Source organism: Eptesicus fuscus, chromosome 21 (genome assembly GCF_027574615.1).
Source record: "Eptesicus fuscus isolate TK198812 chromosome 21, DD_ASM_mEF_20220401, whole genome shotgun sequence".
In the NCBI taxonomy this organism is placed as follows: domain Eukaryota; kingdom Metazoa; phylum Chordata; class Mammalia; order Chiroptera; family Vespertilionidae; genus Eptesicus; species Eptesicus fuscus.
Window position 1 is genome coordinate 47,612,531 of NC_072493.1, and position 107,652 is coordinate 47,720,182.

The 107,652-nt window shown below is 54.6% G+C and overlaps 4 protein-coding genes across 14 annotated transcripts; all 4 read right to left on the reverse strand.

Moving 5' to 3' along the window:
* Nucleotides 1–3,759: 3,759 nt before the first annotated feature.
* LOC103303415 (leukocyte immunoglobulin-like receptor subfamily B member 3) lies at nt 3,760–10,371 on the reverse strand. Its single transcript, XM_054710379.1, has 11 exons — nt 10,332–10,371; nt 10,175–10,210; nt 9,705–9,989; nt 9,257–9,559; nt 8,744–9,040; nt 8,195–8,497; nt 6,324–6,440; nt 5,928–5,970; nt 5,810–5,847; nt 5,525–5,574; nt 3,760–4,520 (listed from the first exon to the last, which is right to left on the reverse strand). Exons 1-11 carry the CDS (start codon nt 10,363–10,365, stop codon nt 4,374–4,376), a joined length of 1,653 nt encoding a protein of 550 aa, XP_054566354.1. The 5' UTR covers nt 10,366–10,371; the 3' UTR covers nt 3,760–4,373.
* A 2,524-nt stretch (nt 10,372–12,895) lies between these two features.
* LOC103303414 (leukocyte immunoglobulin-like receptor subfamily A member 6) lies at nt 12,896–47,874 on the reverse strand. 6 transcript variants are annotated; one of them, XM_054710356.1, is made up of 10 exons: nt 47,786–47,874; nt 47,631–47,666; nt 47,159–47,446; nt 46,711–47,013; nt 46,327–46,377; nt 32,571–32,687; nt 30,404–30,446; nt 30,281–30,324; nt 30,016–30,068; nt 29,342–29,769 (listed from the first exon to the last, which is right to left on the reverse strand). In XM_054710356.1, the coding sequence occupies exons 1-10, from the start codon at nt 47,817–47,819 to the stop codon at nt 29,623–29,625; spliced, it is 1,116 nt and encodes a 371-aa protein (XP_054566331.1). In that variant the 5' UTR covers nt 47,820–47,874; the 3' UTR covers nt 29,342–29,622. The 6 variants fall into 6 exon arrangements, with proteins under 6 accessions (XP_054566328.1, XP_054566329.1, XP_054566327.1 ...); XM_054710353.1 differs by lacking the exons at nt 29,342–29,769; nt 30,016–30,068; nt 30,281–30,324; ... (5 more) ...; nt 47,631–47,666; nt 47,786–47,874 and adding exons at nt 12,896–14,969; nt 15,107–15,157; nt 16,166–16,468; ... (4 more) ...; nt 20,868–20,903; nt 21,023–21,179; XM_054710354.1 differs by lacking the exons at nt 29,342–29,769; nt 30,016–30,068; nt 30,281–30,324; ... (5 more) ...; nt 47,631–47,666; nt 47,786–47,874 and adding exons at nt 12,896–14,969; nt 15,107–15,157; nt 16,166–16,468; ... (4 more) ...; nt 20,854–20,903; nt 21,023–21,179.
* On the reverse strand, nt 43,320–73,252 carry LOC129147613 (leukocyte immunoglobulin-like receptor subfamily A member 6). Of its 6 annotated transcripts, none has more exons than XM_054710343.1 (10): nt 73,127–73,252; nt 72,694–72,729; nt 70,774–71,094; nt 69,896–70,216; nt 62,889–63,200; nt 61,005–61,325; nt 58,950–59,270; nt 57,071–57,391; nt 55,223–55,543; nt 43,320–43,907 (listed from the first exon to the last, which is right to left on the reverse strand). In XM_054710343.1, exons 1-10 carry the CDS (start codon nt 73,158–73,160, stop codon nt 43,771–43,773), a joined length of 2,445 nt encoding a protein of 814 aa, XP_054566318.1. In that variant the 5' UTR covers nt 73,161–73,252; the 3' UTR covers nt 43,320–43,770. The 6 variants fall into 6 exon arrangements, with proteins under 6 accessions (XP_054566318.1, XP_054566319.1, XP_054566317.1 ...); XM_054710344.1 differs by lacking the exon at nt 43,320–43,907 and adding an exon at nt 53,284–53,996 and having other exon boundaries at nt 61,179–61,325; XM_054710342.1 differs by lacking the exon at nt 43,320–43,907 and adding an exon at nt 53,284–53,996.
* Nucleotides 73,253–81,758: 8,506 nt separating this feature from the next.
* On the reverse strand, nt 81,759–90,022 carry LAIR1 (leukocyte associated immunoglobulin like receptor 1). Its single transcript, XM_054710374.1, has 8 exons — nt 89,889–90,022; nt 89,457–89,492; nt 87,013–87,333; nt 83,261–83,371; nt 83,123–83,165; nt 82,978–83,015; nt 82,726–82,778; nt 81,759–81,943 (listed from the first exon to the last, which is right to left on the reverse strand). Exons 1-8 carry the CDS (start codon nt 89,920–89,922, stop codon nt 81,797–81,799), a joined length of 783 nt encoding a protein of 260 aa, XP_054566349.1. The 5' UTR covers nt 89,923–90,022; the 3' UTR covers nt 81,759–81,796.
* Nucleotides 90,023–107,652: the final 17,630 nt, after the last annotated feature.

Consider the following 107,652-nt stretch of genomic DNA (forward strand, 5'->3'; position numbering starts at 1 on the left):
ACCATCTGTATATTGTATTGTGTGCTCACCATCTGAAGTCAAATGTCCTCTCATCACCATATGGTTGACCACCTTTACCTTCACTACTCCCCAGACCCTTTCCTAATGATAACCACAACACTGTTTGCTGGGTCTATGAGTCCAAAGTATTCTTTTAAAAATATGTGTGTTTTTTTAATTGATTTTAGAGAGAGAGGCAGAGAGAGGGAGAGAGAGAAAAACATCAATGTGAGAGAAACACCAATCATGGATCAGCCACCTGCTGCACGACCTCTCCTGGGGATCATGCCCACAACCTGGGCACTTCTCAACTCACCGAGCCATGCTGGCCACGGCCAAACGATTCTTGACATGCGTCCGTTTATTCACTTGCTTAAAACAGATTTGGTCTTCTGAGCTGAAGAGATGCACAATCGGCAAATGTTGTAAATAAACGTGGGCGGGGGGGGGGATCTTACATGAAAGTGGACCTGGGATTGAAGGTGAGCACAGGGGAAGGGCGTGTCTAAGCCAGCGCCTCCACAGATGCCTAAAACCCCCGACTCCCTGTCCCCATGGAGGCACCCACCACCTCCCCACAGAGACCCTCACTTATCCCCTCAACTGCCCTGACTCCGTGTGGGTAGAGGCCAATCCTCAGAGCCTCCTGGGGATCAGGATGGGGGGTGAGGGATGGGGCCTGCCTTCTCCCCACTTGAACCTGGCTTTTCCTCCCTTAGCCTGGGCCCCAATATCTCCCTCTGCCATCACCACCCACCTGTCACCTGCCTCACTTACCGCTCTGCAGGCCTGACATCATGGTGGGGGAGGGGTGAATCCTTACGGCGCATGGTGCCCCGTGGTTAACCCTGGGACACAAGCCTGCCCTTAAGAATCTGGGGGACATTATATCCTCTAAGAGACTCAGAACCACCCTGGAGTAGTCTGTCTCCCTCTGAGCAGAGAGGACCCAGAGGTTCATCAGCTCTGGACATGGCTCTTTGGCGGGGGGGGGCTGGGAAGGAGGACAGAAGGGGGTGAGGATATGGGGCTCACCCAGAGTCCCCACCTCACTCAGACTCCTCCTATATCTGCACTGTGGCCCCTAAGACCCTCTCACCTCTCACCTTTTGACCCAGGTGAAGGGCAGGTGTGTATAAAGGTAGGAGGGTGTCTGTGGGGCATATGTCCTCCGGGTGACCAGCACTAGAGCCCCTCACTCCGCTTTCAGCCCATTATTCTTCTGGGGACAGGACCATGGACTGACAGCTCAGCAGACAGGATAGAGGACCCCCTCACCTGAGACCAGGAGCTCCGGGGAATAGTACTCGGCCATAAAAAGAATGAAATCTTACCATTTGTGACAACATGGATGGACCTAGAGGATATGATGCTACATGAGATAAGTCATAGAAAGACAAATACCTTATGTGAAATGCAAAGAACAAAATAAATGAACAAACTAAATTGAAACAGACCCATAGTTATGAAGAGCAGACTGATGGCTGCCAGAGAGCAGGGTGCTTGGGGGCCTGGGTAAGAAGGATGAAGGGATTGAGAAGTGAGAATGCAGACTGGTGCAGCGCTTGTGGAAAACACTATGCAGTTTCCTCAAAAAATCAAAAATGGAACTGCCCTTTGACCCAGCGATCCCACTTCTGGGAATATATCCTAAGGATCCCAAAACACTAATCACAAAGCATATATGCACCCTTATGTTCATTGCAGCGTGATTTACAAAAGCCAAGGTCTGGATACGACCCAAGTGTCCAAGTGTCCATCAGTAGATGAGTGGATGAAAAAGCGGTGGCACATTTAAACAATAGAATACTACATGGAATACTACACGTCTCTAAAAAAAAAAAGAAAGAAAGAAAGAAAGAAAGAAAAGAAAAGAAAAGAAAGAAAAAGAAGAAGGCACTCTTACTCTTTACAACAGCATGGATGGACCTGGGGAGTGTTATGCGAAGCCAAAGCAGCCCAGTCAGAGAAAGACAAATACCATATGCTCTCACTGGTATGTGGAATCTACTGAACAAAAGAAACTGACGAACAAAATGGAATCAGGAGCATGGACACACGGAACAGACTGGCGGGTGTCAGCAGGAAGGGGATGGGGGTGCCTGTATAAAGAAGGTGAAGGGATTAATAAAGGACGTTTATACACAACCCATGGACACAGGAAATAGTGTGGTGAAGGCAACTGGAGGGATGGGGTGGGCCCCACTGGGACTGTGGACTGAATAGCCAGTGCTGAATAGAAATAGTGATGGTGAATATTCTTGTCACAGTATCCATTGCAGGCAAAACGATTTCTAGTTTTATCTTCCTTTATCTATGTGTATGTGTATATATATATATATTTATATATATATATAATAGAGAAGCTGGTGTAAGTTTGTTGTGTGTGTGCATGTCTATGTGTATATCCGCGCGCGTGTGTGTGTGTGTATTTCATACATGCATAAGTGTTCAGAAGCATTTACCAGTGAGGCTTTCCCGACTCCATTATATATATATATATATATATAAATATTTAATTACAAATATTATTTATCTTCATAATATTATTTAGCTGGTGTAAGTTTGTTGTGTGTGTGCATGTCTATGTGTATGTGTGTATATATATATTTATATATATATAATAGAGAAGGAAGATATGCCTTCCTTCTCTATTATATATATATAAACTGTGTTGGGCTGATATGCCTTCCTTCTCTTTATATATATATATAAAGCTAATATGCAAAGTGTCCCCTTGGGAATTTGTATGACGTGCACTGACCATCAGGGGGCGGCTCAGAATGAAGGAAGGCCCCAGCAGGCAGCTGGAAGGCCCCAATTGGCCATGATTGCCAGCCAGGCCTAGGGACCCTACCTGTGCACGATTTTTGTGCACTGGGTCTCTAGTTTATTTTATAGAGTTTTAAAGATGCTTTGATGAATGATATGGAAAATTCTCTTTTATTTTATTTTCTGAGGAGTTTTTCATTATAAGTTGGTGCTGTATTTTATCAAAACTTTGCCTCTGTTGATATGACCCCCCCCATTTCTTCTTTTAATATTTTACTTGTATTGATTAACTTTTTGAAATATGAAACCCACCATGCCTTCCTGAAAACACACACATGCATGGTCATGCTAGATTATCCACTTTATGTATTGACGGATCTTGTTTAAATATATAGGTTTTCATTTTTAGATCATTTTATTTAGTTGGTTATTCAAATTTATCTTTATTGTTGAAAGTATTACAGATGTGTCCATTTTTTCCCCATTGACCCCCTCCTCCCTGCCTCTGTCCCCTCTCCAGGCCTTCACCCCACTACTGTCTTGTGTCCATGGGTTATGCATATATGCATATAAGTGCTTTGATTGATCTCTTCCCTCCCCCACCCCTTCCCTTTGAGGATCATCAGTCGGTTGCATGGTTCTGTCTGAGTATTTTGTTGAGGACTCTTTATCTAAGTTCATGTGAGAGGGCTTCAGTGACCGTCCCAGTTTGCAGCTTTCTTGTTTGAATTTCTTATCAATTTATTTCTAGCCTGATAAACTGTGTTGGGCTGATATGCCTTCCTTCTCTATTTCAGGAGAAGCTGGTGTAAGTTTGTTGTGTGTGTGCATGTCCATGTGTATGTCTGTGTGCGTGTGTGTCTGTGCATGTCTATGTGTATGTCCGCGCGCGCGTGTGTGTGTGTATTTCATACATGCATAAGTGTTAGAAGCATTTACCAGTGAGGCTTTCCCGACTCCAAGTTCACGTCGCAGGGAAACTTTAAATTACAGAGTCAATGTATTTAATATACGTAACAGGTCAGAGTTTCAGGTTTCGCACACATATGAGTGAAATCATAGGATTATTGTCCTTTTCTGTCTGAGTCATTTCACTTAGCGTGCAACCCTCCGGATCCATCCCATGTTGTGGCAAATGGCAGTACTGCATCTTCTTTTTATGGCTGAGTAGTATTCTATTGTATATTTGACCACATCTTCATTCAGTCAGCCGCTGAAACACACGTTGGCTGCTTCTTTGTGTTTGCATTATGCGTTTCTAATATATTCTTCCATGCTTCTTAATTGTCCATTTCAAAGGTTTGATATGTAATATGTACATTATCATTCAGTTAAAGCATTCTCTCGCTTCCGTTTTGGTTCTAAATTCACACATGGATTATCAAGAAGTCTGCGTGTTTTTTTAATTACAAAACATAGAAATATTATTTATCTTCAATTGTAGAATCTGGTGACTCCCAGCGGGTCCCAGAAGCTGCTGGGGTCCACACGTGGTCTCCAGGCTGGCTGTGGTCATGAGCTAAGTGTCTATGAGAGCAGTTCCCATGCCTTCTGGGGTCCCTGCAGGCCCCCTCCCTGGAGTGTGGGGTCTCCCTCTTAGGCTAGTGGATGGCTAGAGCAGCGTACACACTGGGCTCATCTGTGGGCTCCTCTGACGGGGAGGATGGGGGTGCACATGTCTTCCTTCTGAGGGTCGAGGGGTTCAGATGGGCGTAGGTCACATCCTGGGGGGTGTTAGATGCAGCAGCCTGGAGCAGGGAGGGGGGAGAGAGAGGGATGACACTTGGTTGGGGTTGGGGGAGCCTTGGAGGAAGGCAGAGAATGGGATTCACTGGACTGTCCTCTTCTGCTTGTCCGCCCTTTGTGTCCAGCAGTTCCCCTGACAGGGAGGAAGGAGAGGCGGCCTTTCCCTGCCCGGGTCCTGGTCTTGAGTGGCTTACATGGGGGCCGTCATCCTGCCCGTTCTGCTGGAGACAGTGAGACAGACAGCGTCTCCTCGATTCCACAGTGGAAATCCTCCTGTCAATCATCCTCATGTTGCCAGAGAGATGGCTTACACTTTACGTAGACCAGGTCCCTCTCCTGATGGAACCTGCAGGGACTTCCCGAGCCTCGGGACCTCTGGATGCTTCTGTGGTTCTGACTCTCACCCTAACACACTCTCTCTCGCTCACTGGGCTCCAGCCTCAGGGCCCCTCCTCCTGAAGAAGCAGGCCCTGCCCCAGGACCTCTGCACCCGCTCTTTCCCTGTCCCCCACCATGCACTCCATCCCCTCCTCTTGCTTCATGTTCCTTCACAGCACTTTGCTCTCCGGGACACTGGCTGCTTGTTTGCACATTGTCTCCCTCGCCCACAGGGGAGCTCGAGGCGTGTGGAGACAGTGTGGCTCAGGGCGGCACCGCGGCCCCTAAATGGAGCCGGTCAGTGATCCCCTCACATCTGCTGGGTGAATGAATGAAGGGGTCCTGGGGACCTGTGGGTGAGTCACTCATTCCTGCCTCCTCCTGAGACCTGGGGCTGCACAAGCTCAGACAGGGACGAGGGGCCAGCAAAGGCGGCCCCGTAGGAGGGGCCATGAGGTCACAAGGAAACCAGGAGGAGTGAGTCACAGCAGGACGATCTGGGGGCCAAGAGGGGAGGTCAGTGTGGACGCTGCTGAGAAGCAGGTGAGGTGGGACAGGGAAGGGTCCATTGGATTAAACTGGGCAACAGAAGGTCCTTGGGGGCCTGGACAGGAGCAGGGGGTCTCACCTGAGGGTCCAGCTCCACGCTCTCCCCAGGCAGGTCCTTCATGGCAGCATCTGCTGGGGCAGAACAGGGGGGTGTCTCCTAGCAGGTCCCCAAGATCTCAGGGCTGCAGACCCTGCCTGCTCCCCAATGGGCCACTAACCCAGGGTGAGGTGAGGCACCAGGTCAGGCAGTGTGGGTCTCAGTCCTTCTCACCCCTGATCCCACACCCTCCCATCTGATCCCTCCCCCATCATCTCCCAAAAACCCTGTGACACCCCCGCCTAGGGCAGCTTCTCTTCCTCTCACAGAGGTGCTCTTCCTGGGCGTCCACAGCTGGGCTGGAGCTGGGGGTGGAGACAGGAGAGTTAGGGGCAGAGCTGGGCCACAGGATGTGGATGTTTGGGGACTTTGGGGCAGGAATTACCTGATCTGCTGGCCTCTGTCCTTGGGCTCTGGGTGTGTGGTCCCTGCAGGAGGTTGGACATGAGCCCCTCTCTGGGCTGGTCAAGAGGGACCGTCTCAGCCCTGGGAGGTTAGAAACAAAACCCCCCTGCCCCGCCCTGTGATTCCACTGAAAACGAGGAAACCTTAAAATACCTTGTGTGTAAGTTTCTTATTTCATGGCATTGACAATAATGAAAGATTACCTTAGATACATTCACGTGTGCTGACATTGAGTGTTTTCTCTCTATATCTCCTGATTTGAGCTTCTGGAGAAATCCTTTTCCCAGCTCACCTTCTCCATCCATTTGGTTTCCTGTGGCAGGTGCTCTGAGCCCCTCTCCCTCCTGTGACCCAGGTCACCCTGTTCCCTACTCACCCGACATCCTGCCTTTGCTCTGACGTCGGTGTCGGAGGAGGAGGAAGAGGAGGAGGGAGAGCAGCAGGACCAGGGCCACCGAGACCCCGATCAGGATGTTCATGTTCCATTTGGGACCTTGGACATGAGTGACGACATGAATGAGGCAGTGAAGCCATTGAATGATCACCTACTGTGTGAGGCACGTGCTGGGTTCTGTCACTCATCTCCTCTCACCTCACAGCAGTCATGCACCAGGGATTGCTCACCCTACCACCCACTTCACTGAGGCTCAGAGACGTTAACCACATGCCCCAGGCCACCCAGCATGAACAGGGTGGGGCTGGTACTGGAAGCCGGGACTGTGGGTTCCCTGTGCTGTCCTCACGCTGCCCCCAAAGGGTGACACCAGCTTCATACTCTGGCTCCTCCTCTGCAGGGGCCGGTACACGTCTCATCTGGAGCTGAGGGTCCTTCCTCGTTACCTGCCCCCAGCACAGCAGGGACAGGAGGGACTGGGTGAGGGGTGGACTCTGAGTCTCTCCCTCATCCATCCCACCCTGCAGGCCCTGATGCCCCCTTGGGAAGGTCGGGCTGGGCTGGGGCTCTGCCTTCCTGAGCTCTGTGAGGCCTTATGTCACCTCATCTCCCAGCAGCCTGTGAGCAGGATGGGACCAGGGATGAGCAGACAGGAACCCCACACTCAGAGGAGAGGGGACCGCCCAGCCCCACAGCAGGAGCAGCAGAGCCCGGAGCTGAACCAGGGCTGATCCACCCTGTTCCCTCCTCTGAGCTGAGCCTGAGCTGAGGGGGAGGACCTGGGTGCCCGGACCCTTGTCCTGCCTGTCCCTCCCTGTACAGTGTCACCGTCACTGAGACAGAGGGGACAGGCCCCATAACATCACATCCTGGGGGCTTCCCTGTGAGGCCCTCTCCCAGGAGGTCAGGGCCAGAACCGACAGGAAATGTAAGCTCTGGACAAGGATTCTCTCCTTTTACACCTGGAGACACTGAGGCCCAGACAGGGGAAGGGCGGGTCCAAGTCAGTGTCTCTCAAGGGTGTAAACCCCTTCATGTCTCAGCCCCTGTTCCCCATGGAGGCACCCACCACCTCCCCACAGAGACCCTCATTTAAGCCTCTGTGGGCCCGACTCTGTGGGGCAGGGGGGACCGATCCTCAGAGCCTCCTAAGGATCAGGATGGGTGAGGGTTTGGTGCTGCCTTCTCCCCAGTTGAGTCCAGCTCTCCCTCCTGAGACTGGGCCCCCACATCTCCCTCTGCCATGACCACTCCACCTGTTACTTGCCTCACTTCCCCCTCTTAGGCCTGACTCTATGGTGGGGGAGGGGTGACTCCTCAGAGTCCTTGGAGGCCTGTGGTCCCCCTGAAATATCTCCTGGAATCCCTGCCACCCCACGCCTCCCCCCACCCGCCCCCTGGGACACAAGCCTATCTTAGGTGTCAGGAGGACATTAGGTCCTCTGAGAGACTCAGAGCTGCCCTGGGGTGCTCTAGCTCCCTCTGAGCGGAGGGGACCCAGGGGTTTATCAGCTGTGGACATGGGCCTGTGGGTGGGGTGCTGGGGTCCCAGAGGTTCCTGGGAAGGAGGACAGAAGGGGGTAAGAATCTGGGACAGATCCTGGAGACACCACCTCACTCAAACTCCTCTTGCATCTGCCCTGTGGCCACTCAAAGCCTCCCACTGCCCACCTGGCACCTTCCAGATTCAGGTGAGGGGGAGGGGTGCATGTGGGATTGGGGCGGGTCTCAGAAGTGCAAATGTCTTCTGGGTGATCATCCCTAGTGGGCCCCCACTCCATTCCAGCCCATGATTGTTCTGGGTATGGGACCCTGAGCTGACAGCTCAGCAGACAGGGTCAGGGGCCCCTCACCTGAGACCAGGAGCTCCAGAGGCTCACTGGGGTGTGATAGCAGGAAGGGGGAGGAGCTCTTTGAGCTGTAGCACCTGTAGGTACCCCTGTGGGCTGAGGTCACAGGACTCATGGAGAACTCTGCCTGGAACTGCTGAGCTCGGTACTTTGATCTCAGACGCAGAGGGGGATCGGCTGCCCCCTCCTTGGACAGAAGGAACGTGTCCCTCTGGCTCTGTGACTGACACCGCAGGGTCACGTTCTCTCCTGAGGCCACCCTGGGGCCTGGCTGCACCGAGAGGGAGGGTGTGTCAGACAGCTGTCCTAGAGAGAGAGAGGGAGGGTGAGGGCTGCCTGCCCACCTTGTTCTGCCCTGAGAGTCACCAGGCCTCTCTCTGAGGATCCTCCTCTCTGTCTGTCTCTGTTTCTCTGAGTCTCCCCTACCCCTCCACCTCTCTCTGTCTCTCTCCCTCCCTGGGGCCTGCACCTTCCTTCTGGCCTCACCACCTGAGACCCCCAGCAGGGCCTGTGCAGAGTCTGGGTCCCTGACTGAACCCACTGGCTCCTCACCTGCCACTAGGATGTCCAGGGGGTCACTGGGGGCCGACCACTCAGAGGACAGGTTGTATCCACCGTAGCATCGATACCGGCCCCCGTGGGAGCTGCTCACAGAGCCCAGGGGGAAGTGGGCCTGAGAGAGCCCAGCCTGGGGCTGCAGGACAAGGCTCTGGGGGAGGTCCCGTCCCCCCTCCTTGTGCAGAGCGAATCTGTCATAGCCGACATCAGAGCGACACTGCAGGGTCAGGCTCTGTCCAGAGGCCACGATGGGGCCCTGCTGGCTCAGGAGGGAGGGCTTCCCAGACTCACCTGGGGAGACCAGACGTGAATTACAGGGGCTGCTCCTCCCATAACCCCCGTCTCCTGTGCTGGCTCCCAGGTCTCACTGTCTCTCTCTGTGTCTCTGGGCCAGGAGCCCCTGTGCTCCCCTCACCCCACCTTCTCACATGGGACTCCCCTCACAGCAAAGATGCCCATAATGTGGCTGGTGCCTCAGTCCACGGATGGGACAATAATGGAACTTACCTGATACCAGGAGCTTCAGGGTGTCACTGGGGTATGAGCACACCTGGGGGCTGTACCTGGAGCAGCCATAGCATCTGAACGTCCCCCTGTGGCTGGGGGTCATGGGGCCCACAGGGAACAGGGCCAGGAACTGCCCACTGAGCTGTGGCTGTGAGTCCAGGGCCCAGGAGAGCCTGTGATCTCCTTCCTTAGTCAGAATGAACCTGCCAAATCCCTGCCCTGAGCCACACTGGAGGGTCACGTTCCCTCCTGAGGTCACGACAGGGCTGGGCAGGGCTGAGAGGCTGGGTTTGCTGTAGGATCCTAGGAGAGGAGGAGGCAGAGTGTTAAATGGGCTCACACCTCCCTCATGTCCCCCAGGGCTGGGCTGTGAGAGGGAGACACCCTGAGAGCAGACCCCCTTCCTGAGGGCAGAGCCTGAGGCTGGGACCCCTGAGTGTCCTCTCACCTGTCACCACCAAGTGCAGGAGGTCACTGCGCTCTGACCAGCCAGCAGGGCTGCGATAGTAACAGCGATATCTCCTTACATCCTGCTCTGTCATGCGGGTGATGGAGAACTTGGCCCTGTCCTTCGGCTCCAGTAGCTCTTGTATTTTCCATGGTGCTGGGCTTCCCTCTTTATCCAGGCAGTACTCCTCAGCCTGTGGGGTTCCCTGACACCAGATTGTCACGGGGCTCCCAGAAGGAATCACAGGGCCTGCCTCAGCCCAGATGGTGGGTTTGGGGAGGGGCCCTGGAAGGAAGCCAGTAGCTGGGTTCTAATACATTCCCACCCTCAGTCTCAGCTCTCAGCCCAGGACCTTCCCAGATGTTCCCTGTCTGTCAACCCAGAACCCCACTTCTCCATCCCCTGCTGCCTGTGGGGTGGCCCCTTTTCCCCAGGGAGGAGTGGGACCTGGGACACCTGGGGAGACTCACCTGTCTGCACTGGGGTCCTGAGGCCCACACTCAGCCCTGGAAGAGAGTCCCTGTGAGAGATTTGCCCTGAACCCTGAGCAGCTCCCTCCTCCCCATGAGCCTCCTGAGTCCTGGGGTCCTGACAGACCAGGGCTCCCCTCCTCCCCTCCCATCTCACCGAGGCAGAGCAGGGCCCTGAGGGTGGGGGTCATGGCGTCTTCTCCCTGTGGCCTCAGGTGCAGATGGAGGAGGCCACAGTGTCCTCTGAACAGACAGACATACAGGCTGTGGCCCTGGGAGGTTGGTCCTGTCTGTCACGGGGCTCTCATGTCAGCAGCCCCACAGAAAGGGCACAGCCTCTCTCTAGCAGCCTGGCTCTCATTTTCATGGTGAAGCAGGAAATAGACCTGCAGCCTCCTAAGACACCCCTTCCAGATGAGGTGACCCAGGAGGCACGTCCTTCCCTGTCAGAGCCTCCCCCACGGGGTCTCCTTCCTCCTCAGCCCATCCATCAGCACCTCCCTGGGGTCCTCACCATGGACACTGCCACCCGGGCCTGGAGACGCTTCAGGAAGATGTGGGTGCCTGTGGCCTGTAGAGCTCAGATCAGCAGGGACACGCTCACCCTCTCCCTGTGCAGCTCAGGGCGATGTCACTGTGACAGTGAGCACAGAGGGAAATGCAGGGAATTAAGGGAAGGAAACACGTCACTTCTGGCCCTGAGTGTGGCTTTCTTTCTATCACAGCTGCCCTCGCGGACTTCTCTCTTTTTTTCGTAGCCACAGCATCTACCCAAGCTTCTTGGGGACAAGCTTCTGAGTCATATTTCCTCCTCAGTGGCCCTGTTTACTGTGTTAAAGTCTCCTCTTCAACCTGTGGTCCAGCCTCAAGCGTTAGGGCACATTGATTTGGGTTATAGTTCTGATTTTGACTTAAATAAAAAAATATTTATTAATTATGTAATATATTTACTTATTTAGTTATTAGTATAATTATTTTTTGCTGCTTACAAGAGACCCTAGAAACTCTCATTAAGATCCTTGAGCAACCTTATAACCATTGTTTTGAACTCTGTATCCAGTAGTGTGTTTGCTTCCATTGCATTAAGTTCTTTTTCTGGAGATTTCTTCCTTTTTAAAAAAATTGGGGACATGTTTCTTTGTCTCTGCATTTTGGCTGCTTCCCTGTGATTGTTTCTATGTATTAGGTAGAGCTGCTATGTCCCCTGGAATTGGAAGGGTGGCCTTGCATAGTAGCTGTCCTGTAGGGCCCAGTGGCTCAGCCTCCCCAGGTAGCTGAGCTGGCACTCTAGGTGTGCCCATGTGTGGGCTGTGTGCACTGTTGTTTGATTGCTATTGGCATCATTAGGAGGAATTGACCTCCAGTCCAATTGGCTGTGAGAACCAGATGTGACTATAATGGAGGAGCTGCTGTGCAGGACGCATCCTATGGAGCAGGACTTGCTTCAGTGGGGCTTTGGTGCTCACTTAGTCTGCCCCTTGAGTGTGTCTCTGGTGGATGTGTAGAGGTGTAATCTGGTATTGTCTAAAGCTGTTCACTGGGTGCAGTGGTTCTGGGGCCTCCAGAGAGGTATAAAGTCAGGCACTACCTGGGCCACCTGACAGGAGCTACAGAGTGACTTTAGATGGCTGCTACTTGTGTTGGGCTTGGAAGTGCCCAGGAGAGGCCAAGCCATGAAGTGAGGCAGGCTGCTGCTATTGACAAGCCTTGGGTCTCTTATTGAGTGTTATGGGGTGCAGGGATCCCAGCTGCTGCTTGTTTGAGAGATTTTAGAAAACTGAATCCTGAGCCAGGACAGGCCATTCTTATGGAAAAGCCTTTTCAAACAGCTTGGGTGAAACTGCAAAAGCGGTGGGGTGGGGTTACCACCAAACAGTACTGTAGAAAATCTTAAAGGGTATTCTAGAAGAAGAAGAAGAAGAAGAAGAAGAAGAAGAAGAAGAAGAAGAAGAAGAAGAAGAAGAAGAACAACAACAACAACCACCACCACCACCACCACACCACAACAACAACAACAACAAGGGAAAAAAAGGTAATAAATATTAGTGAAAAATGGCAATTAATACATATCTATCAATAATTGAATCTAAACATCAAAATAAATTAAAAAGCTGAGTGTATGCAAACTCATAGATTCAGAAAACAAATTGATTCTCACCAGATAAGAGGGGAGTGCATGATTGGTGAAAAAAGTGAGGGGATTAAAAAGTACTAATTGGTTGTTACAGAATAGTCATGGGGATGTATGTACATCATAGGATAATTATAGTCAATAATATTCCAATATCTATGTATGGTGTCAAGATGGGTATAAGATTTATCAGGAAGATCACTTAGGAAATGATATAATGTCTAATCACCAGGGTGTACACACCTGAAACTAATATTGAATTGTATGTCAACTGTACTTGAATAATAAAAAGTGATTAGAAAACTTTAATTAAACGTTAAAAGCTACTTGACAGAAAACTCCTACTCAAATAAGAGGTGGTAACTATTAAAATGTTTTAACTTATTATGAAACATTAAAAGATTAATGGACTGGCTCAAGGGTTAGATTAGAGAACACCTGCCAGCAAAATCAGATGTATACAACCATACAATCTGATCTCAAACAATCATTAAAGGGTACATTGAATAAATAACGAATGTGTTGTCATTATTCAATAAAATTAGCTGATTGCTATATAAATATTCAACAATATGACACAAAAATGTGTTGTAAAATTTATTTTCGCTTTTAAAATACTGTGTGAAACAGACACTGATCTTATGACATGTCCTTGAAATACAGAAAGTCTGCACATAATTGGAGACTGAACTGAACTGTGATGAGGCAGGTGAGGTCATGTGTGTGGAAAACACAATGATCACATGTGGAGGGTTTGCTGCATGTGATCAGCAACCACTTATTGGTAGATGTGGTCACTCATGTAGGGTGTGGCTTTCCCCCCTAGTTCGTCTCCACCTCACTAACTTGTGTGGGAAATAATGAGGGTCATAGAACAGAAATGCTCTATCTGTGAGTCGTGACAAGTAGACTTATGAGTCATCAAATGAACGTTGAGAAGAAGGCGGCCATGATTCCAGAAGACTCTGTGGTTTCCATCCTGAACAAAACCTTCCAACATTTTCTAACTTGTAACCGTCACCATGGATTTCCTGGAATTCCTTTATTTGTGGGGTTTATCTTAAGTATCTGTTACTAAATAATGCACAATGTCTCCTTTTCTTTAATGTCTCCTTTTTAATGTTGGGTAAATGGAATAGTTCCAAACACATAGTTTTATTTTCTTCTACCTGTATTAGCTATTATGTGTGAACATGTATATACATGACCTTTGCAATTTCAATTTGTACATGTTGGTTGACATATATTATTTGATTTTTTTTTACATAGAACACCAAAGTTTCTCTTTTCCTTCCTGATGCATGTAATTTTACACTATTGTGTTTTTTTGGGAGGGGGGTCGGATAAAAAGAATAACTCTTTTCAGTGCTCCTGTGAGAGATATATAGGTACATTTTTTCTCTAAGGCATGTACTTAAAGACGTAGCTGTGTGTCTTAACTAGATGAGTCTTATGTAGTTTCTGAATTGATTAATATAATTGGCACCCCTGCAAGTAATGCAGTAGGATTCTATGGACTCACGATTCCCTCCCACAAGTGATATTAAAACATTCCTTTGTGCATCTCATCTGGATAGGTGGGGATTGTGCTCTTGTGTTTTCACAGAAACTGTGCCTCAACCTTCAAGTAGAAACCATCGTTACACATCAACTAGAAGGGACATAGATGCACTGTGGAGCTATCAGTTTGGTATTAACAGTGTCTCACATCGGCTTGTACTGTTTTGTGAAAGTCAGTGTATGCATCACCTCCCAAGTCTGCGTGAGGACCTCACATGGGCACTTGAACTTGGCTATGAAGGGGGCATATAAACCAGAGAAAGTGGCAAATGACAGGAATCAGTGACTTTTTATATTAAATGTATTGGGGTGCCATCGGTGAATGACATGACATAGGTTTCAAGGGTGAATGTCTGTAACGCGTCATCTGTGTGTTGCACTGTGTTTTGGACTTTGGGGTTTTCAGAAGCAGCGCAGACAAGGCAACCCGTTCACACACCCAGATCTCAAACCCAAGGGGTGAGGTTTCTGCAGAAAGCACACAGGTGGCCTCGGAGGCCAGGTAAGGGGCGTGTGGAGTCCAGAGAGGGCATTAGGATCTCCTGTGGGTTTACCTCTTGCAGGATGGATTGAACACCTTGTAGATTGATGACAATAGACAGAATGCTCTGGATTTAGGAGATGGGGACTCCATACAGACACCAAGGTCCATGTGGTTAGAAATAAAGGAAAATGTATTCCATGAAAGTGTAGGGAGGTGTGGATCTGAACCTGCCATGTAGGAGAAATGCTAATTTCACCAAAATGGGAAAGTCAGCAAGCAGTCACAGGCCTCACAGTGGTCGGAGGGAAAGTGCCCAGTTCAATGGCAGGAGGTCCAGACCTTGTCCCTGCACATGAGCGATGACGCCTCCACCTGCAAGGAGCCGCAGACAGGTCCCTCAGCATATGTCCCACGTTATCTTCCAGAACCTTCCCGAGATCCCCCTCTCTGAACCATGCATTGTTCCCTCCGTGTTCACATCCTGGCTGCATCCTGAATCTGTTTCTGGCTGCTTCGAGCTTCATAGAGTAGCACCCCAAGCGCCACCAGGACCAATCCAGCCACGCCCATCCGGATGGAATTCTCCACAGTGTAGTCTTGGGGCTGGGCAGCTGGGAATTCTGGGAAAGGAGGTCACAGAGGTCAGGGCAGGACAAACTCTCCCCTGGACCCTGGATGTCCACCCAGGCACCCTCCTCCTGTGATAGGACATGACCCTCTGTGCTGAGCCCCATAACTGAGAGTGTCTCCTAATCACCACTCTTGGGGTCTGAGTTGTTCTGTGAGGGGCTGATGGTGTCGGCTGCTCCTGAGAACCAGAAAGGAGTGGGGCTGTGTGAGGAGTTTATGCCACTCAAGCCCAGAGTCCCCATCACTCTCCCCTTCTCATGACCTAACTGCATGAACCTAACTCCAGTCCCTCCATGAACCCTTTCTCTGCTGGAGAAGGGTCCTGCCTGCTTTCATGTATTTTTTCAGGCTCCCTTCTCTCCCACACTTCTCACTACAGCAGGGTGTCCAGTGGGGATGGCACCATCACCCACAGCAGGTCCCACCTTGGACAGAGCAGCCACCTGTCCTGCTCTGAGAAGGCTCAGGGCCCCCACCTGTGTGGTGAGGGCTTCCATCCAAGGGGCTCTGGAAATGAGCAGCTGAGAGAGTGTCCCCCTGTCCTCTCTCCACCTCTCCCGGCCTCTGCTCCCCCATCAGCCTGGGCCCCCCCATCTCCCTCTGCCATGACCACCCTCCCTGTCACCTGCCTCACTTCTCCCACTTAGGCCTGACTCCATGGGGCGGGGGGAGAATCCTCAGAGACCTTGGAGCCCTGTAGTTCCCTGAAATTTCTCCCAGACTCCTAGTCCCCCTGGGACACAAGTCTGTCTTAGGTGTTGGGGGCTGGGGGACGTTAGATCCTCTAAGAGGCTCAGAACTGCACTGGAGTGAGCAGTGCACCCTCTGAGCATGGGGACCCAGGATTCATCAGTTGTGGACATGGTCCCTGTGGGTGGAGATGTGGGGTCCCAGAGGGTCCTGGGAAGGAGGACACAAAGTGTGAGAGTCTGGGGTCAACCCTGGACTCCCCACCTCACTCAGATCCTCCTGCATCTGCCCTGTGGCCCTCAGACCCTCCCCCTGCCCACCTGGCACCTTCTGGACCCAGGTGAGGAGGAGGGCTGAGCAGGGGGAAGATGGTCTCTGAGTGTCAGAACTCCTCTGGGTGACCATCCCTACAGCCCCTCACTCACTTTCAGCCCATGATTGTTCTGAGACAGGACCCTGAGCTGAGAGCTCAGCAGACAGGGTAAGGGGACCTCACCTGAGACCAGGAGCGCCAGGGGCTCACTGGAGTGTGACAGCAGGAAGGGGGAGGTGCTGTTTGAGCTGTAGCACCTGTAGGTCCCCCCTTGGGTTGAGGTCACAGGACTCATGGAGAACTCTGCCTGGAACTGCTGAGCTCGGTGCTCTGATCTCAGATGCAGGGGGGGATCGGCTGCCCCCTCCTTGGACAGAAGGAAAGTGGCCATCGGTCTCCGTGACTGACACCGCAGGGTCACGTTCTCTCCTGAGGCCACCCTGGGGCCTGGCTGCACCGAGAGGGAGGGTGTGTCAGGAAGGTGTCCTAGACAGAGAGAGGGAGGGTGAGGGCTGCCTGCTCACCTTGTTCTTGCCTGAGAGTCACCAGGCCTCTCTCTGAGGACCCTCCTCTCTGTCTGTCTCTGTTTCTCTGAGTCTCCCCTCTCCCCTCCCCCTCCACCTCTCTCTATCTCTCTCCGTCCCTGGGGCCTGCACTTTCTTTCTGGCCTTACTACCTGAGACCCCCAGCAGGGCCTGTGCAGAGTCTGGGTCCCTGACTGAACCCACTGGCTCCTCACCTGCCACTAGGATGTCCAGGGGGTCACTGGGGGCCGACCACTCAGAGGACAGGTTGTATCCACCGTAGCATCTGTACCGGCCCCCGTGGGAGCTGCTCACAGTGCCCAGGGGGAAGAGGGCCTGAGAGAGCCCAGCCTGGGGCTGCAGAACAAGGCTCTGGGGGAGGTCCCGTCCCCCCTCCTTGTGCAGAGCGAATCTGTCATAGGCGACATCAGAGCGACACTGGAGGGTCAGGCTCTGTCCAGAGGCCACGATGGGGCCCTGCTGGCTCAGGAGGGAGGGCTTCCCAGACTCACCTGGGGAGACCAGACGTGAATTACAGGGGCTGCTCCTCCCATAAACCCCTTCTCCTGGCCTGGCCCCCAGGTCTCACTCTCTGCTGTGTGTCTAGCCCAGGAGCCCCGTAATCACCTCACCCCTATCCTCTCACATGAGGCTCTCCTTCCAGCAAATGTAACAACGATGTATCTGGTGGCTCAATCCATGCATGGGACCAGGAAGGTACTCACCTGGGATCAGGAGCTCCAGGGCATCACTGGGGAGGGACCACACCTGGGGGCTGTCCCTGGAACAGCCATAGCATCTGAACCTCCACATGTGACTGGAGGTCACTGGGCCCACAGAGAACAGGGCCTGGGACTGACTACTGGGCTGTGGCTGGGAGTCCACCCAGGGCACCACCTCCCCTTGACAGGACATGACCCTCTGTGCTGAGCCCATAACTGAGAGTGTCTCCTACTCACCACTCGTGGGGTCTGAGTTGTTCTGTGAGGGGCTGGTGGTGTCGGCTGCTCCTGAGAACCAGAAAGGAGTGGGGCTGTGTGAGGAGTTGATGCCACTCACGCCCAGGGTCCCCATCACTCTCCCCTTCTCATGATCTAACTGCTAGCAGGCCCTCCATGAACCCTTCCTCTGCTGGAGAAGGGTCCTGCCTGCTTTCATGGATTCTTTCAGGCTCCCTGGAAATTGTGAGTTTAGACTTTGCTTCTGAGTCACTGTGGAGCACTTTGGCTTTGCCCAGAGAATTCAGGATGGGAGAGAAATATGCTTCTCATTAGAAACAATATCTACTGTTTGTTTGTTTATTTATTTTAAATCCTCAATGGAGGATATTTTTTCCATTGATGTTCAGAGAGATTGGAGTGGAGGAAGGCAGGGGCAAGGGGAGAGAGAGAGAGACAGAGAGACAGAGAGAGAGAGAAATGTGAGAGAGACACATCGATTGGTTGCCTCCTGCACAGGACTTGACAGGGGCTGAGGATCAAGCCTGTGACCCTTGACTGGGATTCAAACCCACGGCCCTATGATGCTTGGGCCAATGCTCTAACCACTAGACAACCACAGCCAGGGCCATAATTAGTTATTCTGACCTCTCTGCTCATTGTGAAATTCTGTACCATGGAAGCTAACTCATCTGGGTATAAGAGCTTATATTATGCAACAGTTGAGGACCCAGGATCCATGGGTTGGTTTCAAATATACATGCATGTATGTATGTAGACCTCGAGCAATTCGTGAGCTACGAGTGAGGACAATTTTATAAATAAAACTGAAAAGTGCATCTGAAGTCAAAAATTAACATTTTGAGCCCAGATGGTATAGCTCAGTGTTTGAGTGTCCACCTATGAACTTGGAGGTCATGGTTAGATTCCTGGTCAGGGCACATGCCTAGGTTGTGGGCTCAATCCCTTGTGTGGGGCATGCAGGAGGCAGCAGATCAATGATTCTCTCTCACCACTGATGTTTTTATATCTCTCTCCCATTCCCTTCCTCTCTGAAATCGATAAAAAGATATTTTTTAAAATTAACTTTTTGAACCATCTATTATAAGAAACTTCCTGTTGACAAAAGTTATTCTTCATCATAAATACATAGATTTTTTAAATACATAGAAATATAATCCCAATTAAAATAAGAATAAATCCATGTTTTTGAAGTCATAAATGTTTGCAGGTTAAACTGATATATGCAACTGTTGCCTACAAGTTCCCAGGAAATGAGCAATAACAGAGAGGTGCGCACAGAAAATGCAGAGAGCAAACATGAATTTCTCACAGTGTCTAAGCAGGAGCCCCGATTTCCTCATGAGCCCTCCATGGTCACCCCGAGTCTCAGGTGAGCACTGAGGGCCTGGAGGCCTCCAGGAGGAACAGGGCCTTGCAGAGTGGTTCCCACATGTGGGGACACTTCTCACTACAGCAGGGTGTCCAGTGGGGACGGCACCGTCGCCCACAGCAGGTGCCACCTTGGCCAGAGCAGCCACCTGTCCTGCCCTCAGAAGCTCAGGGCCCCCACCTGTGTGGTGAGGGATTCCACCCAAGGGGCTCTGGAAATGAGCAGCTGAGGGAATGTCCCCCGTCCTCTCTCCACCTCTCCTGGCCTCTGCTCCCCCATCAGCCCAACCATCGTCCCTGTGTTACAAACCAGGCCTGGGCGCCAAAAGCTGCCCCTCTCCATCTTCTACTCCACACACTCTCCACCCTGCTTAGGGACCGGGCGCCAGGTGAACTATGGCTTTTAGTGGGAAACCCCACAGATTCTGTGTGGAACCAGGAGGAGCTGAGATGCTAAGTGGGAGTTTGCACATCTTTGGTGTCTCCATAACATTGTGGCTCCTCTTGCTGAGCTGAGCCCCAGGCCTGGTGGCTGCTCAGTGTACCTGCCCCCTGTCTCCCTGAGCTTTTCAATCCCTACGAGGTCACAGTGACTGGGAGCAGCAGGACAGGCCCAGAGAGGCTGCACCTGGAGCAGGTCTGGGACAAGCCAGGTGTCAGGTGCCCCAGGAAGTCAGGCATGAAAGCGCCCCTGCAGGTCATGGCAGGCAGCCCCTGGTTCAGAGGGAAAAGATTCTCAGACTTCACCTCCCAGGACAGCTGAGCCCACACACTCAGCCCCATTTCCCGGGGTCCCGCCTGTGGGATGTCCCCCTGGGAAGAGTGATGCTCAGGTCTGAGGTGGAGCCACCAGAAGTCAGGGGGCAGGGCCTCTGTCTGGTCACTTCAATCAAATCTCACTTTCTCTTAGCTTAACTGGAGTAGTGCCACCTCCTCCCTTCCTCAGGCCTGGCTGAGACTGAAGGGCCCAGCTACCCCAGGAGAGGGAGGTCCCGCCTGTGTCCACACTTTCATAGATGACCTTCCTCCGTGGAACCACCCAGTGCTCCCACTACTTCCATCACATCTCAGATGTTGCTGGGAACAGAGACAGAGATGACCTTGGAGCCCAGAGAGGACAGGACAGGGCTGCTCACCTGAGACCAGGAGCTCCAGGGAATCACTGGGGTGTGACCACACCTGGGGGCTGTACCTGGAACAGCCATAGCATCTGAAGGTCCACTTGTGGTTGGGGGTCACAGGGCCCACAGGGAACAGGGCCTGGTACTGACCACTGTGCTGTCGCTGTGAGTCCAGGGTCCAGGAGAGCCTGTGATCTCCTTCCTTAGTCAGAATGAACCTGTGAAATCCCTGCCCTGAGCCACACTGGAGGGTGACATTCCCTCCTGAGGTCACCACAGGGCTGGGCAGGGCTGAGAGGCTGGGTTTGCTGTAGAATCCTAGGAGAGGAGGAGGCAGCGTGTTAAATGGGCTCACACCTCCCTCATGTCACCCAGGGCTGGGTTGTGAGAGGGAGACACCCTGAGAGCGGAGCCCCTTCCTGAGGGCAGAGCCTGAGGCTGGGACCCCTGAGTGTCCTCTCACCTGTCACCACCAGCTCCAGGGGGTCACTGCGCTCTGACCAGCCAGCAGGGCTGCGATAGTAACAGCGATGTCTCCCTGCATTATACTCTGTCATGTGTGTGATGGAGAAGTTGACCTTGTCCCCAGTCTCCTGTGGCTTCTGTATTTTCCATGGTGCTGGGCTTCCCTCTTTATCCAGACGGTACTCCTCAGCCCCTGGGGTTCCCTGACACCAGATGGTTACGGGGCTCCCCCGGGGGATCACAGGGCCTGGCTCAGCCCATAGGGTGGGCTTGGGGAAGGTCTCTGGAAGGAATCAGAAGCTGGATCACAGGACATTCCCATGCCTGATCCCAGGTCTCGGTCCTGGATGCCCCCCATCTGTCAGAGAGATCCTGCTTCTGCTGCCTTGGGAGAGGTCCCTTGTCCCAGTGAGGAATGGGACCTGGGATACCTGGGGAGACTTACCTGCCTCCACTTGGGTCCTGAGGCCCACACTCAGCCCTGGAAGAGAGTCCCTGTGAGAGATTTGCCTTGAACCCTGAGCAGTTCCCTCCTCCCCATGAGCCTTCTGAGTCCTGGGGTCCTGACAGACCAGGGCTCCCCTCCCCCTCCCATCTCACCGAGGCAGATCAGGGCCCTGAGGGTGGGGGTCATGGCGTCTTCTCCCTGTGGCCTCAGCTGAGCAGATGGAGGAGATCGCAGGGCCAGCAGGATGGACAGATGCACGGGTGGTGGTCACTTGTTGGCTGGTCCTGTCTGTTACGGGACTCTCATGTCAGCAGCCTGCAGGTGAGGGCACAGCCTCTCTAGCAGCCTGACCCTCATTTTCAAGGTGAAGCAGGAAACAGACCCGGAGCCTCCTGAGCTGCCCCTTGCAGGTGAGGTGGCCCAGGGCACGTCCTTCCCTGTCAGAGCCTCCCCCACGGGGTCTCCTTCCTCCTCAGCCCGTCCATCAGCCCCTCCCTGGGGTCCTCACCATGAAAAGTGCCACCTGGGCCTGGAGACGCTTCAGGAAGACGTGGTCCCTGTGGCTGCAGAGCTCAGATCAGCAGGGACACGCTCACCCTCTCCCTGTGCAGCTCAGGGCGATGTCACTGTGACAATGAGCACAGAGGGAAATACAGGGAAATAAGGGAAGGAAACAAGACCCTTCCATGGCCCCAGATTGTAGGTCCTTTTTCTCTCACATGTTTCTTCATGAACTTCCCTTTTTTCTCAGAGACATCCTCCAGCCCCTCCTTCCAGGAAATAAGCCTCAGGGTCATTTTGCCCCTCAGGGCTCCTTGTTCTTTGGGCAGAGCTGTCCTCCTGGGACCATGGCTTGTCCTAGACATTAAAGGACCGTAATTTGGGCTAGAGCTTTGATTTGTCGAAGAAATTTAATCTTTTGTGTTGTTGTTAATCCTCACCTGAAGATATTTTTTCCATTGCTTTTAGAAAGAGTAGAAAGGGAAGAGGGATGGTAAGTGAGATAGAGATAGAGATAGAGATAGAGATAGAGATAGAGAGCGTCTGCCCCCTGGTGGTCAGTGCGCATCATAGCAACTGGTCGTCTGCAGTTCAGTTGATTTGCATATTAGCCTTTTATTATATAGGATTTTTATTGATTTCAGAGATGGAGAGGGAGAGAGAGATAGAAATATTAGTGATGAGAGAGAATCATTGATGGGCTGCCTCCTACACACACCCCCACTGGGGATGGAGCCTGCAACCCAGGCATGTGGCTTGACTGGGAATGGAACTGTGACTTCCTGGTTCATAGGTCGACACTCAACCACTGAGCCATGCCAGCCAGGCAAACTTCGGTTCTTAATTTGCTGTGAAAGGCAGTTTGAAAAGCCATTTGTTCGAAAATGGGATCTCTCCCCCCACCCCACCCCCCACCACCACCACCATTATAAATAATGTAAATTGAATTAATCTGTTCCAGACCCCCTCCCGAATGATTCCGTTCTAACCTTTCTTAAGAACAGAACATATCTAATGTACTGTTTAATCAATAAACAAACACTTGTCTTTTTAAAGGCATCAAACCACCCCTTACCAGCCTTAAATGAAATGAATCACTTTCAGCATGCATTCTAGGGTTGTCTTTTAGGTGTTCAAATATTACTGCCTCCAAATGCTGTCAGTGGCTAATTGCTTTTCTTTTATCCAAATCAACACCAGTTTTTTGTTTTTTTGTTTTTAATCTCTTCCATTGCCTGTGGTCATTGTCTCTTTCACCCTGTATCAACATTAGCATTCTTGATGGCCTCTTCAAGTTTTAAAATTGTGCTAATGGCCAATCCCGCCCTTCCACCCCCCACCCACCCCCCACCCCCAGGAAAAAAAGCATTCTTTCCTCTGTTTGTTGCCTGAGAAATGCCTTTTGTCATGCTGAGGTATCAGCATGAAAGCATTGTCAGGTCAAAAACAGAAACTTGGTTCCACAACTGAGACATTTTTCCCCTGAACAACTTGGAGAATTGAATTGTTTGAGATGGCAGATCTTGGAGAACTGAGCTTTGACTGTATTGTGAAAAAGATTTCATTCTAAAATAGAACTGGAGGGTATGAAATGGAGAGTCTCACATATGGGTTCTGTGGTGAACTAACTTTAAGGACTGAAAGAGTGATTCCCCATAAATGCCTGATCTACAGAAAACGGAAACACTTTCAACCTATGGGCATCCACCACGAGTTTCTCCGAATCTTCAACAATGAAGTTGCCCCTTGGACTATAGTTTCCCACCACCTCCTTGAATTTCTTGCCCATAAATACAGACTGCCTCAAATCCTCAGAGAACTAACTCCCCTATAGTGTGTACAGTTTTCATGTCCCGAATTGTAATTCCTCTTCTGTTCCCAAATCACCTCAAAGTTTTGGTCATTGGAGCTTGTATTTAAGTTGACACTAGAGAAGTCTGTGGGATCTGTAGTGATGTCTCATTTCATTACTTATGTAGGTTCTCAGTGCCATATCTCTGTTTCTTATTCAGTGCTACTGGATTCTATACATTTTAAGAATATTCAATAATAAATGTTTTGGGCATTATTAATGCTACTGAATGCCTGTATCCCCACAAATTCATATGCTGAAGCCCTAACCCCACAGTGTAAACTGTATTTGGGAAAGTGGGGCCTCTAGGAAAGTAGGTTAAATAAGGTAATAAGGTCTTGATTTGATAAGATCATTTGCCTTGAAAGCAGGTAAATTGGATATCATTCTGTTTCTCTCCATGTTCCCACACCAAGGAAAAGCCATTAGAACACACAGGATGAAGGGGTTGTCTGGAAGCCCAGGAACAGTCCCTATGGGGCACCGACCATTCTGGCTCCTTGATCTGGGATTTCCATGCTCCAGAACAATAAACAAATAAATTTCTGTTGCTTAAACCTCTCAGTCTATGATATTTTGTTAGAGGAGCCTGAGCAGAATAATATAAAATTTGCTACCAAGACCTGGAAGCAGGTTTGGAGCTGGCAATGAGAAGAGGTTGAAGGAGACTTGAGGTGCATGTGAGAAAAAGTCTAGGTACTGTGAATGGACTGCTGGGGATACTGTTAGAATTGCCAAAGGAATAACATGCAAGGCCAAAAGTGATAAGGAATTGTGAATTTAGTTGGCCAAATGGGCTGAGCCCCAAAATAGTGCTAGCACCCAGGGACAGAAAGTCAGAGATTTTAAAGGACTCTAGTGGGCTTTTCCTGGGCAGAGGATTCTCTGGGCAGATCCAGAGGGGGAAAGAGAATGGTCTTAGCACGTGGAATGTGGTCTTAGCAAGTGATATGTGGTTTAAGCAAAAGGGAATGTCGGTTGTGAAGTGGTCTAAAGGTCAGTTTCTGGGGGAAGGGGTATGGATTCAATTATTTGATCAGACCTTACAGATACATGGACCTCATGGTCATTTTGGTGAGGGCTCAGAGACGTGGAGAGAAAGCCCTCACCTTCTCGGAGAATGCATGATGAATGGTGAACGGAATCTTGGTACGACTATGGACGGTAATATCCATTTCGGTGAGTCCTCAGACAGAAATGGTAAATACAGTCTTAGATAATGGAGAAGAGTTTATCATTGTTATAAAGGGGAAAATATCTTGGATGAACTGTGTTCTGATGCTTCTAGAAGGTAGAACGTGGGAGCCATAAAACTGTATATTTAGCTGAAGAGATTCCTAAGCAAAATGGTGGTGTGTGGCCTGAGTCCTTCCGAATGCTCATGGTCGCATTTGAGAGGAGAGAGACAAGTTGAAGAATGAACTGCGAAGCCAAAGGATGCACAACGTAATGACTTGGAAAATTCTTGGCTGTTCCTATTGCTACAGATGAGAGTGGGTTTGGGGGAGAACCGAACAGGCGGGGATGGACTGTCGGTTGCTAAAGAGATGATGTGATTGTAGGAGCAGAAACACTGTTCGGACACTATAGGGTGAGATAATACAGTTATCTGTCTGCAAACGTGAGCTATGGTGGCAGGATAGTAAGAAGCAAGGGAGATTCCTTGACAAGTGGAATGAGGGAAACCGACACAAAATATTAAACAAGGCCAAAGGATTTGAGCAATTGACAGTCTGCTAATGAATCTTCTCTAGCCAAGGACACTTAGGAGTAAAAGCTTTACACACTCCAGACCATCCTGGGGCAGAGTGGCCTCAGTCCCTGTTCCCCTTCAATGATGTTCTTGATGACTGTTAGGTCTGATCAAATAATAGAATCGATACCCCCACCCTTGGGAAATGACCTTTAGACCACTTCACAACCGACATTCCCTTTCGCTTACACCACATTCTGTTTGCTAAGACCAGTATCCTTTCCCTAAGGACCGGAATCCAGACCCGCCCAGAGAATTCCCCACTGAAAAAGCCCACCTAGAGTCCTTTAAAACCTATGACTCTCTGTCCCTGGGTGCTGATGCCAATTTGAGGCTCAGCCCATCTGCTTTACAGATGACCTAATAAATTCATAGTTCTTTACCTGTTTTGGCCTTCTGTGTTCCTCCTTCAGCGACCCTAACATTTGGTGCTGAAACCCAGGAGGGTTCCACAGGTCATCCCAAGTTTGCTACTCAGAGACCAGTCTCCAGCGGCAGCTTGCCTTGGGCTTACCTCCGAATCCTCTGCTGCCAGAGGGACTCCACTCCCTCCAAAGATGCCTTTCAAGCAGCAGCGTACCCCGCCCCCAGGTGCAGCCGGCTGGGGAGGGACAGAGGGAGGTTGGCTCTAGGGCATGTCTGGCCTGTCTTAGCCAGCCCCGCCCCCCTGGCCACCTTCTATAATTAATTTCCTTTCAATGTGCAGGAATCTGTGCACCGGGCCACTAGTTTTAAAAATAATGTTCTAGAAATTTCAATCTGTTCTAGGAAGGAACTTGCAAAGATTCAGAGCTGAGTTCAAACAGGAAATTCTCAGGAGTAGCAGGTATCCTGTCAGCGACGCTGGGCAAGCCTAGAGTAATTTTCCCTATGGAAGGCAGCTGGCAGTAGTACTCCAAATGTTTGTGATCCACACATTGAGGTGCTTGTGAATTGCGTCCAGCACTCAATACAAACTTCAATGAGCCATGTGCAATGTTATAAATCTTGCATATTATTTGCTCTTTATTTTTAAAAATTCTACATGGAATCTAAGACCAAACTAAACCCTACACTTATCTAGTTTTCTTAAATAGTTGGCTACAGCCCCCCAAACTAATGTCTCTTTCCTTCCACCAGACCATTTGTCATAATTATTTTTTTTCTAGCTTTTGCCCCAACAATATTAACATTTATAAAACAGATGGTCTCCACCAGATTACAAGCCCTACTTGTCCGCAGGAAATACCACCCCTACACACCATCACAACCTCCTTTTGAGCCTGGGCCTCATCGTCCCTCTGACAGAGAGCAAGGATTTTTGGCTCTGAAGGAAAACATTGCCCCCTTTCAGCAGGAAGCAGCTATAGAAGAGACCCTGTGCACTGCCCCCCTCCCTTTCCCCTGAAAGAATTCAGTGCCAAAAATCCTTGAGGAGAAAAATGTTAGACAGACCCCCAGAATGTTAAACCCCCAGAGCAAGGATGATGGGCTAGGTACAGAAACTCATCAGGGAAGAAAGCTCCAGATGCCTAGCAAGGGGCAAAACTAGGAAAACAAGCAACTTACCCCTCCTTCCCCTTTCGTATTACTAGTCAGGCAGTTTAGACTCCCTGACTAACATCCCTAGATGTTATCTTTTCTTCCCTGAAGATAACATCTAGGCCTCAGTTGTATTTCAGCTCCAGGCCCAGAAAAGCAGCAAAACCAGACAAGTGACACTGTGGCTGCCTCAGGACCAGCTTTTACCTCCCAAGTAACTCATCAGGACTGCTTTCTGGTCTTCACCAACCAGTCTCTCAGGAAAATCATGCTGCTTCAACCCCCCACTCCAACCATGAGCAATGTATACAGTGTTCTAGCCGACTATAATCACAGTCCATCCCCCTACGATCTTGATGTCCCCTCAGCAGGAAGTAACTATGAAAGAGATGACCTCCGTCCTTATTCCATAAAACAGAAAGGCTGGAATGTTAGGTCTGGTTAAATAATTGAATCTATACCTCCTCCCCTGGGAACTGACCTTTAAAATCACACTCCATTTGCTAAGACCAGTACTTTTCCCCTTCAGACTTTCCCAGAATCCGGACCTGTCCGGAGAATTCCTTGAAAAAGCCCTCCTAGAGTCATTTAAAATATCTGACTCCCCATCCCTGGGTGTTGGCGCCATTGGGAGGTTCAGCCCATCTGGTTTACAGATTACCTAATCTATAATAATAAAAAGGGTAATATGCTAATTAGACCAGACAGCTGAACAACCTTCTAGATGTCCTTCCAGACGACCTTCCGGATGAAGCTGGGGCTGCAAGGGCTGAGGCAAGCCACCGAGGCTGCAAGGGACAAGCCCCTTGCACAAATTTCATGCACTGGGCCGCTAATAATTCTTTACCTCTTTGACCTTGTACATCCTCCTTCAGTGACCCTAACAATGATGTTCTTTAAAAACGAAAAAAAACAACAAAAAAAACCCGAAATGAACCAGAAAGTAACTCTCCTGGCACCTTGATCTGACTTGCAACCTCCAGTACAATGGGAGAATGGATTTCCGTTGTTTTCTGCTCTACCCTCTCTATGCACATTTTGCTGAATCAACATATTGAAGGACACACCTGAAAAAGCTAATGAATATTCTGTTGAGACCTTCCCCTGAGACCTCCCCTCGGAGTCCAGCCTGCCAAAGAGAGATAAAAAGCCTCAAGACAGAGGACCGAGCTCACGCTCTCTTGTTAGAGCACACCCACACCCTGTTATCTCTGCTGTTTTTCTCTTAAATTCTAAGGGACCCCGGGAAACGTGCAACCAGGGGAGCAGTGGGCAGTGGCAGCTCATCCTGAGCTTACCCCCTGAACCTGTCTCCAAGACCCCCTTGTTCTCTAACGTCCTCTCTCCTGTTGCTTCTTCTACCTTAAGTCCTGTCTGTATTTCACTGTGCCCGGCTTTAATGAACTTACTCTCAAAAGCACCTAGACTTGTGTTGTGACATTTTTTCCTGCGTGGAGTCAAGAACCCACACACTACCGGTCGGCCCAAGGTAGGCTGGCTCTGGGCCCAGATCCCATCCTGTAACACTGTTGTTCTTCAAGAAAAGGAAAGAATGACCTCAAAGGCAATTCAGAGGTGATCAGGGCTGCTCATTGACTTCAAAGTTAGAACCACTTCCTTGGTTTCAACAGGGCAGATGGTCCCCACAGGGAGGTGAAGGTAGCATGTCACCCAGCTGAACCATGGAGGTGACACTGCCACCCCATGTTTTAGAGGGCAGAACATCTCATCTGACCACTATGCTGAAACTAATACAAACTAATACTGAATGTAAACTGTAACTGAAAAATGAAATTTGTAAAAATTGAACTCAATAGAGACAAAAATGATCTAATGAATGGTTGCCTTGCTGGATGTTGAAAGTGCTTGGAACCCGTCAAGCTTGTCTTTCCGATGTTTCCCTTTTGGAACAGGAATATCTCTCCTACATCTGCCACAGCGGTGCATTTTGGAACTTGTCTCGGTCACAGGTTCATGACTGCAGAGGGATTCTTCCTTAAAAGGAGTCCTATCCTGAGTCTCACCCACGCTTGACGTAGATAATAGGTAGATGAGACTTTGAATTTTCATCTTGATAGTTGATGCTGGAATGAGTGGAGCTTTGGATCACTATAGACCTGGAATGAATGTACTAGTATTTTGCGTGGATGAAGGACATGAAATTGGGGCGGGGGGGGGGGGGCGTAGGGGAGGGAGTTCCGAATGTTGTGGACTGAATGTTGATGTCCTCCCCTTTCAAAATTCATGGGAAAGCCCTTAAATGCCCGCCTGTGGCTGTATGTGGAGATAAGGCTTATGAGGAAGTAATTAGGGTTCAATGAGATCATAAAAGTGGGACCCTGATCAGATATGCTAGTGTCAAAAGAAGAGACACACCAGGGCTCACTCTCTCTCCCTCTCCCCTTCACACACACACCAAGGAAAGACCATGTAAGCAGAAGCAAGAAGGCAGCCATTCACACCCAAGGAGAGAGGCCATAGAGGATACCAACTCTCCTGGCACCTTGATCTGACTTGCAACCTCCAGAACAATGGGAGAATGGATTTCCGTTGTTTTCTGCTCTACCCAGACTATGGTCCTTTGTAATGGCAGCCCTGGGGAAGATGAACACAATTGATTTCTCTCTTTTTTCATTCTTTTCCATATAAATATATGTTCTTATAATTTTTATATCCTTTCATCCACTGTGGTGGGATGCATTTGTTATTGACTTCTTTAAATGCTCACCCAGGTGGCTGAATGTCAGGCCTTCTTCTCTTTCTAGTAACTCCATTTAGGCACTTAATTTTCCCAGTTGATGTGTAACATGTGCATGACCATTCAAGGAAGAATATGAGCCACAGTGTCTTTTAAATAATAAAAAAAGGTTTATCTGCATTTGTGATTTTCTTCTCTCGATCCCTGGTTACGTAGAAGTGTATTGCTCTGTTTCTAAATATACAGAGCTCCTCTTTATCTTCTTCTGCAGAATCAGGTGCCGTCTGAGGTCTCGTGACATCCTGCTTGCTTACCTAACGTCCCCAGGCTCGGGTCAGTAGCTGAGTGTCCATGGGGGCAGCGCCTATGCCTTCTGGGGCCCCTGCATTTCCCCTCTCTGGAGTGTGGGTTCTGAGTCCCACCTGGGCTAGTGGATGGCCAGAGAAGCATACACGCTGGGCTCTACCTGGGGCTGATCTGACGGGGAGGAAGGGGGTGCTGTTGTCTCTCCTTTGAGGGTCAAGTGATTCAGGTGGGCATAGGTCACATCCTGGGCATCCTCAGATGGAGTATCCTGGAGGGGGCAGAACGAGAGGCAGTTGGGTGATTGGGATGGGGAGGAGCCAGGGCACTGGGAGCAGAAAGGACCCACGTGACTGCCCATCTGCCTGTCCTCTCCCACGTGTCTGTCCTCTATGTCCAGGAATTTCTCTGACAGGACGGAAGGCAGGGTGGCCACCCCCTGCCTGAGCCTGGAGTGGCTCCCCTGGGGGTATTAACAAGTCTTTGCTGGGTGTCCTGGACAGGACAGGGATCTTACCTGACTGTTCATCTTTTTGTCCTCTTCAGGTTGGGATTCTCTTAGGGAAGCATCTAAAGAATGAGAAGATCCTATCTCATGCAAGATTCCTGAAATCCCCCAATCGCACACACTCCTTGAAATTTAGGTGGGCAGACTGAGGTTCAGTGAGGGGCAGGGATGTGCCTGGGGCCACACCTATTTGGGACTTTCATCCTTCCTCACCCCTAAGCCCAGAAGCCTTCCCAAGAACTCCTCCTTCCCCTAAGCCCCACCAAGACGTCACCTTCTCCACAATTCTGCTCCTGGACATCAGCCATGGAGCTGGAGCTGAGGAAGGAGGACAGGTGTGTTAGACAGTGTTGAAGGAGCTACAGGTAGAGGTGGGAGGGGTTGGGGAAGAAATTACCTTTTCTGCAGTGCTCTGGTCTTCGCTTCAAGGTTTAAAGCACCTGTACAAAGTTGGAAATTAGCTTCCAAACTAGCCCAGAATCCAACCCCCGGGGTTCCATTAAGATCTCAGAGGCTATGACCCCCCACCCTGGTCCATTGGAATTCAACGTAAACAAAGTTAAAAGGAAGCACCCCAAACTTGCATGGTTAATTTAAATAAATTTTCATGAACCTGAAAGAACATTTTTACAGTCTAAGTCTGTTCTTATTACATCTCTGCTCTCTCATAGAGGATGGTATTTAGAAGCTAAGGCCTGGATGATAGGTGTGCTTATTCCTAGCCTGCACCCTCTCCAATCTGGGACCTCCCTCTCACAATCCAGGACTGCTGGCTCCCAACCACTCGCCTGCCTGCCTGCCTGATTGCCCCTAACTGCTTCTGCCTGCCAGCCTGATCACCCCCTAATCACTCCCCTGCCAGACTGATCAATGCCTAACTGCTCCCCTGCCAACCCGATTTCCCTAAATTCCCTCCCCTGCCAGTCTGGTCACCCTTAACTGACCTCCCCTGCCATCCTGGTCACCTCTAACTGCCCTCCCTTGCCAGCCTGGTTGCCCCTAACTGCCCTCCCCTGCTGGCCTGGTCACCCCCAACTGCCCTCTCCTGCAGGCCTCATCCCCCCCCTACAACTGCCCTCCCCTGTTGGCCTGGTCACCCCCAACTGCCCTCCCCTGCAGACCTGATCACCAACAACTGCCCTCCCGTGCTGGCCATGATGTGGTGGCCATCTTGTGTCCACATGGGGGCAGCCATCTTTGACCACATGGGGGCGGCCATCTTGTGTGTTGGAGTGGTGATCAATTTGCATATTACTCTTTTATTGATAGGATATTAAATAGGATATATAATTTGTAATTAGGTCATACTGTAACAGAATGAAAAGCATATAATCTTTATGCAGTATTGTACTAGCCAGAATTAACTGTACTAACTGTTGGAGAGTGGGAATTTTTGAGCATGCTTCCAGAGAGGTCATGGACTATGCCCCAGATGGAGATGTCAGTGCTGACACCAGGCCAGGCCTTGAGATATGGCCTCATGGCCCCTTCCCAGCATGTAGCCTCCTTTCACAGAACACTGTCAGCTTTCTGAAGAACAGGATGACCCTGTGAATAACATGGTCGTCATTGGCATGATCCTGACGTTGCTTGGGAAAAACTGTTTTGTCTTGGGTTACTTGTTCTGCAAAAACCGGATGTGGTTAATGTGGTTAAAAGCGGTCCTACACAAAGGGTCGCTGCTGCTCTCTGGTCTCCCTGCGTGGAGAATGGCAGAGCAGTCGCCGGGTCGCCCGGCCGCCCGGCTAATAAAGGCTCCCTAAATTTTAATGTGGTCTGGGCTCCAGTGGTCGTTCACTCGCATCCGCTCCACAACACTAACCAATAAACAAACAAGCCGTTGGAACAGAAACAGGAACAACACTCCCCCCCCTAACAGCCTCTATGTTAGCTTCTGTTTTAGTCCATTGCATCAGTCCCAGTTCCTGTTCAGAAAGGAGCAGACCGACTGATACTGAGAGCGTCAGCATGCCGCTGCCAAGATCTTCGTCGGAACCAGCAAGAACACGGCCTACATGTCCCCACTTCCCTTCCCTCTTCTTTAAAAAGTCACCGACTTGACCAGAGACGTTAAGATGGTTGTTTTTAGGTCATGAGTCCGCCACCTTCTCGGATCGTCTGCGCATGAATAAAACATCTAACCTTTTCACCGGCACAGGTCTCACCTGCCTCAGCCTCCATCACGGCAGGCAACCAAACTCGCATTCGGTAACGATATTGACATCTTCCATTCCAATGGAACGCCTCGTGTTTTTTTCTAGCCAACTGTCTTTGCGCATTTTTAAATTCTTCACAGGCATTTCACCCATATATTTACGTGTTTTCTCACAGCCATGAAACTCCCAACCACTTCCACCCCACCCCCATTCCTCACCACCACGCCCACTCCCCACTGCTCCCCACTGCAGGCTGACAATGACACCTTCTCATGGCTCCCCATCGCCAGCACGGTCCCTCAGGTTCTGGGTGCACCCCTGCTACCTCCACGCGAGATCCCTCCTGTCACAACGGTACTTACATGGGCGTCCTCTCAGCTAGGCAAGGTCTCCCCATCTTATACTCACCTGACTTGCTGCATTTGTTCCGATGCTTGAGGAGGAAGAGGAGGAGGAGGAGGGAGGAGAGAAGCAGGATGAAGGTCACAGAGACCCCGATCAGAACCTTCTGGTACATTGGGAGACCTTGGACACAATGAAGGCATGAATGAGCCAATGATGCCATGTAATTGAGCACCTACTGTGCATGAGGCACATTTAGGGGGTCTTTGAATTAATCGACACTAACCCTTATAATCATCAAGCAACATGTGAGTGCTAACCCCCCTCCATACATTTCACAAAGGAGGAAACTGAGGCTCAGAGAGATAAATCGGATGCACCAGTACACCCAGCCTGGAAGTGGCAGGGCTGGGATTTGAACCCAGGACTGTGGGTTCCCTTTTGTTCTGATCATGTTGCCCCCTCTACCCTCAGACAGACCCCAGTTTGGGCTCTGGGGACTGCTTCTCTGATTGGAATGACCTGCCCTCTGGTCCCCATATGCCCCAGGTCTCTCATTTAGCTGGAGTTGAATGCATCTTCCCAGTCATTCCCACTTACTAGCCCATCCGAGGCTGTGGGGGACCTACATGGGACTGTGTGGGATGGACTCTGATCTCCCCAGTCCCCACGTCCAGCTAGGATCTGTCCTGTGTCCTGCATACCCCGCACTCCCACGCAGGACCTGCCTGGACTCTTCCAAGTGTGGATCTGGGAGGGGACATGAGGATGGATCTGCCATGTCCTGGGCACTGGGTGGGCTGAGAGCTTCCACTCCTAGGGTCTCACCTAAATCTCTTAGCAAACCTGCATGGGAGATGCTGGGAGACACAGCCCACAGACAGTGAAGCTGGGTCTTGTCCGAGCTCCCCCAGCCGGGGAGGAGCAGAGCTGGGATCTACGTTTCATAGAGCCCGGTCTCCAAGCCCTGGCTGACGTGTTAACGATTTTGATGTCTTTCCTTCGATATCACAGGCTGCGCACCACAGGCTGGTAGGAGAGCGCTCCGGATGGCACCCCTGTCATTGCCTGTTGCTCCCTAACACCCCAAACACCCAACATTGCCCATCCTGCCCTTCTGCAGACAAGGGCCACAACCTGCAGGGTCAGAGCTGAGAGGTCCTTTGAGATCTGAGCCAGGGTTCTCCTCTGTCTCCTGGGGAGACACTGAGGCTCAGAGGGAAAGGGACCCGTCGAAAATCACCATCCCGATCATTTAGTCCACAGGCTGACGCTCACTCTACTGAGCTAAACCGGCTAGGGCCATGCCCACCTTCTTGTCTGTGTCTCGGCCCAGCCACCGAGATACTTTCTGTAGAGTGTGCGCAACATGTGCCTGCACATTCGTCAGGAGCTGCTGGGCAAGCTGAGCGCAGCATGTCTATTTGGTGTGTTTTTTTAAGTCCTCACCCGAGGATATTTTCCCGTTGATTTTTAGAGAGAGTGGAAGAGACAGGGAAAGACAGAAACATCGATGTGTTGATTGATTGCCTACTGCGTGTGCCCCGACCAGGGCCCGGGCCAGGTAGGAGCCTGCAACTGAGGTAGCATTGAACTCAAGACCCTTCAGTACGCAGGCCGAGACTCTTATCCACCGAGTCAAACCAGCTAGGGGTGAGCATGTTTTTTTAAACATAAAGACAAAGAAAAGGTTCTAAAATTAAATAGTGGTGATTATAGATTGTACAACTCTGAATGCAATAAAAACCACTGAATTGCACATTTAAAAAAATAATAATAATAAAATCACCATCCCAGGGAGCACTGAGACCCCGCCTCCGACAGTGGATCCACCTGTTTGTGCATCACAAGCCAAGGATGGGGAGGTGGGAGCTGGCCCTGCCTTCTCCCCATTGAAACCCAGCCGCTCTCCCCTAAGCTGGGCCCCACATTGCCCTCCGCTGTGACTGCCCCACCAGCCTCAGTCCCCAGAAACAAGCCCATCCCTGAGAATGTGGGGGGCTGCTGCATCCTCTGAGAGGCTCTCAGAGCTGCCTGGGTTGGTCTGAGCTCCCCCAGAGCAAAGAGGCCCCAGGGACTCACCAGCCCTGGAGGTGAGCTCTGGGCGTAGGGTGCTGGGGTCCACAGAGGGGCCTGGGGAAAAGACAAGAGAAGGGTGAGGAGTAGAGCACCCCCACCCCAGCCAGAGATGCTGTCTTTGTTCACACTTGTCTTCTGATCTTCCCTGTGGCCCTCCCAGGGTGCTCCCTCCCAGCCCCTGGGTCCCTGGAGAATGTGGTGATGGACATGAGGAAGGGGCGGGGGCAGAAGGCCTGCTGTGCTCCATCCATCCCTTTGAGGGGTGGATTCCCCTGTGGATGACCCTCTCCTGAAGCCCTCACTCCGGTCCTACATTGGGGACCCCCGGGGAAGGATCCTTAACCAAACATAGAAACAAGGAGGGGACAGGACGGGGCTCCTCACCTGAGACCTGGAGATCCAGGGCGTCACTGGGGTATGACCACACCTGAGGCCTGCTCCTGTAACAGCCATAGCATCTGAATGTCCACCTGTGGCTGGGGGTCACAGGGCCCACAGGGAACAGAGCCTGGAACTGCCCACTGGGCTGTCGCTGTGAGTCCAGGGTCCAAGAGATCCTGTGATCTCCTTCCTTAGTCAGAATGAACCTGCCAAATCCCTCCCCTGAGCCACACTGGAGGGTCACATTCCCTCCTGAGGTCACGACAGGGCTGGGCAGGGCTGAGAGGCTGGGTTTGCTGTAGGATCCTAGGAGAGGAGGAGGCAGCGTGGTAAATGGGCTCACACCTCCCTCATTCCCCCAAGGGCTGGGCTGTGAGAGGGAGACACCCTGAGAGCAGACCCCCTTCCTGAGGGCAGAGCCTGAGGCTGGGACCCCTGAGTGTCCTCTCACCTGTTGTCACCACCAGCTCCAGGGGGTCACTTGCCTCTGACCAGCCATCAGGACTGAGATAGTAACAGTGATATCTCCATGCATCAAGCTCTGTCATGTGTGTGATAGAGAACTTGGCCTTTTCCCCAGGCTCCTGTGGCTCCTGTATTTTCCATTCTGGGCTTCCCTCTTTATCCAGACGGTACTCCTCAGCCCCTGGGGTTCCCTGACACCAGAGGGTCATGGGGCTCCCCCAGGGGGTCACAGGGCCTGGCTCAGCCCAGAGGGTGGGCTTGGGGAGGGACCCTGGAAGGAATCAGATGCTGGGTCACAGGACATTCCCACCCCTGGTCCCCAACTCTTGGTCCCAGATGTCCCCCATCTGTCACACAGATCCTTCCCCAAGGACCTGGAGGCTGGCCCTTCTCCCCAGGGAGGTGTGGGACCTGGGACACCTGGGAGACTCACCTGCCTGCACTGCTGTCCTGAGGCCCACACTCAGCCCTAGAAGAGAGTCCCTGTGAGAGGTTTGCCCTGAACCCTGAGCAGCACCCTCCTCCCCATGAGCCTCCTGAGTCCTGGGGTCCTGACAGACCAGGGCTCTCCTCCTTCCCAACTCACCGAGGCAGAGCAGGGCCCTGAGGGTGGGGGTCATGGCGTCTTCCCGATCTGGTCCCGAGTGTGCAGATGGAGCCCATGGCACTGTCAGTACAGACGCACAGGGTGTGGCCCCGGGGAGGCTGGCCCTTCTGGTCTTGTGGTTGTCATGGTGGCCACGTCAGCAGCCCCAAGGAAGGGGAACAGGTCTTCCCAGCAGCCTGGCTGTGGTTTCCACGGCGAAGCAGGAAACAGACCCACACCCTCCTGAGGCGCCCCTTGCAGGTGAGGTGACCCAAGGCACGTCCTTCCCTGTCAGAGCCTCCCCCATGGGGTCTCCTTGCTCCTCAGCCCGTCCATCAGCCCCTCCCTGGGGTCCTCACCATGGACAGTGCCACCCGGGCCCTGGAGACGCTTCAGGAAGACGTGGGTCCCTGTGGCCTGCAGAGCTCAGATCAGCAGGGACATGCTCACCCTCTCCCTGTGCAGCTCAGGGCGGTGTCCCTGTGACAGTGAGCACAGAGGGAAGTAAGAAAGGAAATCTGATTCTTCTCCTGGGTCTATTTATCTTTTCTGTGGGTGGGCATTGGACTAGCCTTTTTTTTTTTTTTTCAACAGCATCTACCCACCTTCCTGGGGAACAAGCCTGACTCATTGCTGCTCCTCATGCCTCGGACAGCATTCTCTTCCTCGTTCTGGGGTCCTGCATGTAACTTATAGGGGACTTTTTTGAGAGGTTAGAGGTGTATTTTTTTTTAAGAAAAAGATGACCTTTACGTAAATACTGAGGCCCGATGCACGAAGATTTGTGCAAGAATGGGCTTTCCTTCCTCTGGCTGCCGGCACCGCCTTTGCTCTGGCCAGAGCTGCCTTTCTGTCTTCCCACGCTGTCCAGAGGCCCAGAGTGGCTGGTGTGGTGAGGAACATCTGCATCGTCACCATGGGGAGAGCATAAGCATCCCACCCTGCCTCCCCCCCGCCCTGCTCGGTGCCTGTGTATGCAAATTAACCTACCATCTTTGTTGGGTTAATTTGCATACTCACTCCTGATTGGCTGGTGGGCATCACAAAGGTATGGTCAATTAGCATGTTACTCTTTTATTAGTGTAGATTCACCTCCCATCCCCTGCCTGTGTGCCCTGGACAATAGCATCTTATCTATAGGTGTCCCCCCCCCCCCCCCAAATGTATACACACACTTTAGATAATTATAAAGGCCACATTTATTAAAATACGTCCTTTTGTTTTCAGGATTGAGCCATCTGCTGTTACAGTGTGAGTGCTTTGGGGAGGAGACCTGTGTTTGTGTCCTTGTTGGGGTCAGAGGGGTTGCAGGTGGCCTGGTTCCTGGTTCATGGGAGGAAACCAGACCCTGTTCACGTTCAGGCCAGGTGATGAGGTGAGAGGGCCTTGGTGTCAGGCCCTGCGGTGAAGACAAATGCTCATCGCAGCCACACCAGCGCCCTTGTCTGCTTCGCAGACCAATCAATACCACTGATAAAGTTGTTTTTTAAAAATATGTTTTTATTGATTTCAGAGAGGGAGAGGGAGAGAGATAGAAACATCCACGATGAGAGAGAATCATGGATTGGCTGCCTCCTGCAGGCCCCACACTGGGGCCGAGCCCACAACCCAGGCCTGTGCCCTGACCGGGAATTGAACCATGACCTCCTGGTTCATAAGTCGATGCTCAACCACTGAGCCACGCTGGCCGGTGACTGATATTTCTGAAATACAGGGTGTCTCTCCAAAATGCGTGCACACTGTACCAGCTGGTAGCTCCCTTTTGAAAATTTAATGTGTTTTAGCCCTAGCCAGTTTGGCTCAGTGGATAGACCCTTGATTGTGACTCACAGTGTGTGGATACATGTCTGGGGCCACCCTCCACGTAGAGATAGTCATTTGTAGGAAAAGAGAAATGAAAGTTCCCCAAACAGACAGGAAACCACAAGAAAGAACAGACAGGACAGCAACTCTGAGCAGTACTAGTGCCCGGCACCAGCAGGGAGTGTTGCCAGAGGTTCCCACTCAAGTGGCCACAGAGAGGGGTCCCCAGTTCTCACAGGGCGGGAGGGTCGGGGCTTTGGGGAAGGTTGGAAGCTGTGGGGCCCCCCACCTTGTGTTTGTGGGGGGGGACGCTGGGCTAGCTCTGCTCACTGACACCCCCTCCATGGTCAGCCCTGAGTCACCTCCCCCGAACACGTGTGAGAAACAGACTGATTGCCATTTTTGTGTGACACGAGTGTGTGTCCCACAGGGGAGCATGAGGCCAGTGCGCCCCATCTCCGCCTCGCCCAGCCCCAGGCAGATGCTAGGTCTGAAAGGGTGGGTACCAAGGAGCCGGGGAGGCCCCAGTGATCCCCAACCGCACGCTGTCGGCCTGACTCCCAGGTGAGCCCCAGAAGGTCTGCGAGGGAAGAGCCTTCCAACAAGAATGGATGCCCTGCCCTGGCCGGTTTGGCTCAGTGGCTAGACTTGGCCTGTGGACTGAAGGGTCCCAGGTTCGATTCCGGTCAAGGGCATGTACCTTGGTTGAGAGCACATCCCCAGTGGGAGGTGTTCAGGAGGCAGCTGATGGATGTTTCTCTCTCATCGATGTTTCTAAGTCCCTATTCCTCTCCCTTCCTCTCTGTAAAAAATCAATAAAATATATCTTTAAAAAAAGAAAAGAATGGATGCCACATGAAGTAAGCCAGTCAGAGGAAGACAAATGTCACGTGATCTAACTTCCATGTGGGATCTCATGGACAAAATAAACAGACAGACAAAATAGGTCCAGAGACATGGAAGCACGGGGCAGACGGACAGGTCTCGGGGGGAAAGGGGTAGGCTGGGGGGAAGAGATTAACCCAAGAACTTACATGCACATGTGCATGACCCATGGACACAGACAACAGTGCAGTGAAGGCCTGGGGGTGGGGGTGGGGAGAAGGTGTGGGGTGGAGGGGGTCAGTGGGGAGAAAAGGGGGACATCTGTAATACTTTCAACAATAAAGGGGAATTGAAAAAAATTAATCCCCATCTGAGGATATTTTTCCCATTGATTTCTAGAGTGGGAGGGAGAGAGGAGGGCGAGAGAGATCATGGAGGGAGTGTGTGTGTGTGGGGGAGAACATGAGTGAGAGAGAAACGTCGATGTGGGAAAGACTCATTGATTGGTTGTCTCCACACTTGGTTGCCTCCTGCACGAGCCCTGATGGACCGGGGCTGGGGATCAAACTAACAACCCAGGTTCATGCCCTTGAGCAGGAATCGAACCCGAGGGCCTTCAGTCCACAGGCCGACGCTCTAGCCACTGAGCCAGACCAGCTCGGGCATCATTGATGTGCCTATCTCTCTCCGTCTCCCTTTCTCTCTCTGAAGTCAATATAAACATATAAAAATATTCTTTTAAAGGAAAGATCAAATAACATTATGTGTGTGTTCACTTATTTCCACGGTGAAAACCCGAAACGGACAGAAACAGTCACCCCCGATACGTGGGGGTACAGGGTGAAGGGGACAGAGGGGATCGTCCAATCGGAACGTGCCATCCTATGCCGCTGCCACTTCTGAAACCTACAAATAGTCTACGGAGTCCAAGACCCAGCTACATCCTAGACGATGGGAAAGCACACACTGACAGGAATATGAACAAGTAAGAATGCAGACCAGCTTCTATTCAATCACCACAGCCACGGGGTAAAAAATAAATAAATAAAAGAAGAAAAAAAGAAGAGGGACCTATAGGAATCGGTTAGGGGATGGCTTTTCATATGAGAAGTACAGGTACAACATAAATGACCCTGTGATGTTGCACCGGGTGGGAACTGCCTGTGTATCCTCCCCGATACTAGGTGGTCCCCAGGGAACGAAACCCCGGTAGCCCTGGGTTCTTCTACCCCCAGGCCTTGCTTCCTAAGAATTATTCCCACTAAAAGGAACCCAAGAACTAGGAGACAAGGTGGCCCCCTGGTCCAGGGCAGGAGGATGAGAGAGAGAGAGAGAGAGAGAGAGAGAGAGAGAGAGAGAGAGAGAGAGAGAGATCAATTGGTTGCCTCCCACATGCACCCTAAATTGGGGATGGAACCTGCATCCCAAGTACGTGTCCTTGACCGGGAATCAAACCCAAGGGACCCTGATAGGGGGACTTATAACCTGATAGAGCACCGGGATTAATGTGAAAAATAATCACAGGATTTTAAATCTTAGAACACATATACTTATGTGGGTAGGGGGTTAAGTTTTTCTTGAGTTTCCTTTCCAAGGCCTGTGCAAAGCGATGGGGGAGGTGACTCAGCGGTGACTCCAGCGAGCAGAACGGATAAGCAGGGTCAGGCCAGCCACCAGGAGTCAACACGTCATCTCATCAGCATCATCTCCTCGCCTGAGGACCAAGGACAGTAGCTGACGTGTGCGGACCCCAGGCCTGCACGTAGCTGGATTCCGTTCCCAGCCCCACCCCAGCCCTTTACCCTCTGTAACCCCCCCCCGCCCGCCCCCTGCACCTTGCTGGAAGGCAGGACTCGATGCTGTAAGCGCCCTGTCTTCTTGGCGGGCCGGCCTCCTCAGTCAACGTCTATGTGACTCAACCTGCCTTCGCGATTGGACACAGCGGCAGGCCGCCGGAGCCCACCCGGGGGTTTCCCAGGAACAACCCTTCGGTGCGCAGGCCGGCGCTCTGACCACTGGGCCACACCGGCCAGGGCCGCCCGGACTCCCTTTTCCTCTAGAAGCAGGATGGGGCACAGCCAGCCAGTGGGGACCTCTCAGCGGGCGCAGCAGGAAGCTGAAAGGACCTTCTGTGGGCAAGTTTGGGGAGCTGCGCACCAGAACTCACAGGGGGGCGCCCCCCCCGCCCCCCCTTCCCCCCCCTTCCCGGCGCCGAGCTCCAGGCTCTGGGCTCCGGGCTCTGGGCAGGACGCCGGGACAGCGCAGGCAGCCGGTGCTGGAAGCGCCCTCCTCCCTGGGACGAGCTTGGAGTCTGGAGCAGAGAGGAGGCAGCACCTGAGATGGAGCAAAGGGAGCCTGCCCCTGGGTCTCCCTTCTGTGCTGGTGACAGGGGCGGGGCCAGGGGCGGGGCCAGGGGAGGGGCCAGGGGAGGGCATAGGGGAGAGGACAGGGGAGGGCATAGGGGAGAGGACAGGGGAGAGGACAGGGGAGGGCATAGGGGAGAGGACAGGGGAGAGGACAGGGGAGGGCATAGGGGAGAGGACAGGGGAGAGGACAGGGGAGGGCATAGGGGAGAGGACAGGGGAGAGGACAGGGGAGGGCATAGGGGAGGGGCCAGGGGAGGGGCCAGGGGAGGGCATAGGGGAGGGCACAGGGGAGGGGCCAGGGGAGGGCATAGGGGAGGGGCCAGGGGAGGGGCCAGGGGAGGAGCTAGGGGAGGGCCAGGGAAGGGCCAGGGGAGGGGCCAGGGGGTGGGGCCAGGGAGTCGCCCCGCCCACCCCTGTCCAGCAGGAGGTGAGGTGAGGGAGGACTGGTCCTCTGTCTGCATCCCAGCCCAGCCTGGTCCCAGCCCGAGTACCGCCCAGCCACGTGGCTGCGTCCTGCAGACCCTGGGACCCCCGCCCCGCCCGCTGGCCTCCGGCTCTGGGGGTCGGTTGGGTTTGGAGGAAATGTCAGGGGAGGGGGTGGAGGTCAGAGGCGATAAGGAAGGCGCCGCCCTGGCTTGCAGAAGTTTGGGGGCGTCCTGAGACCCCCGCGTGGCCGGTGCCAGGCTGGCACCAGCGTGTGGCTCACAGCAACACGGTGCTGGGGCCGAAGTCCTGTCCCGCCCTGGCCGGTGTGGCTCAGTGCATAGAGCGCCGGCCTGCGGACTGAAGGGCCCCGGGTTCGATTCCCGGTCTGGGGCACAGGCCCGGGTTGCGGGCTCGATCCCTAGTGTGGGGCGTGCAGGAGGCAGCCGATCCATGGTTCTCTCTCATCGTTGATGTTTCTCTCTCTCTCCCTTTCCCTTCCTCTCCGAAATCAATAAAAAATATATATTTTTTAAAAATAAGAAGAGGAAGTCCTAGCCAGGCCTCGCTGCGCTGACATCAGGCTGCGTGCCTTCCGGAGCCTCCGGGCAGAACCAGAGATCCGTGTCTGTCCGGCGCCTATGCCGCTCCCCCTCCCGGTCTGCGAAGCCAGCCCCCACGGTGAGCGCTTCTTCGGGCTCCGCGGACACCGGGGGCGGCCTCCCCCCTCCAGGCCGAGGGGCTTGCGCTGACCTGGGCCCTGGGAGCCCTGCGGGTGGACAGAGGGTCCAGGGAAGGAAGCCCCGCCTTCGTTTCTCCGAGGGCGCAAGGGAGTCGGCTTGCTGGACCGCGGGGTCATCAGGCGTTTAACTTTCAGGAACAGCGGCTGCACCATTTGGCATCCCCACCGAGGGGCCCAAGGGCTCCCTGACCCTCCACACCCTCCTAATCCTTTAAAAAATTTGTTTTATTGACTTTAGAGGAAGGGAGAGGAGAGAGAGAAACATCAATGATGAGAGATAAACATTGACCAGCTGCCTCCCGCTCGCCCCCTCCTGGGGATCAAGCCTGCCACCAGGACATATGCCCTTGACCAGGCATTGAACCCTGACCTCCTGGGTCATAGGTCAACACAACCACTGAGCCATGCCAACTGGGCTTTCTTTCCTTCTTTTTCTTTTTTCTTTTAAAGGTTATTTTAAAATTTGTTTTTCCCATGACAACTGCCATACAATATATTAAGTCAAGTGCGCAGCATAGGGATTAGACATGGATATACCTTACAGAGTGATTCCCCGATCCCTTTAGCACCGTCTCCGGTAAAACACACTTTTAAAAAAATATATTTTATTGATTTTTTACAGAGAGGAAGGGACAGGGATAGAGAGGTAGAAACATCGATGAGAGAGAAACATCGACCAGCTGCCTCCTGCACACCCCCCACTGGGGATGTGCCCGCAACCAAGGCACATGCCCTTGACCGGAATCGAACCTGGGACCTTTCAGCCCGCAGGCTGACGCTCTATCCACTGAGCCACACCGGCCAGGGCTAAAACACACTTTTAACAGCGGCCGCCCTATGGGTGTGTGGTGGCACCCGCCGAGGTTTGGGGTTGCCTGTCCTTCCCTGGACTTGGGGGTGCAGAGGAGGCAGACCCAGGAGGCAGGAGAATGGGGTGTGCGGGGCCCAGAGCAGGTGCAGGCCCACAGGGGACAGGGGTGGCTGAGACCAAGGACCTGGAGAGCACACGCGTTCCTTCCCGGTTCCTAGAAAGCAGCTGGGGAGGTGGGGCTCCAGGAGGCAAAAAGAGGGGGGGGGGGCAGGAGATCCCAGCTAGTGTGTTGGGGAGGGAGCCGGGGGAGGGGGGTGGCGTCTGACCTAGGAGAGAACGTAGACACAGAGACCACCAGAGGGAGGGGCATGAACGCTGGGAAAATGGCCTGAGCTGAGCACCTGCAGCCTCTGTAAAGGGGGGCGGTGGGGGTGGGGAGGGCTGGAGCTGCAGGGACCTGAGGCCTGTGTATGACCTGCAGAGAAGGGAGACTCAGGAAGGAGGGCGCGGGGCCCTGAGCCAGGTGAGGGTCAGACCTGGAGCCAACCCCGGAGACCTGAGACAGATCACAGGAGCGGCCTGGTCACCACTGGGAACCCCGCACTGTCAGGGGGAGGAGGGAGTACAGCCCTGAAGGACAGGCTCCTGGGAGGGGGGGAGGGAGAAGGGACATGGCGGGGTGGAGGGAGGGCTGGTGTCCTGGGCTCCAGCGTGAGCCTCGGGGCCCTCAGAGAGATCCGTGCTGGGGCCCTGGGGTGCCCTCTCTCTGGGGGGCTCCCTGGTGTTTACTCCTGTGGTCCCTGTGGGGCCTGGCTCTGGCTGAGCCCAGCTTCCACCAGAATCGCCACCAGGATCAGCAAGACCACGCCCGCCAGGCCCAGGCGGATGCTGTTCTCCACCGTGTAGTCCCGGGAGGCGGGGCCTGGAAGCAGAGGGCAGGGGTCACTGACAGGTGGACACGAAACACCAGACCAGGCCCTAGGAGGCAGGAGCCCACTGTCCCTCAGAGCCCGAGGAGGGGGCGCCCCATGCTGAGCGGTGGGGTACACCCAGGAGGGGAACTGAGGTCTCCAGGGGCTCATATGAAGGGGGCCGGGCAAGCAGTGAGCCCAGTTCCTCTCCCTCTGCCCCACTCACCTGGCCCTTCCCCGCCCACAGCGCCCACAGCTGGCCTCTTTCTCTGCCCCTCCCAGTAGAGAGGACACCCCGATATACCCCAGAAAGGAACAGGGAGACAAGGACACCGGATGGCACCCTCTCTGCTTCCACGTGTCTGAGCGGCTGGCCACCCCTCAGAACGTCCCCCCACCCTCCACACACTAGCACAGGCAGCTGGGCCTGGCCCCTGGACACACGGGGTGGGAGCCCCCTGACCCGGCCACAGCGTCACAGGCCCTGCACTCTGAGCACACCTCACCCGGCCACTATGCCACCCACAGTCCCCAGAGCAGGAAGGTCACAGGGTCATGATCAACTGGGTGGACACCCCCAGGCCTGGTGGGTGGGGGCCACCCCTGGGCATGGGCTTCCCCACATGGGATGTCTGAGTCACAGCAGGATGAGGAGAGAGGAGACACACGAACTTAAAGGAAGAATTTTCTTTCCCTCCCTCCCTCCCTCCCTTCCTCCCCCTCCATGTCCTTGATGGACCCTGACTCCAGTTCATCTCAGGGTCTGACCACACCAGGCCAGGGGCAGCCTCATCCAAAAAAATACTCCAAACCACCGTCAGGGACCCCATGGACCACGGGACTTGCCCATGGAGGGTGGACCCCAGGGGACACATTGCCTGGGCCCCTCAGAGCCTGGCTAGGGGAAAGGGCAGGGCACCCCCATCCTGAGGAAAGGGACTCGGGGCCCCTTGAGGGGTTCTGTCCCCACCTGGTGGCTGGAAGCTCAGGCCCCACCCAGCCCAGCAGGGACAGCTCTGTGTCCCCTCTGAGGCGGGGCTCAGGGTCCAGGCCACCGTGGTGTCCCGATGGGACCAGACTCAGGGCCCTGAGCCAGGGGTGAAGGCCGAGGGTCCTGTGTGCAGAGGGAGGGGAGCCCCAAGGCTGGGGGTGAGCAGGAGGGCAGGGAGCCCGAGGACAGAGATGCGGCTGGGACAGGGTGCGGGGCCCTGGGACCCACCTGAGGGCTCAGTGGAGATATTGTCCTCTGTCACCTGCAGCTGCAGGGGCTCACTGCGCTCAGACCAGACATACACATGTGCACAGAGGCAGTGATAACGCCCGGCAGTGACTTCACTCACCATCCTGACCATTTAGTCCACAGGCCGATGCTCACTCTACTGAGCTAAACCGGCCAGGGCCATGCCCACCTTCTTGTCGGTGTCTCGGCCCAGCCACCGAGATACTTTCTGTAGAGTGTGCACATCATGTGCCTGCACATTCGTCAGGAGCTGCTGGGCAAGCTGAGCGCAGCATGTCTATTTGGTGTGTTTTTTTAAGTCCTCACCCGAGGAGATTTCCCGTTGATTTGTAGAGAGAGTGGAAGAGTCAGGGAAAGACAGAAACATCGATGTGTTGATTGATTGCCTACCGCGTGTGCCCCCACCAGGGCCCGGGCCAGGTAGGAGCCTGCAACTGAGGTAGCATTGAACTCAAGACCCTTCAGGATGCAGGCCGAGACTCTTACCCACCGAGTCAAACCAGCTAGGGGGTGAGCATGTCTTTTTAAAAAGAAAGAAAAAGTCCTGACCGGTTTGGCTCAGTGGATAGAGCGTCCACCTGCGGACTCAAGGGTCCCAGGTTCGATTCCAGTCAAGGGCATGTACCTTGGTTGCGGGCCCATCCCCAGTAGGGGGTGTGCAGAAGGCAGCTGATCGATGTTTATCTATCATCGATGTTTCTGACTCTCTCTCCCTCTCCCTTCCACTCTGTAAAAAATAAATAAAATATATATTTTTAAAAAATAAATAAAGAAAAAGAAAGAAAAAGGAATGGCCCTAAAATTAGATAGTGGTGATTATTAGATGGTACAACTCTGAATTGCACATTTAAAATAATAATAATAATAATAATAATAATAATAATAATAATAAATCACCATCCCAGGGAGCACTGAGACCCCGCCTCCGACAGTGGATCCACCTGTTTGTGCATCACAAGCCAAGGATGGGGAGGTGGGAGCTGGCCCTGCCTTCTCCCCATTGAAACCCAGCCGCTCTCCCCTAAGCTGGGCCCCACATTGCCCTCCGCTGTGACTGCCCCACCAGCCTCAGTCCCCAGAAACAAGCCCATCCCTGAGAATGTGGGGGGCTGCTGCATCCTCTGAGAGGCTCTCAGAGCTGCCTGGGTTGGTCTGAGCTCCCCCAGAGCAAAGAGGCCCCAGGGACTCACCAGCCGTGGAGGTGAGCTCTGGGCGTAGGGTGCTGGGGTCCACAGAGGGGCCTGGGGAAAAGACAAGAGAAGGGTGAAGGGTACAGCGCCCCCACTTCCGGCCAGAGATGCTGTCTTTGTTCACACTTGTCTTCTGATCTTCTCTGTGGCCCTCCCAGGGTGCTCCCTCCCAGCCCCTGGGTCCCCTGGAGAATGTGGTGATGGACATGAGGAAGGGGCGGGGGCAGAAGGCCTGCTGTGCTCCATCCATCCCTTTGAGGGGTGGATTCCCCTGTGGATGACCCTCTCCTGAAGCCCTCATTCCGGTCCTACATTGGGGACCCCCGGGGAAGGATCCTTAACCAAACATAGAAACAAGGAGGGGGCAGGACTGGGGCTCCTCACCTGAGATGGTTAGATCCAGGGGGTCACTGGGTGGTGACCACATCTGGGGCCTGTTCCTATAATAGCCATAGCATCTGAATGTCCACCTGTGGCTGGCAGTGAAGGGCCCCACAGGGAACAGGGCCTGGGACTGCCCACTGGGCTGTGGCTGTGAGTCCAGGGTCCAGGAGAGCCTGTGATCTCCTTCCTTAGTCAGAATGAACCTGTGATATCCCTGCCATGAACCACACTGGAGGGTCACGTTCCCTCCTGAGGTCACGACAGGGCTGGGCAGGGCTGAGAGGCTGGGTTTGCTGTAGGCTCCTAGGAGAAGAGGAGGCAGAGTGGTAAATGGGCTCATACCTCCCTCATGTCCCCCATGGCTGGGCTGTGAGAGGGAGACACTCTGAGAGCAGACCCCCTTCCTGAGGGCAGAGCCTGAGGCTGGGACCCCTGAGTGTCCTTTCACCTGTTGTCACCACCAGCTCCAGGGGGTCACTGTACTCTGACCAGCTATTGGAGCTGATGTAGTGACAGCGATATATCCCAGCATAGTGTTCTGTCATGTGTGTGATGGAGAGCTTGGCCTTGTCCCTGGTCTCCTGTGGCTTCTGTATTTTCCATGGTTCTTGGCTTCCCTCTTTCTCCAGACGGTACTCCTCAGCCCCTGGGGTTCCCTCACACCAGATGGTTACGGGGCTCTGCCAGGGGATCACAGGGCCTGGCTCAGCCCAGAGGGTGGGCTTGGGGAGGGTCCCTGGAAGGAATCAGAGGCTGGATCACAGGACATTCCCAACCTAGTCCCCAGTTTTTAACCCCCAGCATTTCAGATGTCCATCATCCATCAGCCCGGAACTGCCGTTCACCACTCCCAACTTCCCAGGGGGTGGCTCTTGTCCCCAGGGAGGAGTGGGACCTGGGACACCTAGGGATGGACTCACCTGCCTGCACTGGGGTCCTGAGGCCCACACTCAGCCCTGGAAGAGAGTCCCTGTGAGAGGTTTGCCCTGAACCCTGAGCAGCACCCTCCTCCCCATGAGCTTCCTGAGTCCTGGGGTCCTGACAGACCAGGGCTCCCCTCGCCCTCCCATCTCACCGAGGCAGAGCAGGGCCCTGAGGGTGGGGGTCATGGCGTCTTCCCGATCTGGTCCCGAGTGTGCAGATGGCGCCCATGGCGCTGTCAGTGCAGACGCTCAGGGTGTGGCCCCGGGGAGGCGGGCCCTGCGGGTCTCGTGGTTGTCTCGGTGGCCACGTCAGCCCCGAGGAAGGGGAACAAGGTCTTCCCAGCAGCCTGGCTGTGGTTTCCCTGACGAATCAGGAAACAGACCCGCAGCCTCCTGAGCTGCCCCTTGTAGGCGAGGTGACCCAGGGCACGTCCTTCCCTGTCAGAGCCTCCCCCACGGGGTCTCCTTGCTCCTCAGCCCGTCCATCAGCCCCTCCCTGGGGTCCTCACCATGGACAGTTCCATCCGGGCCCTGGAGACACTTCAGGAAGACGTGGGTCCCTGTGTCTGCAGAGCTCAGATCAGCAGGGACATGCTCACCCTCTCCCTGTGCAGCTCAGGGCAATGTCCCTGTGACAGTGAGCTCAGAGGGAAGTAAGAAAGGAAATCTGATTCTTCTCCTGGGTCTATTTATCTTTTCTGTGGGTGGGCATTGGACTAGCCTTTTTGTGTGTTTTTTTGCAACAGCATCTACCCACCTTCCTGGGGAACAAGCTGACTGACTCATTGCTGCTCCTCATGCCTCAGACAGCATTCTCTTCCTCGTTCTGGGGTCCTGCATGTGACTTTTAGAGGACTTTTTTGAGAGGTTAGAGGTGTATTTTTTAAGAAAAAGATGACCTTTATGTAAATACTAGAGGCCCGATGCACGAAGATTTGTACAAGAATGGGCTTTCCTTCCTCTGGCTGCCGGCACCGCCTTTGCTCTGGCTGGAGCTGCTTTTCCACCTTCCCACGCTGCCCAGAGGCCCAGAGTGGCTAGGGTGGTGGGGAACGCCTGCATCGTCACCATGGCAAGGACCCAAGCATCCCGCCCCGACCCTGGCCGCTTGGTGCCTGTGTATGCAAATTAACCCGCCATCTTTGTTGGATTAATTTGCATACTCACTCCTGATTGGCTGGTGGGCGTCGTGAAGGTATGGTCAATTAGCATGTTACTCTTTCATTAGTGTAGATTCACCTCCGATCCCCTGCCTGTGTGCCCTGGACAATAGCATCTTATCTATAGGTTCCCCTCCCCCCCCGCAAATGTATACACACACTTTAGATAATTATAAAGGCCACATTTATTAAAATACGTCCTTTTGTTTTCAGGATTGAGCCATCTGCTGTTACAGTGTGAGTGCTTTGGGGAGGAGACCTGTGTTTGTGTTCTTGTTGGGGTCAGAGGGGTTGCTGGTGGCCTGATTCCTGGTTCGTGGGAGAAAACCAGACCCTGTTCACGTTCAGGCAAGGTGTGGATGTGAAAGGGCTGCGGTGTGAGGCCCTGCGGTGAAGACAAATGCTCGTCGCAGCCACACCAGCACCCTTGTCTGCTTCGCAGACCAATAAATGCCACTGATAATGTTTCTTTTTAAAAATATGTTTTTATTGATTTCAGAGAGGGAAAAGGGGAGAGAGATAGAAACATCCATGATGAGAGAGAATCATGTATTGGCTGCCTCCTGCAGGGCCCACACGGGGCCGAGCCCAAAACCCATGCATATGCTCTGACTGGAAATTGAACCATGACCTCCTGGTTCATAGGTCGATGCTCAACCACTGAGCCATGCTGGCCGGTGACTGATAATATTTCTGAAATACAGGGTGTCTTCCCAAAATGCGTTGCACACTGTACCAGCTGATAGCTCCCTTTTGAAAATGAAATGTATTTTAGCCCTACCCAGTTTGGCTCAGTGAATAGAGCATCAGCCTGCAGACAGAAGGGCCCTGGATGGAAGGGCCCCAGGTTCGATTCCAGTGAAGGGCACATGCCTGGGTTGAGGGCATGCAGAAGGCTGCTAATCAATGATTCCCTGTCATAATTGATGTTTCTCTCTCTCTCTCTCTCCCTCTCCCTTCCTCTCTGAAATCAATGAAAAAATAGTTTTAAATGCATTTTAATGAATACTGCCTTGATCATGACTCACAGTGTGTAGATACATTTCTGGGGCCACCTTCCATGTAGAGATAGTCAAAGCCATGGTGGTGGGGCTGAGGTAGAGGTGGTTAGAGGCCAAGAGGGGAGGACATTTGTGGGTAATTAGGCCAGGATGGGACAGCAGTTGTGGGTGATCAGGCCAGTGTGTGTGTGGGGGGTTGATCAGAGAGATGGGGGCACCATTTGGGGGTGAGCAATCCAGAAAAGGGGCCAGTTGGGGGCAAGAAAGCCATCAGTGGTGGTCAGTTGGGGGTGATCAGGACAGTGGGGGGGGCAGTTTGGGGTGAGCAGGCCAGGAGGGGGGCAGTTGGGGGAGAACAGACCAGTGGGGAGGGCACATGGGGGCAAGCAGGCCAGCAGAGGGGCAGTTGGGGGTGAGCAGGCCGTCAAGGGGGGCAGTTGGGGGTAAGCATGCTGGCACAGGGGGAAGTTCGCGGACATCAGTCTGGCGGGAGGTGTGGCGCTGAAATAGCTGAAAGCATTTCCCCAAACCTGAAAATCTACAGGTTATTACCTGCTGCTGGCCAAACAGCTAAAGAGCGGAAGGCAGTTTCCCGAATCTGACAATGCCTACTGTACACCAAACCTTACCTTTGATATGTATATCTACTTTGCTTTAGAGCAATTTGTGTTAATAAAAAGCTAGGGGTCCAGAGATTCAGAGAACTTGGTTACTGAAGCTAGGTTGTCTCTGGCTCCCCATAATGCCTTCCAAATTTATATTTCATGACTAATCTCTTTATTAATTTACTCACAGCCCTTCTCCAGATTTCTAAACCCTTTTAGATTCAGGGAAAGATCCCAGTACCATGAAGGTCTGTCCCAGACACAGGACCAACAGCACGTATATACACTGAGTGGCCAGATTATTATGATCTCTGAATGCATAATAATCTGGCCACTCAGTATATATGTATTAGGGGCCTGGTGCATGAATTTGTTCATGGGTGGGGTCTGACCAGCTGGGCCAGGTGGAGGGGACTTGGGCACCATTTGGGGGTTAGCAATCCAGGAGAGGGGCCAGTTGGGGGCAAGAAAGCCATCAGTGGTGGTCAGTTGGGGGTGATCAGGACAGTGGGGGGGGCAGTTTGGGGTGAGCAGGCCAGGAGGGGGGCAGTTGGGGGCGAACAGACCAGTGGGGAGGGCACATGGGGGCAAGGAGGCCAGCAGAGGGGCAGTTGGCCAGCCTGCCTGCTGTTTGAACTCCTGGTTGAGTGGACAATTTGCATATTAGCCTTTTATTATATAGGATATACACTGAGTGGCAAGATTATTATGCATTCAGAGATCATAATAATCTCCCATTCAGTGTATGAAGAGAGATGTATGGGGCAGGATTGGCTCACACAATTCAGGAGTCTGTCAAGTGCAATATATGTAGGGAGGGTTGGTGACTGGAATCCCGTAGAGATGCTATTGCAGCTCAAGCCCCAGGGAGTTGGCCTGCAGCAACCAAGATCAGTCCTGTTCTCTTCAGCCGATGTGAGGAGTCCCACCCAGCTGGTGGAGGGCAATTTTCTTCCCCCCAATGTCTTAGAGACCCTGGTGGGCTGGGCTGGGGATCATGGTGATACACTGAACAGCAAGCTGATGTTTGTTCCCCCACAGATTGTATCTCACACACCCAAAGAATGAAATTGCGGACCTTAAGATTGAAGCAAAGGCATGGAAAATTTATTGCAAGCTGCTTGAGACTCCCACATGGAGAGAGGGTCAGGAGTGTTTATCACTGAAGCCTGTGATCTAAGGGTATAGAATTGCTCCCCATCTCCCCCTGTGGCCACCTGATTGATTCCCTCAATTGTTCTTGCCCAGAAGCAGACCTGAACCTTCTGGGTTCCTCTGCCTCAGCTCACCTTATTGTTGCAGCCCCTCCCTAGTTTCACAGGCCTCCCCTCTGAGTCTAAATCATCCTGTTATTTCTGCGAGGTTGGCTTCCCTGGTTAGGCTGGCTCCCGTGGCTGTGTCTGACCTGCCTACGTTCAACCTGCCTTTGTTTCCCATGGGGCACTGCCCTGTCTGCCTGCCTGTCAATCAAGCTGATTCCTCTCCCAGGTCCTTGGAAGATGAAGGTTGAGGCTAAGCATCCTATCCCACGTGGGCGTGGGTTCTCTTGTCTTGAACAAAAGCAGGGTCAGCTCTGGGTCTCATGGGCTCCAGTGTGAGCCTCAGGGCCCTCAGAGAGCTCCTTCCTGGGACCAGGGGGTCCCCTCTCTCAGGGAGGGGCGGCTCCCTTGTATTTACTCCTGTGGTCTCTGTGGGGCCCTGGGCTCGCTGAGCCCATCTTCTATCAGAATCGCCACCAGGATCAACAAGACCACACCCGCAAGGCCCATGTGGATGCTGTTCTCCACTTTGGGATCCTGGGAGGCAGGGGCTGGAAGCAGAGGGCAGGGGTCACTGACAAGTGGACACGACCCGCCAGGCCAGGCCTAGGAGACAGGAGCCCACTGTCCAGCAGAGACCCAGGAGGACCGCCCCAAGCTTGGGTCCCCACTCCTGAGGTCAGGATCCATGTGGGAGCGGAGGTCTCCAGGGGCTCCTGTGAAGGGGGTGGGGAAGCACTGAGCCCAAATTCCTCTCCATCTGCCCCACTCACCTGGCCCATCCCCGCCCACAAGGTGACACCTGGCCTCTTTCTCTGCCCCTCCCAGTAGAGTGGACTCCCCAACACGCCTCAGAAAGGCTCAGGGAGATGAGGGCGCCGGATGGCACCCTCTCTGCTTCCACTTATCTGAGCGGCTGGCTCCCCCTCAGAACGTCCCCCCACCCTCCACACATGAGCACAGGCAGCTGGGCCTGGCCCCTGGACACACGGGGTGGAAGCCCCCTGACCCAGTCACAGGGTCACAGGGCCTGGACGCTGAGCTCACCTCGAATGGCCACTGTGTCAACCACAGTCCCCCAGGGCAGGGAGGTCACAGGGTCAGGATCACCTGGGTGGACACCCCCAGGCCTGGAGGGTGGGGGCCACCCCTGGGCATGAGCTCCCACCCATGGGATGTCAGACTCACAGCAGGATGAGGAGAGAGGAGAGAGAAGACACGCGGACTTAAAGGAAGAATTATCTCTCCCCCCAAACTCACTCCTTCACTCCCTCCTTGTCTCCCTCCCTGTTCACTCTCCATGTCCTTGCTGGACACAGTAAAAAAAGTCTGGCAAGTGCAAAATCTCCAGGGAGGGCTGGAGGCTGGAGACCAGGAGAGCTGCTATTGCAGCTCAAGCCCCAGGGAATCGGCCCACAACATGCAGAGTCAGTTCTGTTCTCTTCAGCCAATGTGAGGAGGCCCACCCACATGGTGGAGGGCAGTTTGCTTCTCTCCCATGTCTTAGAGTCCCAGGGTGGGCTTGGCTGGGGATCATGCTGATACTAAGAACAATGAGCCAAGGTTCGCCCCAACACCCCGATTGTGTCTCAGGAACCCGAAAAATGAAATCGTGGACCACAAGATTGAAGCAAAAGTGTGGAAAATTTATTGCAAGCAGATTGAGACTCCCACATGGGGAGAGGGCTCAGTAATAGTATTCACTGAAGCCTGTGGTCTAGGGGTATATATTTGCTACAAACCTGCTCTCTATCTCCCCCTGTGGCCACCTGATTGATTCCCTCAATTGCTCTTGCCCAGACGCAGACCTGAACCTTCCAGGTTTCTCTGCCTTAGCTCATCTTATTGTTGCAGCCCCTCCCTAGTTCCCGTGCCTCCCCTCTGAGTCTAAAATCATTCTGTTATTTCTGGGTGGTAGGATTCCCTGGTTAGGTTGGCTCACGTGGCTGTGCCACCATTTTCCCTTGTTTCCCCTGGGGCACTGCCCTGTCTGCCTGCTTGTCAATCATGCTGACTCCTCTCAATGGTCCTGGGAGAATGAGAGGTTGAGGCCAAGCATCCTAACCCACGTGGACCTGGGTTTTCTTGTCCTTGAACAACAGCGGGGGTGGCTCTGGTTTCCTGGGCACCAGCGTGAGCCTCGGGGCCCTCAGAGAGCTCCCTTCTGGGGTGCCCTCTCTCTCTGGGGGGCTCCCTGGTGTTTATTTCTGTGGTCCCTGTGGGGCCTGGCTCTGGCTGAGCCCAGCTTCCACCAGAATCGCCACCAGGATCAGCAAGGCCACGCCCGCCAGGCCCAGGCGGATGCTGTTCTCCACCGTGTAGTCCCGGGAGGCGGGGCCTGGAAGCAGAGGGCAGGGGTCACTGACAGGTGGACACGACCCGCCAGACCAGGCCCTAGGAGACAGGAGAAAACTGCGTAGGTGAGCCCGAGGAGGGGACGCCCCATGCTGAGCGGTGGGGTACACCCAGGAGTGGAGCTGAGGTCTCCAGGGGCTCCTGTGAAGGGGGCGGGGCAAGCACTGAGCCCAAGTTCCTCTCCCTCTGCCCCACTCACCTGGCCCGTCCCCGCCCACAGCGCCCACAGCTGGCCTCTTTCTCTGCCCCTCCCAGTAGAGAGGACACCCCGACACGCCCCAGAAGGGCTCAGGGAGACGACGTCACCGGATGGCACCCTCTCTGCTTCCACGTGTCTGAGCGGCTGGCCACCCCTCAGAACGTCCCCCCACCCTCCACACATGAGCACAAGCAGCGGGTCCTGGCCTCTGGACACACGGGGTGGGTGACCCCTGACCCGGCCACAGGATCACAGGCCTTGCACTCTGAGCTGACCTCACCCGGCCACTGTGCCACCGACAGTCCCCCAGGACAGGGGGGTCACAGGGTCAGGATCAGCAGGGTGGACACCCCCAGGCCTGGTGGGTGGGGGCCACCCCTGGGCATGGGCTCCCCCCCATGGTATGTCAGACTCACAGCAGGATTCGGAGAGAGGAGAGAGAAGACACTCAATTTTAAAAGAAAAATGTCCCTCCCTCCCTCTCTCATTCCCTCCCTGCCTCCCTCCCTTCCTCCCTTCATTTCTCCACATGTCCTTGCTGGACCCTCAGTTCCTCTCAGGATCTGACTACACCTGACCAGGGACAGCCTCATCCAAAAAAATCCCCCAAAGCACCGTCCCCCGCTGGTCAGGGACCCCATGGACCAGGGCACTTGTCCTTGGAGGACGGACCCCTGGGGACACATTGCCTGGGTCCCAGAGAGCCTGGCCAGGGAAATGGGCAGGGCACCCCCATCTGGAGGGGAAGGACTCGGGGCCCCTTTAAGGGGTCTGCCCCACCTGGTGGCTGGAAGCTCAGGCCCCACCCAGCCCAGCAGGAACAGCTCTGTGTCCCCTCTGAGGCGGGGCTCAGGGTCCAGGCCACCGTGGTGTCCAGATGGGACCAGACTCCAGGGCCCTGAGCCAGGGGTGAAGGCCGAGGGTCCTGTGTGCAGAGGGAGGGGAGCCCCAGGGCTGGGTGTGAGTGGGAGGTCAGGGAGCCTGAGGACAGAGGCTCGGCTGGGACCCACCTGAGGGCGGAGCGGAGACGTCCTCCTCTGTCACCTGCAGCTGCACAGGCTCACTGCGCTCAGACCAGCCATACACATGTGCATAGAAGCATTGATAACGCCCAGCAGTGTTGTCACTCACTGCGGGGATTTGGAATCTGGCCTCTGTCCCCTGCGAGCCATTTTGAGGCGCACTTATCTGATCAAGGAGTACAGGTATTCCATCTTTCTCCAGGTAGAAAAACTCAGCCCCAGCTGGGCCCCGGCACTCGAGGGTCACAGGCCGTCCCCAGGGGAGCAGAGGGCCTAGCTCCACCCTGAGGGAAGGCTTGGGCAGTGCTCCTGGGAGGAAACAGACCAGGATGTCAGGCTCCATCATGAGGAAATCGCCACACTTCACACCTCCCATGTTTTGAGTGTGTATGTCCATGGTTCTTAGCAACCTTGAAGAGCTGTTCAATGCTCACCACAGCCCAGTTCTAGACCATTTGCACCATCCCTCCCCGAAGAGACCAGCCCATCTGCCCCTCCTGGTGATAGAATTCTCATTCCTCCAGTGACTTCCCCAGGTGATACTAGGACACGAGATCTGGTGACATCATGGCCTTTTCTTAGGGGGACACGGGAGCTGTCAGAGCAGCCTGGGGCCATGGACAGGTCCTCCTCCCCACGGCCGCTCTCTAGGGGGACAGACAGGCCTGGGAGGAAGGCAGACGATGAGGATGAGTAGGTCACTCATGGGGATAGAGACGCTGGAGTTGGAGATGGAGGGATTGAGCTGGCTGGATCTGAAGGCAGCTGGGGTGATTGTGGGGACCAATGGGGGATTCAGGGCTCCATGGGAAGTCTAGTGGGTTTGGGGATGCAGTTTCAGCCCAGACCTGCACATAGAACCCAAGTGGGTGAGAACTCCTAACTCCTGGGCACGTCCTCTGAGCAGCACTCACTGAGGTTCCCTCTGCATTTCCCACCTCCCTCTCAGCCCATGTCCACTTCCTTGTGATGGAGGCTCCTGAAACCCCAAGTGTGTAAACTGGGCTGGGAGGGGAAGAGAGGGCTCTGGTCCTGAAACAGGAAGAAGGCATCCCAGTTACCCAATCCCTGAGAGAGACAAGGCTGGCCCAGCCCCACCACTCATTCCCTTGGTCGCTCATTCCATCATTCCTTCAGCCACAGCTTAGCTCCTATGCATCCCTGTACAGACGCCTCCTTGTGCCATTACCCCTAAGGCCTCAATGTTGGGGGTACCTCAAGACTTGTGCAACCACCCAGGGGATGTCTGAGTCACCCCAGGATAAAGAGAGAGGAAAGAGAAGACACTCGATGTTAAAGGAAGAATTTTCCACCCTCCATCCCTCCCTCCCTCCCTCTCCATGTCCTTGCTGGACCCTCAGGTCATCTCAGGGTCTGACCACACCAGGCCAAGGGCAGCCTCATCCAAAAATGCCCCAAAACACCGTCCCCCGCTGGTCAGGACCCCATGGACCACGGGACTTGCCCATGGAGGATGGACCACAGGGGACACATTGCCTGGGCCCCACAGAGCCTGGCCAGGGGAAAGGGCAGGGCACCCCCATCCTGAGGGAAAGAACTCGGGGCCCCTTGAAGGGGTCTGTCCCCACCTGGTGGCTGGAAGTCAGGCCCCACCCAGCCCAGCAGGACAGCTCTGTGTCCCCTCTGAGGCGGGGCTCAGGGTCCAGGTCACTGTGTTGTCCAGATGGGACCAGACTCCAGGGCCCTAAGCCAGGGGTGAAGGCCGAGGGTCCTGTGTGCAGAGGGAGGGGAGCCCCAGGGCTGGGGAAAGCAGGAGGGCAGGGAGCCCGAGGACAGAGACACGCCTGGGAAAGGGTGCAGGGCCCAGGGACCCACCTGAGGACCGAGTGGAGACGTCCTCCTCTGTCACCTGCAGCTGCACAGGCTCACTGCGCTCAGACCAGTCAGACCCTTGGTGATAGAAGCACTGGTAATACCCGGCAGTGTCTTCAAGCACGAAAGGGATGTGGAATCTGGCCTCTGTTCCTTGAGTACCATCTTGAGAAGCACTTTTCTGATCAAGGCGTACGGGTCTTCCATCCTTCTCCAGGTGGAAAAACCCAGCCCCAGCTGGCCCCCGGCACAAGAAAGTCACAGGACGTCCCCGGGGGATCACAGGGCCTGGCTGGGCCCTGAGGGAGGGCTTGGGCAGGGCCCCTGGGAGGAAGCAGAGCAGGATCTCAGGCTCCATCATGAGGAAATCTCCACAATTCACACCCCCGCCCCGTGTCTTAATCATGCAGCTCAGTGGTTCTTAGCAAACTTGCAGAGCTGTGCAGCCCTCCCCTCAGCCCAATTCTAGACCATTTACACCACCCCTACCCCAAGAGACCACCCCCTGTACCCCCTCCAGGGAACTGAATTCTCATCACTCCAATGACTTCCCCATGTGACACAGTTCTGGTGACATGATGGCCCTTTCTCAGAGGGGACACGGGAGCTGTCAGAGCAGCCTAGGGCCCTGGGCATGCCTCCCTCCCCACGGCCACACTCCAGGGGGACAGACTGGGCTGGGAGAGAGGCAGAGGGTGAGGATGAGCAGGTCACTCTTGGGGACAGGAACGCTGGAGTCTGAGATAGTGGGAATGACCTGACCGGGTCTGCAGGCTGCTGGGGAGATTATGGGGACCAATGGGGCTGCAGGGCCCGATGGGAAGTCTAGTGGGGGTGAGAGGGAACACCAGTCCAGACCTGCTCACAGGACCCCAGTGGGTGAGGACCAGAAACTCCTGGGCACGTCCTCTGAGCAGCACTCACTGAGGTTCCCTCTGCATTTCCCACCTCCCTCTCAGCCCATGTCCACTGCCTTGTGATGGAGGCTCCTGAAACCCCAAGTGTGTAAACTGGGCTGGGAGGGGAGGAGAGGGCTCTGGCCCTGAAGGGCTCTGGCCCATCCCAGTTACCCAATCCCTGAGAGAGACAGAGCTGGCCCAGCCCAGCACTCATTCCCTCGGTCGCTGCTTCCCTCATTCCTTCAGCCACAGCTTAGCTCCCATCTCTCCCTTTACAGACGCCTCCATGTACCATTACCCCAGGCCTCAATGTTGGGGGTACCTCAGGGCTTGTGCAACCATCCAGGGGATGTCTGAGTCACCCCAGGATAAAGAGAGAGGAGAGAGAAGACATTAAAGGAAGAATTTTCCTCCCTTCTTCCATTCTTCCCTCCTTCCCTCCTTTCTTTTCTCCCTCCCTACATCCCTCCCTCCCTCACTCTCATGTCCTTGCTGGACCCTCAGTTCATCTCAGGGTCTGACCACACAAGGACAAGGGCAGTCTCATCCAAAAATGCCCCAAAGCACCGTCTCCCACTGGTCAGGGACCCCATGGACTATGGGACTTGCTCATGGAGGATGGACCACAGGGGACACGTTGCCTGGGCCCCACAGAGCCTGGCCAGGGGAAAGGGCAGGGCACCCCCATCCTGAGGGGAAGGACTCAGGACCCCTTGAAGGGGTCTGTCCCCACCTGGTGGCTGGAAGCTCAGGCCCCACCCAGCCCAGCAGGGACAGCTCTGTGTCCCCTCTGAGGCGGGGCTCAGGGTCCAGGCCGCCGTGGTGTCCAGATGGGACCAGACTCCAGGGCCCTGAGCCAGGGGTGAAGGCCGAGGGTCCTGTGTGCAGAGGGAGGGGAGCCCCAGGGCTGGGGGTGAGCAGGAGGACAGGGAGCCCAAGGACAGAGACGCGGCTGGGACAGGGTGCAGGGCCCTGGGACCCACCTGAGGGCCGAGTGGAGACGTCCTCCTCTGTCACCTGCAGCTGCAGGGGCTCACTGAGCTCAGAATAGCCATACACATGTTCATAGACACATTGATAACGCCCAGCAGAGTCCTCACTCACAGCGGGGATGTGGAATCTGCCCTCTCTCCCCTGCGAACCATCTTGAGGCGCACTTATCTGATCAGGTGGTACAGGTATTCCATCTTTCTCCAGGTAGAAAAACTCAGCCCCAGCTGGGCCCTGGCACACGAAGGTCACAGGCCGTCCCCGGGGGATCACAGGGCCTGGCTGGGCCCTGAGGGAGGGCTTGGGCAGGGCCCCTGGGAGGAAGCAGAGCAGGATCTCAGGCTCCATCATAAGGAAATCTGAAATCTGCAACCTCAAACCTCCCATGTCTTAAGCGGGCACTTCAGTGGTTCTTAGCAAACTTGCAGAGCTGTGCAACCCTCACCAGAGCCCAGTTCTAGACCATTTGCACCATCCCCATGCCAAAAACACCACCCCTCCCCCCTTCAGGGAACTAAATTCGCATCACTCAAGTGACTTCCCCACGTGACACAGGTTCTGGTGACATCATGGCCTTTTCTCAGGGGGACACGGGAGGTGTCAGAGCAGCCTGGGGCCCTGGGCATGTCTCCCTCCCCACGGCCACTCTCTAGGGGGACAGACAGGGCTGGGAGGGGGGCAGAGGGTGAGGATGAGCAGGTCACTCGTGGGGACAGGGACACTGGAAGCTGAGATGGTGGGAATGACCTGACCAGGTCTGCAGGCAGCTGGGGAGATTGTGGGGACCAATGGGACTGCAGGGCCCCCTGGGAAGTCTAGTAGGTATGGGGGTAGAGCTCCATCCCAGACCTGCTCACAGGACCCCAGTGGGTGAAGACCCCTGACTCCTGGGCACGTCCTCTGAGCAGCACTCACTGAGGTTCCCTCTGCATTTCCCACCTCCCTCTCAGCCCATGTCCACTGCCTTGGTGATGAGGCTCCTGAAACCCCAAGTGTGTAAACTGGGCTGGGAGGGGAGGAGAGGGCTCTGGCCCTGAAACAGGAAGAGGCATCCCAGTTACCCAATCCCTGAGAGAGACAGAGCTGGCCCAGCCCAGCACTCATTCCCTTGGTCGCTCCTTCCCTCATTCCTCCACCACAGCTTAGCTCCTGTCTCTCCCTTTACAGACCCCACCTTGTGCCATTACTCCCAGGCCTCAATGTTGGGGGTACCTCAGGGCTAGTGCAACCATCCAGGGGATGTCTGAGTCACCCCAGGATAAAGAGAGAGGAGAGAGAAGACACTCGGTGTTAAAGGAAGAATTTTCCTCCCTGTTCCTTCCCTTCTTTCCCTCCCTTCTTTCTCCCCCCCTCCTTCCCTCCCCCCATTCCTCCCTCCCTCCCTCCCTCCCTCCCTCCCTCCCTCCCTCCCTCCCTCCCCACATTCCTCCCTCTCTCCCTCACTTCTTTCCTCCTTCCCTCCCTCCCTCGGTGCCTCCTTCCCTCCTTCTCTCCCTCCCTCCCCCTCTACCTCCCTCCCTCCCTCCCTCCCTTCCTTCCTCCCTCCCTCTCATGTCCTTGCTGGACCCTCAATTCATCTCAGGGTCTGACCACACCAGGCCAGGGGCAGCCTCACCCAAAAATGCCCCAAAGCACCATCCCTGGCTGGTCAGGGACCCCATGGACCACGGGACTTGCCCATGGAGGGTGGACCCCAGGGGACACATTGCCTGGGCCCACAGAGCCTGGCCAGGGGAAAGGGCAGGGCACCCCCGTCCTGAGGGGAAGGACTCGGGGCCCCTTGAGGGGGTCTGTCCCCACCTGGTGGCTGGAAGCTCAGGCCCCACCCAGCCCAGCAGGACAGCTCTGTGTTCCCTCTGAGGCAGGGCTCAGGGTCCAGGCCACCGTGGTGTCCAGATGGGACCAGACTCAGGGCCCTGAGCCAGGGGTGAAGGCCGAGGGTCCTGTGTGCAGAGGGAGGGGAGCCCCAGGGCTGGGGGTGAGCAGGAGGGCAGGGAGCCCAAGGACAGAGACGCGGCTGGGACAGGGTGCAGGGCCCTGGGACCCACCTGAGGGCGGAGTGGAGACGTCCTCCTCTGTCACCTGCAGCTGCAGGGGCTCACTGAGCTGAGACCAGCCGGACCCTTTTTGATAGACGCATTGATAACGCCCAGCAGTGTCTTCACTCACAGCGGGGATGTGGAATCTGGCCTCCTTCCCCTGCGAACCATCTTGAGGCGCACTTATCTGTTCAGGTGGTACAGGTATTCTATCCTTCTCCAGGTAGAAAAACTCAGCCCCAGTTGCGCCCCTGCACACGAAGGTCACAGCCTGTCCCCGGGGAATCACCGGGCCTGGCTCGGCCCTGAGGGAGGGCTTGGGCAAGGCCCCTGGGAGGAAGCAGAGCAGGATCTCAGGTTCCATCATTAGGAAATCGGAAATCTGCAACCTCAAACCTCCCGTGTCTTAAGCGGGCACCTCAGTGGTTCTTAGCAAACTTGCAGAGCTGTGCAACCCTCACCAGAGCCCAGTTCTAGACCATTTGCACCATCCCCATGCCAAAAACACCACCCCTTCCCCTCCAGGGAACTAAATTCGCATCACTCAAGTGACTTCCCCACGTGACACAGGTTCTGGTGACATCATGGCCTTTTCTTAAGGGGACACGGGAGGTGTCAGAGCAGCCTGGGGCCCTGGGCATGTCTCCCTCCCCACGGCCACTCTCTAGGGGGACAGACAGGGCTGGGAGGGGGGCAGAGGATGAGGATGAGCAGGTCACTCGTGGGGACAGGGACACTGGAAGCTGAGATGGTGGGAATGACCTGACCAGGTCTGCAGGCAGCTGGGGAGATTGTGGGGACCAATGGGGCTGCAGGGCCCCCTGGGAAGTCTAGTGGGTATGGGGGTAGAGCTCCATCCTAGACCTGCTCACAGGACCCCAGTGGGTGAGGTCCCCGGACTCCTGGGCATGCCTCTGAGCAGCACTCACTGAGGTTCCCTCTGCATTTCCCACCTCCCTCTCAGCTCATGTCCACTGCCTTGTGATGAGGCTCCTGAAACCCCAAGTGTGTAAACTGGGCTGGGAGGGGAGGAGAGGGCTCTGGCCCTGAAACAGGAAGAAGGCATCCCAGTTACCCAGTCCCTGAGAGAGACAGAACTGGCCGAGCCCCACACTCATTCCCTCGGTCGCTCCTTCCCTTGTTCCTTCAGCCACAGCTTAGCTCCTGTCTCTCCCTTTACAGACCCCACCTTGTGCCATTACCCCAGGCCTCAATGTTGGGGGTACCTCAGGGCTAGTGCAACCACCCAGGGGATCTCTGAGTCACCCCAGGATAAAGAGAGAGGAGAGAGAAGACACTCGGTGTTAAAGGAAGAATTTCCCTCCCTCCCTCCCTCCCTCCCTCCCTCCCTTCCTCCCTCCCTCTCTCCATCCCTTCTTTCCTCCCTCCCTCTCCATGTCCTTCCTGGACCCTCAGTTCATCTCTGGGTTTGACAATACCAGGCAAGGGGCAGCTGCATCCAAAAATGCCCCAAAACATACTCCCCGCTGTTCAGGGACCCCATGGACCACGGCACTTGCCCACGGAGGGTGGACCCCAGGGGACACATTGCTTGGGCCCCTCAGAGCCTGGCTAGGGGAAAGGGCAGGGCACCCCCATCCTGAGGAAAGGGACTCGGGGCCCCTTGAGGGGTTCTGTCCCCACCTGGTGGCTGGAAGCTCAGGCCCCACCCAGCCCAGCAGGGACAGCTCTGTGTCCCCTCTGAGGCGGGGCTCAGGGTCCAGGCCACCGTGGTGTCCCGATGGGACCAGACTCAGGGCCCTGAGCCAGGGGTGAAGGCCGAGGGTCCTGTGTGCAGAGGGAGGGGAGCCCCAGGGCTGGGGGTGAGCAGGAGGGCAGGGAGCCCGAGGACAGAGACGCGGCTGGGACAGGGTGCGGGGCCCTGGGACCCACCTGAGGGCGGAGCGGAGACGTCCTCCTCTGTCACCTGCAGCTGCAGGGGCTCACTGCGCTCAGACATGCGGGACACATGGTAATAGGAGCAGCGGTAAGAGCCTTCCTGCACAGCGGGGATGACGAAGCTGGCCTCTAATCCTTGAGTACCATCTGGATACCCAGGTTTTATACCAAGGGGTACAGCACTTCCATCCTTCCACAGGTGGAATAACTCAGCCCCAGCTGGGCCCCGGCACACGAAGGTCACAGGCTGTCCCCGGGGGATCACCGGGCCTGGCTGGGCCGTGAGGGAGGGCTTGGGCAGGGCCCCTGGGTGGAAGCAGAGCAGGATCTCAAGCTCCATCATGAGGAAATCTCCAACCTCACACGCCCGTGTCTTAAGCGGGCACCTCAGTGGTTCTTAGCAAACTTGCAGAGCTGTGCAGCCCTCTGCGCAGCCCAGTTCTAGACTATTTGCTCATCCCTTCCCCAGGAGACCACCCCTCCCCTCTCCAGAGGACATAATCCTCATCACTCCAGTGACCTCCCCATGTGACACAGGTTCTGGTGACATCATGACTTTTTCTCAGGGGGACACGGGAGGTGTCAGAGCAGCCTGGGGCCCTGGGCATGTCTCCCTCCCCACGGCCACTCTCTAGGGGGACAGACAGGGCTGGGAGGGGGGCAGAGGGTGAGGATGAGTAGGTCACTCTTGGGGACAGGGACACTGGAAGCTGAGATGGTGGGAATGACCTGGCCGGAGCTGAAGGCAGCTGGGGAGATTGTGGTGACCAATGGGGCTGCAGGGCCCCCTGGGAAGTCTAGTGGAGGTGGGAGGGGACACCAGCCCAGACCTGCTCACAGGACCCCAGTGGGTGAAGACCCCTGACTCCTGGGCATGCCTCTGAGCAGCACTCACTCAGGTTCCCTCTGCATTTCCCACCTTCTTCTCAGCCCATGTCCACTGCCTTGGTGATGAGGCTCCTGAAACCCCAAGTGTGTAAATTGGGCTGGGAGGGGAGGAGAGGGCTCTGGCCCTGAAACAGGAAGAGGCATCCCAGTTACCCAGTCCCTGAGAGAGACAGAGCTGGCCCAGCCCCAGCACTCATTCCCTCGGTCGCTCCTTCCCTCATTCCTTCAGCCACAGCTTAGCTCCTGTCTCTCCCTTTACAGACGCCTCCTGGTGCCATTAGCCCCACAAACAGGAGGAACTCAGGAGGACCCCTGCCTTCTTGGGGGGAAGGGCAGAGGGAGCACAGGGCTGAGGGGGGAGTGTGCAACCCACAGCCACACGCTGTGACACTCATCCAGGGCTGAGTGTGGGAGGTTCAGGGTGAGTGTGGGAGGCTCAGGGTGAGTGTGGGAGGTACAGGGTGAGTGTGGGAGGCTCAGGGTGAGTGTGGGAGGCTCAGGGTGAGTGTGGGGGCTCAGGATGACTGTGGGAGGCTCAGGGCTGAGTGTGGGAGGCTCAGGGTGAGTGTGGGAGGCTCAGGGTGAGTGTGGGAGGCTCAGGGCTGAGTGTGGGAGGCTCAGGGGTGAGTGTGGGAGGCTCAGGGCTGAGTGTGGGAGGAACAGGGTGAGTGTGGGAGGCTCAAGGTGAGTGTGGGAGGCTCAGGTTGAGTGTGGGAGACTCAGGGTGAGTGTGGGAGGTTCAGGGTGAGTGTGGGAGGAAGAGGGCTGAGTGTGGAAGGCTCAGAGTGAGTGTGGGAGGCTCAGGGTGAGTGTGGGAGCCTCAGGGTGAGTGTGGGAGGCTCAGGGTGAGGGGGGCAGCGCTGACCTCTCAGAGGCAGAGGGGGAGGCCCTGAGCTGAGACCAGAGGGTCAGGGGGGAATGAGCCAAGCCGAGCTCAGGAGCCCGCAGCCTGGGAGGAGGCCGAGGTCCAGGGAAACATGGTGTTTGTGGAAGTGACAGAAAGGCTGGGTTCTGAAGGGAACTGAGCCAGAGGGCGTGAGGACAGACAGACCCAGACAAGGAGAGAGGCTTAGGCTCATTCCAGCTGGAGACACACTGGAGAGGACTCTAAGGAAAATCAATGTTTTGCTGAACATGAAACTTGAGTGAAAAACTCCATTTAAAAAGGCAAACTCACCCTCCTGCGTGTAGATCCTCTGGCCCAGACAGAGCACTGCAAGGGAAGCCCCAATGAGACAGGCGCCCACCGCCCGCCCGGTGCCCTTAAACAGGGTCCAGTCCCTGAGCTACAGGAATGACCGCCTCTCCTACCGCCTCCAACCCCCTCCTCAGCCTGGCTCCCACTGGGTAGCTCCCTCCCCTACAGCAGGGTCCACACAGGATCCCAGGAGGCTTCCCACCACGCCCCCTCTGCCCGTGTGTGTCTGACCTGTCCCACTCCCAAGGTCTAGAACAGCCCGGGTCCCTCCCCTGGAGCTCGGGCCCAGGTGACACAGAGGAAGCAGGGCCTGCAGGCTGAGGGCCTCCTGGGGGCTGGGCACAGGTGGGGCCTGGGTGCCCCCCGGAGACCCGCCCCTCTGCCCTGAGGCCCTCCCCCTGCGTTCTGACTCACCCAGGCCCAGGAGGATGGTGGGATGGGGGTACATGAGCAGCCTCGCAATGGCTTCTCTGTCCTTGTCCCGGTGAGGCAGGCAGGGCCCGGCCGGTGAGGAAGTGTGCAGGGGCCGGGTCACGGCTCTTTTCCGTGGTCTCTCAGGAAGGGAGTGTGGCCACTCCCAGACCCACCCTCCCCTCTTGGGGAACCTGAGCGGCCGTGGTTTCCGGGAGGCATTGCTAGGGAGAGGTTTCCTCACCAGGCCGAGCCCGTGCCCAGATGCAAGCCACACAGAAGTAATTCGTCAGAGACAGACACACACGACAGAAGGATGGGTGGATGACACATAGATACTCAGACACATAGACATACAGTAACACGGATACACAAAGGGATATTTGACATGGGTGGATCCATAGGTGCACAGATGGATGTTGAGATAGTCACATAGACACTTAGAGACATAGATACATAGACAGAAACTAATGTACATTATATATATAAAAGCCTAAATGACCGAACGACAAGTTGACCAATTGCTAGGATGTGCACTGACCACCAGGGGACAGATTCATGATGCAGGACCTACCCCCGGCTGGTCACTGCGCTCCCACAGCTAATCTCCAGTGGCCAGCCAACCACCTGCAGCCCATCCCAGTCACTGGCCAAACTCCCAGGGTCCCTACCCCTGGCCGGCTGGCACTCCTCCCTCACCCCCTCATAGGCCCCATTTCCTGGCAAGCCCAAGGGACCCCTCCCATGCACAAATTCATGTACTGGGGCCTCTAATAGATATATAGACAATTAGACACACAGTGTTGAATAAATACTTAGTTACATAGATAGATGGATAGATAATTACAGACATAGTTACATATATAGATAGATACATAAATAAATAGATAGTTACACAGATAGATATATAGATACAATGATAGACACTTAGATAGACATCACAGGCAGGGAACGTTAATGACTTGTCCTCTGGTCCTCACAGGCTGACTGTCCCCAAACCACACATTTCCTGATGCAAATGCCTCAATTTCTAACCTGCAAACAGAAAACTATAAAACTCTCCTGACTCAGCTCGCCTCCCTCCACCCTTTCCCTACAGTGTAGGCGGCACGCGGCTCAGGCTCAATGGCCATGTCTTTGTGCCTCTCTGTTTCTAGTGACCCTGGGCTTCCAGGGCCTGCCAGCTGCCTCTGGTTATTTCACACTGAAAACCCTCACGTCCACAGAAGCAAATGCACTGAAGAAACAGTCATGTGGTCCACACGTCGGTGGGCGGGACTCCCGGGAAGGTTGAGTTTGCACAGATCCACAGGTGTCTGGGCAGGTGGATAGATTCTGGTCTGGATGCTGATGGGCGTCCATGGGTCCATTTAGGGCACAGAACACAGTCCCTGTGACTAGGGGAGGAGGTCGCATAGCCTCCCTCCTCCCAACACTGAGGCACATCCTTGTGACCACCCAGGGGAGGGCCCCCAGGAGGAGGAGGCAGAGGAGAGTTAGGACCTGCAGGGAAAGGCGGAGCCTCTCAGGTCCCAGCCCAGGGATGGCTGTGAGGCTGCAGCCCCAGGCAGGCCCCAGGCAGAGCTGGGCCATCAGGAGGGGCCAAGGTGTGGGAGGGGAGGATGGGTAACTTCTGTAATAGTGTCACCAATACAGACAAGATCATTGGAAGGGGGTGGGGTACTATTCTGCTGGGGTCTTTTCCGAACCTACAAGCGTTCAGGAATCTGGAGAAGGGCTGTGCATAAACGGATTAAAGAGACTAGAGAAGAAATATGAATTTGGAAGGCATTTTGGAAGGCCAGACAGAAACTTGATTCTACTGACTAAGCTCCCTGAATCTCCAGGCCCCCTGGGTTTTGATTCCCACATTTTTCCCTATAGCAAAGCAGATATACATATCAAAGGTAAGGTTTGGTAAACAGTAAAAGATGGTCAGGTTGGGGGAACTGCACTCAGCTGTCTGGCAGCAGGCAATGATAATGCAAATCTTCAGCCCTAGTGAAGCTATCCATCAGCCTTCCGAGGAACTTCTCGCATTTAGTTTTGCTCACTACTGGAATTTGCTTTCAGCCGTGTTCAGTGGCATTTTGTACGTTCACCATCTTGTGAAACCATTGCCTCTACTTCATTCTAAATTATTATCATCACCCCCACCCCCAAAAGAAATGGTGAGCCCACTGTATCTGTGCAGGTCTGTCCCAGGCACAGGACCAACAGGACGTGTATATACAGAGAGATGCATGTGTCAGGATTGGCTCATACAATTCAGGAGTCTGGCAAGTGCAAAATCAGCAGGGAGGGCTGATGGCAGGAGACCAAGAGAGCTGCTGTTGCAGTTCAAGTCCCAGGGAGTTGGCCGGCAGCGTCCAGGGGTCAGTCCTGTTCTCTTCAGCTGATGTGAGGAGGCCCACTCACCTGATGGAGGGCAGTTTGCTTTCCTCACATGACTTAGAGGCCCTGGATGGGCTGGAATGGGGATCGTGGTGATACTGAGGTTTCATCCCCCCTCCTTATTGTATGTCATGCATGCAAAGAATGAAATCTCAGACCAGAAGATTGAAGCCAAAGCATGGAAACTTTATTGCAAGCAGATCCAGACTCACACATGGGGAGAGATTCAGTCATGGTTGCCACTGAAGCCTGTGGTCTAGGGGTATATATTTGCTACAAACCTACTCTCTATCTCCCCCTGTGGCCACCTGATTGATTTCCTCACTTGTTCTTGCCCAGAAGCAGACCTGAACCTTCTGGGTTCCTCTACCTCAGCTCACCTTATTGTTGCATCCCTTCCCTAGTTCCTGTGCCTCCCCTCTGAGTCTAAGTCATCCAGTTATTTCTGCACGGTTGGCTTCCGTGGTTAGGCTGGCTCACATGGCCCTGTCTGCCCTGCCTACATTCCACCTGCCTTTGTTTCCCCCTGGACCCTGCCCTGTCCGACTGCCTGTCAATCAATCTGACTCCTCACTGGTCCTGGGAAGATGAGGGGTTGAGGCCAATCATCCTAACCCACGTGCGGTTCACTTGTCCTTTAACAACAGCAGGGGCAGCTCTGGGTGTCCTGGGGTCCCCTGTGAGCCTCCGGGCACTCAGGGAGCTCCCTGCTGGGGCCCTGGGGTTCCCTCTCTCTAGGAGGCTCCCTTGTGTTTATTTCTGTGGTCCCTGTGGGACCGTGTGCTGGCTGAACCCAGATTCCACCAGAATCGCCACCAGGATCAGCAAGACCACGCCCGCCAGGCCCAGGCGGATGCTGTTCTCCACTGTGTAATCAAGGGAGGCGGGGTCTGGAAGAAGAGGGCAGGGATAAGTGACAGGTGGACACCCCCAGGCCAGGCCAGGCTATAGGAGACGGGAGCCCATGTCCAGCAGAGCCCGAGGAGGAGACACCCCAGGCTGAGGTCCCCCCTCCCCAGCCCAGCCTCAAGGTTGGGGAGCTGAGGTCTCCAGGGCCTCCTGAGAAGGGAGCAGGCAAGCACTGAGCCCAAGATCCTCTCCCTCTGCCCCACTCACCTGGCCCTTCCCATCCCACAACGCCCACACCTGGCCTCTTTCTCTGCCCCTCCCTGTAGAGAGGTCAACCCGACACGCCCCAGAAGAGCTCAGGGAGACGACGTCACCGGATGGCACCCTCTCTGCTTCCACGTGTCTGAGCGGCTGGCCACCCCTCAGAATGTCCCCAACCCTCCACACATTAGCACAGGCAGCTGGGCCTGGCCCCTGGACACACAGGGTGGAAGCCCCCTCACCCAGCCACAGGGTCACAGGGCCTGGATTCTGACCTCTCCTCACCCGGACACTGTGCCACCCACAATCCCCAGGGCAGGGGGGTGATGGGGTCAGGATCATCTGGGTGGAAACCCCCAGGCCTGGTGGTTGGGGGCCACCCCTGGGCATGGCTCCCCCAGATGGGATGTTTGAGTCACACCAGGTTGAGGACAGAGGAGAGAGAAGACACTCAGTTTTAAAGGAAGAATTTTCCCTCCCTCTCTCCCTCCATCCCTCCCTCTCCATGTCCCTGCTGGACCGTGACTCCAGTTCATCTCAGGGTCTGACCACATCGGGCCAGGGGCAGCCTCATCCAAAAAAATACCCCAAACCACCGTCAGGGACCCCATGGACCACGGGACTTGCCCATGGAGGGCGGACCCCAGGGGACATATTGCCTGGGCCCCTCAGAGCCTGGCCAGGGGAAAGGGCAGGGCACCCCCATCCTGAGGGGAAGGACTCGGGGCCCCTTGAAGGGGTCTGTCCCCACCTGGTGGCTGGAAGCTCAGGCCCCACGCAGCCCAGCAGGGACAGCTCTGTGTCCCCTCTGAGGCGGGGCTCAGGGTCCAGGCCACCGTGGTGTCCAGATGGGACCAGACTCAGGGCCCTGAGCCAGGGGTGAAGGCCAAGGGTCCTGTGTGCAGAGGGAGGGGAGCCCCAAGGCTGGGGGTGAGCAGGAGGGCAGGGAGCCCGAGGACAGAGACACGGCTGGGACAGGGTGCGGGGCCCTGGGACCCACCTGAGGGCGGAGTGGAGACGTCCTCCTCTGTCACCTGCAGCTGCAGGGGCTCACTGCGCTCAGACCAGCCATACACATGTGCATAGAGGCAGCGATAACGCCCAGCAGTGTCTTCACTCACAGCGGGGATGTGGAATCTGGCCTCTAATCCTTGAGTACCATCTTGAGACCCAGGTTTTATACCAAGGGGTACAGAACTTCCATCCTTCTCCAGGCGGAATTGGAGAGTCCATACCAGGGAACTGCACACGAAGGTCACGGGCCGTCCCCGGGGGATCGCAGGGCCTGGCTCGGCCCTGAGGGAGGGCTTGGGCAGGGCCCCTGGGAGGAAGCAGAGCAGGATCTCGGGCTCCATCATGAGGAAATCTCCAACCTCACACCCTCCTCCCTCCCTCTGTCCCTCCCTCCCTCTCCATGTCCTTCCTAGACCCTCAGTTCATCTCTGGGTTTGACAATACCAGGCAAGGGGCAGCCTCATCCAAAAATGCCCCAAAACATACTCCCCGCTGGTCAGGGACCCCATGGACCACGGGACTTGCCCATGGAGGGTGGACCCCAGGGGACACATTGCCTGGGCCCACAGAGCCTGGCTAGGGGAAAGGGCAGGGCACCCCCATCCTGAGGAAAAGGACTCGGGGCCCCTTGAGGGGGTCTGTCCCCACCTGGTGGCTGGAAGCTCAGGCCCCACCCAGCCCAGCAGGGACAGCTCTGTGTCCCCTCTGAGGCGGGGCTCAGGGTCCAGGCCACCGTGGTGTCCAGATGGGACCAGACTCAGGGCCCTGAGCCTGGGTGAAGGCCGAGGGTGGGGGTGAGCAGGAGGGCAGGGAGCCCGAGGACAGAGACACGGCTGGGACAGGGTGCGGGGCCCTGGGACCCACCTGAGGGCGGAGTGGAGACGTCCTCCTCTGTCACCTGCAGCTGCACGGGCTCACTGCGCTCAGACCAGTCATACACATGTGCATAGAAGCATTGATAACGCCCAGCAGAGTCCTCACTCACAGCGGGGATGTGGAATCTGGCCTCTGTGCCCTGAGAACCATCTTGAGGCGCACTTTTCTGATCAGGGCCTACTCGGCTTCCTTCCTTCTCCAGGCGGAATAACTCAGCCCCAGCTGGGCCCCGGCACACGAAGGTCACAGGCTGTCCCCGGGGGATCACCGGGCCTGGCTCAGCCCTGAGGGAGGGCTTGGGCAGGGCCCCTGGGAGGAAGCAGAGCAGGATCTCAGGCTCCATCATGAGGAAATCTCCAACCTCACACGCCCGTGTCTTAAGCGTGCAGCTCAGTGGTTCTTAGCAAACTTGCAGAGCTGTGCAGCCCTCTCCACAGCCCAGTTCTAGACCATCTGCACCATCCCTTCCCCAGGAGATCACCCCTCCCCCCTCCAGAGGACATAATCCTCATCACTCCAGTGACCTCCCCATGTGACACAAGTTCTGGTGACATCATGGCTTTTTCTCAGGGGGACACGGGAGGTGTCAGAGCAGCCTGGGGCCCTGGATATGTCTCCCTCCCCACGGCCACTCTCTAGGGGGACAGACAGGGCTGGGAGGGGGGCAGAGGATGAGGATGAGCAGGTCACTCGTGGGGACAGGGACACTGGAGTCTGAGATGGTGGGAATGACCTGGCCGGAGCTGAAGGCAGCTGGGGGAGATTGTGGGGACCAATGGTGCTGCAGGGTCCCATGGGAAGTCTAGTGGTGGTGGGAGGGGACACCAGCCCAGACCTGCTCACAGGACCCCAGTGGGTGAGGTCCCCTGACTCCTGGGCACGTCCTCTGAGCAGCACTCACTGAGGTTCCCTCTGCATTTCCCACCTCCCTCTCAGCCCATGTCCACTGCCTTGGTGATGAGGCTCCTGAAACCCCAAGTGTGTAAACTGGGCTGGGAGGGGAGGAAGGGGCTCTGGCCCTGAAACAGGAAGAGGCATCCCAGTTACCCAGTCCCTGAGAGAGACAGAGCTGGCCCAGCCCAGCACTCATTCCCTGGGTCGCTGCTTCCCTCATTCCCTCTGCCACAGCTTAGCTCCTGTCTCTGCCTTTACAGATGCCTCCTGGTGCCATTGGATCCACAAACAGGAGAAACACAGGAGGACCCCTGCCTTCTTGGGCGGAAGGGCAGAGGGAGCACAGGGCTGAGGTGGGAGTGTGCAACCCACAGCCACGCGCTGTGACACTCGTCCAGGGCTGAGTGTGGAGGCTCAGGGTGAGTGTGGGAGGCTCAGGGTGAGTGTGGGAGGCTCAGGGTGAGTGTGGGAGGCTCAGGGTGAGTGTGGGGGCTCAGGGTGAGTGTGGGAGGCTCAGGGTGAGTGTGGGATGCTCAGGGCTGAGTGTGGGAGGCTCAGGGTGAGTGTGGGAGGCTCAGGGTGAGTGTGGGATGCTCAGGGCTGAGTGTGGGAGGCTCAGGGTGAGTGTGGGAGGCTCAGGGCTGAGTGTGGGAGGCTCAGGGTGAGTGTGGGAGGCTCAGGGTGAGGGGGGCAGTGCTGACCTCTCAGAGGCAGAGGGGGGAGGCCCTGAGCTGAGACCAGAGGGTCAGGGGGGGATGAGCCAAGCTGAGCTCAGGAGCCCTCAGCCTGGCAGGAGGCCGAGGTTCAGGGGAACAAGGAGTTTGTGGAAGTGACAGAAAGGCTGGGTTCTGAAGGGAACTGAGCCAGAGGGCGTGAGGACAGACAGACCCAGACAAGGAGAGAGGCTCAGGCTCATTCCAGCTGGAGACACACCGGAGAGGACTCTAAGGAAAATCAATGTTTTGCTGAACATGAACCTTGAGTGAAAAACTCCATTTAAAAAGGCAAACTCACCCTCCTGCGTGTAGATCGTCTGGCCCAGACAGAGCACTGCAAGGGAAGCCCCAATGAGACAGGCGCCCACCGCCCGCCCGGTGCCCTTAAACAGGGTCCAGTCCCTGAGCTACAGGAAGGACCGCCTCTCCTACCGCCTCCAACCCCCTCCTCAGCCTAGCTCCCACGGGGTAGCTCCCTCCCCTACAGCAGGGTCCACACAGGTTCCCAGGAGGCTTCCCACCACGCCCCTCTGCCCGTGTGTGTCTGACCTGTCCCCCTCCCAGGGTCTAGAACAGCCCGGGTCCCTCCCCTGGAGCTCGGGCCCAGGTGACACAGAGGAAGCAGGGCCTACAGGCTGAGGGGCTCCCGGGGGCTGGGCACAGGTGGGCCTTGGTGCCCCCCGGAGACCCGCCCCTCTGCCCTGAGGCCCTCCCCCTGCGTTCTGACTCACCCAGGCCCAGGAGGGTGGTGGGATGGGGGTACATGAGCAGCCTCGCAATGGCTTCTCTGTCCTTGTCCCGGTGAGGCAGGCAGGGCCCGGCCGGTGAGGAAGTGTGCAGGGGCCGGGTCACTGCTCTTTTCCGTGGTCTCTCAGGAAGGGAGTGTGGCCACTCCCAGACCCACCCTCCCCTATTGGGGAACCAGTGCGGCCGTGGTTTCCGGGAGGCATTGCTAGGGAGAGGTTTCCTCACCAGGCCGAGCCCGTGCCCAGATGCAAGCCACACAGAAGTAATTCGTCAGAGACAGATACACACGACAGAAGGATGGGTGGATGACACATAGATACTCAGACACATAGACATACAGTAACACGGATACACAAAGGGATATTGACATGGGTGGATCCATAGGTGCACAGATGGATGTTGAGATAGTCACATAGACACTTAGAGACATAGATACATAGACAGAAACTAACGTACATCTATATATATAAAAGCCTAAATGACCGAACGACGGGTTGACCAGTTGCTATGATGCACACTGACCATCAGGGGACAGATTCATGACACAGGACCTGCCCCTGGCTGCTCAGTGTGCTCCCACAGCTAACCTCCCATGGCCGGCCAACCTCTTGCAGCCTCTCCCAGCCACTGGCCAATCTCTCACGTTCCCTCCCCCCGGCCAGTTAGCCCACCCCCAATAGGCTCCAATTGATGGCCATACCAAAGGACCCCTCCCATGCACAAATTCGTGCACTGGGGACTCTAATAGTTATATAGACGCTTAGACACATAGTGTTGAATAAATACTTAGTCACATAGATAGATGGATACATGGTTAGATGCACAGTTACATAGATACATAGATAGATATATAGATACAATGATAGACACTTAGATAGACATCACAGGCAGGGAACGCTAATGACTTGTCCTCTGGTCCTCACAGGCTGACTGTCCCCAAACCACACATTTCCTGATGCAAATGCTTCAGTTTCTCAGTGCAAACAGGAAACCATAGAACTCTCTGACATGTCCATGCTGTTACTGGGGCAGCACAGCGCTGAGGGGACACTGGGAGGACTCCGCCTGCTCTCCTCACAACCCATGCACCCAGGGCAGCCAGCACCCGGCTGAGGCTCAATGCCCATTTCTGTGCCCCTCTGTGCCCGGTGACCATGGGCTGCCATATGCACACTCCCCTGCCTCCCAGCTGCCTCTGGCTATTTCTAAACGGAAAGCCCTACGTCCACAGAAGCAAATGCACTGAAGAAAGAGTCATGGTGGTGGGAGGGGCATCTGGGAAGGTTGACTTTGCCAAGAACCAGAAGGTTCTGGGCTGGTGGCCGGATTCCCATCTGGAGCCTGATGAATCCAGGGGTCCATTCAGGGCACAGAACACAGTCCCTGTGACTAGGGAAGGAGGTCGCATAGCCTCCCTCTTCCCAACACTGAGGCGCATCCTTGTGACCGCCCAGGGGAGGGCCCGCAGGAGGAGGAGGCAGAGGAGAGGTAGGCGGAGCCTCTCAGGTCCCAGCCCAGGGATGGCAGTTCTCTCCTGGGTGAGAACACTTCCCCTCGATTCCCACAAAGCACCCCTCCGCTGAGCCCCGCCCCCGTGCATGTGGGTGCCATGCGGCCCAGCCTGTCCCTGCTCCTCAGGACACAGGGACCCTCTGGCATCTCAGCACCCACTTTGTCCCCGGGCCCCAGTGGGCGTGTCTGAGCATCGGTTCCTGCCCCATCGGTCCAGGTGGGATCTCTCCTCCCAGCACACGGCCCCCTACGGCGCCCTGGTGTTCAGCCCCCGGACACACCTCGGGGGGTTGGGGGAGTCCTAGTGCAAGGTCGCCCCCTCTCCACCTGCCCGCAGGAGTGCTACCGGGGACCCGGCCTCCAGGTGGCTTCTTGGGACCAAATAGCAGGAGGGATGTCCTTTGAGGCAGGGGTGTCCCTGCCCCCCATGGCCCTGTCCTGGGCCCTGCATCCCCCAGGTGGGCAGTTGGAGGTTCGAGAAGAAAAGACTCGCCCTGGCTGGTGTGTCTCAGTGATCAGAGCATCAGCCCGGGTACCAAAGGGTTTTGGTTTCAACTCCCGGTCAAGGGCAGGTCCCTGGGTTGCAGGTTCCATCCCCGGTCAGGGCGAGTTCGGGAGGCACCCAGTCCATGTATCTCTTACATCCATGTTTCTCTCTTTCCCTCCTTTCCAGTCCTCTGAAAATCAACGGGAAAAATACCCTCGGGTGAGGATTCACCAAAAAAATAAAAAATGACGGAGGAGGAGGGAAGAAGAGGAGGAGAAGAAGGAGAAGGAGGAGGAAGAGAAGGAAGAGGAAGAGGGGGGAGGGCCTTGATGTCTGTTCTTCTGTCCTCTCTCTGAGCCCCTCCTCTTCCTTCCAATATCCCCTGAGATGGAAAGGTTTTTGTTTCATTTATTTTTATATTTTTATGGATCTCAGAGAGGAAGGGAGATGGAGGGAGAGATAGAAACATCCATGATGAGACAGAATCATGGATTGGCTGCCTCCTACACGCCCTCCACTGGGGATCCAGCCCACAACCCAGGCCTGTGCCCTGACCGGGAATCGAACCCTGACCTCCTCGTTCCTAGGTCGAGGCTCACTTGTTTCACTTGTCATTTCCCCCAAAGGGTGTCTCTCCCGACGGGGCTGCACTGCCTGGACTCACAGCCCTGGGCTGGTCAGCTGTCCCAGCTCAGGGGGAGGGCGGGGTCCCGGGAGGGGAGGAGCTGTCAATCAGCGGGCTGTGTGACCCGCCCTCCCGGTGTGGGCGGCACCCCCCACCCTCAGACCCAAAGGGGAAGGAAGGGCTCATTCTCCCGGAGCTGGGCGCCTGCCCCTCTCGCCTGCCCTCGGATGGACATCGGAGCTCCTGGTTCTCTCCCCGCGGCCCTCCGGTTCCGGGCCTTGGACTGGGGCTGAACTGCACCGCCGGCGCCCCTGGGTCTCCGAGCAGAAGGCGATGGGGGACTTCCAGCTGCCACAGCGGTGAGCTGTTCCTGTGCTCAGTCCCCTCCTTAGCTCTCTGTGCCCCAGGCCTCAGAACCTGTGGGTCTGTGTACCTGGAGGGCCCAGACCAATGCACTGACAGGTGAAAAGTAACAGGAGAGGGAGGGGGAGGTGGGAGGGGGAGAGAGAGAGAGAGAGAGAGAGAGAGAGAGAGAGAGAGAGAGAGAGAGAGATTGATTCAGAAATTCAGTACAGGATGTAACCCCAGGAAAACAAAGATGAAAACGATAGGGTTATATCCCAGCTGGTTTTGCTCAGTGGATAGAGCATCGGCCTGCTGACCGAAGGGTCCCGGGTTCGAACCCCTGACAAGGCATTTGCCGGGGTTGTGGGCTCAACCCCTGGTTTTGGGCGAGCGGGAGGCAGCTGGCCCATGATTCTCTCTCATCATTGATGTTTCTCTCTCTCTTCTCTCCCTCTCCCTTCCTCTCTGAAATCGTTAAAAATATATATTTTTTAAAAAATAAAATACAATGGAGTGGGAAGGCTGGGGACCCGCCTCGCTGAGGCTCATGGCCTGTGACTCAGGGCAGGGACTCGGCCCCGCACGCGGGTCTGCACCCCCCGCCGCTGAGCTCGCCGACCCTTGGCCGCTCAGGGACGGTTCCCTCCCTGGTTTTCCCAGGAAAAACGGAGGAAGGACTGAACAGACCTGAGCGGGTTTGGCCCCGGAGTCAATGGGTAACGCTCCATAGAACGAAAACGGCATTGTGACAGCTGGCTGAGTCGTGGTCGAACTTTTAAAAATATTATTTTAATGTGGAACAGCATGTTTAACGCCCGCAACAGCCGTGCACGCCTCTTACCTTCTCTGTTAGAACAGCAACAGCAAAAGCCCGCACAATTAATCCGCACGAGACGCTGGCGCCCCGTTGTAACCAGACGGGGCCGCAGGTTGGACCCCATTAGAGGCGGGAATGTGGGCACTTCCCGCCTCGGGGGCTCTGTCTCCCAGCTCTCCTGGCGAGGGGTCCGCTCTGGGGTCGGGGTCCTCAGACCCCAAAGGCTTCTTTGTGGAGACCGCGCTGGGCAGCGACCTTTCCGAGCCCTGCGGCCACCAGCGACCTCGCTAGGCACCCGAGTGGGCGGTGGCGAACAGACATTGGAAGAACAGCGGGGCCTGGCCCGTGCGGCTCAGTGGTTAGAGCGGGGCCCGAGCACCAAGGGCTCTTGGGTTTGACTCAAGGGCACGTGCCTGGGTTGCAGGTTCGATCCCCAACCCGGTCGGGGTGTGTCTGAGTGAGGCAACCAATCCATGTGTCCCATGTCCATCTCTCTCTCTCTCTCTCTCTCTCTCTCTCTCTCTCTCTTCTCCTTCCACTCTCTCTAAAAATCAATGGAGAAGTTACCCTGGGGTGAGGATGGATATAATGAGGGGTGGAGAGGTCTATGGGGGAAAGGAGACATATGTAAAACTTTAAACAATAAGAATTAAAAAAAAAAAAAAAAAGAATGAGGGGACCCAGGAAAGAGGGTGGATGTGTTCACATAACTGATTCCTGAGATCTGCCCCCAAGGTCAGGGAGGTGTGGGGGTACCTGTCACCTGTGGCGATCGAGAACTCGGGGAACTGGACCCCATGTGGGGAGGGACAGAAGAGGAAGAGCAGATTCAGGAAAAGGGGGTACACAGCACGGGTGGGGGGGGGATGCCTCTGGGGCAGCAGCCACCACGGGGCCACGCCCCTGCCCCGGGCGGAGACCAGCGGTCAGAATGTGAGTGATCAGGGAGTGTGACTGTGACCGCCAACAGGCCCCAGGTGTGAGGACTCACCCAGATGGAAGGCAATTCCCCGCCCACGGCAACAGGTGAGGTCACTGCGGCTCCCCAGGAGGTGGGGCCTAAGCCTCTGAGGAACAGGAAGTGAGAGGGGAAGCAAGGCCACAGGCAAGGAGATGCTGGGCCACTGGAGACAACCTGTCACTCACGGTGCCCGGGGGAGGGGCACCGGGGAAGCCCCAGGCTGGTCAGAGGAGAGGATATGGGGGGGAGGGGGGAGGTTCATAGTCAAGGGCCTCTGATGTGGTTTGCACCAGGAGGAATTGAGGAGACAGGGTGAGCAGGCTTAGCAATGGCTGTTTTAATTCTTGCAGTGGGCCCTGGGGTGCAGGAGGTGGTGCTAGCTGCCTGGCCCCTGGTCCGGGGGTGATTAGGGCAGGGGGGTTGAGGCCCAGCGTGTGAAAGCCTCACAAATGGGGTGGCGGGGTGAGGGGCTCAGGATTGGCGGGTTTGTATGTGAATGCTGACCCCAGGAAGAAGATTCCTATATATACACTGAGTGGCCAGGTTATTATGATCTCGGAACGCATAATCATCTGGCCACTCAGTGTTTGTGTGTGTGTGTGTGTGTGTGTGTGTGTGTGTGTATAGTGCATGAATTCATGCATGGGTGGGGTACAGCCAGCCTGGCCAGGGGGAGTGAACATGGGTGGTTGGCCAGCTGGCCTGCGTGCTGGTCGAAATCCTGGTCGAGGGGACAATTTGCATATTAGCCTTTTATTATATGGGATTATATAGGATATACACTGCGTGGCCAGATTATTATGCATTCAGAGATCAAAACAATCTGGCCACTCAGTGTATATATTTTTATTCCTCACCCAAGGATATTTTTCCATTGATTTTTTTTAGAGTGAGAGGGAGAGAAGGAAAGAGAGAGAGAAACATCAATGTGGGAGAAACACATCAAATGGTTGCCTCCCGCTAGAGCCCTGACCAGGGCCGGGGCCAGGGAGGAGCCTGCAACCGAGGTGCGTGCCCTTGACCGGAATCGAACCCTAGACCCTTTCATCTCCAGGCCAAGGCTCTATCCACTGAGCCACACCAACCAGGCAGGAAGAGGATTCCTGCTCAGGGGTTCGGGCAGCAGTGAGGGAGGCAGGAGGCCAGTGCCAGGTGACGCAGCATCGTACAGGGTCACCTAGGACACGGAGTGCCCGACGGACACCTGTAGGACGGATGTTAAAGCGTCAGGTTGACAGATGCCTGACACGTGGCCGATACAAGGAGGTACGGCAGGCTCTGCTCCGTGCAGTCATCCTGGGCACCGAGGGCCAGCTTCACGGGGTGGCTCCCAGGTCACCCAGGACATCGGTGTCCAGCAGCAGAGGGGAGAGCCTGCCGAGGGCCCCGAGGAAGCCCAGGGACAGACACGGTGCTGAGGACAGAATGACAGCCCCAACGGTGTCCACGTCCTATTCCCTGGACCCATCTGGTATCTGCAGATCGGAAGATGAGCCACAGGTCCAGGTGGACCCATGTCACCATAGGGGTCCTTCTCAGAGGGAGGCAGGAGGGTCAGAGACGGAGGGAAGGAGACATCCTGGTCAGAGAGCGGATTTGGAAGAAGCTGCAGCGCTCCTTGATGATGGAGGAAGGGGCCGCAAGCCAAGGAGTGCAGACGACCCCTCGGAGCTGCCGAAAATAATGAGATGGATTCTCCTTTACTCCCTTCCCCCACGACCACCCCCCCCAAGGGAGTGCCGCCCTGCCAGCACCTTGATCTTTGCCAACGAAACTGACTTCAGGAGTCTGCTGTCCTGACCTGGGAGATAATACACTGTGTTGTTTGAAGCCACGGAGTGTGTGGTGATTTGTTACAGCAGCAACAGGAAGCCAATACTCTCACTTTAGGGGAGGAGTCCATGCAAACTTGTGGGAGCCCCTTTCACGTCCTGCGTGGTTCAGGGTTCCGGTTCAGGGTTCGGGTTCTGGAGAAGGCCGCACACAAATGAAAAGAGACTTAGAAAACATTTAATTTGGGAAATGGGGGCCAGGCGGTAGTCCAACTCTAGTGGGAGGACGACTCCTCGATCGGCTTTTCCATCCCTTTGATTAAGATTAAAATGATAGGACACACCCTTATCCCCTGGGCAGGAAACTCAATAAAAGCCAATCAGTGAATTGAGGACTAACAGGTGGGGCTGCTTCAACTACCAATACCTAGTCATCAGCTCTGACCCTTCAGAGCAGTTAAGGTTGACCAGCCCTCCGGATTCCCTGTCCACAGCTCTCTCTTATTAAAACAATGATCGGCTTCCGGCAAAACTTAATGGGCAAAACAGCATCCAATCCCAGTCTGGAAGGGCATTAGCTAGGGGAGGGGAGGAAGGTCAGACCAAGGGCAAGGCAGGAGAGCTGGGTAGGTGCAATCTGAGTGGAGAATGCACGGTGTCCAGTGGGGAGGGAGCGGGGGTGGGCACGGGAAGTGGGAACACGCCATGTCCCTCAGAGTGGACTAACAGCCCGAGGGACCCTCTCGGGCCATCATAGCCTCTCCAAGCCTGTGCCCAGTCCACACATGTCCATGATATGAGTGTATGCATGTATATGCGTTTGTACCAGTGTGTGCATGTGTGTGTGTGTGTGTGTGTGTGTGTGTGCGTGTGCATTTGTGCATTCACGGGCATGTGTGTGTGGTGTGGGTGGGGGTGTATGCTCTGCACCCTCACCCAGCCAAACGTCCCCTTAGATGCCTGCTCACTCGTGACTAAGAACCACACTCAGATCAGAAATCATCGATGCCATTTGTTTCTGTCTTTATTCTCTTACTATGTTTTGAGCATCTGTGGAGGCAGAGACTGGGGACCAGGTACCGTGTACCCCAGCTCCTCGTGCAGGGCTGCCGTAGCTGGGTGTGTGAGAACATTTATTGATGAACAAGGTGAGGCAGGATTCAGCGACAATGAGGCTTCAGAGATTCGCTGCAACAATATGGCCCAGGTTCAAGGTCAACAAGTGGAAGGTCTTTAGAGTCAGCTACGAAGGTGGTTCCAACAGTCTCTGGGGGGAAGGTGGGGATTCACAGGACATGTCTGGAACCGGCTGGGTGACTGTAGGACTGTAGCTGGGTCTCCGTAAACAGCCCACCAATGGTAGCTGGGTCTCTGGAAACTGCTGGGCACCCGTAGCTGCATCTCTGGAAACTGCTGGACAACTGTAATTGGGTTGCTGGAAACTGCTGGACAACTGTAATTGGGTTGCTAGAAACTGCTGGACAACTGTAATTGGGTTGCTAGAAACTGCTGGACAGCTGTAATTGGGTTGCTAGAAACTGCTGGACAACTGTAATTGGGTTGTTAGAAACTGCTGGACAGCTGTAATTGGGTCGCTAGAAACTGCTGGACAACTGTAATTGGGTTGCTAGAAACTGCTGGACAACTGTAATTGGGTTGCTAGAAACTGCTGGACAGCTGTAATTGGGTCGCTAGAAACTACTGGACAACTGTAATTGGGTTGTTAGAAACTGCTGGACAACTGTAATTGGGTCGCTAGAAACTGCTGGACAACAGTAGCTGGGTCTCTGGAAACAAGTGTTATATGGGTGCTCCAAGGAGCTGGTGGACCTAGGAGGGAACACCTGGTTAACGGACCTCCGAGGTGTTGAGTAGGGGTCCCCAGACTCCAGCTCTCGCCTCCAGGAGAAATGAACAGATGGCTGTCGGTGGGGTGATTCCACAGGGAAGCCCTCTGAGTGGTGCCTCAGGCCTTTGCAAGAGGGACTTGTGTTGGGGGGGGGGGGCGGCCCGGGAGAGGTCAATGGGGGGAAAGGAGACTTATGTAATACTTTTAACAATAAAGAATTTAAATTAGAAAAAAAAAAAAGAAAGAGTGACGTGTGTCTGTAGGTGCAGAGGCCAGGTGTCCCGAGTCAGCGTCTGGGGAGTTCTGCGTATGTGCTGGCAGCAGCTGAGGGCGCCGCGGGCGGTGGGGACACAGCGTGGGCTGCTCTGAGGGTGAGGGCCCGCTGGTCCAGCTGGGCGTATGTCACCTCCTGGGCGTCTCCCGCAGCAGGGCTCTGAGGGAGAGAGCCAGGGTGGGTTAGTGTGTGGGGGGGGAAGGGGGCTGAGGAGAGGGGCTGTGGGAAGGACAGACTATGGTGGCCAGCTTCCACCTGGCCCTGTGGTCCCACCTCCCGAATCTCCATTGTGGAGTTCCCGTCCCCATAGAGTCAGAGTTGGGCTGTGTGACCCGTAGAATGTGACAGACGGGAGGACATGCCACCTGCATGGAGAGGCCTCAAGACACATGGGGCTTCTGCCCTTTCTCCCTGCGGCCCCGCCCTCTGAGGGAGGCGGCTGCCACAGTGAAGCCTACGTGTGGAGGAACGGAGGCCTCCCGCCCTCAGCCTAGGAGGGTGCCATCTTGCATGTGGACCTGCAGCCCCAGTCAAGCCTTCAGATGAATGCAGCCATCATCAGGACAGCAGCTTTGTGAGAGTCCGAGAGCCAGAACCACCCAGCAGATTCAATCTGCTTCCAAATTCCGACCCAAGAAACTGAGATACATATGTGAAGCTGTTCAAGTCAGGGCACCTTGGCCCTGGCTGGTGTGTCTCAGTGGTTAGAGCATTGGCTGCAGACAGAAGGGTCGCAGATTACATCCCCTGCGCTGGTCGAGGTGCATGTGGGAGATAACCAGTCGATGTGTCTCTGTCACATCGATGTTTCTCTCTCTCTCTCTCCCTCCCCTCCACTCTCTTTGAAATATCAATGAAAATATATCCTCAGGTGAGGATTAAAAAAAAAGTTGGGGTACGACGTTGTTAAACAGAAATTAGGGACTAATCCAAGGACTTACTGGGCTCTGCAGCTCCCTCTTTTTCTCAGGAAGTGCACAGACTGTGGCCTCATCTGGGGGGGGGGGGGGGGTGGAGAACAGTGGTCAGTTCTTTGGGGTGAACCTTTGGAGGCAAATTTGCCTGAAACCTCACGGGTTTAGGTCTCAACCTCCAGCTACAACATCCAGTCATCTTGCCCCCTCCCCATTGCTTCCTCAATGGGCTCAATGCCAGTCCCCTTTCCCCAAGCAGTTCCCTCCCTTGTCCCCTACCTGGTCTGCTCCCTGTGATGTCAGCAGCCGGGCTGAGCCTGAGGAGAAAGAACAAGTGAGCACCCCGGGGGCGGGGGGAAGGCGGGGGGCCTGGAGGCAGAGACCTGGGAGGTGGGTCCGTGGGTCATTCTTGGGGGGTCCTCACCTCTCCTGGGGCCTCTGCTCCTCGCCTTTGCTCTGGAGGGACTCTGAGGACAATCAGGGTGTGAATTAGGAGGGAGGCCATCTCCCCAGCACCCCACTCAGCCTTCCCAGGTCACCCCACCCTGACCCTGAGACCTACTGTGTTTTCTCTGATGCTGACGGTGGACTAAGAGGAGGACCAGCAGGAGGAGACAGAGGAGAAAGGCCACGGAGGTCCCAACAAGGATGTAAAGGTGTTCTCTCGACAGGCCTGGGAGAGCAGGGAAGATCGAACCACAGTCTCCGCAGGATGCATGTATGGAGCACCAACTGCATACCATGCATGTACTGGGGGCCTGTCATGTTCACACTGATGTATCTCATCTCCCACATGCCTGGTAGTCCTGTGGCATGGGATCTGCCGGAAGCCAATTCCAGCATGTCATAATTGCAAGAGTTTCATCCAAAGGTTGATGGAACTTGGGGGACTCAACAAGGGCTGAGTCACATATGTTATCATCTGTTGGGAATGGCTAAAGGCATTTCCTCCAAACCTGATTAGCATGATAGTTTGCTGCCAGACAGCTCAGGGCTTCGCAGTCTACATGTCATTGCCTCCTACTGGCCAAACACCTGAACAGCCGTAGGCTATTCCGCAATCTGACAATATCTCCACCGTGCCTTAGGACAATTTGTGTTAATAAAAAGCTAGGGGTCCTGAGACAAGAAGAATGTCGTTTCTTCAGCCCGGCTCCTCTGATCCCCAATGCCTTTCAAAATGACCGTTCGTCTCTGGACTCCTACTTAATCTACACACAGTCTTTCTCCAGATTGCTGAACCCTTCTTAATGCTGGAACAAGAACCCCGGCAGGGACCCAGCATCCCCATTTTACTAAACCCGGGTCCCGAGTGCTGAGGTCCTCTGTCCCCAGGATGTCGACAGAGCTGAGGTGTGACCGACGCCCAAGCCCATTCTTTCCCTTCCCCACGAGGCACGCTCCAGGTCCAGGCCCTCTGTCCCCATCACTCACCACTACTGCCACTGTCCTGTGACTCGTTCCGTGTGTCTCCTAGAAGTGAAGAACCAGGAGGACGTGCGTCTAAGGCCCGAGCTGGACAGAGGAGGCTCTGAGCCTCCAGGTCCCCCCAGGGGGGTCTCCCTACTCCAGGGCCCTCACCTGCTCCCTCCTCGACTGTTCTGCCTGTGGGACTTTCTGAGGGGATGGAAATGCCCTGCATCTGTCCTGTCCAAATTAGTACCCACGTGTCACTGTATTCACTGGCATTTAATTGAAATAAATTTAAAATCCAGATTCTCAGCCCGGCCCGTGTGGCTCAGTGGGTGTCGACCTATGAACCCGGAGGTCACAGGTTCGAATCCCAGTCAGGGCACATGCCCAGGTTGTGGGCTCAATCCCCAATGTGGGGCATGCAGGATGCAGCCGATCAATGATGCTCTCTCATCATGTATGTTTCTCTCTCTCTCTCTCCCTCTTCCTTCCTCTCTGAACTCAATAAAGATATATTTTTTAGAAAAAAGCCAGACCCTCAGCTGCACTAGCCACATTTCCAGGGCTTAGTGGCCACACCTGGCGAAGGGTGCCCTCACTGGATGCAGATAGACCACACCCACTAAGAACAGGAAGTGCTGACCTCCTCCTGGGCCCACCCCCAGGGGGGGGAATCCCCATCCCTGATTTCCTCCTTCTTTCTCACACCAGCCTCTGCTGGGGGTGGGCGGCCCCTCTGGGAGTGAGGAAGCCAAGCCCTGAGGTCCTCCTGCTGCCTGAAGCCCTGCAGTTAGCGGGCGAGTGGATGGAGCACCGGCCCTGGTGTGGGCTTGGCGCATGCGCTGCGCGTCCATCCCGCCTTTACCAGTCAGCTGCTCTGCACATGCGCACAGCGCCGCCCATTTCCCAGGCGATCAGACTGAGGTCCCAGGGCTCATCCACGCACAGGGTGGGAGTCCCCCTGTTTCCTCTCTGGAGCAGCACCCCCGCGTCCTCACATCCCTTCAGAAAGCAGGAGACTTCCCCTGCCTGGTCCTCCCTCCCGGACACCTGGGACAGCCCAGGACCCAGGACCCAGGACCCGCCCACTGTTCCACAGGCCACTGCCTGTCCTTCCCTTTAAGACATTTAGCACAATTTACACTTAGATGTATACGCCATAAGTGCATCATGCATGTACTACGTGTTACATGACCTATTTATAACAAAATTATGAAATTATAATCTAAGTATAGTGGGTGTAAATATATATTTAAAATTATGTGATTTCACTTATACATGTGTAAATTGAACTACATAAATATTTATAAATATAAATTTAAAAGAACTTATACTGTATAAGGTATATAAGACATATAAGATATCAGTTATACATGTTATTGTATAATATATAGTGCATATATATGTTCACATTTGCATATATTGATTGTAGTAATACATGATATAATTTATCATAATGTACTGTATATTCATTTGTAATGTGCTTATTATATTAATCATATTACTTCTATATTTAGGTGTAATGAACTATCTACACTAACATAAATTATAGATGTGAAACTTTACCTTGTAAATTACATATTTATATTTGCACATATAGACATACTAGAGGCCTAGTGCACGAAATTCATGCACTCGGGGCGAGGAGGGGGGTCCCTCAACCGGGCCTGCGTGATTTCCCAGTCTGGGAGCCCTCGGGGGATGTCCGACTGCCATGGAGGTGGGAGAGGCTCCTGCGACCACCGCTGCGCTCGCCAGCCATGAGCCCGGCTTCTGGCTGAGCAGTGCTCCCCTGTGGGAGCGCACTGACCACCAGGGGCGGCTCCTGTGTTGAGCGTCTGCCCCCTGATGGTCAGTGCCCATCATATTAACTGATCATTCTGTTTTCGGTTGATTTGCATATTGGACTTTTACTATATAGGCTATGCATTTGTATTGTTCATTCTAATTAATTCTCCTCATTAGAGTTGGGAGGATGGAGCCTGAGCCCCAGCACAGAGCCCCCCCACCCCTAAAACCCTCCAAGCTGAGGTCTCTACTCACCAGCTGAGGAGAGGGTCGTTGTGTGTGTGATGGGGGTGGAGCTGGGGGTGGAGCTGAGAACTTGGGGGCCTCCTGTGAACAGGGCAGGGGAAGGGCTGATGTTCTGTGGGGGCTGCCTGGGTTCAACCCACTGAACCTGGCCCCCCTCCACCATGAGTGTCCACCCACAGGCCACGTCTGTCCCTCACTCAATCCCAGATGGCGGCTGAGCCATGGGGGGCAGGAGATGAGGGGAGCCTGCTCCACTCTGCTGGGGGTTCACTCCTCTCACCTCCAACCCCAGCACCTCGTGGCCTCACAGCATCAGCAGGGAGCAGCTCCCCTGAGGCTCAGGACATGCGGGGGGGGGGGGGGGTCCCTGATGGACCCTGAGTCCAGGAGGTCTCAGGGGCAGACAACACACAGGGGAGGACAGCTTCATTCCCCAAACACCTCAGAGCACCGTCTCACCTGATCATGCCCCCCACCCGGGACCATGCCACTTGCCCACGGAGGGTGGACCCCAGGGGTCACATTGCCTGGGCCCACAGAACCTGGCCAGGGGAAAGGGCAAGGCACCCCCATCCTGAGAGGAAGGACTCGGGACCCCTTGAAGGGGTCTGTCCCCACCTGGTGGCTGGAAGCTCAGGCCCCACCCAGCCCAGCAGGGACAGCTCTGTGTCCCCACTGAGGCGGGGCTCAGGGTCCAGGCCACCATGGTGTCCAGATGGGACCAGACTCAGGGCCCTGAGCCAGGGGTGAAGGCCGAGGGTCCTGTGTGCAGAGGGAGGGGAGCCCCAGGGCTGGGGGTGAGCAGGAGGGCAGGGAGCCCGAGGACAGAGACGCGGCTGGGACAGGGTGCAGGGCCCTGGGACCCACCTGAGGGCCGAGTGGAGACATCATCCTCCGTCACCTGTAGCTGCACGGGCTCACTGCGCTCAGAATAGCCATACACATGTGCATAGAGGCAGCGGTAACGCCCAGCAGAGTCCTCACTCACCGCGGGGATGTGGAATCTGGCCTCTGTGCCCTGAGAACCATCTTGAGGCTCACTGTTCTGATCAGAGCCTACTTGGCTTCCTTCCTTCTCCAGGCGGAATAACTCAGCCCCAGCTGGGCCCCGGCACACGAAGGTCACAGGCTGTCCCCGGGGGATCACCGGGCCTGGCTGGGCCCTGAGGGAGGGCTTGGGCAGGGCCCCTGGGAGGAAGCAGAGCAGGATCTCAGGCTCCATCATGAGGAAATCTCCAACCTCACACCCCCCGTGGAGGGCTGAGAGTGGGAGGCTCAGGGTGAGTGTGGGAGGCTCAGGGTGAGTGTGGGAGGCACAGGGTGAGTGTGGGAGGCACAGGGTGAGTGTGGGAGGCTCAGGGCTGTGAGTGTGGGAGGCTCACGGCTGAGTGTGGGAGGCTCACGGTGAGTGTGGGGGCTCAGGGTGAGTGTGGGAGGCTCAGGGTGAGTGTGGGAGGCTCAGGGTGAGGGGGGCAGCGCTGACCTCTCAGAGGCAGAGGGGGAGGCCCTGAGCTGAGACCAGAGGGTCAGCGGGGATGAGCCAAGCCGAGCACAGGAGCCCTCAGCCTGGGAGGAGGCCGAAGTCCAGGGGAACAAGGAGTTTGTGGAAGTGACAGAAAGGCTGGGTTCTGAAGGGAACTGAGCCAGAGGGCGTGAGGACAGACAGACCCAGACGAGCGTGCACCTCAATGTTTTATAACAAAAATGCAGAGTTCTGCAACCCTCAACACAGTCCAATTCTAGACCATTTGCACCATCACTTCCCTTTAAAACCACCCTCTCTCCCCTCTAAAGTGACTGAGTTCTCATTCCTACAGTGACTGCCCCACATGACAGGAGGACCCGAGTCGTGGTGACATCATGGGCTTTTCTCAGGGGGACACAGGAGGTGTCACAGCAGCCTGGGGCCCCAGGCACATCTCCCTCCCCCGGGCCACTCTCCAGAGAGACATGCAGGGTTGAAGGGAGGCAGAAGGTGAGGATGAGCAGGTCACTTGTGGTGAGAGGGAGGCAGTAGTCTGAGAGGGTGGTTCTGAGTGTCCACAGCTTGGCTCGGCCAAATGGGAGCGTCTGCAATGGGCTCTAAGGACTAAGTCTGATCCCACAATGCCCTGGGATCTGTTTCTGGTGATTCCAGGAGATTCAAATGCAAAGCCCTCCTGGCAAGTCACCCAAATTAGCCCACTTCACTCCTCTAGCTGGGCGGGGTCTGCAGGCAGCTGGGGAGATTGTGGGGACCAATGGGGCTGCAGGGCTCCATGGGAAGTCTAGTGGGTTTGGGGGTGCAGCTCTAGCCCAGACCTGCACACAGGACCCCAGATTCCAAGGCACGTCCTCTGAGCAGCACTCACTGAGGTTCCCTCTGCATTTCCCACCTCCCTCTCAGCCCATGTCCACTGCCTTGTGATGGAGGCTCCTGAAACCCCAAGTGTGTAAACTGGGCTGGGAGGGGAGGAGAGGGCTCTGGCCCTGAAACAGGAAGAAGGCATCCCAGTTACCCAGTCCCTGAGAGAGACAGAGCTGGCCGAGCCCCAGCACTCATTCCCTCGGTCGCTGCTTCCCTCATTCCTTCAGCCACAGCTTAGCTCCCATTGCTCCCTTTGCAGACGCCTCCTGGTGCCATTGGCCCCACAAACAGGAGGAACTCAGGAGGACCCCTGCCTTCTTGGGCGGAAGGGCAGAGGGAGCGCAGGGCTGAGTGTGGGAGGCTCAGGGTTGAGTGTGGGAGGCTCAGGGCTGAGTGTGGGAGGCTCAGGGTGAGTGTGGGAGGCTCACGGTGAGTGTGGGAGGCTCAGGGTGAGTGTGGGAGGCTCAGGGCTGAGTGTGGGCCCTGAGGGAGGGCCTGGGCAGGGTCCCTGGGAGGAAGCAGAGCAGGATCTCAGGCTCCATCATGAGGAAATCTCCACACCTCACACCCCCCGTGGAGGGCTGAGAGTGGGAGGCTCAGGGTGAGTGTGGGAGGCTCAGGGTGAGTGTGGGAGGCACAGGGTGAGTGTGGGAGGCTCAGGTTGAGTGGGGGAGGTTCAGGTTGAGTGTGGGAGGCTCAGGGTGAGTGTGGGAGGCTCAGGGTGAGTGTGGGAGGCTCAGGGTGAGGGGGGCAGCGCTGACCTCTCAGAGGCAGAGGGGGAGGCCCTGAGCTGAGACCAGAGGGTCAGCGGGGATGAGGGCGTGAGGACAGACAGACCCAGACAAGGAGAGAGGCTCAGGCTCATTCCAGCTGGAGACACACCGGAGAGGACTCTAAGGAAAAGCAATGTTTGGTCTGAACATGAAACTTGAGTGAAAAACCCCATTTGAAAAGGGGGACTCACCCTCCTGCGTGTGGATCATCTGGCCCAGACAGAGCACTGCAAGGGAAGGGCTGGTGAGAACAACGCCCAGCACCCGGGTCCTCCAACGAATGCAATCAGGGGGCCTTCCTGGAGGCAGCGGGCCCGGCCCCGAGAATTCCCAGGCTCCCTCCTCAGCACAATCCTGCTTCCTGCTCTGAGTTTCCAGACAAACCCCCACCCCCTCTTCCAATCAGGTCCTCAGTCAGACCCTGTCCCCACGCCCAGGCACCTGCTTCTGAGACTGACCCTCCCAGGGTCACACTTAGGTCAGGGCCAGAGCTGAGGGGCCAGACCCCCAGGAGGGACCATGAGTCTCCTGGGCTGGAGTCAGGACTGAGCAGGGATGGAGACGCCTCCCCCAGCCCCCACCCCCTCAGTCCCTGGGATGCCGTCCCTCCATCCAGGACTCACCGAGGCCCAGGAGGGTGGAGGGCCGGGGGCTCATGGCCAGCCTGCAGCCTGCGCAGCCCCAGAGTCAGGAGTGGGAGGGCAGAGCCTGCCGCTGGCACAGGGCACAGGATGTGTGGGTCAGGCCGTCCCGTCGTTGCTACATCAACGTCTCTGCCCAAAGGGGAAGATCTCCCTCCAGGCCTTTCCGCTGCTTCCCGCTGGAGACAGGGGAGGGCCGTGGCTTCCCCAACCATCCCCCCTCTAATTCCCCCCCCCTCCCGTCCCCCAGCTGCCATGGATGGGGCTGAGCTCACCCGGGGATGAGCCCCTGAGCGGGGACCTCCCTCTGATCTGCGGGACGAGGCAGAGCGTGGGTTTGCACAGCCACCTGACCAGCGTGGGTTCCAGCGCCCTAATGGACCCTCTGTGCTTGGGCAAGGCGTTACTCCACTCCACGCGGCCATGTCCTCATACTGAAAATGGGAAGCCTGCCCTCTCCCTCCACATATGTGAGGATAGGCCACATTCCCAGCCCGGCCAGCGAGGCTCGGTGGGTGAGCATCAACCTGTGAACCAGGAGGTCAGGGTTCGATTCCCAGTCAGGGCACATGCCCCGGTTACGGGCTCCATCCCCAGTGTGGGCATGCAGGAGGCAGCCGATCCATGATTCCCTCTCATAGTTGATGTTCCCCCCACCCCCTCTCTCTCTCTCTCTCTCTCTCTCTCTCTGAAATCAATCAATAATAAAAAAAAAAAACATATCCTGCTAACAAGAATTATTTTCCCGTCTCCCCCGCCCAGTGGCTCCGGAAAGAGGAGAGGGTAGGGTGACCCGTGGGCAAATGTAAACTCCTAAAGGGATGGAAGGGTCAGGAGAGACACTGGGAGCTGGGCCTGGGGGTGGGGCCGCCTGGGGTCCCCCTGGGCGCTGGGAGAAAGGGCGGGGCCAGGGGTGGGGGACGGGTTCGTGCCCTGCAATGGCAATTCTATTGCAATCGAAGTGCACCCAGTTAACACTGCGCACTTTAAACTTACACAACGTTCTATGCCAATTGCATCTCAGTTTTAAGAAGAGAGATGTTTGCATCAGAACGCTTGGCATATTGAAACACCCCGGCGTGGGCCCCACGCTGAGCGGCCCTCCTCCGGGCACTGCGATGGGGTCATGACCCCCCATGGACAGACCGGCGGGCACTGCCCGTGGACCCGGGCCCACCTGCCTGCTGCAGCCCTGGGTCTGGCCCTCACGCACAGAGCAGCTCCGCAGAGCTCGAGGAGTCCTGCTTCCTTTTTGTAAAATAGACTTTTATTGCTTTCAGAGAGGAAGCGAGAGGGAGAGATCCATGATGAGAGGGAGTCAGGGATCGGCTGCCTCCTGCACGCCCCGCACTGGGGATGGAGCCCGCAACCCGGGCAGGTGCCCTTGACCGGGAATCCAACTGTGACCTCCTGGTTCATGGGGTCGGCGCTCAACCCCTGAGCAAAGACCCTGTTTCTGAGCGTTCCCCAATGGCAGTGTCTGCGGTGGGCTCCCAGGACAGGGTCTGGTCCCACAAGGCCCAGGGGTCTGTGTCTTGGCGATTCCAGGAGACGCACACGCAAAGCCCCACCCACCCCACCTCCCCCCAGTCATCCGGATGAGCCGCTCCTCCCCACGGCACCCTTCTGCTGGGAGAACCTGAGTGCCCAGCGCCCCGCCCGGAAAGCAACCACCCTGGGGCTGGGATGGGGGGGGGGGGGTGGACTCACCCACTTGCGTCCGGGTCCCCGGCCTCGATGGAACCAGGAAGGAGGACCTCACCACCGCGCACCCGCCTGGGTCTGAGGCCCAGGCTCCAGCGCCGCCTGCACTGGGCGGTGCGCGGCTCGCTTCCCACGGGCTCCCACCTGCAAGGCCCCGTGCTCAGGGCAGGGTTTTCCAGCAGCTCCCCCTCCTTCCTGCGTCTCCCTGATTCCCGGAGACACACAGACCCCGGCTGGGCGTGGGGGGTGCAAAACGCTTGGGCTGCCCCCAACCAAGGCAGGAGCCAGCGCCGCGGACAAGCGCGCAGGATGTGGTGTGCCCGCGGCTTCAGCAGAAATCGCACCTCAGGAAGCGGCTTCGCCCCGCATCCTGGGCGAGTCCCTGAGCCTCCCCGGGGTCGGGCCCAGCAAGGCGCCCCGCTTCCTGAACGGGAGCCCTGGGCCCTGCGAGGCACCTCCTCTCCCTCCTCTTCAGGGCCTCACTGGGGGCAGCTCAGTCCCAGCCCGTCTCCCACAGGGGCACGGGGTGGTCTTATCACGTGATGAACTCCTATCCACACTTAATTTTTTAAAATACATTTTATTTATTTTTTACAGAGCGGACGGGAGAGGGATAGAGAGTTAGAAACATCGATGAGAGAGAAACATCGAGCAGCTGCCTCCTGCACACCCCCCACTGGGGATGTGCCCGCAACCAAGGTACATGCCCTTGACCGGAATCGAACCCGGGTCCCTTCAGTCTGCAGGCCGACGCTCTATCCTCTGAGCCAAACCGGTTAGGGCAACACTTAATTTTAAAAAAAAAAATAGATTTTTATTGATTTCAGAGAGGAAGGGAGAGGGAGAGAGAGATAGAAACTTCAATGTTGAGAGAGAATCATGGATCGGCTGCCTCCTGCACACTGGGGATCGAGCCCGCAACCCGGGCAGGTGCCCTGACCGGGAATTGAACTGTGACCTCCTGGTTCATAGGTCAATGTTCAACCACTGAGACACGCCGGCTGGGCAACACTTAAATTTTTATTTATTTTTTGCCCAGTGGGTGTTGCAAGCTTGATTGACGGGCAGGAGGCAGCCAATCAATGATTCTTTCTCATCATTGATGCTTCTGTCTATCCCTCTTTCTCTCTCTCTTCCTCTCTCTGAAATCTATTTAAAAATATTTTTTAAAAGCTTAATTTTTTAAACTCCCCTCCTTTCCTTAACTAGACGGTCTTATTACAGCCTACACTATTTCTTTACCGATGAAACAGGAAGTGTGTTATTCTTGCGGAATAAAATAAAAATTACAGCTCACAGGTTCAGTTGGTTACCGGGCAATGGGCCCATTACCGCCACGAAGCCAATACGCAGAGGTTGAGTCTTTTGTGAACTTTGATTAATCAGGTAGCCGGCACGCTTCCCTGGCCGGTGTGGCTCAGTGGATAGAGCGTGAGCTTGCAGACCAAAGGGTCCCGGGTTCGATTCCGGTCAAGGGCATGTACCTCTGTTGCAGGTCCTCCCTCCCCCGCCCTGGTTGGGGCTCGTGCAGGCAGGAGGCAACCAATCGATGTGTTTCCCTCACATCGATGGTTCTCTGTCTTTCCCGCTCTCTTCCGCTCTCCCTAAAAATCAATGGGAGAATGTCCTCGGGTCAGGATTTACACAAGAAAGAACCAGGGACCTCTTGGTTCATGGGTTGATGCTCAACCACTGAGATACACCGGCCAAGCTGAATGTCTTAGTACATATTTCTCAATGAGCATATAATAGCATATATGTGCATTTCTGCTGGAATACACTGAGTGGCCCGATTATTACGATCTCTGAATGCATAATAATCGGGCCACTCTGTGTATGTGTGTGTGTGTGTGTGTGTGTGTGTGTGTGTATTTGTGGCCCGGTGCATGAATTCGTGCATGGGTGGGGTCCAGCCAGCCTGGCCAAGAGGTGGGGACATGGGTGGTTGGCTGGCCTTCCTGCTTGTCGAACTCCTGGTCGAGGGAACAATTTGCCCATTAGCCTTTTATTCTATAGGATGTACACTGAGTGGCCAGATTATTATGCGTTCAGTGTAGATCTAATAGCAGCATCGATATTAACAATAAAAAGGTAGAGCAGCATTATTCACAATAGCTAAGATTTGGAAACAGCCCAAGTGCCCCCCAGCAGATGGGTGGATGAAAAAGCTGTGGTGCATTTACACCATGGAATACTATGCAGCAGTAAAAAAGAAGGATCTCTTACCCTGTGAGACAGCATGGAGGGACCTGGAGAGCATCATGCCAAGTGAAATAAGCCAATCAGAGGAAGACGAGCATCACATGACCTCACTCATATGTGGAATCTAATGAATAAAATGAACGGATGCACAAAATAGGTCCAAGGCATGGATGCATGGGACAGACGGACGGATCCCAGGGGGGAGGCGGTCGGGGGATGGGAAGAGATTAACCAAAGAACTTGTATACATACATGCATAGCCCATAGACACACACAAGAGTCCTGGGGTGGGGCAGGGGCTGGGTGGAGGGAGCAAAGGGAGGGGAAATGGGGGACATCTGTAACAGTGTCAACAATAAAAAATAAAGCCCTGGCCGGTGTGGCTCAGCATCGTTGTATGCCCTGGAAGGTAATGGGTTCAATCCCCAGTCAGGACACACACCCAGGTTTCGGGTTCGATCCCCAGTCTGGGCGGGTATGGGAGGCAACCCATTCATGTATCTCACATCTTTCTCTCTCCCTCCCTCTCCAAAATAAATGAAAAATATAGATCAACTGGATTATAATGAGATTTGGAAATTCTGTTCTTCAAAATACACCAGCCAGACAGTGTAACCTCAGCTAGATGAGTAGCTGAGGCCATATATATATATATATATATATATATATATATATATACTCAGTGGCCAGATTATTATGCATTCACAGATCATAATAATCTGGCCACTCAGTGTATTTTTCCAAAAAAAGAGAGACTTGGAGTTTTTTTTGTTGTTGTTGATTTTTTACCAAAGCTTCCTTTATATGGGTATTTCTCATTAAATGAAATAAATACAGGGTGTCCCAAAAATGTATAATCAGATTTTTGTCTAAAATATACCTGCACGACCACTTCACGGAGTCAGAATTGGAGGAAGCAATAAAAACCACAGCTAACACGTCCCGAGCGCTTGCCATACGCCAGACACCATCCTGAGTCCTCCATGTGGACGGTTTACTTACTTCTCACCGTGACTCTGTGAAGGAGTTTTCTGTATGAGACCCATTTCACAGATGAGAACACCGAGGCTCAGAGGGTAAACTCACTGGATTAGTGTTGCATGTCAAGTGAGATGTGGAGCTGGATCTCAACCTGGGGGGACCCCATGTTCTCACCTACATTGTCGCTTTATTATATTTAGCAAGAATAGAATAAAATAGCCCGGCCGGCATGGCTCGGTGGTTGAGTGTCAGCCTATGACGTAGGAGGTCACGGTTCGATTCCGGCCAAGGGCGCATGCCTGGGTTGCGGGCTCGATCCCCAGTAGGGGGCGTGCAGGAGGCAGCCGATCCATGATTCTCTCTCATCATTGGTGTTTCTGTCTCTCTCTCGCTCTCCCTTCCTCTCCGAAATCAACAGAAAGATATTTTTTTAAAAGAATAGAATAAGCCCTAGCCGGCTGGGCTCAGTGGATAGAGCGTTGGCCTGCGGACTGAAAGGTCCCGGGTTCGATTTTGGTCAAGGACACATGCCTGGGTTGTGGGCTCGATCTCCAGTGGGGGGCGTGCAGGAGGCAGCGGATCAATGAGTCTCTCTCATCACTGATGTTTCTATCTCTCCTTCTCCCTTCCTCTCTGAAATCAATAAAAATATATTTAAAAATTAAAAAAAGAATAGAACAAAATACACATACATGTTGTACTTGTTAAAGAAAACAGAATCGGCGTGGGTAGACCAGTTCAGGAGCTCTGCCCTCCAGCGCAGTGATGAGTGGCCTGGGACCGCAGAGGTTTAAGTAAATGAACTGGGAAGTGCGAGCAAAAATGATGGTGAAGCCCTAACCGGTGTGGCTCAGTGGATAGAGCGTCGGCCTGCGGACTGAAGGGTCCCAGGTTCACTTCTGGTCAAGGGCATGTACCTTGGTTGCGGGCACATCCCCAGTAGGGGGGTGTGCAGGAGGCAGCTAATCGATGTTGCTCTCTCATTGATGTTTCTAACTCTCTGTCCCTCTCCCTTCCTCTCTGTAAAAAAATCAGTAAAATATATATTTTTTAAAAACGCCGGTGAAGGTTTGGTTCCCATGTCTGACGAGGGGTTTTCAGACCAAACTTCCCACTGGAAAAAAAAAAAAACCACCCAAACTGAACATCTGTTTCTAGACCCCGAGAGCTGCCAAGGCAGACAGAACGTTCGGCTTCGGGGTAGGAAAGGGGAAGGAAGCGGAGAAAGAGGAATTTATGGTTTGGGGGTAGTTTTACAGGACGGTTCGCTGATTCTGAAAGTGAGCGCAGCAGCAGAAGGCAGACCAGAAACCCGAGTGGAACTTCGGGAGGTCCCGTTAGCAAACATGTCAGGTGGGAAGCATCAGCCGGAAGGGTCCGGGCATGAAGCCCCCAGAAACACCCCAGGGTTTGGGCTGGGCCCCGGAAGGGCCACCTACGGGAATAGCGTTACCTGGGCATCAGCAAGACCTGAGAGGGGCAGGGACCTGGGGTTTTGTTCTCATTTTGAATTATTTTTTTTAATCCTCACCTGAGGATATTTTTCCATTGATTTTTAGGGAGAGTGGAAGAGAGAAAGAAACATCGATGTGAGAGAAACGCATCGATTGGTTGCCTCCCGCAAGAGCCCTGACCAGGGTCCAGGCTAGGGAGGAGCCTGCAACCAAGGTAGGTGCCCTTGACTGGAATTGAACCTGGGACCCTTCGGTCTGCAGGCTGATGATCTATCCACTGAGCCAAAGTGGCTAGGGCCTGATTTTGAATTGTTTTTTTTTTTTAATTAATTTTTTTAAATATACTTTATTGATTTTTTTACAGAGAGAAAACGAGAGGGATAGAGAGTTAGAAACATTGATGAGAGAGAAACATCAATCAGCTGCCTCTTGCACACTCCCTACCGGGGATGTGCCCGAAACCAAGGTACATGCCCTTGACGGGAATCGAACCTGGGACCCTTGAGTCCGCAGGCCGACGCTCTATCCACTGATCCAAACCGGTTTTGGCTGATTTTGAATTTTTTAATTAATTAATTAGTTAATTAATTAATTTAAAATATATTTCTTTACTAGAGGCACATGCACATCCACTCTGGGGGCTGGAAAGAAAGAACAAGAAAGAAAGAAAGAAAGAAAGAAAGAAAGAAAGAAAGAAAGAAAGAAAGAAGAGAAAGAAAGAAAGAAAGAAGGAAGAAAATAGCAAACTCACAGAAACAGAGTAGAATGGTGGTTACCAAGGGCCGGGAGGGAGGGAAAGGGAGATGTTGTTTTAAAGGTACAAAGTTGCAACTGGTAGCTAAATAAGTCCTGGAGATCTGTAGACAGCAATACTGTGTTGTAAGCATTAAACTTGCTAAGAGACCTAATGGTTCATCCACAGAAGAAATTGTAATTATGTGACACCACAGAGAGAGACATCGATGTGAGAGACACCATGGATTGGTTGCCTCCTGCACACACCCACATATCCTGACCATGGCCAGGGATCGAACTAGCAACCCAAGTACAGGTCCTTGACCAGGAATCGAACCTGCGACCCTTGGGTGCATGGGCTGACTCTCTAACCACTGAGCAACACCAGCCAGGGTCACCGAGTGCATTATTATCCTATATAATAAAGAGATAATATGCAAATTGACCATCACTCCAACACACAAGATGGCTGTCCCCATGTGGTCAAAGATGGCCATCAGGGGAGAGAAATTGGGGGTGGTCAGGCCTGCAAGAGAGGGCAGTTGGGGGGGACCAGGCCTGTAGGGAGGGCAGTTGGGGGTGACCAGTCCGGCAGGAGAGGGCAGTTAGGGTCAACTGGGCCTGCAGGGGAGGGCAGTTAGGGGCAATTGGGCTGGCAGGGGAGCAGTTAGGCATCGATCAGGCTGGCAGGGGAGTGGTTAGGGGGTGATCAGGCTGGGAGGCAGAAGCAGTTAGGGGCAATCAGGCAGGCAGGCGGGCAAGAGGTTGGGAGCCAGCAGACCTGGATTGTGAGAGGGATGTCCCAGATTGGAGAGGATGCAGGCTGGGCTGAAGGACACCTGCCCCCCCCCCCCCCCCCCCGTGCACAAATTTCGTGCACCGGGCCTCTAGTCTATAATAATAAAAGCATAATATGCTAATTAGACAGGACTGCCGAATGATCTTCCGGACAACCTTCCAGACGAAGCCGGGGCTGCGAGGGCTGAGCTCCTCACATGAATTTTGTTCATCGGGCTTCTAGTTGTTACATACAATTCTAGAAACCAGACTTCTCTATTTGAATCCTGGCCCTGCCACCCACAAGCTCTGTAACTTTGGGCAAGTTAAGAAATCTCCTTATGCCTCCGCTTCTTCCTCTATGAAATTATATATATATATATATATATATATATATATATATATATGCCTAAGTGACCATTCAACCAGTAGCTATGACACACACTGACCACCAGGGGATAGACGCTCAACGCACGGGCATGAAAACATAGAACAGACTGATGAATCTAAGAGGGAAAGGGGGAGAGGGGAGGATGGGAAGAGATTAACCAATGATCTTATATGCATACTAGAGACTCAGTGCACGGATTCATGCACTGGTGGGGTCCCTCGGCCTGGCCTGCAGGGATCAGGCCAAAACCAGCAATCTGACATCCCCCAAGGGGTCCCGGATTACGAGAGGGTGCAGGTATCAGAAAGCAAAAATTAAAAGATATAAAAACATACATTTTGATATATTTTTCTTGATTTCAGAGAGGAAGGGAGAGGGACAGATAGATAGAAACATCAATGATGAGAGAGAATCATCCATCAGCTGCCTCCTGCACACCCCACCCTGGGGATTGAGCCCAGAACCCAGGCATGTGCCTCGACCGGGAATTGAACCATGACCCCCTGGTTCATAGGTCAATGCTTAACCACTGAACCACACCGGCTAGGCGAAAAACATACATTTTGAAACCTCAAGAATTTCTGCCTAACTTGTGAATGACAGTAAAAAAATAACACAAAACACAGCTGTTATGAAATATTTAGATGCGCACAGAGAGAGTGATTCATATGGAAACTTGTTAGATGCACTAACCATCATACTGAGAAGGAAATGTTAATGTACTCAATATTTAAAAACAGAAAAAAGGAAATATGAAGTTTGGGGAATTACTTGCTGAGCATGCAACTTTTGGAGCTAGAAAAGGAAAGAGAGAAGTGAGAGAGAGAGAGAATGTGAGGGGCAAGGTGCTGGGAACCAATTCCAGCATGTAATAATTACAAGAGTTTCATCAAAAGGTTGGTGAAGCTTGGGCGGCTCAACAAGGCTGAGCCACATATGTAGTTTACCTGTTGGAAACGGCTAAACGGCACTTCCCCCAAACCTGAATAGGATTGTCTGCTGCCTGACAGCTCAGGGCATTTTATCGCCTCCTGTTGGCCAAACACCTGAACAGCTGTAGGCTATTCCCCAAACTGACAATGCTTCTGTAAACCCTTTGAAACCTTACCCTTTGAAGTGTAGTATCTCCACCTTGCCTTAGGACAAATTGTGTTAAATAAATAGCACGGGTCCTTAGACAAGGTGAGTCTTCAGCTCCTTCAGCTGAAGATCCTCTGGCCCCCAATGCCTTTCATAATTATCGTTCGTCTTTGGACTCTTTCTTGAATCTATGCATCAGCCCCTTTCTCCAGAATGCTGAACCCTTTGTAAGGCTGGGGCAAGAACCCCAGCAGCAAGGCATTCACCGAAGTACGTTATTATCATGAGTGTGATATCGTTTTCAAAAATGGAGGGAAAAAACCCAACAGCTCCTCAGAGAGAGAAAAACGACAACTATATTTAAGTATCAGATGTCACCATCACATCAGGCTTCTCACTGACCACTTTGGAAGTTGGAAGATAATGGAAAAGTGCATTTTACAATAACCTATGTAGCCCTGACCGGTTTGGCTCAGTGGATAGAGCATCAGCCTGTGGATTGAAGGGTCCCAGGTTCAATTCCCGTCAAGGGCACATACCCGGACTGCAGGCTCAATTTCCAGTAGGGGGCGTGCAGGAGGCAGCCGATCAATGATTCTCTCTCATCATTGATGTTTCTCTCTCTTTCTCTCTCCCCTTCTCTCTGAAATCAATAAAAATATATTTAACAAAAACAACAGATGTGTATTGTCTCATGGTCCTGGAGGCTGGGCATCCGAGGTCAAGGTGTCGGTGGGGCTGGTTCCTCCTGTGGCCTCCCCTTAACTTGCAGATAGCCCTTTTGTCCCCCTGCCCTCCAGTTGTCCCTCTCTGCCCCCTCCACACACACACACACACACACACACACACACACACACACACACGGCTGTCTCTCCCTCTTCCTGTGAGGACACCAATCCTATCAGGTCAGGGCCCCATCCTTGTGACCTCAGGTAACCCCTATATCCTCCTTCTTTCTGGCTCTCCTTCATGTTAATGGAGCTCATCTTAGTATTTTCACACTCATTGCTATTTGGACACAATTAGCCACACGTTGACCTTTTTAAAATATATATATATTTGTATTGATTTCAGAGAGGAGGGGAGAGGAAGAGAGAGAGAGAAACATCAATGATGAGAGAGAATCATTGATCGGCTGCCTCCTGCACGCCCCCTACAGGGGATGGAGCCCACAACCCGGGCACGTGCCCTTGACAAGAATCAAACCTGGGATCCTTCAGTCCACAGGCCGAGGCTCTCTCTACTGAGCTAAGCTGACCAGGGCACATTGAGCTTTATAAGCACGACTCCTTCTCTACAAACAAGGCGGTCTTTGGTCAGGAAGTTTTTCTAAAGCACATTCCTATGCACTGTGTGAGGGCATGAATAGGTTTTACTTTTTTGCAATGGACAGGTGATGTGTCATAGAATGGTACACCTGAAACCTGTGTAATTTTATTAACCAGTGTCACCCCCAATAAACACACAAAAATAAATAAATAAAATATAAATATTTCTTATTTTCTTATTATATTGGGGTGTTCGTTTTTTGTGTACTAGCCTAACGGCTTTTGGTCATTCAATGTATTTTTAAATTTAATTTGTTTATTTAAGATTTTTAAATTGATTTTTAAAGAGAGAAGAAGGAAGAGGGAGAGAGACAGAGAAAACACTGATGTGAGTGACATATCCATCTTCTGCCTCCTGCACGCCCCCTACTGGGGCTCTGGGATAGAGCCCGAAACCTGGGCATGTGCCCTGTCTCAAATCCAATTGGCAACCCCCTTGGTGGCTGGGACGACGCCCAACCAACTGAGCAACACCAGCTAGGCCTTCATTTTATTTATTTTTAAGCAGATTTGGTTTAATTGAGGTATAATAAGTACATATTTTAAGACCTGCTCCCAGCCTGTGTGGCTCAGTGGTTGAGCGTCGACCCATGAACCAAGAAGTCGCTGGTTCAATTCCCGGTCAGGGCACATGCCCCGGGGTGCAGGCTCTCTCTCTCTCTTACCCTCTCCCTCCCTCTCTCTCTAAAAATCAATGAAAAAACTTTTTAAAAAAAAGACCTGCATATGTTCAATGTGTACCAGTCTAGTGAGTTTGGACCCACACAACAGGGGGTGTGCGGGAGGCCACCGGTACATGATTCTCTGTCCACGTGCGTGCCTTGTCCCCTTCGTTCTCCACGGCAGCGCATTCCAGGCATCTTGTCTCCTTGCTGCCGATGGAGAGAGGGGAGACGGGGGCTCACCCAGGAGAACATCTGTGCTCCCCTCCGGTCACCTGGCCCCTGAGCTGGAGGCTCGGGCCTGGACCGCTCACCTGGGCTACGGAGAATGAACGTGTGTCTCGCGCGCCCCCTAGTGGCCGCCACGGGGAAAGCCTCTTCTAAGTCCAAGGAAAGGATGCTTTTTCACGCGACAAATTCACTTTTGCACGCGGTTAACTATTTACCGATCTTCCACCGCGTGCAGACGGTGACCGAGGACCCACAAAAGGCACGCATCTTCACCAGAAAGCGGCGTCCTTCCCACCGCAGGAGAGGCGCCATCCCGTCGGCGTTCACACATCCATCCCCAGCAGTTCCCTCCCTCCTTTCTCAGAGTCAGGGCTGCTCAAGACGGGAACCTGCCCCACCCACCCCGGGTGCAGGGCCTGGAGGTCTCAGGAGGCGCCTCCCTCGCCCAGGCTCCCGGGGGCTCTGTCGGAAATGGAGCCGGTGGGATCCAGCATCGTGCAGCGCACAACCTACATGCTGTGCGTGGAGACCCCCCACACACACACACTGTGTCCCGCCCACTCTGTGCTGGCTGCATCAGTTCTCAGCTCCTCTTCTCCCAACAGCCTATATAGAAGCTCTTTTATATAGATACTAGCAGCCCGTTTGCACGAAGATTCGTGCAATAGACCTTCATTCACCTGGCTGCCTGCACCAGTTTTCTGCCCGCACCAGGGACCCAGGCCTTGGCTGTGGCCACCGCCTTCTGCCTTCTTTCAGGGTCGGGGCTTGGCCCCAGGCGGTGGCCTTGGGCTCTGCTGCACCCAACATCCCTGCTAAGGATCATAGTAGCCGACCCCCAGTGGTTTCCTGCGATTCGTGCAGGCTCCCCCCTGGTGCCCAAGGCCCGAGGCTTTCCCAGCCTTGGGCTCCACTGCACCCCAACGTCCCTGCGATGGTTTCCTGGTGGGCGTGGCTGGTGGGTGTAGCGAAGGTATGGTCAATTTGCATATTACTCTATTATTAGGTAGGATTTATTGATTTCAGAGAGGAAGGGAGAGGGAGGGAGAGAGAAACATCAATGATGAGAGAATCATTGATCGGCTGCCTCTTGCACGCCCCCCACTGGGGATCCAGCCTGCAACCTGGGCATGTGCTCTGCCTGGGAATCGAACTGTGACCTCCTGGTTCAGAGGTCGACACTCAACCACTGAGCCATGCTTGCCAGACTGGAGACATCTCTCTTCTCCCCTCCCCTCTCGTCCCCTCCCTTCTCTTCTCTCTCTCTCTCTCTCTCTCTCTCCATCTCCATCTCCATCTCCATCTCTATCTCTATCTCTCTCTCTGCCTCTATCTCTCGCTCACGTGTGGTCAATGCAAACCAGGAAGAGGGGTTTCCCCACCCAACCCCGAATCTGTGAGTACAGCAAACCACTTCCTTCCTGAAATGTTGGTCTCGCCGCACCTGGACAATAACGAAACCTACGTGTTCCATCATCTGGGTGCCTTTGTGTCACTGAGCTGGAGTCGGTGAGAGAAGAGGGCGTGAGTGAGTCCCCACCGTTCGAGGGCCCGGGGCCAGGGAGGGGGCATCGGGAAGCTGAGCACCCGTCACAGCCAGCGCACGGCAAGAGCAGTCCCGACACTGCGGGAGCTGCCTGGCCGTGAGGACAGCCCAGCAGACTGCCTGGAGGAGGGGGCCCTCGAGTGTGACGTGGGGAGCGGAATGAGGAAGGTCACAAGGTCACAAGGTCACAGCAGGACCGCGAGAGAGAACCTGTAAGTGACAAGCGCAGCGCAGAGGGGCGGCTTTGGGGGGCCCTGCCATGGAAAACCCCCACTTCAGAGGTTTGGCACGGAGTGTCTCTCCCTCGGGCCGGGCCTGCTGCGGGTGTTCCCGGGCGGGCGGGGCGTCCATGGCCCTGCGGGACTCTAGTGCGGTGGCCGGAGAGGCAGGCCAAGCCTGGGAGCTGGGCCCCTCACGTCTGCAGATGCCCAGAGGCCCAATGCATTCAGGGGACCCAGCGGGAGGGAGGGGAGGCAGCCAATGCCTTTCCTGGCGGCCAGGCCTCTCCCGGTGGGAAGGAAACCATAAAGTCCACGGACGTGCAGAATAGAGGTGAGCACTGACCTCCGAACCAGGAGGTCACGGTTCGATTCCCGGTCAGGGCACATGCCCAGGTTGGGGGCTTTGGGCTCAATCCCAAAACATCTCATAGAAATTCCGATCCGGTCCACTGTGCAAGCCACAGCCACCAATCCCTCCTCCTCCTCCAAGAATTCCTGCTGCCTCCATCCCTAGTACAGGCCCCCCTGGTCCTCACCCCGGGATTTTTAGGCTGTGAGGTGGGGAGAGAGAGAGAGAGAAACATCAATGTGAGAGAGACACATCACCTGGTTGCCCCCTGCACACGCCCCTGGGCTCTTGATGGGGACTCGAACCCGAGACCCTTCCCTTCGCAGGTCAACGCTCTAACCACGGAGCCACACTGTCCCGGGCGCCCTGAAACCGAGGCTGTGGGAAAACCTCAACGTGGCAGGAACATTAGGAAGACCGGCTCCCGCCCCAGCCGAGGAGGAGGGCAGGGGGCCCAGGCAGACGGAGGGAGATCCAGTAACACTGTCTCCTGCTCCCACCACTGAGCGCAGACTTTCTCTTCGTCTGTCATTTGAAAAAAAGAATTTTTTTTTGGATTTCTTTTTTTAGGTGAGTTTTAAATTTAGGACAGTTTTAAATTTACAGGGAAGCTGTAGAGATGGTTTCCCCTGCTGGTAACATCTTCTGTTGCCGTGGCGCAGGGGTCGTAACCCAGGAGTCCGCGTGGATGGGCTTTGTTGGCTAAAAAGTCCACCCTTTAGCCCTGGCCAGTGTGGCTCAGTGGATAGAGCGTCGGCCTGGGGACGGAAGGGTCCCGGGTTCGATTCCCGGTCAAGGGCATGTACCTTGGTTGTGGGCACATCCCCAGTAGGGGGGTGTGCAGGAGGCAGCTGATCGATGTTTCTCTCTCATGTTTCTAACTCTCTATCCCTCTCCCTTCCTCTGTATAAAAAAATCAATAAAATATATATTTTTTTTAAAATAATAAAGTCCACGATTTAGCCCTGGCCGGTGTGGCTCAGTGGATAGACAGGCTCCGTTATGGTAAAAATGGACCTCTGTCAGGGAAGATACCAGCCTAGGACATGCGACCCACCATAAACTGCTTTTGGTTTAAAACGTGTTCATTTCAGCCCGGCTGGCGTGGCTCAGGGGTTGAGCATCTACCGATGAACCAGGAGGTCACCGGTTTGATTCCCGGTCAGGGCACAGGCCCGGGGTGCGGGCTTCATCCCAGTGTGGGGCGTGCAGGAGGCAGCCGATCCATGATTCTCTCTCATCATTGATGTTTCTACCACCCTCCCCCTCTCCCTTCCTCTCTGAAATTAATAAAAATATCTTTTTTAAAAAAGCTTTCATTTCAGACCATCCTTTGTGGTCACTTTAGGTCTCTGAGTTTGCACGGCTGCCACGCAGGCCTTCAATGAGCTTGTTAAGTGAGCCTGGTTCCGCTTTCCGTCCACAGCATGTACCCCGTTAACTGGAGTTCTTCGTTTTCTTTCGAGGTTGCATTTGCCATGAAATGCACACATCTGGAGTGTACGACTGCGGGAAGCCGCCCATTGCCTTCACGAGCAGAGAGGTGTGGACAAGGAGCCCGGAAGGCTGGTGAACCTTGAGCCCTGGCAAAGGTCAGGGCTGTACACCCACTGTTCGGTCCAGACGATGGCAGCTGAAGCAACTTCCCCACCAGACAGTCATGTGAGTCCTTAGGGATAAGATAGTCTGCCTGTTACCGGAAATTGCCTGCCTAAGGGCTATGGGTGTGTCCCAAACGGAATAAAAGGGTGGCCAGGCCGGAGCCCAGGCGGAGTCCTTCCTCTTGGGATGGGCTCCCGCCTGGTCCCCCAATATTTCCAAATTATTGCTTTTTGTCTCATCTCTTTCATTTGCGTGCAGCCCCTCTTCCAGAGCCCGAACCCTGAACCACGCGGGACGTGGGACCGTCACATACTATAAAGGCAGACCCCATGTGCACCCCAAACCCTCATCAAAACACAGAACAGCCTGGCCGGCGTGACTCCGTGGTTGAGCATCGACCTATGAATCAGGAGGTCACAGTTCAATTTCCGGTCAGGGCAATATGCCCAGGTTGCAGACTTCGGGCTCGATCCCCAGTGGGGGGCGTGCAGGAGGCAGCCAACCCATGGTTCTCTCTCATCATGGATGTGTCTATCTCTGACCCCTCTCCCTTCCTCTCTGAAATCAATAATAATAATAATAATAATAATAATAATAATAATAAAATACAGAAAGCCAGGCTGGTGTGGCTCCGTGGTTGAGCATTGACCTATGAATCAGGAGGTCACAGTTCAATTTCCGGTCAGGGCAATCTGCCCAGGTTGCAGACTTTGGGCTTGATTCCCGGTCAGGGGCATGCAGGAGGCAGCCAACCCATGATTCTCTCTCATCATGGATGTGTCTATCTCTCTCCCCTCTCCCTTCCTCTCTGAAGCCAATAAAAATATATTTCTAAAAAAAAAAAAAAATACAGAACAGCCCTAACCGGTTTGGCTCAGTGGATAGAGCGTCGGCCTGCAGATTGAAGGGTCCCGGGTTCGATTCCGGTCAAGGGCATGTACCTTGGTTGCGGGCACATCCCCAGTAGGGAGGTGTGCAGGAGGCAGCTGATCGATATTTCTCTCTCATCGATGTTTCTAACTCTCTATCCCTCTCCCTTCCTCTCTGTAAAAAATCAATAAAATATATTTTTAAAAATACAGAACAACAAACACCATCACCCAAAAAGTCCCCTCAGCCCCCTCCCCACTCAGGCCTTGTCCCCGTCGTCCCAGGTGGAACCATTGCTCTGAAGACGTTGCGGCCGTAGATTCGTTCTGTATGTTCTAGAACGGCATCTAAATGCGCTCCTAATCCATGCACGCACAGCCACTCCGGGAAGCCAGGGTTCACGTCGTGGGAGGCCATGCTGAGCCCTTGAGCCAGGACCTGCCCGGTCTTCCGTCCGGAGCGGCTGGCCAGGCTGCCTGCCTGGCGGAGGTGGCACTGCTGCCTCTCTCTGGCTCCCTTCCCCCCTCCCCGGCTGCTCCTTCTCAGTCTCTTTGGGGCTCCCCTTCCTCCGCTTGCCCCTTCCATGCTGGTGCCGCTCAGCGTCTGGTTCGACCAGAGCTTACAACCCAGCCAGCTCCAGCCCACGGGCGGGTTTTATTTGGCCCACACAGCATTTTTTTTTTTTCATTCGAATTAGTTTTAACATTTAAAAGCTGAGGGATTTTGCTTTTAAAAATACCCAGGTTTCTGTCTTCTCTTGGAAAATGGGAACATCTGGCGGCGCCGTGTCCCTCTCCCCATATGGCGGGCCTTGGCTGGGATTAAATAGCAACCACCATGTGCTCAGAGCCATCCTCCTGGCGGGGGTGGGAGGGGGGGAGGGTTCTCAGGCACCCACGTCCTGAGTGAACACCCGTAGAGCTTGAGATGGTGTCGGGAAGGTATTCAGGGAAACCCCTAGGAATAACTGCAGGAAGACCACCCGGAAGGACCACCTGTCTTCCCCGGAAAGACCGGTCAGGGACAAGGGCAGGAGACGGTCAAGGCGGCACATTTCTGCCGCCGCGTCTCAGGTCTCCCGTGAATGAGCGTGGATGTCTTGGGCTTACTCAGCGCAAGATAAAGGAATTCTCTAGAAATGCAAGGCTGCAGGCATCTGGGACCCAGACCCTGTGTGAGAGACAGAGAGCTGGACACGAGAGAAAGAGCCAGAGTGAAGGAGGGGGTGGGGGGAGGACATTCAGTCAATGCAAGCCTTTTTCTGAGGGGAGTGAAAGGGAGGTGAGAGAGAGAGAGGAGAGAGAGAGAGAGAGAGAGAGAGAGAGAGAAGCTATCTTTTTTGGTTAAAAAAAGTTTTAATTTCAATCTGGCCAGCTTGGCTCAGTGGTTGAGCATCTACCAATGCAACAGGAGGTCACTGGTGTGATTCCCAATTAGGGCACATGTCTTCATCATCACCATCATCCTCACCATCACCATCATAACATCATCATTATTATCACCATCATCACCACCACCATCACCACCATTATCATCACCATCATCACCAACATCACCATCACCATCATCATCCCCATTATCACCATCATCATCATCATCATCACATCATCATC

What these genes read in the sequence shown, in the direction of transcription:
- LAIR1 (XM_054710374.1), bottom strand. Translation starts at nt 89,922, where the DNA reads ATGAGCCCCCGGCCCTCCACCCTCCTGGGCCTCG. An exon ending in CTCCACCCTCCTGGGCCTCG is followed by an intron (nt 89,493 to 89,888) that starts GTGAGTCCTGGA and finishes CTTCCCTTGCAG; the next exon opens with TGCTCTGTCTGGGCCAGATG. An exon ending in GATGATCCACACGCAGGAGG is followed by an intron (nt 87,334 to 89,456) that starts GTGAGTCCCCCT and finishes GCTTCCTCCCAG; the next exon opens with GGGCCCTGCCCAAGCCCTCC.
- LOC129147613 (XM_054710343.1), bottom strand. Translation starts at nt 73,160, where the DNA reads ATGTACCCCCATCCCACCACCCTCCTGGGCCTGG. An exon ending in CACCACCCTCCTGGGCCTGG is followed by an intron (nt 72,730 to 73,126) that starts GTGAGTCAGAAC and finishes CTTCCCTTGCAG; the next exon opens with TGCTCTGTCTGGGCCAGACG. An exon ending in CGTCTCCACTCCGCCCTCAG is followed by an intron (nt 59,271 to 61,004) that starts GTGGGTCCCAGG and finishes GCTTCCTCCCAG; the next exon opens with GGGCCCTGCCCAAGCCCTCC.
- LOC103303414 (XM_054710353.1), bottom strand. Translation starts at nt 21,056, where the DNA reads ATGACCCCCACCCTCAGGGCCCTGATCTGCCTCG. An exon ending in CCTGGAGCTGGTGGTGACAG is followed by an intron (nt 20,276 to 20,420) that starts GTGAGAGGACAC and finishes CTCCTCTCCTAG; the next exon opens with GATTCTACAGCAAACCCAGC. An exon ending in AGATGCTATGGCTGTTCCAG is followed by an intron (nt 17,288 to 20,028) that starts GTACAGCCCCCA and finishes TGGCTGTTCCAG; the next exon opens with GGACAGCCCCCAGGTGTGGT.
- LOC103303415 (XM_054710379.1), bottom strand. Translation starts at nt 10,365, where the DNA reads ATGACCCCCACCCTCAGGGCCCTGCTCTGCCTCG. An exon ending in CGCCCAGGAAGAGCACCTCT is followed by an intron (nt 5,575 to 5,809) that starts GTGAGAGGAAGA and finishes CTGCCCCAGCAG; the next exon opens with ATGCTGCCATGAAGGACCTG. An exon ending in GCGTGGAGCTGGACCCTCAG is followed by an intron (nt 4,521 to 5,524) that starts GTGAGACCCCCT and finishes TCCCTGCTCCAG; the next exon opens with GCTGCTGCATCTAACACCCC.